The sequence below is a fragment of the Hylobates moloch genome, unplaced genomic scaffold (assembly GCF_009828535.3).
Source record: "Hylobates moloch isolate HMO894 unplaced genomic scaffold, HMol_V3 SCAFFOLD_9, whole genome shotgun sequence".
In the NCBI taxonomy this organism is placed as follows: Eukaryota; Metazoa; Chordata; class Mammalia; order Primates; family Hylobatidae; genus Hylobates; species Hylobates moloch.
Genome location: NW_026652284.1, coordinates 35894073 through 36038251, shown reverse-complemented (window position 1 = coordinate 36038251; position 144179 = coordinate 35894073).

Here is a 144179-nt window from a genome sequence, read left to right as displayed (position 1 = left end):
TTTGGGTTACGTTACACACAAAAAAAAATACTGCAAAATGTTTCTCCAAGTTCTGGGCAGATAAAAGTCATCAATCAATCTAAATATATGAAATTCAAGTAAATAAATGGCAAATGATGGCAATATGGCTGAGCTTTTGCCAAAATATGCTCAAGAGAAAACAAAACGGAAATAATAGATGTTTCAGCATTGCATTGGGAGGAATTTTTAAAAATCACCTATTTGCAACCCAGTCCTTGACATTCACTCACCATCTATCTCCTCACCTAGAATAAATGTTTTATTATTGCAGATGCCTACATGTAGAATAGTCTTGACACTTGGTAGGAGCTCAGTGGTAGACATATGTTAAATAAATAAATGAATCAATATATCAGTTAATCAATGAGCAACTAGATTTTATTTCTTAAATTCACTTGCTAGTTCTCACTTACATTTTTATTTATTTTAGGCTATGAGCACATTAATTAATGCTTCTTGCAGCTGCCAAATTTTCTCCTTTAATTCTTGTTTTGGTTTTTCCTTTCCATTTTTTCCCATGTAAAGCACTTTCATATATAAAATTTCAGAGAGCTAAAAAAGTGAAATGTCAATCCAGATAACATAGTGATGGCCACCACCACATTTATCTTTTTTAAATAAACCTAGTATAATTCAATATACCATATTTTATTAATAGTATCTTAAATAATTTTTTCTTTTTAAATTTTATTTTATTTAGATTCAGTGGTATATATGCAAGTTTGTTACATGGATGTATTGCATAATGGTGGGTTTTGAGCTTGTAGTCCAATGGTCTATCCTCCAAGTAATGACCACTGTACGCATATGTAACTTTTTAACCCTTACCTGCAAGAAATCTTTATTTTACTTTCTTTTCATTGCTCTATATGATACAAACTAGATCATGATCACATTAACTAAATAAATTAAAATAATATAAAACAACACTTGAAAAAATAAATAACTCACAATGATACCATCTCAAGAAATTCAAATGTTTTCACCTCTCTGGGTACCTCTGCAACCCTTTTATCACAAAGATAAACCTCTTGTTTTACTTAGTAGGCCAAATCTGCCCCAAGTTTCATGTTGGAAGAACAAATCACAATTTTCAAATGCTTCTAATGGAACAACGTATTCATGTATCTAGAAGGGGACCGTGTAACACCTAGCTTTACTTTTTAATTGCTCTTATTCTGAGTTGGAGTGCTGTGCTGTTTGCCAAGAACTGAGAATGAAGAGGAAAATAGCAAAAGCCTCCTTGAGAAAGAACAGAGGAGAAAGCTATCTAAAAGGGAAATAAAAACTAAGAATTGCAGATAAAAAGAAAAAGACGTGTGAAGTTAATAGTGTTCCATTACTATGAGTTGAAGTTTTAAAAACAGTGAATACTTCAGACTTCTGTAAACAAATGCAAAGCGTATCCTATCCTTGCAGATCCAAAATATGAGGTAAGTGATTAACCTTCAGATTGTCAGAACTGATACTCAGTCATCATCACTGTGTCTCTAGTGGTATTAACCCCAAAGGAAAACGTCATTCTTGTTGCTGTCACTCTCATTTGTGGCCTGAAATCACAGAGAAAAAGTTCTTTTCTGCTTCTTTTTCAATACAGAATGCTGCCTATGAAATTTATTTGCACAGAATAATAAACTAGCTGAAATGTCTTCTGAATGATACGATTTCAGAGTCCAGATTTAGGTATCACATTATCGCATATTGAAATTCAATTCATACATGTTACTGATCAATTGAGACACTGTCCAAATTCCTGTGGTTGGCTGACACACATTCAAAATAACTATTGTGGGATTCTTAGGAACACCAAACTGATAGTTGTCCTCCAGTATATTGAAGTTATGAGTTTTTAAACATCATTTCTCACCATATGCATTTCTCAGCTTCACACAATAAAGAAATCATAAGTCCTCAAATTATCTATATAAACTTGTTCTCCACCCTTGATATAGAGGGAGTTGAATAAATAAAATCTCTTTACTTACTTGGAATAAACCCATCAGTTGTCTGGGAAAAAATTATCAGACACTTCTGTTGTTTTCTTAATATACACAAAAACTATAAAATGAGTATTTTCCTCTACAAACTTCATGAATTTTCTTGGTACTCATTTTCTTCATTTTAAATAACATTTTGATACGATTGTGATCCTTCTATCTATATGCATAGAAATACACTGCTATTAGTTACACGAAGATTACTAGTGCAATCCTAATGGCTTTGTCTTATCCATTAATATATTCATAGTGATTAAGCTAAAATAAATCAGCACAAGAAAGCCTTCCTTACCTTTTAGGGCAAATATGTCTACCTCACAGAATCAATAATGTATTATTAGTGTGTCTAACAGACTTTCTACCTAAATACTGGTTCTGTTACCACTTTTCAAAAAGAGCACATAAAAGGTCTGTTTGTTCACTTTTCACTAAAATATTTGTCTCGTATTGGTTCTTTTACTAAGTTACATTCCCGTCTTAAGATACTTCAGACACAATGACCCCACCAAAAGATGTAGAACCACAATAGCAAGTGAATATTTAGTAACAAATGCATCACGAAAAAAATTTTTAAAGATTTTAGATAACAGGCAGCATTTTGAAAATTTTATTTCTTCTTTGGAAGATAACAAGAGCCACATATTTGATTTGAAAAATGATTTGAGGGTAAGAAAAGGCTTGTTTTATCTTGCCTGAGTAATAGATTTTTTTTCTTTTGCTGAATTCTCTGCGTGAATAACAAGAGTGGCAGCCATTTTCTCCCAGCTCAACATCAAAACCCCTTTCATCTGCTGTCTAAATGCAAACAAAGCAAACCTTCCACCAGGCCTTTCTTTCCAGATAAATTAAAACTCTCATGTCCTGGGGCCTAAATCAAGCCTACAGGCCTTCCCTAGATAAATCCGCTCTCAACCTGAAATCTTCTTGCCACACGTGCTCCTTGTAAGATAATTTTGCAGTAGCTAATCAATAATGCAACAGTAAATTGCATTTAAATAAACATTAGCAGCCCCTCTTAATGAATAAAACCTCATCTGCAATTTGTCAAAGTCAGAAATATTGGACTCTTTTGATATTCATTAGAATATTGGAAATTGGAGCTTTGACAGGTTTTATGTACATTGCAATTACCATCCTGTGGGGGGTGGGGGGGATACTAAAAAAAGGCTTACTTTTATACATCCCGGACGGAATATAGTGGAACATACAGCAGGTTTCTAGACTGGAATTCATATGTCTGCTACCACCCTGGTTAAAAATATATTGAGATAATCCTGCTTTCCATTGCAAATTATGAGGCAACCAAGTTGTATGTACCTCATTTGAATTTTCTGACTTTAGAAGAAAAAAATGTAGAAATCTTTATTCTGAAATGATGAGGAAGAGGAAAACTACTCTTGATTTGATATCGCGTATATGATTATTTTTATATTTCACTGAAGAAAGTCATTATTGCTAAGAAATTCTGATATAATTATAGAAATTAAGAATAATCATTGGCTTTCAGACCTAATATTTTAAATTTATAAAAATCCTTTCTAATAATGTATATTTTAATATAGATTATGAATGTTATGTCAGGATTAATAAGTATAATTCATTGACACTCTCTTCTATTATTCTACAGAATGCTCACTTAAGAAAAGAGAATGACTATTATTGAAAAAGTGCTTTAAACAGAACTGAACAGTGCTAAGACATATGTTTGAGCTATACTGTGGGAGACAGAACATAAAGTTACATCCATTTCTTGTCATATTTTGAGGTATTCTGTAATACTAAAAAAATTTTTTATATTATTTTCTATATCCTAAATGAATTACAGTTTAGAGGTCCAGACTAGAAACTCACAATCAAAATTAACATCATCTTAAAACTATGAAAAGAAATAAAATGCCTTCTATTTTAGAAAAAATCCAAAGCAATCAGTGTGGGAATAAAATGGAATAATTCTATAACGGAAGTATTTGCTTGAAGAAGGAAGCTGTTGTTTGGAAATATCATTACAAACAATGACATTCTAAATTTATATATTCTTTATATAATGTCATCAGAGTAAAAAAGAAAAGAGAATTATCATATTACAGATGGAAAATCTGAGTGTCAAAGGACAAACAATCAGTCAGGGTTACACCCAAGCACTAGTCTTCAAAGTGCACAATCAGGTCCTATGCCATTTCCCCAGTTCTCATAACAAATAAACGTTTGAACAAATGACCAAAATAGGCTGACAAAGAGAAATTAAGGCTGAGAATGCAAAACTGAGTCAGCATGGTCGTTTTGACCCTATACAAAACAGCTTTTGAAACATTCACACTTTCATACAGCTAATTATTGGTAAGGACAACTCTAAATGATATGTTCAAAAGGATTTAATTTAAACATGAGAAAATGGTTAGTGTTATAATTTGTTAACCTTTCTATCAGCCTCAACTCACAGTGACAGGTATTCCAACGTACCTGCGGAGACCCCAGTGGCATTCGATATGTCAAGCATCACGAGACATGCCTATTGCAAACAACAGGCATCACAGAAACATCTGCTAATGTTTACCTCACTCAACGTTTAAAAGTAAATGAAGATGCAGAACCCAGAAAACCTTACAATGGGAAGTGGTTATAAGCCAGTCAAAGTATGGGACTTATTCCAATTAGCTGTGTCCTTCTTATCTTCTAGAAAAGAAAAATGGATGGAACAATACTTACCACATCATAAAAATTTGAAGCTCCATTCAAGACTACATTAAAATAACTTAGAAAAGCACTGTAACCTTAAGGGACAAAGTAGTTATTAGAAATACCCTAGTCCCTGGCTATTGAGAATGAAAATGACCTAAAAGATGTGTTTTTCTATTAAAAATTTAGAAACTCCATATTATTTTCAAAAACCTACACATTTTAAATGTTAGAGCTAAAACTCTAAAACTCTCAGAAGGAAACATTGAAGCAAATCTTAGCGAACTTCAGTAAGACAATGGTTTCTTAGATAAAACAACAAAAGCACATGCCAAAAAAGAAAAAAATAAGTTTGACCTTATCAAATTAAAAACTTTTGCATGTCGAAGAGCTATCATCAAGGAAATTAAAATATAAACTATAAAATAGAAGAAAATATTGCAAATCACAATAAGAATAAGTAAAGAACACAACTCAACAGAAAAAAAAAACAGTTAAAACATGGGTAAAAGATTTGAGTGGACTTTTGAATAGAGAGAAGATATACAAATGGCCAATAAGCATATAAAAGGATCCTCAACATCATTTATCATCAGAAAAATCCACAACAAAAATCACAATGCAATACCCCTTCACATCACTAGTTTGAGTCCAATCAAAAATAAGAGTAATAACAAGTGTTGTTAAGAATGTAGAGAAATTGGAACCCTCAGAAACTGCTGGTGGGAATGTAGATGCTGTGGACTTTTTGACAATTCCTCAGAAAGTTCAACATGGAGTTATCATATGACCCAGAAATTCTACTTCTAGGTATACACCCAAGATAAATGCAAACATATTTCCACACAAAAATTTGTGCACAAATGTTCATAGCAGCATTATTCAGAATAGCTAAAAAGTGGAAACAACCCAAATGTCTATCCACTGATGAATGTGTAAACAAAATGTAGTATATTTGTATTATAAAATATTATTCAACAATGAAAAGAAATGAAGTACTGATACATGCTACAACATAAATGAACCCTGAATACATTATACTAAAGTAAATAAATCCAGACACACACACACACACACACACACACACACAGAAAAAAACACATATTGTATGATTCCATTTATATGAAACATCCAGAATAGGCAAATCCATATAAACAGAAAGTAGATCAGTGGTTTACAGGGGCAGGATGGAAGGGGAAACAGGAATGACTTTAATGGGTATAGAGTTTCTTTTGGGGGTGATGAAAATGTTCTAAAGTTAGATCACTGTAAGGGTTGAGCAACTCCGTGAATATTCTAAAAACTACCGAATTGTAGATTTGTAAAGGGTAAATTTTATGGCATGTGAATGATATCCAATAAAGCTATGATTAAACACACACACACACACACACACACACACACACAGAGGAGGTGGGGGAAGGGCTAAATTCAAGTTATTTCTTAATTCAGAAATTGCTTAGATGCTCAGCTTTTCCATTCATCAACTGGGTCATTCTGGGGATGGGGTCTTTTATTACTAATGAACCTAGAGCCCCTACGATCTGGCCAATTATAAGTATTCAAGATACAGGAACATTGCAGTTAAAAGTATGGACTCAGCAACTAAACTGAATGAAACCCTGACTGAAGCACCTAGAAGCTGTCTGTCCTTGACCGGGTTATTCATCATTCTGTGCTAAAGTGTTCTCATCTGTAAGATGGAGGTAATAAGAAGTATCTGCCTCATGGGAGTTGTCATGAGTTCTAATTGAGTTAATATAAGTAAAGTGCTGGGAGCACTTGAGATGTTTAAAGTTTCAGTATCTGAATGTCAAAGGGGTAATAGTTTCTCAAAATTCCTCAATTGTCCCAGCACTATAAATTCGAAATAATAACTATTAGATCACAATATTTAGACTCAGCCATGAAGATTTTTAAGTAGAGACATTAGAAAGTCATATTTACTGCAATATAGAAATGTAAACAAGTGATATTTATGTTAAGATATAAGTCATTGACAAAGTCTGGCCTATCTGTGGATAGCATGTTCATATGGAAAATAGTGAGGGGGCCCCTGTGCAAGGATAGGAGAAAGTTTGATTCAGGCATGAAAAATTAATTTGAATTGAAACAATTATTTTGTAATTATGTGTTTAAAAAGCTAGAATTTCCTTAAAGTAGCAATTTACCCTTCGATGCTAACAGCCTACCTCATTGTGGGTGTTTGATTAAAAAGTCTCCTAAATGTTAAAAAGTAATGCACAAGTAATTTTTCAAAATCATTTAACTTGTTTGATTTAATTTTTCAGTCCCAAATAAAGCTTGTCTCAGTATTTGGGCACAACCATTTTGATAATTTACTTATAAACAATGAGATATTCTCATATACTATACATACTAATGATATAAATCAGAATAAAACACTTATTTTGCTATTCCCCCTAATAAGGAAAAAAAGTGTAGGAAGGGAAGAAGAAAGGTTGATGAAGGTCACATGGCTTATAAGTGGCTAGGTCAGGACTCAAAACTGTCCTCTGTTAAATCACAGACCCAATGTCTCTCTGTTGCGCCAAGGATCCCACACTTTTTCAACAAAAAAAACTACTTACAACAAGACTATGATGGTATCATGGATCACACATCACATGACAGTAATTTTTCTTTTTGTATCTGCTGAGATAAAACAAAGACAAAATGCTGTATAAGTTTCATAGCACTATTAAATTAAATTTTATTAATTACATGCATTTCTACATATATTTGAAAAATATATTAATAACGTGCAATTAATTGTACAGAGTAGGCTACTATAGCTGTAGCCCATTCAAAACTCTCTTCATAATTCTCTGGTGATTTTCACCATCTATCTTCCATATCAAAGAACTGATATTCAAGTCACTGTTTGAGTTTTGATCGGCTTTATTTCAAAGACTGTAAGCAGATACACTTAAAATAGGCCGAGCAGAAAGGTAACTTGGGATACTGTTTTTAACCACAAAATATGAAATCTTAATGCACCAGCAGGTGACTTAAGAGTGCATAGGCTAAAAAATGAAGAAGAAATAAGAGAATTAGAATATCCTCACTTTTCAGTCCTTAATGAATTAAGGAATCTAGGCAATGTTCATCAGCTACCACTAATGGCACAAATAGTCAGATATATGTGTGTCCTGATAAAGTAGTGTTAATCCAGTCAACCAATAACAAAAAATCCTCAATTTGAAAAAAAAAAAAAAAAGAGTTGATAGGGCCAGCTAAGCTAGTTGGGATATGTCCAAAATGAAGCCATTGTATAGCATATGCCCTGGGATTTGGGTTAACTACGTTTACCTGTGGCCCCCAGATGACTCCCAGCCTAGAGGATACCTAAGACTTGACTATGAAAAGTTCAACAGAGAAGGAAAGAAACAACAATTAAGCACTCAGCATAGCAGGTGAATCATATACCTTCTATGATATGAATTTGGCATGGCTACTCTGTTTTTACAGTTGAGGAAACAGCCTTGGTGGATTTCAGTAGCTTTCCCTCAATGACACAATTCATAAAATGCAAAACCAGGATTGTAACCAATCCAGCTACACTTGACTCTAAATCCCATGATCTTTCTGCTATCCCATGCTGCTCTTCAACAAATCCACTTATAAGTGAACACATAAAGTAACTTTCAAAGCCCACCCACAGATCTCCAAAATTGAAGCCAACTCGAAATTAAAGTTGGATAACTTCAATAAACGTATGTAACTAATTCTTCCTAGAGCAAGGAAAAAAATTCCCCAAGGATTGTCAAGGCTAGATTACAGAACGTGACTGAGAGTTAAAGACTTGGCCTCCTGTACTGAGTTCAGTAATTGAATGTCTTGGATGAACTCACTTAACTTTTGGGTACTGCAGTTTTCCCAGCTATGAAATGAGAATTGCCAAATGAAAATTTTGGACTTTCAAACCTTCACTAGGTAATACAAGAAAGCTTTACCATATGAAATCCCATGAATTTCTATAAGAACTGTAAAGATTAATATAAGACACCAAAAAACACATGAATATGACCTAAATATCTTATAAAGGGAGCATTTTAAAATTTAACTTAAAGTTAAGGACTTTCTGTTTTAGGGTATTATAATTAATTTCTCATTTAGACTAAGCTGCTTTGTTCCTATAATCCAAATTTAAATAATGTCATATTTTATATAGTTCAATTACCAAGAAAGTAAACATTTTAACCAACAAGAGTATATACTTATCTCTCTTTGACCAATAAAATCATTGTTTCTGAAAATATTCATATCACATGTAGTGATATAAATTTTGAAGTTTAAAATCTATAATAGAAGCAACTTTAAACATAGGTACAACGAGTAATGGTTAAGTAGTATTCAATTCCTGATGGACACAGCAGTTTATAAAATTGGTTTCTGTAGAAATCAAATCAATAATAAATAATCTCAGAGCTAACAAAAGGGCTGCTAATGTGTAGGTAGTCCCAGAAGAGCAGTATAGAGCTACCCTTAGTATAGAGCAGTGTATATATATATATATATATATATATATATGTATAACTTTATCATCCTTCCAAGCCCTTTTATGGGAAGAGGAGAGCTTTTGTTCCATCTGGTTTTTCTCATGTATATATTCGCCAATTCCTTTTGTCTAGAAATTGCTAGATCTAGTAATTTTAGTTGTACTTGGGACTAGCTACTAACAAATTCACTTTGCTACTAGGTGACAAGATAAGTGGATTACCAAGGGAAACGTTCCACTCCCAAATAAAATTTTTTCGTACAGTACCAGTATATTTCCTGTAAAACAGTATTATGCACAATAATGATAATTTATTGAGATGCAGATAATTTTCCAGACATACAGGGTTTCCAGGGACACTGGTTATTCACATAACTATCAGTTTATTTTAATCTCCCAAACATCTTGGTGAATCCACCTAAATCTCACTTAAGGTACATAATATTTCTTCTTGCTCAAGTTTCCTTATTCCAAATGTTATCCCTTTTGAGAGGAAGTAGGCATTTGGTGAACAGAGTTCTTAAAAGAGAGCAAAGCAGTCTCTTTGGGGATTCTCACTGGAGCCTCCAGGGAACAACTGGGGAGACTATGGCCATGAAACAGACCGGGACAGCTGGCAGGCTCTCTTTTCTCTTTTGCTGATTTTTTTTCTTTCCATGCAGGGTGACATTCCCCACCCCCACATCTTCCTTTCCTCAGAATTCTTTTTAATCCTCTCTTATAATACCTGCCTGTTTGGAGGGACAGAACTTTTCTACCCTACCATCAGCACCTACAGGAGCCAGGGATTCTGCTCCCACCTGTTTTAAAAAAAAAAAAAAAAACCCCTAAACACTTTGAGGTTTGTGCACCCAAATTGCCATGGACTATCCTGACAATTCTGATAGCCTTCCTATACCTCCTGTGGGTTGTTCCCAAACTGTGCCTTTCTCCATTTCACCTGTCCTTAACATTTCCAGATGGATAAATATGGAATTTAGAATTTGATCTCTTATTTTTTAAAAAGAGATCAAACACTTTTCTTGGAAAACACTTTCAATTCAATAATCAATTTTAAAAAGGGAGTCAATTTATGAAGATTCAGTTGAAAATACTTATTTTTTTTCCATTTTCTAACACAAACTTTTTGAATACATTATTTTGTGAGTCATTCTCATTTTTGATGAGTTACAGTCATATTCCATTATCAGTTTGCTAGTGAATCACTTACTAACTGAACTTTTTTAAATAAATTGGCACTGTTGAATATATCTTTGTAACAGAAGGCATTCTCCTTTAGGGTTAGGGCTGCTTATTTATTTATGCAGGGTCTCTCGGTGCAGATGGGACATATCCTTGTCTTGCATAGTAATGATGAAAAAACAAAAACAAAATCAACCAGCACAGAGAATGATGGCCATTCTTTCTTTAATCAAGACTAGGCTAAGCTTATCATAGTTTTAAATTTTTGAATAATAAACAAATATTATAAATACTATCAATAAATAATATTGGGAGTGTACGAAAAATTACAATGAGAGAATATTCAATGAGAATAGTTCAACCTTTTTACCAAATTATTTCACTCTGCTGGACCTATGTTTACTCGTATGAGAAATAGGTGGTTGAATGAAATAATTTCTAAAGTCCATTTCTGATTAGGAGATGTTCTTAGGAGATGGGTCTCATCCTAAGCATCAGAAACGATTCCTTTTGTTGTTTGACCTTGACTCAATATGAATAAGGAATTTTGTCTCTAAATGTAATGAAAATAACATCTGAAATGGTCTTTCACAACACTTTAATAATAATATACTAAAATCTTGAAGACACTGGCAATTTAGGTGAGTTCAAATATTAAGTTTGTAGCTCTAAGGAAGCTTCTGTATAATATTTCCAGGGGGAAATTAGGGTGAGGGATTCACTGGCTTCTCCTGGCTATTAAGAAAATGGGGGCCGGGCATAGTGGCTCACGCCTGTAATCCCAACACTTTGGGAGGCCGAGGTGGGCGGATCACAAGGTCAGGAGATCGAGACCATCCTGGCTAACACGGTCTCTACTAAAACACGTCTCTACTAAAAATACAAAAAAAATTAGCTGGGCGTGGTGGCAGGCGCCTGTAGTCCCAGCTACTCGGGAGGCTGAGGCAGGAGAACTGCGTGAACCTAGCAGACGGGGCTTGCAGTGAGCCAAGATCACGCCACTGCACTTGAGCCTGGGCGATAGGAAGAAAGAAAGAAGAAAAAACTTCTGGAGGCTAGAGAGGTGTAGAAATTATTTCAAATTAGATACTCCTTTTTATCTTTAATAATAGTTTCTCCTTGAGCCATAAGCTTTAGTGTATCTAGGATGTCCTGAGGTTACCAGGATACAAAATTTCCTCTAAGCCAATTAGAACTCCCAATCCTGATTAACTAAAAGAAGTCAGATACTAACAACCTTCTTTATCTAGTTCTACAAACACCTTAAGATTAACTAATAAGCCAAAATTGACAAATGGGATCTAATTAAACTAAAGAGCTTCTGCACAGCAAAAGAAACTACCATCAGGGTGAACAGGCAACCTACAGAATGGGAGAAAATTTTTGCAATCTACTCATCTGACAAAGGGCTAATATCCAGAATCTACAAAGAACTCAAACAAATTTACAAGAAAAAAACCCCATCAAAAAGTGGGCGAAGGATATGAACAGACACTTCTCAAAAGAAGACATTTATGCAGCCAACAGACACATGAAAAAATGCTCATCATCACTGGTCATCAGAGAAATGCAAATCAAAACCACAATGAGATACCATCTCACACCAGTTAGAATGGCGATCATTAAAAAGTCAGGAAACAACAGATGCTGGAGAGGATGTGGAGAAATAGGAACACTTTTACGCTGTTGGTGGGACTGTAAACTAGTTCAATCATTGTGGAAGACAGTGTGGCAATTCCTCAGGGATCTAGAACTAGAAATACCATTTGACCCAGCCATCCCATTACTGGGTATATACCCAAAGGATTATAAATTATGCTGCTATAAAGACACATGCACACATATGTTTATTGCGGCACTATTCACAATAGCAAAGACTTGGAACCAACCCAAATGTCCATCAATGATATACTGGATTAAGAAAATGTGGCACATATACACCATGGAATACTATGCAGCCATAAAAAAGGATGAGTTCATGTCCTTTGTAGGGACGTGGATGAAGCTGGAAACCATCATTCTCAGCAAACTATCGCAAGGACAAAAAAACAAACACTGCATGTTCTCACTCATAGGTGGGAATTGAACAATGAGAACAGTTGGACACAGGAAGGGGAACATCACACACTGGGGCCTGTCTTGGGGTGGAGTGAGTGGGGAAGGATAGCATTAGGAAATATACCTAATGTAAATGACGAGTTAATGGGTGCAGCACACCAACATAGCACATGTATACATATGTAACAAACTTGCACATTGTGCACACGTACCCTAGAACTTAAAGTATAATAATATAAAAAAATTAACTAATAAATGTATTCGCTTTTACAGAACGGTGAATTTACTTATTTTGTGAAGTAAATTTTATGACTTATTTTATTAACTAATTATTACTTATTTTGTTAAGCATATGTATTAAAATTCCTATGATAAAAGAACTTCAAAAAGAGGTTTTTATTAAAATGAGGAATGAAAATGCAAGGTGTCTGAAAAAGTTTCTTCATTCTAATATTTGACGTGTTTGTTCTTAATAAATGAAAAATATTCTTTTGCAAGGTCTAAATGTTTCTTAAATTATAGGTGAATATAGATACTATGATAAACTTGCATAATTTTGTATAGGTGTCAAAAACAGTATATTTCATACAGTAAACAACATAAATGTAATTTATTAATATGGTTAATAACATAACTACAGGACATGTTTGCCTGCATTCCTTAGGCTTACATAGGAAGGTCTTGCTAAATTATTAACCCAATGTCATCAGTTACTTCACCTACTGCTTCCTTTCTAAAAATATATCTGTCGGGTTGGAGCCAAGATGGCCGAATAGGAACAGCTCCGGTCTCCAGCTCCCAGCCCGAGCGACACAGAAGACTGGTGATTTCTGCATTTCTGCTGGAGGTACCGGTTTCATCTCACTAGGGAGTGCCAAACAGTGGGTGCAGGACAGTCGGTGAAGCGCACTGTGCGCGAGCCAAAGCAGGGTGAGGCACTGCCTCACTCGGGAAGGGCAAGGGGTCAGGGAGTTCCCTTTCCTAGTCAAAGAAAGGGGTAACAGACGGCACCTGGAAAATCGGGTCAGTCCCACCCTCATACTGCGCTTTCCCAACGGGCCTGGAAAACGGCACACTAGGAGATTGTATCCCGCACCTGGCTCAGAGTGTCCTATGCCCACGGAGTCTCGCTGATTGCTAGCACAGCAGTCTGAGATCAAGCTGCAAGGCGGCAGCGAGGCTGGGGGAGGGGCGCCCCCCATTACCCAGGCTTGCTTAGGTAAACAAAGCAGCCAGGAAGCTCGAACTGGGTGGAGCCCACCACAGCTCAAGGAGGCCTGTCTGCCTCTGTAGGCTCCACCTCTGGGGGCAGGGCACAGACAAACAAAAAGTCAGCAGGAATCTCCAGAGACTTAAAGGTCCCTGTCTGACTGACAGCTTTGAAGAGAGTAGTGGTTCTCCCAGCACGCAGCTGGAGATCTGAGAACGGACAGACTGCCTCCTAAAGTGGGTCCCTCACCCCTGAGCAGCCTAACTGGGAGGCACCCCCCCAGAAGGGAAAGACTGACACCTCACTGCGCCAGGTACTCCTGTGAGACAAAACTTCCAGAGGAACTATCAGACAGCTGAATTGGTGGTCTCACGAAAATCCGCTGTTCTGCAGCCACCGCTGCTGATACCCAGCCAAACAGGGTCTGGAGTGGACCTCTAGTAAACTCCAACAGACCTGCAGCTGAGGGTCCTGTCTGGTAGAAGGAAAACTAACAAACAGAAAGGACATCCACACCAAAAACCCATCTGTACATCACCATCATCAAAGCCCAAAAGTAGATAAAACCGCAAAGATGGGGAAAAAACAGAGCAGAAAAACTGGAAACTCTAAAAAGCAGAGCACCTCTCCTCCTCCAAAGGAACGCAGTCCCTCACCAGCAATGGAACAAAGCTGGATGGAGGATGACTTTGACGAGTTGAGAGAAGAAGGCTTCAGACGATCAAACTACTCTGAGCTACGGGAGGAAATTCAAAACAATAGCAAAGAAGTTAAAAACTTTGAAAAAAAATTAGAAGAATGGATAACTAGAATAACCAATGGAGAGAAGGGCTTAAAGGAGATGGAGGAGCTGAAAGCCAAGTTTCGAGAACTACGTGAAGATTGCAGAAGCCTCAGTAGCAGATGCGATCAACTGGAAGAAAGGGTATCGCAGATGGAAGATGAAATGAATGAAATGAAGCGAGAAGGGAAGTCTAGAGAAAAAAGAATAAAAAGAAATGAACAAAGCCTCCAAGAAATTTGGGACTACGTGAAACGACCAAACCTACGTCTGATTGGTGTACCTGAAAATGACGGGGAGAATGGAACCAAGTTGGAAAACACTCTGCAAGATATTATCCAGGAGAACTTCCCCAATCTAGCAAGGCAGGCCAACATTCAGATTCAGGAAATACAGAGAACGCCACAAAGATACTCCTCGAGAAGAGCAACTCCAAGACACATAATTGTCAGATTCACCAAAGTTGAAATGAAGGAAAAAATGTTAAGGGCAGCCAGACAGAAAGGTCGGGTTACCCACAAAGGGAAGCCCATCAGGCTAACAGCTGATCTCTCGGCAGAAACTCTACAAGCCAGAAGAGAGTGGGGGCCGATATTCAACATTCTTAAAGAAAAGAATTTTCAACCCAGAATTTCCTATCCAGCCAAACTAAGCTTCATAAGTGAAGGAGAAATAAAATACTTTACAGACAAGCAAACGCTGAGTGATTTTGTCACCGCCAGGCCTGCCCTAAAAGAGCTCCTGAAGGAAGCACTAAACATGGAAAGGAACAACCGGTACCAGCCACTGCAAAAACATGCCAAATTGTAGAGACCATCGAGGCTAGGAAGAAACTGCATCAACTAATGAGCAAAATAACAAACTAACATCATAATGACAGGATCAGATTCACACATAACAATATTAACGTTAAATGTAAATGGGCTAAATGCTCCAATTAAAAGACACAGACTGGCAAACTGGATAAGGAGTCAGGACCCATCAGTGTGCTGTATTCAGGAAATCCATCTCACGTGCAGAGACACACATAGACTCAAAATAAAGGGATGGAGGAAGATCTATCAAGCAAATGGAAAACAAAAAAAAAGGCAGGGGTTGCAATCCTAGTCTCTGACAAAATAGACTTTAAACCAACAAAGATCAAAAGAGACAAAGAAGGCCATTACATAATGGTAAAGGGATCAATTCAACAAGAAGAGCTAACTATCCTAAATATATATGCACCCAACACAGGAGCACCCAGATTCATAAAGCAAGTCCTGAGTGACCTACAAAGGGACTTAAACTCCCACACAATAATAATGGGAGATTTTAACACCCCACTGTCAACATTAGACAGATCATCTAGACAGAAAGTTAACAAGGATATCCAGGAATTGAACTCAGCTCTAAACAAAGTGGACCTAATAGACATCTACAGAACTCTCCACCCCAAATCAACAGAATATACATTTTTTTCAGCACCACACCACACCTATTCCAAAATTGACCACATAGTTGGAAGTAAAGCTCTCCTCAGCAAATGTAAAAGAACAGAAATTATAACAAACTGTCTCTCAGACCACAGTGCAATCAAACTAGAACTCAGGATTAAGAAACTCACTCAAAACCGCTCAACTACATGGAAACTGAACAACCTGCTCCTGAATGACTATTGGGTACATAATGAAATGAAGGCAGAAATAAAGATGTTCTTTGAAACCAACGAGAACAAAGACACAACCTACCAGAATCTCTGGGACACATTCAAAGCAGTGTGTAGAGGGAAATTTATAGCACTAAATGCCCACAAGAGAAAGCAGGAAAGATCCAAAATTGACACCCTAACATCACAATTAAAAGAACTAGAAAAGCAAGAGCAAACACATTCAAAAGCTAGCAGAAGGCTAGAAATAACTAAAATCAGAGCAGAACTGAAGGAAATAGAGACACAAAAAACCCTTCAAAAAATTAATGAATCCAGGAGCTGGTTTTTTGAGAAGATCAACAAAATTGATAGACCGCTAGCAAGACTAATAAAGAAGAAAAGAGAGAAGAATCAAATAGATGCAATAAAAAATGAAAAAGGGGATATCACCACCGATCCCACAGAAATACAATCTACCATCAGAGAATACTACAAACACCTCTATGCAAATAAACTAGAAAATCTAGAAGAAATGGATAAATTCCTCAACAAATACACCCTCCCAAGACTAAATCAGGAAGAAGTCGAATCTCTGAATAGACCAATAACAGGTTCTGAAATTGTGGCAATAATCAATAGCTTACCAACCAAAAAGAGTCCAGGACCGGATGGATTCACAGCTGAATTCTACCAGAGGTACAAGGAGGAACTGGTACCATTCCTTCTGAAACTATTCCAATCGATAGAAAAAGAGGGAATCCTCCCTAACACATTTTATGAAGCCAGCATCATCCTGATACCAAAGCCAGGCAGAGACACAACCAAAAAAGGGAATTTTAGACCAATATCCTTGATGAACATTGATGCAAAAATCCTCAATAAAATACTGGCAAACCGAATCCAGCAGCACATCAAAAAGCTTATACACCATGATCAAGTGGGCTTCATCCCTGGGATGCAAGGCTGGTTCAACATACGCAAATCAATAAATGTAATCCAGCATATAAACAGAACCAAAGACAAAAACCACATGATTATCTCAATAGATGCAGAAAAGGCTTTTGATAAAATTCAACAACCCTTCATGCTAAAAACTCTCAATAAATTAGGTATTGATGGGACGTATCTCAAAATCATAAGAGCTATATACGACAAACCCACAGCCAATATCATACTGAATGGGCAAAAACTGGAAGCATTCCCTCTGAAAACTGGCACAAGACAGGGATGCCCTCTCTCACCGCTCCTATTCAACATAGTGCTGGAAGTTCTGGCCAGAGCAATCAGGCAGGAGAAGGAAATAAAGGGTATTCAATTAGGAAAAGAGGAAGTCAAACTGTCCCTGTTTGCAGATGACATGATTGTATATCTAGAAAATCCCATTGTCTCAGCCCAAAATCTCCTTAAGCTGATTAGCAACTTCAGCAAAGTCTCAGGATACAAAATCAATGTACAAAAATCACAAGCATTCTTGTACACCAATCACAGACAAACAGAGAGCCAAATCATGAGTGAACTCCCATTCACAATTGCTTCAAAGAGAATAAAATACCTAGGAATCCAACTTACAAGGGATGTGAAGGACCTCTTCAAGGAGAACTACAAACCACTGCTCAATGAAATAAAAGAGGATACAAACAAATGGAAGAACATTCCATGCTCATGGGTTGGAAGAATCAATATCGTGAAAATGGCCATACTGCCCAAAGTAATTTATAGATTCAATGCCATCCCCATCAAGCTACCAATGACTTTCTTCACAGAATTGGAAAAAACTACTTTAAAGTTCATATGGAACCAAAAAAGAGCCCGCATTGCCAAGTCAATCCTAAGCCAAAAGAACAAAGCTGGAGGCATCACGCTACCTGACTTCAAACTATACTACAAGGCTACAGTAACCAAAACAGCATGGTACTGGTACCACAACAGAGATATAGATCAATGGAACAGAACAGAGCCCTCAGAAATGATGCCGCATATCTACAACTATCTGATCTTTGACAAACCTGACAAAAACAAGAAATGGGGAAAGGATTCCCTATTTAATAAATGGTGCTGGGAAAACTGGCTAGCCATATGTAGAAAGCTGAAACTGGATCCCTTCCTTACACCTTATACAAAAATTAATTCAAGATGGATTAAAGACTTAAATGTTAGACCTAAAACCATTAAAATCCTACAAGAAAACCTAAGCAATACCATTCAGGCCATAGGCGTGGGCAAGGACTTCATGTCTAAAACACCAAAAGCAATGGCAACAAAAGCCAAAATTGACAAATGGGATCTCATTAAACTAAAGAGCTTCTGCACAGCAAAAGAAACTACCATCAGAGTGAACAGGCAACCTACAGAATGGGAGAAAATTTTTGCAACCTACTCATCTGACAAAGGGCTAATATCCAGAATCTACAATGAACTCAAACAAATTTACAAGAAAAAAACAAACAACCCCATCAAAAAGTGGGCAAAGGACATGAACAGACACTTCTCAAAAGAAGACATTTATGCAGCCAGAAAACACATGAAGAAATGCTCATCATCACTGGCCATCAGAGAAATGCAAATCAAAACCACAGTGAGATACCATCTCACACCAGTTAGAATGGCCATCATTAAAAAATCAGGAAACAACAGGTGCTGGAGAGGATGTGGAGAAATAGGAACACTTTTACACTGTTGGTGGGACTGTAAACTAGTTCAACCATTGTGGAAGTCAGTGTGGCGATTCCTCAGGGATCTAGAACTAGAAATACCATTTGACCCAGCCATCCCATTACTGGGTATATACCCAAAGGAGTATAAATCATGCTGCTATAAAGACACATGCACACGTATGTTTATTGCGGCACTATTCACAATAGCAAAGACTTAGAACCAACCCAAATGTCCAACAACAATAGACTGGATTAAGAAAATGTGGCACATATACACCATGGAATACTATGCAGCCATAAAAAATGATGAGTTCATGTCCTTTGTAGGGACATGGATGAAACTGGAAAACATCATTCTCAGTAAACTATCACAAGGACAAAAAACCAAACACCGCATGTTCTCACTCATAGGTGGGAATTGAACAATGAGAACTCATGGACACAGGAAGGGGAACATCACATTCCGGGTACTGTTGTGGGGTGGGGGGTAGGGGGGGCGGGGACAGCATTAGGAGATACACCTAATGCTAAATGACGAGCTAATGGGTGCAGGAAATCAACATGGCACATGTATACATATGTAACAAACCTGCACATTGTGCACATGTACCCTAAAACCTAAAGTATAATAAAAAAAAAAAACTAGAAAAAATAATAAATAAATAAAAATAAAAATAAAAATATATCTGTCTTGCCGTCTGCATCACAGTTTCTCAGAGGATAATCCAGCTGTGATTGGGCACTGGAAATTCTGTTAGTATCAGCACCTACCTAGGACCAGAGAAATTATCAGCAAAGGAAAAGAAGAAAAGCTTAAAATACACCAACTGAACTTTTTAAAATAAGAGAGCTGTACCCTTTTTGTGAATCAACTAAGAAGAATGTGAATAGTATTACGGATGACCTGTGTAGGCCAATAAGCAAAAACAAGATGATGAAATTGCCTCCCCATCTCTGCTGTTGCAATGATGTCACATCAAAGGAAACGAATCTCATCAACTCTCCTGCAGTCTCAGGGTTTATGACGTCAGCAGAGAGGGCAAGTAATTTATAGCATTGTGTTTACTCTGGAGCCATTTGATATGTATTAATACATGCAGCAGCAGCTGTCTCTTTTACAAGAGAAGTGTGCTCACATGAGCTCTCTCACCCAAACTGAGAACATAAGCACACTCTAATAGCAAAAGAGGCAGCTGCTGTTGCATGAATTAATACATTATAAGTTAGTCTCTCATTTGTTATTCTTTTTTAAATTTTACTCTATTTTAAAAATAAAAACACTTAAGATTTTAAAAGAAATAACTTCTACAGAGAACTCATTATGATTAGATACGATGAAGTAAATTACATCAGTTTTATTAAATTTTTTACAGAACAATTCATTTGCATATCAAAATAAAAAATTTAAGTATTTATTATTTTCAGAACTGAGGCATCTGGTGTCTTTGAAATGCTCAAAGCAGTGAAATAGAATAAAAGGGTTTCCTATTTTAAGTTTTGATACAAGACTGAGAATGGATTTGTTCAATAACTTATAAATAATTCCAGAAATAGAAATTAGCCTTAGTATTCTATTTACTCCATTTACCTTGCAAACATAAAAATGCTTTGCAAAAAGAAATGTTAAAAATGGTTTTTAATCTACCCATGAGTTGCAAATAGTTAAATTTAATATCCGTCCTTGGAAATATTTTAAGAATCTAAATAATTAAGGAATTCCTGACTAGATATAGCAGGATAACAATATAACAGTCATTCAAACTGCAGGTGAAAAAGAGGAAGAATTGTTGTTTTATTAGCTATCTGTAAACTAATGTATAGCTCATGTACTTCTACATACAGATATATGCTGGCATATATGTAGATATGGCTAATATATAGACCTATTTAACAATTTAAGATAAATAGATATAAATGCAATGAAATCCCAAAATTTCTAATTAATTGAAGTACTTCAGATAATACAAATCTTTGTTTTGTTTGGGGTTGTTTTAGTTTAGTTTATTGTCTGTTCATGTGTTGCTTTAATAAACAGGTTTTTAGAAAGCCAAAAGAGAAATTTCTTTTGAGACAAATGAAGAGTTGGTTCCATTTCCCTGATTCCTTTCAATTTCATTTTATAATTTCCTGTTCTCCTCAGTGCTAAGGTTACATTTCCATTTTGTAAATATTGTACTGTGTAAATCTTATACTTCTAATTTTATGCATTATTTTATCATTGTAAAATATCTGCAAATTAGTTTTCTGTTTATCTAGGACGCTTAAGTATTTAATATCTTTTTTTCATGTTATGCTAGTTCTGTTAACAATATGGCTCATTATTTAATTCAGAAAGAATTTAAAAGGTGTGAGGCTTGTAACTGAAAGTGCTATAGTAATTTGCATTGACCTAATTAGTTCATTTACATGTTGACCTTTAAAACCAGTGAAGTTTTGTAAACCCATCTTGTGGCTCCAACTATTTTACAAAAGAGACCTGGGAGAGGGGACTAAAAAACAAGGTAAGATTGATAAAGAAATATTGATGGTAAACTAAGGGAAAACAAAATTAAAACTGTGTACACCATCTCAATGAATTATGTAAAACAACCTTAGAAGATTGTTTATGTATTTTCTTATCAACTTTTTAGAACAGCAGTCAACTGACTGCACCTTTCTAGTTGCTTTTTTGTGTTTTTCTGTTTTTGTTTTTTTTGAGACGGAGTCTCGCTCTGTCGCCCAGGCTGGAGTGCCGTGGCGCAATCTCGACTCACTGCAAGCTCCGTCTCCCGGGTTCACGCCATTCTCCTGCCTGAGCCTCCCCAGTAGCTGGGACTACAGGCGCCCGCCACCACGCCCGGCTAATTTTTTGTATTTTTTAGTAGAGACGGGGTTTCACCGTGGTCTCCATCTCCTGACCTCGTGATCCACCCGCCTCGGCCTCCCAGAGTGCTGGGATTACAGGCGTGAGCCACCGCGCCCGGCCTCTAGTTGCTTATTTTTAAGAAGTAATGGAAAAATAAGTACGTAAACCTCTGCATTGTAGTTGAACTTCATGTCTTTAATGTTACATTTAAATTTCTGGAATTATAAATAAGCACTCTGAATCCACTATACTATCACAGATTCTGGAATGGCATTACACAAAATCAAAATCTTAAAGAGAATTTAAGTATGCATACCTTTTTTTAAAAAGTAGTGCAAGCTTGTATCATTTGAAGAACACAATACCAATTTTGCAGTGGATCTAGCTGAAAAGTTATATGGACAAACCAGTTTGAACAAATTCCCATGTCTGAAGTACCAGGAGTAGTTATGTTAGGCCGCCTCTCAAAATGCATGCCCCTTTACTCATTCCTTGTCTACTAAGCATTCATTTAAATGCTTATTTATCGTGGTCTCTAATTCAAGCCTCCTGCTCTTGTTGCCCACTCTTTTACTGGAGGTCCCATCCCAAGAAATCTCCCGTACACCTCCAACCACGAGCTTTTTACCAAATGTCCTTGTTCTAGCTCTCCTAGTTTTTGGGGTTCCACGTGGACTCTCGACCTTGCTCCCCTCACGGTCATCTCAAGTAAGGTCTGCCTTTCTCCTGCTCCCCATACTGTAAAGGATTTGAAAGGTGAGGGGCAGCATGGGAAATGATAGTCAGAATTTTTCTTGTTGCCTCCAGCCAAAGGACTTTCTATTAGTCCATTTTCATGCTGCTATGAAGAAATACCTGAGATTGAGTAATTTATAAAGAAAAGAGGTCTAATTGACTTACAGTTCCGCATGTCTGGGAAGGCCTTGGGAAACTTACAATCATGTCAGAAGGAATCTCTTTACAGAGCAGCAGGAGAGAGAATGAGTGCCCAGCACAAGGGGAAGTCCCTTATAAAATCATCAGATCTCGTCAGAACTCACTCACTCTCACGAGAACAGCATGGCGGAAACCACCTCCATGATTCAGTTATCTCCCTCTGGTCCCGCCCTTGACACTGTGGGGATTGTTACATTTCGAGGTGAGATTGGGTGGGGACACAGAGCCAAACCGTACCACATTGCCTCTTTCATTAAAAATAAAATAAAATAAAGTCTCCTTGCTGATCACATGTCTGTGAATATGACACTCTATTCATCCTTATCACTATCATATGCTGTCTTCCTAGTCACTTTTCAGAGTTCATTGAAGACTTTAACAATTAGCTCAGTCTTTCTTTTCAGCTATCTCTCTGGGCAATTTAAGAGTCTATGTAGATTATTCCAAAACCTAAGTTGGATTTTTGACCTTCTCAATTTCAATGCCTTTTGCCTTACTCTGTTTCAGCCACTCACTCCCCTGGATTTATCCTGGAATACGTCAACACCTGGAACTGCTTTTGTCTGAAATCTTAAGTTCTGGTATACAACTACATGATCCACAATCCCTCCAGCTCTTCAAGCTCTTGGTAAACCTGTCCATTCCTTTGGTTTCAACTATAAAATAGGCTTAATTTCTTTCTTCAGTTCTGCTACCTTGGGACATTTTAACCTGAGTGCCTCACAAGTACTTCAAATTTGGCAGGACTCCAGTGAAATTCTATGTGACATAGGAGTTCAAAGAATGAATTCTCTCCAGAAGATAGTTCGTCCTTTTGATGTTGACATTTCTACTAATAGTAGAACCTTCTATCAGTTATAAAACTTTATGTTCATATTTGATTCATTCCTTCTTCTTTTGAAATGCCTCTTGAACCTGTCCTTATTTTTTCAATGCCATTGTCTTTACCATGATTTCTAAATGTCACCATTGACCTGGAAAGTAACTACTGGAATAAACCTCTTAAACATTCTCCCTATCTAGGATTATGATTTCCATGGTATTCAACAAATATATTTATGATAAATTTATGGATGCATTAATACCTTACTAGAACTAACAAATGAGACATCTGAGAGTAAAATTGCAATCATATCATTCAAAAACATTGTTATTTTCATTTTCTAAGGGACAAATATGATCTTAGTCACATATTCAAACACTTTTTTCACTGGACTAGAACATTTCTTTTCCAGATTCCTCTCCTAATACTCTTTTATACATAACTCATTTCCATTCAAAGTCTACCCTAAGTCAGTGGTTCTCAAAGTGTGGTTTCCAGAACAACATTAGCATCACTTAGGAAACTTGTTAGAAATAAAATTTCTGGGAGCCCATCCCAGACCTTCTGACTCAGAAATGCTGGATGTGTTTTAACAAGCCCACCAGGTGATTTCAATGCATGCCAACATTTGTGATTATGTTTTCAGCATCACACACACGTTAGTGTCATTCTTGCCACATGTAATATACCATCTACTTCTCCTTTTTACAGTCTATTTCAAGGCTCAAATCAAGTAGTCTCTCTGAAAACATCCTTACTTTTCTTGTAACTTTTAATTACTAATTCTGCTTACTAGTTTTTTCCCTGAACTCTCCTATCTCTTTCTGGATAAAGAGTTAATGGCACTAATAACATACTATCAGTAAGTTTATACTAACTGTTACTTATTTCCCTCTCAGTCTTCCAACAACCCACTGTAATTTTGATTCAGCACCACTATCTTATTGAAATGGTTTCTCTAAGGTCACCAGTGATTATTCAATTTCACCAAATCCTATGGACACCATTTTTGAACACCTGACTTCTCGGAAGCATTGTGCATTATTGACTATACCCTTCTTTGTAAAACTCTTTGCTCCCTTGACTTCTATACCAATTGCCTCTCCTGGTTTCCTCCTACATCAATAGCTACTCCTTTATATTCATTCACAAAATCTTCTCCATTTTTCTGTGAAATGTGGCTGCTCCCAAGGAACTCATTCTTAGTCTTCTACCTTTATCACTCAGTGTACTCACTCACTTGAACATTCTTAGTTTAAAAACCATTCAAGACTCCCAATTCTGTATCTTCAACTTAGCACTCTTAGATACCTCATATGGACATTTAACCTAACCATCTACTGGATCTCTCCATCTTTATGCCCCACCTACAGGCATCTTAAATTTAGTATATCAAATTCATAGCTGTCTCCCCTCCTATATTCCAGAAACCTTAGATTTATCATAAGCTCTTCCCTTTAACTCACCACCTCTCTCCATTTGAAACATCTTTTAAGCCCAAGAAATGAAAAATGTGTATCTCTATTATCAGTTGCCTTTTCCCAATAATCCAACTTCTATTGTCAGATTCCAGGCTTCAGTTGTTCATCTCCTAAAGGTTCTCTTCTTTTTTTATCATGGGCTGACATCTATGTCCTCCTCCCCATAGTCTTTCTTTCAATAATATAATTTTTCAAAGTGATTTTTAAGAATTACAAATCTGATCATGATGCTTCCTTTCTTAAAACCCATTAGGGGCTTCCAACATCACTCAGGATAGTAATGCCTTAGCTAATCACCTTAGATTCAAAATGGAGTATCTGCCACTGATTTTTCTAGCTCATCATCTGAAAATTTTTGCAAAGATGACATACTTTTTCAAATCTCCACTTGTCTCTTTGTCCTGTTCTTTGTCTAACCAACACATACTCACTTGAGAAGGCCTCCTGCTGTCCTTCCATTGCTGTATTTTATTATCCTTCTATGTTTCTACAACACTTTGGGCATAATTTTATCCTGGCAGTCCATCTACTGTAATGTTCTTCCTCCACTCCTGTTGAAATCTTTTCAGGGCAGGGCAGAGAGTATGTTTCATTAGACATGGCAGCTCCAGCTTCCAGCACACTGCCTGCCTTCTAGAGAATACTCACCAGATGTATATTGAATAAATGAAGATGTGAGTGTAACTATACTATCTTAAGGTGCAGATATAAAGTTCATGAAAGAGAATCAACACTGAGTACACTGCATTCACCAAGGTAATTAATTGGTACCCACACCAATGTTAGATCTCTACCTCATTAGATGAACCTGTGATCTCAAACATTTCAAAGTTAAATGTGCCAGTTATCTATATTTTAGATGTGAATAAGAATGAAGATCTCCTCAGACGTGTTTAAGATGGTTAGATTTTATATTTCATCATATTGTTTCAATAAAAGTGCATGATAGAACTTGGTAATAGGTGAGGTTCATATCTAGAAATAGATTGTCAACTCTGAGGCCAAAGTTTAAGGTATTAAAGGTAAGGCAAGCTCTAATTTAGAAGAAACAGTGATTTTTTTTTTCGGTCTATGGTAAAGCTGAAATTTTACAAGTTTCCCCAGAAAACACAGCTAAGAAAAGATAGCGATAGAGACTCCAGGAAAGCCTGGTGATGGAGTCTGTGGAAGCCTCACAGAGCCCAACCTCCCTCACTCTGCTGCCGAAGAAACAAGTGGTACGAAGGGCCTTATGGTTAAAGTCTGCCCCCACCCAAATGCCAGAAATCAGTACATTTAAATTTGTCACTTGCACTTGGAACAGGCCTACAGATAAAATAAGTAGAGTTCAGCCAATATGTATAAAGCATATACTATCTGCCAGATACATTGCGGCATCTGGGAATTTAACATGTAAAAAAAGTGAGTTAAGAACACATTTTTTATTAAAACAGGAAAAGAGGACTTAATCAACAATTAGGGTTTACATCACGTACTTAATTCTTTTCCTAGGGCTTGAATATTTCTGGAACCATTCTTCCATTACCTACTTATACTGCAGGATAATACTTTCACTCATATCAGCCTAGAGGTGATTGAACATGTGAATCCTCAGCCACTTAAATTGTAACAAAATCTTGCTAATTTCCTCTCTTGTGAATATTTTCACACAGCTTCTACAGTCTGACCAGTACCTAACTTGTGATTGTCTATTTTATTAAATAAGTGATAAATCAACAGATATTATTCTACCATTCAGTGTCATTATCTTAACAGATTCAGAGGAGGTAGCAAAGAGCAGCGATCCCAGTACTGAAAAGTAGGAAATGTAGAAAAAGAAAGAGATGCAGTAACACTAATATGCATCCACATTAATCTCTCCTCACTCTGTAAAGTGGAGTGCTTCTGCGACCAATCTATGTGATTCCATGACTTGGGTCTGCTTGTTCTTTTGGGCTTGTTGGTCCCCAAATGCACTTGAGTTTAAAGGAGCTTCTTGCATAGGCATCCCATTGCTTTCCAAATGGTAGAAGTCTCAGTATGAGCCACTGTAGAAATTCAAATAAGTTTTTTAAGAAGTCAGCCCTTTGCGGGGCTATAGGGGGCACCATGGAAGATTCAGAAGGTGTTTTCAAAGATTAATTAATATTTTCTTCTCATGTTCAAAGTCTTAAACACTTCCTCATTGCAATAAGTTATGTACTAATATTAAAACCAAGTAAAACAAAATAAATTTTCCAATGCAAGACCTTTTGGATCTGAATCAACTTCATACTCAAGGCTGTAAAATGAATCCAGCCATTGTTTTGTCTCTAACATTGCTAGACCATGAAGACTAAGTAAAAGTAACAAACAAGTGGATGTGAGAACTGTGGCATTAATTTAAAATGTATGTTTTTATTAAAAATATTTACATATTGAGAGTGGTACAACATTTGAACTCTTTCTAATGTCCTAACAATATCGTCTGTTCTAATCATTATAAAAATCACTAATCATTATTGTCACCAATACTTACAGTGACAGCTGAATTCCTCCATGACACATAAAGTCATAACCAACCCTCAAGGAAAATAGATGCTTTGACATGGATTCCACAAATAGAAAAGTCCAGAAGCTTCAGGACTTTAACTGCAGGACTTTAACTAATACATGGCAATTTGTTCTGAAAGATAGGGCCTAAAAAGGACTGTATACATTGGGGAGATCAGGGAAATACAGCCACAAGAATTCATTTACGGACAATCCAGTCAAATTAACTGCAGGAGGCTATAATCAATCTCGGCCATCTTCCTTTTGGCCCACAGAGTCATTTCTTCATTAGGCATTCTTCCACTTATCCACTTTTTTTTTCAGAGACATTCCTATTATTCTCTTTTTATTTGGGCACAGTTTCAGAGGGTGTGCGAGAAAAATAATGGAAATGAAATTAAACCCAGTCAGATTTTCAATTCGTTAGTAGCTCTGGATTTCAATTGGGGATGAGGTTAAAATTACTTGCCTTAAAATGAGTCTTGGTAATTAGTTGTAAAATTTAATTGCCCGTGCTTTTCCTATTCCCAATTCCCAGACTAAACAAAAGTTTGTTGTATTTCTTTTTGATTATTCATTTCTTCCTATTGAACGAGGGGGAGAGAAGGGTATATTTGCATTTAAACTTCAAAAAAATTAATAACCCCTTTTAACCTCGATCTGTGTCTTTTTAAAATGTAGCATTCCAATACCTATAACTTCAAAATAAAGTGGGAAAACCATTTCCCAGAGAAATGCTTCCCCCAAATATCCAGTGTTCTACTTATCATTTTTCGTTCATATTTAGTAAATTAGGTTTTTAGTTATTCTAAACTGCTAAAATTTTAATCTATTAAATTCCTATTTGGCTTATGAAAAAAATTTTATCAGGCACTAATTTTATCTCTGGAAATATTTTATAATTCCTAAAACATCAATTTATTTCTGTGGAAATGTCATTAATTAATACTCATTAACATAAAATACTCATTTAATGATCCATCATCTAAGTAATTTCTTGACCAATTTTTCTTTAATCTGTTCATCTTTACCCTATATTTTATTATTAGTTACATTTGTTTGCTTTTCTTAAGGACTTATTACATAATATCGTTTAAATAAGGCCAAATAAATACTAAACCATTTATCATCTGGGACTCAAATCTGTGCCCCTCTAATGGCATGTAAATGAGATCAAACAAAGAATTACGTTTTCAGTTCTACAAACTGCTACAAACCAGGTGAACATAACAAGTAGCGAACATTCTTGTTGTTCAAGAAGCTGGTTTGGAAAAGCACTGGAGATCTGGATGATGCTCCTTAATTCAAGTTAATTCCATTTAGTTCAGTTCAACACATATTCAGCACTTCCTGTTCCTGTTCATAGGGGCCACTGTGGTAGACCACAGCTGATGTTTAGCAATCCAGATTTAGAGAAGACTTTAAGCATCTACTCATTTTGTTTCAAGCCCTGTTCCAAGGCAGTACCTGAAGAGCCTTGAGGGAGATGACAGGGAGGCTGGACAGAGGCAATGCCGAGTGAGCTTCCTCACTCTTTGGTAGGGGATGCCTTGCTTTCATCTGTTTTCTGTATCAGAGTACCAAATAAGACTTCAATTATAAACTGGATTTTGTTACAAAAACATATGAAAATCTCTAATTTGGCCCATTTTCCCAAATTTGCAGATGAGAAAACTAAAACTTACAGAGTTAAGTCACTAGGAAAGTCCTTGTAAATAATTTATGGCAAAATTAGAAGCTCCATTTTAATACAGTCTTCAAGTCACCACAACAGTTTGAGTCATGGAGCCTAGATCATCTCCTTATAAGTGCTAGGAGTTTAATATAAATGTTATAGTGATGATGCAGAATTTTTCTTATCATCTCTAGGATATATTCTAATGATGATTTAGGAACATCTTTCTAGTGACACAAGGCCACTAGAGGTGTTATGAGAACTATGATGTTAAATACAAGAAAAAGATTATTAAAAGAAAAATAAATGATAGTTCTAATTCTAGATGTATATAATTCTGCTTTTATAGCACACTACAAGAGTCTCACAGAAAACACTTGATGGAATCTTATTAGACTAACTGTATATATTCCTGAGCACACTCCAAGACCTGGGAGAGGCAGAAAGAAAGAAGAAATGCAAGTCTAGAATATGAGATACAAAGTTTGAATTTACTGGGAAAGCAAACATCCAAACAAAATAAGAAGAAATGGTGTGGGTATTGGTTGCATTGCGAATGGAATGGAGAACAATGAAATGAGGGCTAGAAGCCAAACTGAGAGTGAAGACAGGGTCAAAATGAGGAAGATAATTTATCCCTAATCAAAAATATAATAATCACCAGAATAATAATAACCATTAGATAAGTGGGTAACAGATGTGCACATATCAGCATATTACCTAGAAAATTTTGGCCCAATTCAGGAATATTTAGTCAGAAGCTTGACTTGATTCAACATCTATTTAACATCTACTTTGTTGCCGTCATAGTTTCATTAGGATCACAAATAAAATGAATAGAAAACTTACCTATATCTCAAATAATTTGTCTATATATTACTCTTTCATGTATTTTGTATACAAGGCCTATTTAATGACCCACTGTCTTTAAAACATGTATGTTCTGCTGTTTTTCCAGTGGAAATGAACTTGTGCAGCCTCATCTCTATCTCAACACCTGATTTACTTAGTGATGGGCCCTTGAAATGTATTTGGCTGGACGACAGATGCACTTAGTGTCTGCAGAACAAGGCAAAGCTATCTGACTCATGCAGGGATATTGGACCCAGGACTTTAATCTCATTAGCCTGAGCTAAGTAGCTTTATTTCCCCAAGTAAATAAGTTCTACAGAGAAACTAAAAATTCACCCTAAATTTTTACATGCTTCAAAGAACAAGAACTCTATCATACATATGCATAATTCAAATCAACCTAAAGTAAATTAAATATACTATTCACCGTTAGCAAACATCAGGTTTCAAAATATCATGAAGCAAAAATAAGAAGATAAATAAATGCAGTTATTCTCTACCCCTACTTATTTACACCACCCTGGCATCATCCATAACTTACATCTGACCTGGCCTATATCTGTTAGGTAGATGTTAGTGTGACTGCTAATAAAAATAATTATTTTCTGTTCCCCTATCTACTTGCTTTCACCCTTCCTTTCTCACCTTGATGAGGTCTTATTCTGAAATACACAAAGAACAAGTAAGATGGTAACATAGCATTAAGAACACTAGAGGTGATGCCAGAACTATGATGTAAAATACAATAAAAAGTTTTTCTAAAAGAAAAAATAAATGATAGCTCTAATTTTAGATTTATATAATTCAAAATTGTAGAGGAACATTAAAATGAAATGTTACACCTAATGAATATTATGTAGCAATGGGAATTTGAATACACATTGCAATATATTAGTTTACAGAAGAAAAAGCAAAAAAATTATGAGCATCACAAAGGCGCAAAACTCACTTTAAGTAACTGAAAACAATTGATGAAAGTTATTTGTAATTGTTGAAACTCTATTTCTCAGTTGGTGAGCATGCCTTAGTGGCCTATTTTATTTAATGCTAGATTGACATTTAACACTACTGTAGTGACATATCTTGTTAAGATGGAATATAATGAGATTATCCAGAAAGTTCAAATAACAAACCTTTTTTTTTTTTTTTATCTGAGGCATTCCATTAAGCTACACAGTCTCTGGAGAATAGCACCATTTAAATAGGTGATGTTGTGTCACATCAATGCGATCCTGTATTGTGAAGAAATATGCATTAAGTCTATTGGAGAGGAGCTCTTTATGAAAGTATTTGGAATCTCCACACCCATCCTTCACTCAGACTTTAAGTAAGAGTTTCATAAATCTTTTTGGATGAATAAACATTTTTCAATTACCTTTCAGGAAAGTTTAAATTTCCTACATTTTCACAGTTCTCTGGCCAATGACCCAGATAATAAAATACATGTTCATTAAATTCGTGGCATCAAGTTGGGTATAATGTTTAATACTCTAAGAAACAGTATTATTATTTCAAATGATCTCAACATCTTGCAGAGGTCAGGAACAGAAGAAGGGTGAAAACAGAGAGTCAACCTCAAAAGCAAACCTAGTACCACAGAACCAGGGATGGACATGGGGAAAGGTAAGTAGGTAAAATGATTCTGGCAGACTTTTATCTATAGTATTGGAGAATTTAAAATTGAGTGATTCAGATAATGAATGCAGGAATCATTGAGTAGTTAGTTCTCTTAATGCTCCTTGTCCATGCCAAAGTGGTGTTGGAAAGTTCATCCTCTAGAAGAAGAGAACAAGGTCTAGATAAAGGGTTGGCAAACTGCATAGTACAGGCAAAATCCAGTTTGCTGCCTGCTTTTGTAAAGAAATAAATTTTTATTGGAATATGGCCATGCTCATTCATTTTGGTATTGTCTACAGCTACTTTCATGTCAAAATGGCAGAGTTAAGCAATTGTGTCTAACCGAATGTCTTGCAAAGTCATTTATTTATGACTAGAAATTCTGCCTACACATAATCTAGATGTGTGCATATCAACGTTACCTTTGGAATAACCGACTGGTCAATCTTCCAAATCATCTAATGACAAGATGGCTTCTACAGAGGCACTTCATTGTTCACGTTGTTACTATCCTTTGAAGTAAACCTCTTCTATTTTACTTCAAATTTATAGATTTTTCTCTTCCTCCATGTATCACAGAAGTGATATGTCTTATTGAGCCCAAGAGTATTAACATTGTGGTAAATTCTGCTACTCACTAGCTGAATGATCTCCAGTTGGGTTCTCTCTGCTCTAATTCTTGTCATTATCCTCATCAACTTCAGCATTCATGGAGCTGATACATTTCACAATGTAGCCTCAAGATGACCTACTTATCTCCAAAATTCTTACTCACCTTCCTTGAGATGTTTCTTGCTCATTTACAAGATAGAAATATGGCATCTATCACCTAAGATTGTTGTGAGAATCAACAAGATAAAATATAGTGACAACTTTTGTCACATGGTAATTTTAAAGCTTTAAATTTGTGGTAGGATCCAAAGTGCTAGTGTGTAGGACAATATCTCCTCTGGCTCCTCCCACTACTATTCCACCTTATCTTGGCACCCTCACTTAAAGGTATGCTTCCATTTATCTGATATCTGTTTACAATACATATTCTTGACCTTTTTGCTTCAATGAAACCTGGGTTCCTTCCCATCTCCACCCTAGTCCCCTTAGTCCTCAAACTCCTTGCTGATATAGGGCAATCATTCAACCCCTCTTTTGCTATTTCTCCTACCTCCACCCTCACCAAAAAATAAATAAAATAAATATGTACAAGACACAGAAAATTGTATTACAATCTACCACATCTTGTTGTCATTTTCAGACTTCTACTTTAACACTCCCATTCGAAGTCTCTCCTGTTTAAGTCTAATTCCATCCTGCTATACTATTTTCTACTTTTCTTTCTCCCCATAATCTGCCAATTATAGAGCTACATCCTCAAATCTGGTACTGGCTCACATTCTCTATATCCTGTCTTTGAACATTAACCTAGTAGATGTTACTCCTTCAAATCATGCGTTCAATAATCTATTATCAAAATTTGGGGAACCTCTTAATACAGATGGCCTGCCTCAGCCACCCCAGTTCAGCCATACACTTCTATAGTACATTTAGACTTTGTTATCACTCGGATCTGTTTTGCTTCTGAAATATTTTACTTTGATATCCTGCACTCTGGTCACAGCCTTATATCTTCCCATTTTATCAATCCCTTACTTTCACTTCACCTGCTCAAAACTCACTAAGACATAAAATAAAATTATACTCTCTGTTTTGATCCCAGTTTCCTATCTCTCAAAACCTCTAGTTTCATGTCTTTTCCAATCTAGCACAGACATCCCTCTCCATCATAATATCTTCATTACCAAATGTCATTTTGCCACATCTACCACAACCCCTCACTCTGGTATCAATCCAAATGTCTACCTTCAAGGAATAGGGACCATTCAGTAAGAATGGACCCAGTGGAGGGAGGCAGTGAATTCTGGGAACAAATGATACAGTGGGCATATTATTTCCTCTTTAGCCAACTAATCCTTCTGTGTCCTCAGTTTGTCAATAGTAGCACCATTCTGCTAATAACATAGAGGGTAAATTTCAAATTCATTGTTGACTTTTTTCATATTCTTGCCTATCACATTAATATACTTGCAAAGTATTGTCAATAATTATATTGGTCTATTCCTTTGTGTTTTCCCTGTTATCATTGAAATTTAAGTTTTCATTATTAAATACCGAAATCATCGCAAGATATCCCAATTTACTATTTTTCCTCACCTCCTACACAGCATTGACAGAGTAGATTTCTTAATACAATACCTAAATCATAAGTCTATAAGAAAGAACACTCAAAAGTGTCCAATAGATTCCTTCTGCATTTATAATTAATTTCATAATCCCTAGCCTCACTTTGAGGAGCTCTGTAATCTGCTCGACACTGTCATTCTGGTTTCTAATTACACATCATGCACTTACAAATTACCTACACTTTTGTTATCATAGACTTCTTACCCATTCCGCAACACACTACATTTATTTCTTTGACCTGCAAGCCCTTATTCAAGCTTTTCCACCACCTGAAATGCTCACTTCACCTTCTCCTCCTCACTTGTGCCTTGTGAAAGATCTTCCTGTCAATCAAGGGCCTATCCAAATATCACTTATTTTATAGGGCATTCTCAACTCCTGAACTCTTTTCTCACTTCTATATTCCTATAGCTTCCTGCTGCTCAAAGTGTGGCATTCGAACCAGCAGCATTAGTTAACATCACCTTGGAGCCTGATAGAATTGCAAGATCTTGGGTTCCACCCCAGATTTACTGAATCAGATTCTAGATTTAAAATATATATATTTTTATATATATATATGCTTACACATATATACTTTATATATATACGTGTGTGTATACATATAGACATATGTGTGTATAAGTGTGTATATACATATATGTGTATGTACCTATATGTGTATATATGTATACATATATATGTATATATGTGTATATATGTATATATGTGTATATATGTGTATATATGTATACATATATGTATATATGTGTATATATGTGTATATATGTATACATATATGTATATATGTGTATATGCATGTGTATATATGTATGCATTTAGGTGATTTTATATGCACATTATAGTTTGAAATGCGCTGCTATAGCACAACTCCTATGAGGCAGTGGTGCCTTGCATTACTTTGTGTGCATAATTTCAGTAAAAAGGGTGTTAGAGTCCAAAAACACAACCTAGTTCCAGTACTGCCTCCACCTTCCTATGTTATATTTTGGAAGTCTCTTAATTTTACTTAATTTCAGCTTTCTTTGCTACAAAAATGGAGAAAATAATACATAGCTTCAAGGGATATTTGAAGATTAAATGGCATTAGTTTTGTGAAAGTACATTTCATGGTACCTGGTACATAAGTTTAATAAACACTGATTTTATATTTACCTTCCCTAGAGTGAAATTTCTTAGAATGGAGGAATTGTGTCTGATACATTTTTCAGGTTCACCAGTGACTTAGGTCAGTGTAAAGCAGGCTCCAGAAGGCAGGGAGCTCGGCTGTTGGTTCACTGCTCTATTTCCACATAGTATATATTGGCAGGGGGCGGGGAGAATGGAATGTCTTATAGTGAATGACTGATTATTATTTGAGAAAGTCATTGTGATATAAAACCTATAAAAAGGGTTTAGAAGTAATAGAGTACTTAGTTTGGAGAAGAAAAGCCTTGGATAACTTTAATAACTGAGTTCTAACATATATTTATTAAACAGAGAAGGACATGTTCAACTATTTTTTCTATTCTTACTACTTCTCACAATATATGTGAGAAAACTAGACAAACTTTTTAGACTATCATATCCATAATACCACTATTTGTATTAGAGACAGAAAGATGTATGCAACAAGACAGCTACAACATGCTAAAAGTATGACATTGTGTGATTGTCCTGTTTTCAGTTACCCAAATGTAACTGGGAGATAGAGCTGAGTTGGTTACCTCTGAGGTCAAGAGAAAGGAGAGTTTTATTCCTCTCCAATAAGTACTTTCTTGTGAAAATAACAGGTAACTGCCTACATACTGAGACTCCCAGGCCTAACTCAATGGGAGAAAAAAATTTCAAATATCTCCTAATTTTTGCCAACTAATTTTTCAGGTTAAGGTCAAAATAGTTAACACTGACAAACCCCTTTTGTATGTAAAATTAATTTTTTACTAATAAGGATTATTTTACAAACTGGTCACAGTGAAAAGTTGTAATGTTTTCTTTCCTCAGGATCTTTGTGAATAGGACTGAGTTTGATGGGTTTAAATTTGCAGCTAAGAGTTAAATTATTTCCTCTATCCTTCAGCCCTAGAATCCTGTCATTCTGTATTTCAGCAAGACTAAGCTATGAACAGCTTAAAACATACAGGTAAATAGTTGGTTTCCTTTGTTTCCATGTCCCTATTTAACTGACGTCGGCAATTAACTTTATTCCTATTCTTTAAGGGTCTACAAGATTCCATGAGCTGTCAGTGTTCACATCACATCCACTATCCTAAGTACATCCTTAACCCAAAATCAGTATATTTTTCCTTTAGCCCACTGGGACTTAATATGTCACTTCACACAATGTAATTTCCCATAAACCATAAATGACCTTTAACGCGTCAGTGACTGCATCAAATGTTATGATAAGTTTTTTAATGACTGAATAATTTGGAGACCATTGTAGAAAAATGAAATGACAAAAAAAGTCAGGAGGAAAATACGAATCATTTAGTAAAAAGGGTTAAAAGGATTTTTCTCCTTGTGTCTGTGATGCTATAAAAAAAGGTAGATTTATGTGCCTCCCTAGCCTCTATTTTACCTCTTCTTCTCAGCATTTAACATTATATGTAATCTACAAAAACCCCACAAATTAAATTCCAGATGCATGAAGAATAATGTAGACCTTTACTGCAGATTTTCCAGAAGGGAAAAGAATGGCTCACAGAAATCTTTGAGCAGTGCTGAGCAAAACATGCTTAGTGCTTCACCAGTCTCAACCCCCAGGGATCCCCACATAGGCTGCGCAGAAACCGCTCTGTCTCTCCTACGCACACCCTCTCCATGTAGCCTCCACACTGCTGTGCCTCTCCTCTTCTTCCACCATGAGTCCTATGCATGGTCTCTCCGCCAATACTACCCTCTGCAAAGTGCAGCCACGTTGCACACTCTGACTCTTTCCAGCAAGGCCCAGTCTCCTGAAGATGTGGGTAACAAACTTTTAACTACAATTCAATTTAAAAGAATTACAAAGTGTATAATCTGTGTTCAAGGCCCATGGCTAAGTGCTATGAAAGTCAGGTTAGGAACAAAGAACATTTGCATAGTTTTGGCCCACTGAGAGCATGCAATGTGGTGAAAGCAAACAAACAAACAAAAAAAAGGAGAAGTACTAAAGAAATATATAATTTAATGTTGTATATTGTAGAAGTTCTGAGAAAAAAACAACTAAGTTGTAGAGAGGAGATGAGAGAAACAACTCATTTAAGTGGGGAGATTAGGAAATGAATATCAGAGAATGAGCCATGGAAGCTATAAGTATAATTTCAATAAGCAGAAAATGCATTTCATACTGAAGGAAGATGATAAACATAGGCAGATAAATTTAAAAGTACATTATGTGTTTGGGGAGTATCATTGCCATTAAGACAACTGGAGGATAAGGAGCATACGGAAATGGGAGGTTGGTGAGAGATGAAATTGGAAAGTGAGTTTGAATCCATTCAATTTTTTAACAGATAATATTCGGGTGTCTACAGTGTGCCAAGGATACTGTGTTAGATGCTGTGGTATATGATGAGTAAAGGTGCACACATAATTCCTGCTGTCATCTAATTATATCATAATACATGCCATAAATAAACAAGAATTGTAACTTGTGACAAGCCGTGAAGAAGAGATTAACAGAGTGAGGGCACAATCCATGGGGGCCTGGCATGAGGGCCTAACCCTGCTCTGGGAGTTCAAGGGAGTCTTTCTTCAGCGGGGGGTTATTAAAGTGGAGATACAAAGGATTATATTTCACCAGGCAAAAAGGTGAGAGGACTAGAACATGATGGAATAGCACATTCAAAACAGCACAATATGAGGATAAAAATTGAGACCTAAATCTGGAGATGTAAAAAGGAAACAATTTATGCATGGCCTAAAGTCTGTCATCAGAGGACTGAGGAATCACTGAAGGTGATGGGTAGTATTGATCCAAAAAAGAAACTTTTTCCTGGATCAAAGAAGTCTACCAGTCTAAGAACTTGGCATACGAAAGATACATGCATATCCCATTTAGCATAAGGAATGCATTTTTATAAGCAAGAAGGCTGGATCAGCAATAACTGAACCATCCCTACAGAAACGAATGCTCTCAGCATCATCTGGAGAGAGGGATGAAGTCACTCTTTCATACTCTTCCAACCCCCTGGAATCATGGCATACCTACATCTTTCTGTGTTTGCAACTGTATTTTGTATAATAGTTGCTCATCTTTAATGGTCCCAGGGCTGATGATGAGGAGTGATGCAGCTCTGTAACCTAATCTAGAGTAAGCAGTACCTGATATTTAATTTTTAAGTGAAAATAGGCTACCATACATTTCTATGTCAAAGAAATCTATGTCAACAAAAATTGGGTGACGGATAGCATTAGGAGATTTACCTAATGTAAATGACGAGTTAATGGGTGCAGCACACCAACATGGCACATGTATACATATGGAAAAAACCTGAATGTTGTGCACATGTACCCTAGAACTTAAAGTATAATAAAAATATATAAAATAATAATAATAATAATATACACTTGAAAATTACTGAGAGATTTTAAGTATCCTCACCACCAAAAATTGTATCTATGATCATGCATATGTTAATTAACTTGATTTAGCCATCCTACAGTGTATGCATATATCAAAACATGTTGTACACCAAAAATATATAGAATGTTTATATGTGAATTTAAAATTTTAAAATAAAGAAAATTAATGGAAATACAAAAAAAAGAAAAAATTAGCCGGGCATAAAAAAAAAAATAGTTGGTCATTACTTCCATGCTGCGCTGATGTTTTTAATGCCCTTTATAATGCCAAAGCCCTAGTCCTTAATTGTTTGCAATCTTTACCCGGCTTTTCTTACCATTTCATTAAGTTTCTTCAGCCATTTGCAAAAATTAATTTTTATGCTTGGTAAGATATTCCTTGTGTTTTTTCGGGGTGGGCAGATTCATTACATTTTCTGGCAGCCATCCTAAGTAAAAAATATTCGCAGGAACATACAATAATGACAAAAGAGTGACTGAAATTGAAAGCATTTGCAGGATGGTACACTGACATTCATTGGCGGAGAGAGTAAGTCTAGCACAAACTGTCACCCTAGCTCGTATTGGCTGAGAGGCTCTGCTAGCACACAAAGCATGGAGAACTATATCTAGACAGTTTATGGTTGCATTATATTTAAATATGCATATAGGTTATTCGTGGAAAAAATATTTGGAGACAAATAGCATCATAGTATATTAGGGGGGTCTTATAACAAATAGGGACACCAAATTGAGCTTATCTATTTGGTTAGTTTGTAATGATACAATCATTTTTTTTTATGCTTGGCAATATTTTTGTATAATGTTAGCAGAACTATAAAGCTAACTTGGTGCATTTAGGAGAATGTATCTCGTTGCACAAAATATATGAAGGCATTAGTGAGGTGAGCCAAAAAACGAAGATTTTTTTGCAGTGACAAAAATGACAGCTCCAAGTTGAGAAAAGATTGCAACTAAAAGGAAATGCGCAGGGTCAATCCTGATAACTTCTGTTGCAAGATCTGCTCTTCAAGCCAATAACATTATAATGAGCAAACACATATGCAAATGCATAACTAATAATCAGGGCTAAAGTAACGTGTGGTCTTGTGAGATTCACAGGGAGGGGAGTTGGGGGTAGTGATATAAAGGATTTAAATAAAGCAAGGACAAAAAGCGAGATTACAAAAAGGAGGATGACTTGAGTGATAAATACAGAGGAATCCAGAAAGCATGGGATCTTGAGAACTTTAATTTTTTTTGTATGCTGAGCATTAGCTTGTTCATTTTCAGTAAATGAACAAACTCTAGGCAAAAAGAAAATGGCATTTGTTCACCTGGTGGCTTTTGTTCACTGACTTAGCCTATAGCAATTGTGGTCACTTCTCCTTTTGAATGTTCCTCCTACCCCTTGATACCTCCAAAGAACTCAGAGTCAGGCCAGGAGAATTAGAATAAGGAAGTCTAGATAACAGTATTAAGAATATGTGTTTTTGGGAAAAATATCCAGTTTCAGTTTGGAAAAGAGATTTAAAAGGCACAAGAACAGATTAAGTGAGACCAGCACAGAGATTATAGCAGCAGCCTAACCAAGAAAGGATGGTTTCTTGGACCTGATTGTTTCATGTCATGATAAATAATTCTATGCTTATTTTTCTATCCCTGATCAGCCATATTGAAGTTCCACTGCACAGCAAAGCCTGAACCGCCTCTTATTGACTCAGCTTACATTCAAGAAGAAGCACTTGCTTTTCTTTCCCCATTCCATGCTATTCCAATCTGTTGCCCTCTGATATTCCCAGCCATTTGCCGAGTCACATTCTCTACTACCCTTTCACCACACACGCTCACAGCTGCTGGGCAGCTCTCCAAGTCCTCTCCAGTCCTCAACGTTCCAGCTTCATCTGCAGCTTTAGCAGGAAGGTGGCAGGGAACAACTACTGATAAAATTGCCTTGCGGGTGCCTGGCATTGTTCACTGCTATTTCACTCATCCTAACCATAATTCTTCAAAGAAAACCTTGTTTCCACTCCCTGGATTCAAGAAAAGGAGCCTTGCAGGGAGCAAAAAGATTTGGTTCAAGTCATACAATGACCGGACTGATTTGAACCCGCGTCTGTCTGACCTCAAAGTCCTGGACCTTGTCACAACATTGTGCTGCCTCCTAGTGGAATGTTTGTCTTTGGCCTAATTTTATAGTGCACAATACCAAAAGAAGTCGTTATAATTTTTAACTGCTTTTAAAATAAAAAGAATGTTGATATCTAGTTCCTGTACGGGGCATGCTGTGGAGCTTAAAAAGGGATTTACTTTCTTCTTTGATTTTCAGCTATCTACCGTTGGTGAGAGAGGGTAGATCAATAAGCTGTCTGCAGCAAATCTTACGGTTACTTTTTGTGGGGAATAGGGCATCTTTTTTTATAATTCTAATATAAGGTATCACATGGAAATCACTGGGCATGGCTTAATAAAATGATCCTAGGATGATAGATATTCAACAAAAACAGGATGGAGGAATGAAAAAGAGCTCAAAATAGCAATGTTACTGAAATAACAGTAACAATACCACCTACTCTGTACCAGCAGTGTTCACATTACTTTTCAGATGCTGAGCCCTTTAATCTCCTATGAGGCAAGCATTCCTGTCTATTTTATATGTGAAGAATCTGAGGCTTAGAGAAATCAACTAACCCGTCCAAGGATGCAGAACTCATGAGAAGAGAAGATGGAATTATAACCCAGGGTTGCATTGCTTCAAAATTCTTGCATTTTCTACTATGTGATTCTATCTTCCTGCTTAGAAATCTCTATACAATAAATTAAATAAATTTTTAAATGTATTTTGTAAAACACTACAAGAAATACCATGAGGAAAACAAAGATGAATGAGACAAAAATAAACTGTGATGGCTCCCCTCCAAAAACTCCCCATCCAGAAAAAGACTTCTAAAATATTTAGTAAGCCTTTCTGACATTCTAGTGGTCTAACCATACCTTTAAAAATCCATTTCCCTTATCCCAATGAAGGATACTTTTCTCATTATATGCTTCCCATTTTATCTCAAACAGGAAACCAGTTCAAAATAAAGTCATGGATATTTTTAACTTGCCCTTTCTATCTGTACATATACATATAAAGATATAAATATCTTTATGTGTATCTATAAGCATATTCTACATGTAGATATATGTATTAGACCTAAATTAATTAAAAAGTAATTAACTTTTAAGGCATTCATATATAAAGACAATAATCTTTTTTAAAAACAGTTCATTCTTTATACAAAATGGGAAAGTAAAGTATAGAGCTGCTTTTGCTTTGTATGATCAAACGAATGGACTCCATGTTATTAAAATGTATGGCATTTTTATTATTTCTTCGCTGTTCATTCAATTCACTAGTCATAGCATCATCTTTCATTCAGAAATATGTATGTCAAATTGACATATTCTATTTTTTAAAATATTAACAAAGTGCCAGAACAGTCTCACACATGGTTCCATCACAGCTAAACTTGATACTTTTTCCAAAATGATTATTGAGAAAACAAAAACAATGACTTCCATCTCCAGATTATATTGCAAGTATAGATAGTAATTTTGATGACTACAGTCATATGTCAACTAAATATATGACCAAGACGATTAACATATTTTATTTTGATCATCAGGTATCAATCAAAAGACAATGACCAGCACTCATCAGTGACTAGTTCTGGATTTGAACTGGTGACCTGAAAGTAATAGGCTCTTTACTTTCTGGTCTTCAAACCAGTCCCTAAAGTTATACACTCCCCCAGTCTGATATCCCCAGATTAGTAACTGGACATGTAACAAAGCAACAGATGGCCTGTAGATTTCTAAAGACATAATGTTGAAATGGTTTGCCTTTTCTTTGTGGCCTTCCTTTGCCTTTCTAGTTTGACAATTAAAAAAAAACACTTATTTTATAGCATCCTGTTTAGATGCTGCAAGTTGAATTTTTGCACAATCAACCATCAAATATGTTTCAAATGGAGGAGAAATGAATCTTTGCTGGAGAGCCTTTGCGGAGTAATGCGATCCCCAGAGAGTCAGAGCAGCACTCAGAGACAGATGCTCAGTGAACTAACTATCTCCTAACTGCAGGGGTGGCCTACCTCCTGTATAAATGTAAAGCCCCATGAAAGCTAAAAATAAAGGGAACATAGAAAAGTAATGTAATGTGTTCACCATTTTGGGCTTCAGAAGTGCACTGGCAAGATTCCCCTTGGGATCACTCCACTTTGTAGTTTGTTTCTCTGTATGTCCTACATCATTACCTTCTTTCAGACACCTGAACAGTTCATGTTTCCTTAACCGGAGCTATGCCATTAAGAGCAACCCCCAAAATCCTTCATTGCAAAGAAGGTCATTATATAGTAGATAGAAACCTTAAGAGGAAAAATCCTATATCAACTGGTGGTATAATCCCCAAGAGGAAACAGACTTTAGTTGAACAATCAGAAACCTGGCTTGCTTTATGGTGTTTACACTGCTGCTTGTTAATGGATCACCATAAAGGAAGCAAAAGGGCTCTTACACCATTGAGTAGGCTATCATGGGAGTCTTCTGAGTGTGCCTTTTTTATTTGCTGCAGTCAGGTTAATGAGCTCACCAGCCCACTTGATGTTGAGGACTTTGTAACAAAGCAATCTCTCATTAAATGCTGCCTGGCACCACTCTCTTGAAGCAAAGGGACATTCAGATTATTGAATGCCTTTGTACTCCTCATTCCTACCAGGCTATGGAGTCCAGCAGTGGCATCAGGCCCACACACTTCCTGGCAGGCATCCAGTCATCCGCCTGCCCTCTTCAAACTGCATGGGCATTTGCCAATCTAAGCAGGACTGGTAGGCAAACAAGCATGGCACACGACTCCTTTGGCGGAGAGCCAAATGTGCAGCTGAACAATCTAATTTGTTTCTACTGTAGAGGGAAACATTCTTCCCCATTCTTTCCTATTCAGTTGAATTTACATGTAAAAGTTTTGTTATGGTACAAAGGAATGTGCATTTATCTACATTTCCTTTCTGCTTTTACACCTTTTTAGTCTCAACAGTGTAGGTCATGATTTTGTCTGTGGCTTTATTTTAAGTACCTCCTGGCTGACAGTTTCTTCAATGAAATGACCCCAGAGTGTTATCAGCTAGCTAGCAGGTGTGTCTCTATTCAGAATCTTGTAGACAGAAGTGCATCCTGGGTAAAGAGCAATCTATGCACACAACCAGATCTTTTCAACATTACTCGTGAGATTTAATGGTTGACTATCCTAAAGGAAAAAAAAAAAAAAAGCTAAAAAAAGATTTTTTTCAAGTTTGGTTTTTTAGAGTGTTGATAATGCCCTGAGACATACTAAGCTAAAATAGGAATACACAATTTTTTTAAAAATGCATTTCATTATATTTTAACAAACAGTTGTTATCTTGTTATTAGGAATTTCTCTTTCCAAGCTATTAAATACTTAACTTTTAAAAACTTGAGAGCACAATGAACAGATGCTCAAAAATTAAGTGTAATTTTAGCCATGGTATCACATTTGAGCAAAGATGAACATGTAGGGGTATTTTGAGATGAATTAAATAAAGCTATAGCCATAGTTATATACTCTTATTCTATTCAGTTTTCAAATAAAATCTGTACAAAATTCTTCCCACTATTTTAGGATGGTGCCTCAAAAAAATTTTAATTATCATAATCTTAAAAACTCTGAACATTTTAGAGATCTGCACATACTCAGAAAGAGGCTCGCCTATCAAATCTAGTGAAAATAGTCTACCTATATCCTTAAATGTATTAACAGGCTATGGAATGTAAATTCAAAACTGCTCCCTGACAAAGATTCAAATTTCAAACCAAGCCAGATTAAAATGAAATATAAATATGTAGTTTTAATACATATCAAACAGCTGTGAAAAAGAAAGTCATCATAAAACTAGCACATTTTTCTCTCATGCTTTCCGAATACCAGAATGGGGGAGATAGTGATGTAACAATACTAATTTAATTTTTTTATGTTTGCATGCTAAATCATGTTTCCATTTATATCATAAGATACGAAGTTTAAGAAATAGCAGCATAGTGGAATATAAGCCTAGAGTTCTGCTCTATAGATCATTCATACTGCTTATTGTATAGTTTATATCTGCATGTTTACAGTTTGCTTAAGTAATGTTAATTTAAGTACTTCTAAATTTTGAAAAGTATTAGTTGTGTTCGTACAACTTGGTGTCAAATAGAATGATTATTAATTTTTTACATATTAAATTTTATAATAATTTTTCAAAAGACTTTCAGATCACTGTACTATAGATTACTTTCAGGTCTGGTTCTAGGTATTGTCTGCTCAAATAATAAGGTAAATATTTATTTAAAAACAAATCTAGATTTCAATTCAGTCACTAATTTAATTTAACGTCACTTGCAATCATCTTTATGAATTATCAATTAAGGAGAAATGCTAAACAGAAAAAGCATGTTAATAGTCTAGTATACCTGGTTCATGATTTTAAGAAGAGAGTAGATTTAGATAAAATTTATGTTGCTCACCATAATTTTTCCTAATGGAGGGGATGAAAGTATTTTAAAAACACAAGCTACTGGTAACAATAACAAAAAAAACCTGAGACGACAGTAAGAAATTAGCTGGTTGGTAGCATAAGCTTTTCCTACTAGGTGGGTGTTCTTTACTGTTCTTAAGGATGCTTCAAACTGATGACGGTTTATCCTATTTTCCAGGCATACATATTATATTCACATCTTAGGTTAGTCTGGATATTTGAAGTCTTGGAAACAATGCATTCATGTACTCCTTCAACTAGGTTAAGTGAGCTAACCACATATTTTTGTTAAATTGTAGACACAGCCTATAATAGCTTTCAAAAAAGTCTGTCTTGACTATCTGAAGTACTAAACTTCTTCATTACGATGACCTGGGTAACTTGCTATCATCTTTACTGGCACAAAATCTAATAGAACATTGTATTGTTATTAGTCTAATAGAGTCTGCACTTTCAGAGTATTTTTAGAGGAATAGATTCATTTTAAATATAACTATGCAACCATCTGAGAAAATTTCATAGTAAATGTTAGAATATGACTGATTACATGTGAAATATGACTAAAGAAAATTCATGTACATTCTTTGTTTATTCTTTTCAAATATTAATACCTTTGTTATTACCTCAGCTGATTTTTTAAAACTTTACAGTATTATAATTTGATGATAGCCATCTTGTCTGACATATTATTATTTATTCACTAAATTTGTGTTGCTAAAGTAATAAATTAGATGATATCAAGAAATCTATATGTATGTGAACATGTATGATCAGATGTTATGACAGCCTACCCCATTAGATGCTGGCCAATGCCTGTTCAATTTTTTAAAAGAGTCGCACTATAATAAAGTTACATATACGTCAGCACATTTTATATGTATGCTAGAAAGGATTCTGCTTTTAAAATAACAATTTATATTGAAAAACATCAGTATCAACTGAAGATGTTTAAAAACCAGAATCCTAGCCTATCTTAAATGATTCGAATGAGCAGATTGGTTGGCCAAATTCTCTGCAAGTAGTCTTCAATTTTTTATCTAGCTATTTATAGAAAGCTGAAGAAACAGCTGAGCTGACTGAAGTGATGTCACATTTGCTGATGGAATGGTTTGTTCCAGAGCACGCTCAGAGGCTGCATGAGTCTTCTTAAGGTTTGGTACCCAACCCTAAGCAGCGAGAAGGTGTAAACATGGGCATTCTTCAGCCCCACCAATCAATATTGCATTGATGACTTTCTACTGACCTTTAACCCCACGAGGAATACCAATAGCACCATACTGAATCTTCCTGTCTTTGAGGGCTGCCTAGCATAAGCTACCAATTTTACAATCGATCAAAAGTCATCTCTGTGAATAAAGCTTGAGATTTCAGGCAACAGCAAGCAATTTTTGAAAGGTCAGGGCTGGGTTTTTATTTGCTTGACCTGTGCTTTCAACTTGTATCATAGTTCTTTATAACCACTAAAAGTAGTAAGAAAATTTCAGATTTTTTCCCCGTGTATTTTTAGTAAGCCTTTGGGCATTTTCACTGTCCCTAAAAGAATATGGTTGCATGGCAACCTTCACAGTTGCTATGGAGACTCCATGTGTAAGCAGCTGCTGCAATCAGCATTAACTCCAGGCTTGCAGGTTTGTCATTCCAATACATAGGGAGGGGAAACAAATAGGACAGCACATTGCCGTAAAGGGGAAGTCACCTAGATAATGTCACTCACAAACATATGTTCCACAATTATTCTTTCCACTGTTTTATTGCTGCAATTATAGCTAAACTAAGATTACAAAATTATATGGTTTTAATTTGCCTCTATTGACTATGTTTCACTTCCATTAAAATTAAGTCTGAACTCATTTACGTAGAAAACCATTGGCTTTCGAGAAAAATTTTTTTTTGCTTTCTCATTTAATGTCAACAGAAAGAAAAAAAAATCAATGTCCATGGAAACCTTTGTATGAAACAAGCAACTTAGCCAAAATATAAATTAACCTAACATGTAAAGTATGGTCTCATCCCAAAGTTCCATCTGTATTTCTACTGTATTTCTAATATTTTCAGTTGTTTCAGGCAAGACTACAAAGATGGCGCTGATGACACCGATCCAAGTCTTTAAAATGTAAGCAGAAATGACAGTTAAGCCATCTTAAGCCCCTATCCTTAACTCATCCCATCAAGCTTAAATATTGCAGCATGTGATCCCAATATCAAAGTCCTTAAGAAGAAAACTCAAGCAAAGAGAGGTAGGAAAACTATTGCCGACACTTTTTTCAAACTAATTTTTTTCTAACCCTGGTGAGCCAAAATATTTCAAGAATCCTTGCTATCACAATATCTGATAAATTTATTACATAAAAGGAACTCTTAATACACAGATACAATATTATTAACTAAAGAATAGCTTGCAATGTAGCATTAGGTGCTCACAGTTTTTGCAAATATAGGCTTAACATCCCCAAAATAATAATCACTTACTTTTCTTATTCTAATATTCCAATTTCTTATTTGGAGATAGGATACTTCTTCATAGAAAGCTAAGATTATCACTAAAAATTAGTACTTTATTTAAGGGTACTGTAACCACTTGCTAATTTACATGATATAAAACTCACTAGCAGGCAAGCAAAGAAGCAGGTTTTATTATATTTAATCAGATTCTAGTGGTATTACAGTACTTTTGCTCTACCATATAGAATGGTCACCTTTTTATTTGTAGCTTTTGGAGCTTTTAAAATAATTATGAATCCACAAAATAAAACATGTATCAAATTTATTTCTGTACTTATATAAATTGCTGAAATACAGCTGTGTTAACACAGAACTTCGTAAAATTTTAAGGAAGACATAGGTGGTGTCTAGTGTTTAAATCAGTTATCTGGTTTTAATATTTATGTTGAAACTGATTCTTAGTATTTTTATTATATATCACTTAATAGGCTTATGTGCAGATATGTCAGACAAAATATTTCTTGAGTGAAATCCTAGTATATAAAAACTCTGTACAGATGCATACACACAATATTAGTGGCATTATCTTTATATTAGTAGAATAGCACATGTTAATAAAACATAATTGCCCATTCTAAAAAGCCTTAGTTAGACACATTTAAAAAGTGAAATTTAACAATAGCTAAAAGGTAGCACATTAATATGTTCATGACTAAAATAAAACACAAAAATTTCAGAAACTTGTAATTACCATTTTAATGGATCTTTAAGTAGATATCTAATTGCACAATTCATAGATCCTTCTTAAAAGAACCAAATGTTGAGTTATCCAATGCTAGGATGATTTTTTAATCTCATGTTTTCGTTTTTCACCTCTTAGCATATATTAAAGCAAACATTCATTTTTTTAATTGCAGTATAATAAAATAAATATGCATTCTCCTGCAGATCTTGTTCGCTACCATTTGAATGGAAGCATATTTAGGTTTAGAGTGTAAAGATACTATCTAGAAACCCTAAAAACGAAAACTCCGATAGACCCTTAAACATAGCAGCGTTAGCAGGTGCTGCTGTAATACACAAATCCAGATAACATTAAGTGACCTATTTTTAAAGCCTGTCCAAGAAAAGCGACATCAAGGAACTGAATTCTTTGCCTTTACTTTAATAGTTCCTTGTCATGCAATCTTCCAATCAGAAAGGGTGATCACCACAAAACAAATTCCCAACCTGACACATACACCAGGGGCATCTTCTGCAATCCTGTAGACTGGTACTTAGGGCCTATTCATTGCAGCTTGTATTTCACTGCAATATAGGGCAGAGAACTCACAATCAAGTAAATGCAAATTTACTTACAGGGATTTAAAACCAGGTCTTTTAGGTAATATGAAATGTAAAATCCTATTGGATTACTTAAATATTGATTATTTCTCAATACATTTTATATTAATCTGGAAAATACTACATTTCAATTTGTATAATGAAGATACTTTAACAACAAACATTTTAGTTTGCAGAATTTTAAAGTAAGATTAGTATTTAAATTTGCCATTACTAAACTAACCAAACCATTAGAGTTTTTGAGTTCTATAAGACGATGTCCCCCTTAATACAGCAAGGGATACTCCTATAGTTGGAACTACAAGCTACACTTCAAAATGGTTTTCTGATGAAGACGCCATAAGTGCTATTTTCTGTAAAAGTTACGTGAATCCATAGAGCAATTATTTGGATAATTTGAGCACTAAACCCCGTGACTGTGAATGAGGAGGTTTTATTTGGCTTGGGTAATAGGAACTAGCTGTGTACATTGAGTACAGTATGCCAATTTCAACTAAATCATTTTTATAGCTCACTAATGTAAGGAATAAATGTAACCTTTTTTCAAACTTATTCAAAAAACTTCAAAGCTATAGAAAATTTGAAATAGCATAGCAAACATTCATGTGTCCTTCACTTAATTTGACAGTTGTTAACATTTTTGCCACATTTGTTTTTTTCTCTCTCAGTCCAAAATAATGAATATTGGCAAAATCATGTTTCAACCTAAAACACGTTTTCTTACACTGAACCATTTGACCTTAAGCTGCAAACATTATGACATTTCACCCCTACATACTTTAGCATGTGCCTCCAAAGAGTCAGGGCATTCTTCTACATAAACTACAATGCCATTATCACTCACAATAAATTTAACATGGTTGCAATAGCATTTTCTATTATAAAGTCCGTATGTAAAATTTCTCCAGTTCTCTTGATAATGTCTTTTATAACTTATTTGAGAGGAGAGAATCTGAATCCAATCAAAGGTTATGGACCACACTTTGCATTTAGCTGTTTGTCTTTTTATTCACCTTTCATCTAGAACAGTTCCTCAGCATGTGTCTTCTATGCATTGAAATTTTTGAAGAACCCATGTCATTTGTTTAAATGTCCCACAATTTAAATTTCTTCCAGTCGTTTTTCTTAACAACTAAATTTGGGTGAAACATATTTGTCAAGAGCACTACAAAGGTAAAAGATAATGTAATGTCTGGCCATGAAAGATTACCTTCTGATAAAGAGCTGTACCCAGAGTCTGTCCCCGGAGTGTTCATTTTTCTATTAATAATTTGAATAAATTGCTAGGAAAGCACAGTCATTTGCTACTGTCACTGAAAATATGAAATCTTACAATTCATTTAAAATAATTTGGTTTATTAGGCTTTGGACCTGGATCCCTTAGCCATTTCACTTGTGTTACTCCTAATGAAAATTTGGGGTATCTGAATACTTTGTGATTAAATTTCCTTCATCCAACCCACCCACCCCTGACAGCTGATAGAATGACCAGACAAAAACTAAGGAGTTTCACGGCACCTTTGTCTTCAAAAGCTAACACTGATTTTTTTCTCCAAACATTATTAAATATATAGTATATTTATTATATCAACATTGCATCTTTGGAACATCCAGCAAAAAAAAAAAAGCAGAAAATTAAAATTATCTTTTTTAAAAAAGCTCTCCCAGTCCATTCCAGAGAGTGGAAGCTAAACAAAATTGTTTGCATTAAAATTTAAGAATAATTCTATAATTTAATAATAGTATTAAACTAATATAAATATATTTCATTATCAAAAAAAGTAGGGGGATACCTATTTGATAGAAAATAAACTCCAAAAATTCTCAAAAACATTCACAATCTACATATTCTCAACCCTCCTGGCAATTTATATGTGCAAATGGAGTTTTGTCATTTTTTTAGAACAAAAAATCAAGAGAGGATCCTTAATATTTCCTTTCTAATCCCATTCGTCATACATTATCCAGTGCTTGGTTCTGATTTGTAAATAGAAGACTACATTTGAAACACTTATGCCCAACAGGCCACTTACATTGAATAAAATATATGGATTTTGCATCCTGTTTAAAGCCTTTCTATGGAATGTAAAATAATATGCATTTATTCCTTGTCAACCCATCTAGTGTGGAGCTACCCCAAATGCCATTAAATTCATTTGCCTTTTAAGCATTTTAGAAATTTTTTGTTCTATTACAACTCATGAGCTTGGAATATTTTATGTCAGGATGCTTTGTAAACTTTAAATCTTTATCCAAATGCTGGGATAAAAAGGGTGAGTGTATTCAAATGGACATGGGTTAAAAATTCCATCTTACATTTATTGGTTGCATTACCTTTGGCAAATCACTTAACTTCTCTGAGCCTTAATTTCCCTTATAAAATAAAGATGTACATATTTAGAATTTAAGAGTAAATGTATGAAAAGTATACAACACAGAGAAGGTACTCAGTAAGATGCAACTATTTGTAATCTTTCAAAAATCATGACCACAGCCCTAATTTCATATACTAAGCTACTAATAACAGACTTGTTCAAATAGGTATATAACATACATATATTGTAACCTTTCTGAAAGGGCCTCCTTAGAAACCTATGGCTAATTTAGACACATATGTGCACACACAATTATACATACTGTGTATCAACAGGAAAATTTGCTTTAACTAAAGTTCTCCAATAATATAAGGAATGCAACTGACCTCAGGGAGAAAAAAAAAATAGCCATTTACTTTGTTTTCCAGAATTCTGACATGCCTGTATTTGATGACCTATGAAAGAAATACAGGATGAAAAGCTAGAAAATGGAAGTTCTGCTTATGTCCTACAGCCTTGAATTTGGCCCAAGATCACATGTACAATGTATCCTCTTAACATGCATATCAAACCCAAAGAGAGGAATTATCTAGAACATGGCAAAAGCTACCATTAATTCTGCATAAGTAATGCAAAGCAGCAATCAATACTAATGTGTAAGAAGACCCTTCTTGAATTCAGTTAATGTGTTTTGTTGTCGCTGTTGTGTATCCTCATTTTTAATTCAATTTTTAGTTTTACCTGCACCATTCAAAATAGTCAGGTGGTATTAAGTTTTTTCCTTCTTATCTGGCTTAATATTTTTCTTTTAAAAGGAAGCTGTAAGATTTTTTACCACAGAGGAAATAAATGTTTTTAAATGTTTTCCTTTTCCAACAGATCTATGTTATAATGAATAAAAATAGTAGCAGTATAAAAGTAAAAATATTTTACTTCATGCAGCCTATATAGTAAATATATATTTCAAAGGAAGGAAGGAAGAAGGGAAGGAAGGAAGGAAGGAAGGAAGGAAGGAAGGAAGGAAGGAAGGAAGGAAGGAAGGAAGGAAGGAAGGAAGGAAGGAAGGAAGGAAGGAAGGAAGGAAGGAAGGGTAAATTACAGCAATTTTTGAAATAAAATTGAAACTTTCCATGAGTGTTTAACTGCCATTTCCATACATCCCCTACAGCCAACTCTGAAATACAAATTTATAATAAAATAAAAATGCAGAGTATTCTTACATAGAAAAATTAAAAAATTTGTCTTTTTAAATAATTTTTAAATCAAAAGCTAATTCACTACAAGAATAAGACTTTGTTCTCTGACGAAACTTATGAATCTCACTACTTTAGTTTATATTTGGAAAGAAAATAGCTTAGCGGATAGCCCTCTTTTATTATCTTTGATGTTGAATTCTGCTAAACTTCCTACTGAGTGCAATTATATAAATTAAATAATTTTAATATAATTTTTCACAATAGGAAAACATAAACCAATTAAAAATAGCACTAAGTTAACAACAAAGTTTCTATACTTTGTGGCAAAATGCAGAGTATTATGTATCAGATTACTAAAACAAAATATTTATAGCTGTGACAAAGCAAGCCTTTAAAAGCTGCCATTTTTTTGTAAAACAAATGGTAAAATCTTTGTCTATAGTCAATATCACTCTAAGGTCTAAGTTAAAATTATTATGACTCACAGTATATATTCCAACCAAACATTATTGTAATGGACTCTGTGAGTGATTATACAAAATACAAATTTATTGTTTAAAAACTACATTAATGGCATTAAAATACAACAATAATTGCATTTTAAAATATATTTATTTATTCTGGTGCTCAACTCAAAGGCCCTAATCACATTCTAGCTTCTTTCTTAATAAGACAAGTAGGTTTGAACTAGAGATAATTCATGTGATTTAAAAATTTTTTGAAAACTGAACATCCTAAAGTAAGTACATAAAAGAATTTTCTTAAAATACTTTTTCTCCTCTAACCTCTTTCTCCACTTAATTTTTCCAAGATGGAGAGAAAAAAATGTTTACATTATCATCTCCTATAACCATAAAAATTCACCAACTTGTAGCCTTTTGAAATAGCATGGTTTCCTATGATTGTCATTTTTTGTCCTTTTGTGTTTTACAGAAGAAATCCCCTCTGGTCCTACAGACTATAATGCCCACACTCATTCATGGACAATTTCCTCATTACAGATTCTGGTGCAAATTAAATCATCTGAACAGAGGTGGAATACTGACCCAAACCCATCAAAATTTTCATGAAAAGCAGATAATCAGATTCCAGGCTACTTTTGTGGGGCTTTCATGGAAATTCCTTTTAACAAAAAATGATATAAAAATGATATTCACACAGCAAGGATAAGAACAGCAACTAAAGGTTTGAAAAGCCCACCAGGAGAGAAAATTCAACTCACTTATAATAAATCAACTGCTATATATTTTTCTACGTTTAATACCCAGAAAGAAGATGATATGAATCCATTTTCTGTTCAGATTCTTTTTAATTCTACAGATAAAAACTATCCTACTGTTTCCAAATGCTGTTTTATTTTAATGGTAAAAATAGCCACCAAAAAGATGGGGTTTCACTGTGAATCTCTTACCAAGTACGCATTATTATAAAGTATAAATATATCCATATACTTTTTTAAAGTAACTAATTGCTAACTTAGTTATTTTAAACCTAAAATATATTTGTATCATCAGTTACATTATCAACCTTCCCTCAATATAGTAAAACATCAAGTACCAAAATAGCATCAAAGAATTCCATGATTAAACCGATTTTATGCACATGACATTTCTAAAGCAATATAGCTCTCATAATGAACACCAACAAACTGAGTTTGTTTGGCCAACTACTAACCTGCCTAATTTCAAGTTCTTACTTCTTAAAAGCATGATACAGATTATTCATACACTCATAAAATACCACAAAGAAAGAGGCTTTTGACAGGCTAATCAAATTGACTCATAATAATCCTTCTATTTGGGAAGATGGGAAAATTATGATAAAAGATCTTAAAACAAGGTTCTGATATTAAATGGTATCTTCTACTTGTAGTAATTGCTCTAAACATAAACTTTAAAAAGAAATGAAATTATATCATCCATCCAATATTCCGTAACTGTCAAAGTATTACTCTATTTTGTAGCTTGGCTTTTTTCTTGAATATTTTAAAATTCTTATTTAAAACATTTAACTAACAAAATATATTAATGGTCTTATTTTATTATTTTAGAAAAGAATGACCCATATTGACACTTTAGAAAATTTTTGATAAATATAATATTATAGAAATCTTACAAAATATATTTTTACTTGAGATGTTTACTGTAATATTGTGAAGCTAGTTCTCTAATATGAGAATTCCTTCTTTTAGCAACAGTAACAGCCATTTTGGTTTTACTTTCATGCACACTCACTAACTCACTTCATTCACAAACGTATTTATCATTTCTGAATGGCAAAGGTGTTCTTTCTAATTTTTGCAGAACTGCAATAAAAATTAAAATTTATTAATGCAAAAGTCAAATTCTTACTTTATAATATTTTTAAAGACTTTGTGATAATCTAAACTTACAACTCCTAACATTAACCAGTATTTACCTTTTAATTCTTAACTAATTGCAGGCTTTAACCCATTTTTAAAAGTGAAATGATTACATCACTGTTTTGGATTATCCCAAATCATAATTATTAATAGCCAGGTTTTACTTTATTCTTATAATATACCTTATCTGCTAGCTGCAGCTGTTTTTCTAAATTGAAAGAAAATACTGATTATTAATTATAGCATTGTGTCTCACTCACGTACATGACCTTTCTGACTACTTATCATTCTGTGTTAAAGTAGCTAATGGTTTCCAATATAAGTTTAAATGTATGTACTCTAAGAGTTACAGTAAAAAAGTTATAAAATTATGGTATTTTAACAATTCCCTAAGTTTAAAGCTAAAACTTCCCTCATAGTTAGTCAATGTTTGTAAATCAATTTTTAGTATTCCTAAGGAGCAGGAGGAAATTGGAAAATTGAAAATACGAGACAAAACGTTAAAGTAAGTTAGGTTAAAAAGAATGCGTTATGTTGTGTTGGATGTCTTGAACCATGTCACTTATTGACCATGAACATTAGGTATCTTTCTTTCCTGGTGTGTCAGCAAAGCCACACACATTCTTTCTTGCTACAAATCTGTAAATCTGGAAAGGAGTAAAGAACATGAATAGAAAATCTCTTTATAGAATAAAAAAGCCTGTGGTGTTATTAAGGAGAACTGTAAGCCCTATTCTATTCATAGTAATTACAGGATCAGATCAGGTTAATGTGGGGACCTCGGTCAATAAAGTACTGTGGGTTCACCGCTTTAATCTCTTTCAGTCCTATAGTCTGCAGTGTTAACTGCTCTGCTTGACTCACCAAATCACTATAGGTAACATGGATGTCATGGGAATTTTTGGCATAGCGGAAATTTATATATTCAGTCAGTCACAAGTTTCAGAAGATTAAAAAAACTAATTTCTCAGAACAATTTGACAAGTTTTTTTCTCTTTCAACTGAAATAATAAAGGTCAAATTTCATTTCCAGGTAATGCCATTTTTAGTCCTTTTTTCACAATAAAACCTGTTTCCTTATTAAATTTTTCATCCACCCATTATTCACAGAAGATATTGCACAATCTTGATAAACATATAAATGAGATCTAAAACAGATTAGAATCTGGCCTTGTGCACCTTGAGATAATCCTTTTGTTTTTTTTTCTACAATTTTCTCTAAAATTTCTGTGGAGGATGAATAACCAAAAATTTAAAGCTTGGTATCTCATGCATGCTTAGAAATAATTTGGTAGGCTTTTCTCTTGCAAGTGTTTTTCAGGTTATATTTCTCTCCTGAAATTGTAAAAATTTTCTGCCAATAAAGGAATCAAAACCCTTTGCTAAAAAGTATTTCAAATTATGATTTGTTAAGGTTATGACATTTGGTGGGTTTTGTTTTTTCATTTTTTAATGGTATTGAGGGTTTGGCACCGAAAACATCTTACTCTTGAAAAAAATTGTAGGACTTTATGCTAAATGTACAGTTCTTTAAATACTTGTCTCATTGCACAGTGATCCATGTAATAATGTACATTTAAAAATTTTAAGACACTAAAAATTTTTAAATGCAGTTACTCCTTTGATTTTAATGTGAATGTAGCTATGAATGAAATATACTCACTCTAAGTCATTAGTCTTTAATGATTCTTTTTCTTCTTCAGGATTTTGGTAACTCCTGTTTCTACTGTTTCCATCTTAAATTATCAGTTACTATAAAACAGCTTATATTCGAAACTTAAAAGTACTAGACCTTGGGAGTAACCTATATGAAAGGTAAAGTAACCTTGAAAAGTAACCTTTAAAATAACCTTGAAAAGTAAAGGCAAGAGAACAGGTGCACCTGTGATTGTATCAACTTCTGGATTTCAGCTCCTGCGTATGTCACACTTCTCTTCATATCTCCCTTCAACTAGGAAGAGTGTTGATGAACAAAACAGAGAACCACAATGAACGAGGATTTGTCAAAAATACCCCAAGAAGGTATTATGGTATTGTTGTTAGAATGGAATAGCCCATTCTGGACCCTGGTCGTTTATGTTTTCACTACTCAATCACTTAGCTTGTGTACGGATTGCTATATATGTCCAGTATGTGTATATAAGTACTTATAACACCAATATTAAAACAGACATGCTACTTGTCTTCTCCATGCTAGTAAGCAGCACCTTGAAGGTAGACATTGTGGCCTCTCTTTTTCTTGAAAGTTATTGTGTACTTATTGATTTGAATAATAGTTATTATACTCTATGGATTTCTCTTCAAAATTTGAAGAGGTAATTATTTTGTGAATTTTAAATATTATCACTCAATATGAGTAATTTAACTGATGAGCATGTAATAGTATAATGAAAGTATAAATTGATTTTTCTAAATTTATGAAACTTTTTGGAAGAACTGACCATTTGATATAACAACAACAACAAAAATAGTGTATTTTAAAGCAGAGATCATACCAAGAAAGTTTTTAAAGATGGGTAACAACAAAAAAAAAGACACCCACAAACCTACCAAATATGCTAGTACTTGAATGATGTGAACTCTGGTAAGCGCCAGCGTGCAATATGGCAAAAACGAATCAATCAGTTCAGCTTAGTTCAGCCTCTGCAACTGGCCATCTGGCACAAAATCAACCGAATGTATCCCTGCATATTCATCTTCATTTTCACAAATGCTCAAGAGAATGTCATTCTAGGGCAAAATAAAATTAAATCACCATAATTTTTAAGACATCTTTCCTTTCATACCCTCTTGAGAATACTGTGTTTATATGTGAATACTTATTGTTATAGAGTTGTTGTGTAATTTTTAGTTGAGTGTATTCTTTCTTTTCTAAAAGTTAAAAGTATAACATTTAATTATGAAATATTCAATTTTTCAAATAAAACCCTTTTAGAGAGAGAAACTTCCATAAATAGGTCAGTGTACTTGTAGTTGGGTCAATAGCAGATCAAGAGACCTTAGTTACTTTCACAGACCATAATAATTTCAGAATTGAACTAAAATGAAGTTGGCCTAACATATGATTAGTTAGTGTTCAACATGATCAAAATACATTAGCTCACATTTCAATTTCTATTTGCATAAAATCAGAAACTAAAATTTCATTTGATCAAGTAAAATTTTACTTAATAATCATATTATTACATAAAATTAATCAACCAAACATTTTATCAAATCCTGAACAGGTAAGGCTAAGTACTACTTACTGCATCATTTTTGTAATAATTTTGTAATTCTATTAAATGTTTGTTTTCCAAATGGAAGCTAGCAAACAGTTTGCATTTGGACTCCTTTGGTAACTTAGAATTAAAATAGCAGAGTAAACCTCATACTCTACTTTTAAGTGTAATACTGAGTAAAGTACTGGATCAAGTTTATTGATGAATTCAGCCATTTAATTTTGTCCTAGAATGTTTTGTTTAAATAAAGTAAATGAATGTTAATTAACACATCAAAACATACTAAACAAGTCAAAGTTTTAAGTAACTTTGTTTCCCAAATTATGTTTGTAAATATAACAGACCTATACAAAATATTTAATTTTAAAAGGGTTGTGTTAAATTCTACTCACTATAATTTTGTTCGTTAAAATAAAACATTGTGGGAAGTATTTAATTTTCAAAGAATGGGAGGTAATCGATTTCTTCTTTGTGCTTTGCTCTTTCTTACATTATAAAAAAGTTTAAGTTGCAAATAATTCATTCTGTATTTGAGAAGTTTGTTAGCAAATAATATCTAAATTCAATGTATTATTAGATAATGTTTCTTTTGAGAATTATATACTGATCTACATCAGTCATGGTACTTTTTTCAATTTTTTCATCCTACAACCTTTTCTGTTTTAAAGGTACCTTGGCAATGTTTCCTCAAACAACTTCAGAGCAGAGCCAGCTAATGGCTTAGAATTGTTTCTATAGATCTTGGTTTGCATTTCTGTGTGTGTGTGGCCTTTAAGAGATGTTACAGTTTGCTGTTTTGTAAATTGATTCACAGTTTGAAAGCATTCTTTTGTTACTAAAACACACATGCAAAGTGGGGACTCTTTCCAGGCAAAATGCACCATCATGTTGAATGGACAAAAACTTGGAACCACAATCACTATTAAGAATCCTGGACTCGTCATCCTCAATCTGCTCACGTTGGAAAAAATCAGAGTCAAGTTTACTGTGGCTCATTTTTCTGTTGCATCATCTCTTTAGAAATATTGCCAAGTACATGCAAATATAAAATAAAATAAAATTGGCTATAAAAGATTTTGCATTTATTTATCTAGTTGTGAATCACTGTGCCCATATTAATGGAATCTTTTTAAGATTTGAAACTTTGAGTTCATAAACCTTACAAGTTTTAGTCTCTGAACATTTTTATCCTACCAAAATTCAGTAAATATTGATGAATAGCTTACATGTATGTATTTTATTTATATTTCTTTTAAACAATATAAACATTCATTCTCTGACTTAATCTTCACAATAACTTGCAAAAGAGTAAGTGCCTTTCCCCTCATTTAAAAAGCAAAGATATAGTCACAGAAGTTACCCAGCTTGTTCAAAGTTATTTTCTAGTTAGTGGGGGAGCTCAATTTACAGTGGGCATATCCAGACTATCAGAATTTCCACTGTACCACACTCCTGAGTGTTTCTGTGAGGCCAACCCCACAGATGAGCTTATTAAGCCCCCGTGTCCTTGTTTATCCCCCAGCTTTCTATGCACATCTCTGAGCTGGCCATAGCATGAATGCACTATCATCCAGAGTCCTCTTCCCATTCAATTACCACCACAACTACTTCCAGCCTTTTATAACCAATGTTTTTGAAAAACTTTAAAAGTACTACTTTCTTTCTCTAATACAGTCACTGCTCACGCCTCTCAATCTGGCATCGGTCTGCAATCTTAGCCTGGTGGAGCCACCCTCTTCCCTGAGCTCTTTTAGCAACATCAGCACCCCTTTTCAGGACATATCTGCTGTGTCCCCCACCAGACTGAGCTCTTCAAGATACAGATCCCACCCTCTTAACTTCTGCATAGTGCCTAGCTTAACTTAGCATAATGCCTAGCCCATCACACACCTTAACAGATATTTACTGAATAAAGAAATGAGTAAGATCATCTCAATAAGCTGAAAACGACATTATTTTAAGAAATGAACTGCCTTGGTGAAATAGCTCAATAAAGTAAGGTGAAAGTGAGACCTGAATGTGTGGGTTACACAGCAAGAGCCAAGGCAACAAGGTTAGAGGATGGCCCAAGATGAGGAGAAACTTGGCTTTTACAAGAGAAACGGAGAAAGAACAAGTAGAGGGAAGGAGCGTAGAAAAGTCAGTGATCCTTGCCACTGACATGGGCCTATTAGAGACCCCTGCCGGTGGCAGGTTCCATTGGAAGCTGTTTGAACTGCTAGAACCTAAAACCCTCCATCTCTCCCACTGAACCCTCCCACCCCTTGTTTCAGTAAACTTTCCCACACTCACCATTATTACATATAAGGCTCTTCGAAATTGCGAAAGGATCTGACTTTCTTATCTGGGCTTACTTGTTGCAGAAAAGAACTCATAGTCACAAGAACTGGGGATAAAGTACTCATGAGAGCAAAAACCTACCAGAAATTTAATAGAAATTCCAGCTCAGCTTTGATTTTCTAGTAACACACACATATGGGTTTAAGCCAATCTTAGATAGATGTTAAAATTAGAAACCCTAGCTGATATACAGATTTCATAATAAATGAATAAACAAAGTCAGTCAATATAAATAGAAAGGGAGGAATTTAATTTACTATTCACACAAACATTCATTCATTCAGTAAAGTTTTGATGAAGTTCAGGACCTACTGCCCCAAAATGTGACTCCTTGGCATTTAAGAAGACAGCGGAAGCAGAAAGTTCTCTCTGCCCTTTTCCAAGCCCTTCTCCCCTAAAGCAGGAAGCGGATTCTCTGATCTTCTTCTAGAGTTGGTCAAAAAACTTTAGTTTCAGAGGTGCCCACCCTGTACCTGGAGGGAAGGAGCATCCTCATCTCTGAAGATACAGAGACACACAGAAGCATCTGAACAAGCAGACCTTGCCAAGTTCCCCCCAGTTTATTACCACTGGGAACACTTTGTCTTCTAATTATGCTTCTGCATGACTGTCCATAAAAGTACACAGTTTTCCCTGTTTCTTTGGGTCTTCATTTCTGAAGACTCCAATGTCAGGTAAAACACATTAAATAAATGTGTATGTTTTTTTCTTGTTAATCTTTCTTTTATTGTCAGTGTCTTAGGCATGAACTTTGCACTGGATGAGAAATCTTTTCTCCCCCACACTTTCAATAAGCATCAGTGTATTCCAGTAGACAGAAACATAGCTGCAAAACAAACATGGCTCACTCCATAAAAGCTGGCAGTATAAGGGAAATATAGATGAGCTCTGCTAGATGCTGAAATGAAAGTACAGGATGTTATGGAAGCATATAAGAATAGCACCTAAATCTGACTCAAGTTATTAGGAAAGACTTTTTTGTAAATGACGTCTAAGCTGAAAACTAAAAGCTCAAGTCAAGGGATTAGTAAGAATATTTCAGGCAGATAAAACAGCATATGTGAAGTCCCAGAAACGAGAAGGAACCTGGCATATTGAGGCTTCAGAAGTAGGGCTACACGGCTGGAGCCTAGAGAGAGAGCTCAAATTGGTGAGAGATGAAATTGGAGTGATAAGCAAGCGATAAGTGGTGAAGGACTCATAAGCTGTGTTAAAGAGCATGAACTTTATTTTAAAGGCAATGTGGAGTCACTAAAATGTTTTAAGTGCGAGTGTACATGATTAGATGGCTGAGAAATATTACTCTGGCGGCAGTGTAGAGATGGGATTGGAGGGAGGCAAACTGGAGGTGAATAATTCAGTTGGATTAATTAGTTATCCAAGTGAGAAGGGGAGTGCTGAGTGAAGGAGGGAAGGAATTATGTGCATTGAGAGAATTTGAATGATTTGAGGGATATTTAGAGGCAATATCCATAGCATTGGGTGACTGACTGAATATGCACATGGGAATGGTGAAAGATGCATCCAAGATGATGCACAAGGCTGGAAACTATATGCTGTGCCTCACTGCTAGAAATCTCAGGAAAATCAGCATATTGGACAGTGAGGGGAAATCATCATTTGTTTGAAGATACATCAAATTTGATGTTTATATGAGAAATGCAAATGGAGGTCTCCAGAAGACAGTTGGATACAAATGGGAGCTCAGAGGAGAGATCCGGATATAGATTTATATTCAAATATAGATCTGGATATAAATTATATTATAGGCAAAGAGTTATAAGCAGGTAAATAGCACTTCAAGGCCAAATAGTGAATAAGGTCATTAAGGGAACATGTGACAGGGCCTTGGCCTCATCTCTGAGGAAAACACTTGAGGGAAAGGCAGAGAAAAAGGAGGTAGCAAACCATTCTGATTTAAAAATCCAAAGGGGTCAGAGGAAAATCAGGGGAGAGAATTGTCCAGGGAACAAAGAAAAAAGTTTCTTAAGAATAAAGAAGTGATCTACAATTCCAAACGTCACTCGGAGTTCAATAACATTAATCCCAAATGGTATCCATAGGGTTTTTCCACAAAGAAGGCATTACTGGCTTTTCTGAAGTTTCAATGGCAGAGTTAGTTAGGCTGGAAAACAATTCAGCATATTGAAGAGTGAAAGGAAGATGAAGGTGCAAAAATAATAGGAGTACATGACATTTAAAAGATGCTCAGCTATGATAAGGAAAGCATAAGCTAGAAGGAATGTGAAGATTTTTAATATATGAGAGATTTGAACCTGTATCAATGCTAATAGGAAGAAGCTAGTAGAGAAGGAAGACAGAAGAGAGATCATTAATAATATAGAGATCCTCCTACTTAGGTAAGAAAAACACAAAAACAGGGATAAGAGGAACTCAGAAAAGGGAAAAGACTTTATATAGTAACAAAAGCAGAGGGTTGGGGGAAGAGAATGAGGACATTCCTGCCCAAAGATCTCTAATTTTTCGGTGGAACAGGAACCAGTGACCATCTGCTAAGGTGAGGGATGTCAGAGAAGAGGATACAATGGGGATTGGTGGGGTTAAAATTTTAAAGAATGCTGACATGAAGTAACATTTGTGGAGAGAGTAAGCACTGACTAAGAAAGATGGGAGTACTCCACAGTGTCAAAGGTGCAGGTGAGGGTGGAGACCACAAATTTGTGTGTTACTGTACCTAATTCATTTTCTCCAGCAGCATTAAACAGCTTAGAAGTAGGTATCAAAAAGGCAGATACTTAAATTAATTCAGAGTGGAGAGATTATTTGCCTTAAGAATGCAATAGAAGGAAAACAGGGCCAAAAAAAATCATGATTTTGCCAAGAAAATAAGGTGATAAGCAATGATGTGTCAGTGAGACAAGATACACAAGCACTTGGCCCTCAGGAGGTTTCAAGGAGGGTAGGAGGGACCAGCGCCAAGATATTCCTGATGCCATACACTCTACTCACTTGGAAACAAATTTAAAATTGTGAAGCTATTTATTTTTGAGGGAAAAAACCACAATTACCTCTTGGGACACATTATCTGAATAAACGGTATCTCTATTACTGTGTAAATTTTAATTATATTCATTTAGGAAATGGACAACAAAGAAAATAAGTTATCAATCTTCCCTTAGCCATGGTACCAGTTAATCAAACGCACTTCCATAGGTCTTTAAGAGTGTCACCTGTTTAACACTGTTCAACCTGAAAGGAACTAAAAACCTAGTCTCTGTTATGCAAACAAATGTACACTTTAAAGGCATTTATTAAACCTATCATTAATAATGCCAGTTAATACTGAAAACATTGTAGATGGCTATTATTACTGGATCCCATAATTCCAATTTTATTTATTCATTTTTTGAACAAATGCATTGTACCTTGTTGCCTGACTCTACTTCATTAAAGGATCTAGGAAGATTTTCACTGCAATTCTAAATTCATTTATAGTTAGGCTTATTTTCAGTTATGCACATAGTTATGGCCACATTACAAAGATGAGTTGAAATCATATTCTGAGAGTCTTACAATAGCATATACTGACAAATCTAGATCCATAATTCAAATATCACAATATTCTATTTTATGTCTATGATACCATAAATCAATCACCTGAGCTTAACCTAAAATAGGTTTGCAAAAGCTTAGCATCACATTTAAAAATCAGGATTAATCTTTCTCTGTTACATTATTGTTTGATTACAGTCAGCCATCTGGTATTTTTGAGTTATAGTCAATCGCAACATTCCTGGGAGAAGCAGAACCCATAGAAAATCTACCCTGGTCAAACACTAAATACTAGACTTGCAAGGTGCTGTACACATGAACAATGCAAATGGCAGAACTGAGAACAATTAAATGGATTTTTTTTTTGCAATCTTCATTTGAAAGCTTATGTTCCAATGTTGTAGGTCAAGGAAGGTACTAAGTATACAATTCTCTGTCCATAGTTATTCGGTGTTTTTAAGCTCATCTATAACCAGTTTATTAAAAAGTAAAAGGGAGATATGAAATGAGCTCGTAGAGAAAATATTATATTGGAAAACATTTATTAAATGCAACATGTTATCATGATAGTTGAAAATACATTAAGTCAGATTTTCTCAAGTGCCTACACAATATTAGAAAATTTGATACTTGATGTAGTATATTAACTCTTTTATGGTAACTTTTAGTGAGTTATTTCTTCAGTTCTCGTGCATTAGTAAATACACCTCATAAAACTGCTTTCATCCAGAGAAATTTGAATTCTGTTACCTGTTAGTAGATAATACTATTTTGACAGTCAGTTGTACTTTCTTGAAAATAACTTATCTGGTCTCTTAAAATCTTATATTCCCTATTCCTATAACTCAACTTCCAACACTGATGAAAAGTCACGCAGTTGTACAGACTGGTGCAAAAATGAACTCATAGTTTTCAACCTGTTGAGTTCTGAACACTTCCTCATAACAGTTCTGTTTAATTAGCTTTCCTAACCAATTGTCACAATATTCTTTAATATCTACAATTGACATACAATGAACTGTATGTACACAGTTAAAGTGTATGATTTCATAACTTTTGCCATATAGAAGTACATGTGAAACCATCAACTACAATCAGAATAGTGTACATACCCAGCACCCCCAAAGGTTTCCTTGTACCCCTTGTTATTCCTTTCCTCTTATTCCCTCCATTCCCAAGCAAACTCTGATCTGCTTATCTGTCATTATACACTATTTTACATTTTCAAATTTTATATAAAGAGACTCATACAGTATGTACACTCTTATGCCTGGCTTCTTTTACTTTACATAATTATTATGAGATTCGGTTATGCTGTACTATTATCAATGGCTCATTCCTTTTCACTGGTGAGTAGTATTTTATTTTGTGAATAACCAATAATTTATTTATCTGTTAAACTTTTCATGGATGATTGATTTTTTTCAACTTTATGGCTATTGGAAACCTAGCTGCTATGAATATTCATGTATAAGTCTTTGTATAGACATATGCTTTCATTCTCTTGCAAAAATATCCAGTAGTGGAATGTCTGGATCATATGGTAGCTGTATATTTAGCTTTTAAGAAACTGCCAAAATGTTTTCCAAAGTGCTTGTATCATTTAAAATTCTCATCAGCTTTCCTTTGATTAGTGTTAACATAGTCTATTTCTTTCCATCTTTTTACTTTTAACCTATTTGTGTCTATGTATTTAAAGTGGGTTTCTTGTAGGCAGCACATAGTTGGGTCTTTGTTTTTTTATCCAGGCTGAGACTCTCTGCCTTTTAGTTGGGGTGTTCAAACTATTTAATTTTTTTTATGCGATCAAAGTGAATCTTCTTTTTTTTTCTTTATATATATATATATATTATTACGCTTTAAGTTCTAGGGTACATGTGCAAAATGTGCAGGTTTGTTACATATGTATACATGTGCCATGTTGGTGTGCTGCACCCATTAACTCGTCATTTAGCATTAGGTATATCACCTAATGTTATCCCTCCCCCCTCCCTTCACCCAACAACAGGCCCCAGTGTGTGATGTTCCCCTTCCTGTGTCCAACTGTTCTCATTGTTCAATTCCCACCTATGAGTGAGAACATGCAGTGTTTGTTTTTTTGTCCTTGTGATAGTTTGCTGAGAATGATGGTTTCCAGCTTCATCCATGTCCCTATAAAGGACATGAACTCATCATTTTTTATGGCTGCATAGTATTCCATGGTGTATATGTGCCACATTTTCTTAATCCAGTCTATCGTTGTTGGACATTTGGGTTGGTTCCAAGTCTTTGCTATTGTGAGTAGTGCTGCAATAAACATACATGTGTATGTGTCTTTATAGCAGTGTATTTTATATTCCTCTGGGTATATACCCAGTAATGGGATGGCTGGGTCAAATGGTATTTCTAGTTCTAGATCCCTGAGGAATCGCCACATTGTCTTCCACAATGGTTGAACTAGTTTACAGTCCCACCAACAGTGTAAAAGTGTTCCCATTTCTCCACATCCTCTCCAGCACCTGTTGTTTCCTGACTTTCTAATGATCACCATTCTAACTGGTATTAGATGGTATCTCATTGTGGTTTTGATTTGCATTTCTCTGATTGCCAGTGATGATGAGCATTTTTTCATGTGTCTGTTGGCTGCATAAATGTCTTCTTTTGAGAAGTGTCTGTTCATATCCTTCACCCACTTGTTGATGGGGTTGTTTGTTTTTTTCTTGTAAATTTGTTTGAGTTCATTGTAGATTCTGGATATTAGCCCTTTGTCAGATGAGTAGATTGCAAAATTTTTCTCCCATTCTCTAGGTTGCCTGTTCACTCTGATGGTAGTTTCTTTTGCTGTGCAGAAGCTCTTTAGTTTAGTTAGATCCCTTTTGTCAATTTTAGCTTTTGTTGCCATTGCTTTTGGTGTTTTAGACATGAAGTCCTTGCCCACGCCTATGGCCTGAATGGCATTGCCTAGGTTTTCTTCTAGGGTTTTTACGGTTTTAGGTCTAACATTTAAGTCTTTAATCCATCTTGAATTAATTTTTGTATAAGGTGTAAGGAAGGGATCCAGTTTCAGCTTTCTACATATGGCTAGCCAGTTTTCCCAGCACCATTTATTAAATAGGGAATCCTTTCCCCGTTTCTTGTTTTTGTCAGGTTTGTCAAAGATCAGATGGTTGTAGATATGCAGCATTATTTCTGAGGGTTCTGTTCTGTTCCATTGGTCTATATCTCTGTTTTGGTACCAGTACCATGCTGTTTTGCTTACTGTAGCTTTCCAGTATAGTTTGAAGTCAGGTAGTGTGATGCCTCCAGCTTTGTTCTTTTGGCTTAGGATTGACTTGGCAATGTGGGCTCTTTTTTGGTTCCATATGAACTTGAAAGTAGTTTTTTCCAACTCTGTGAAGAAAGTCATTGGTAGCTTGATGGGGATGGCATTGAATCTTTTATGTGATTATTGATATGGTTGTGTTTAAATGTATCATCCTGCTATAGGTTTTCTATCAATCTCATCTGTTTATTGTTCACTTTTTCCTCTTTTCTGCATTCTTTTGGACTAATACAGTATTTTTTCATTACACTTTGTTCCCTTTGTTGGCTTATTGGCTGTAACTCATTTATATATGTGTATGTGTGTCTGTGTTAACAGTTGCTTTTGGTTTATAGTATATATCTTTAACTAATCAGTCTACCTTCACTTGCACTTTGCCCTCACCACCATTGTGTTATTGTTTCACACATATTTTTTCTAAATATTTTATAAACCTCTTATTAATTTGTCATCACTTTTATTTTAAATAATCAGTTATCTCTTAAAGAGATTAAGATAAGTGTTTTATATTAACTCACATATTTAACATTTCTAATGCTCTTAATTTCTTTGTGTAAATCCAGATTTCCATCTGGTATCATTTGCCTTCAAGCTGAGGACTTTTAACACTTCTTTCATGCAGGTATGCTGATTAATTTTTTTTCGGCTTTTATTTGTCTGAAAAAGACTTTATTTCACTTTTATTCTAAAAGATATTTTCAGTGACAGTTTTTCTTTCAGTATTTCAAAGGTTCAGCTTTTCTGACCCCTTGTTTGCATTGTTTCTACCAAGAAGTCTGATATCATTTTTACCTTTTTTCTTCTGTATCACATATGTATTTTTGCTACGAGTTTTTAAAGATATTTTTCTTTAACATTGATTTTAAAGAATTTTGTTATCATGTCTTGATGAAGTTTTCCTCAAGTATCTTGTGCTTGGATTTATATTTTCCCTCAATTTTGAAAAATTTCAGCTATTATTTCTTCAAATATTTTTCTGACCCTTCTTTCAGAAATTCCAATTTTATATATATATTTCAGCTTTTCATTGTTCAACTGTTCATTGATTATTTAACTTTAAGTCATTTTGTTTTTCCATGTACCACCTTGGAAAGTTTATTTGGCTTTATCTTCAAGTTCATTAGTCTTTTTTTCTAACAGTTTTGATCCTGCTATTAACACCATCGAGTATGTTTCTCATCTTAAACAATGTATTTTTTATTTTTATAGATTTGATTTGAGTCATTTTTTTTACATTGTCCATGTCACCACTTAATATGTTCAATCCTTCCTCTACTTTATTTAACATATGGAATATAGTTATAAGTGTTTTAATGTCACCTGGTGAATCTATTATCTGTCATTTTGGGATCTGTCTCTATTTATTGACTTTTCCCTTATGATGTGTCATATTTCCCTGCCTTTTTGCATACCTGGTAATTTTTTTTTTTTTTTTTATACTTTAGGTTTTAGGGTACATGTGGACAATGTGCAGGTTTGTTACATATGTATCCATGTGCCATGTTGATTTCCTGCACCCATTAGCTCGTCATTTAGCATTAGGTATATCTCCTAATGCTGTCCCCGCCCCCCCCACCCCCCACCCCACAACAGTACCCGGAATGTGATGTTCCCCTTCCTGTGTCCATGAGTTCTCATTGTTCCATTCCCACCTATGAGTGAGAACATGCGGTGTTTGGTTTTTTGTCCTTGCGATAGTTTACTGAGAATGATGTTTTCCAGTTTCATCCATGTCCCTACAAAGGACACGAACTCATCATTTTTTATGGCTGCATAGTATTCCATGGTGTATATGTGCCACATTTTCTTAATCCAGTCTATCGTTGTTGGACATTTGGGTTGGTTCCAACTCTTTGCTATTGTGAATAGTGCCGCAATAAACATACGTGTGCATGTGTCTTTATAGCAGCATGATTTATACTCCTTTGGGTATATACCCAGTAATGGGATGGCTGGGTCAAATGGTATTTCTAGTTCTAGATCCCTGAGGAATCGCCACACTGACTTCCACAATGGTTGAACTAGTTTACAGTCCCACCAACAGTGTAAAAGTGTTCCTATTTCTCCACATCCTCTCCAGCACCTGTTGTTTCCTGATTTTTTAATGATGGCCATTCTAACTGGTGTGAGATGGTATCTCACTGTGGTTTTGATTTGCATTTCTCTGATGGCCAGTGATGATGAGCATTTCTTCATGTGTTTTCTGGCTGCATAAATGTCTTCTTTTGAGAAGTGTCTGTTCATGTCCTTTGCCCACTTTTTGATGGGGTTGTTTGTTTTTTTCTTGTAAATTTGTTTGAGTTCATTGTAGATTCTGGATATTAGCCCTTTGTCAGATGAGTAGGTTGCAAAAATTTTCTCCCATTCTGTAGGTTGCCTGTTCACTCTGATGGTAGTTTCTTTTGCTGTGCAGAAGCTCTTTAGTTTAATGAGATCCCATTTGTCAATTTTGGCTTTTGTTGCCATTGCTTTTGGTGTTTTAGACATGAAGTCCTTGCCCACGCCTATGGCCTCAATGGTATTGCTTAGGTTTTCTTGTAGGATTTGAATGGTTTTAGGTCTAACATTTAAGTCTTTAATCCATCTTGAATTAATTTTTGTATAAGGTGTAAGGAAGGGATCCAGTTGCAGCTTTCTACATATGGCTAGCCAGTTTTCCCAGCACCATTTATTAAATAGGGAATCCTTTCCCCATTTCTTGTTTTTGTCAGGTTTGTCAAAGATAAGATAGTTGTAGATATGCAGCATCATTTCTGAGGGCTCTGTTCTGTTCCATTGATCTATATCTCTGTTGTGGTACCAGTACCATGCTGTTTTGGTTACTGTAGCCTTGTAGTATAGTTTGAAGTCAGGTAGCGTGATGCCTCCAGCTTTGTTCTTTTGGCTTAGGATTGACTTGGCGATGCGGGCTCTTTTTTGGTTCCATATGAACTTTAAAGTAGTTTTTTCCAATTCTGTGAAGAAAGTCATTGGTAGCTTGATGGGGATGGCATTGAATCTATAAATTACTTTGGGCAGTATGGCCATTTTCACGATATTGATTCTTCCAACCCATGAGCATGGAATGTTCTTCCATTTGTTTGTATCCTCTTTTATTTCATTGAGCAGTGGTTTGTAGTTCTCCTTGAAGAGGTCCTTCACATCCCTTGTAAGTTGGATTCCTAGGTATTTTATTCTCTTTGAAGCAATTGTGAATGGGAGTTCACTCATGATTTGGCTCTCTGTTTGTCTGTGATTGGTGTACAAGAATGCTTGTGATTTTTGTACATTGATTTTGTATCCTGAGACTTTCTTTGCTGAAGTTGCTAATCAGCTTAAGGAGATTTTGGGCTGAGACAATGGGATTTTCTAGATATACAATCATGTCATCTGCAAACAGGGACAGTTTGACTTCCTCTTTTCCTAATTGAATACCCTTTATTTCCTTCTCCTGCCTGATTGCTCTGGCCAGAACTTCCAGCACTATGTTGAATAGGAGCGGTGAGAGAGGGCATCCCTGTCTTGTGCCAGTTTTCAGAGGGAATGCTTCCAGTTTTTGCCCATTCAGTATGATATTGGCTGTGGGTTTGTCATATATAGCTCTTATTATTTTGAGATACGTCCCATCAATACCTAATTTATTGAGAGTTTTTAGCATGAAGGGTTGTTGAATTTTGTCAAAAGCCTTTTCTGCATCTATTGAGATAATCATGTGGTTTTTGTCTTTGGTTCTGTTTATATGCTGGATTACATTTATTGATTTGCGTATGTTGAACCAGCCTTGCATCCCAGGGATGAAGCCCACTTGATCATGGTGTATAAGCTTTTTGATGTGCTGCTGGATTCGGTTTGCCAGTATTTTATTGAGGATTTTTGCATCAATGTTCATCAAGGATATTGGTCTAAAATTCTCTTTTTTGGTTGTGTCTCTGCCTGGCTTTGGTATCAGGATGATGCTGGCTTCATAAAATGTGTTAGGGAGGATTCCCTCTTTTTCTATCGATTGGAATAGTTTCAGAAGGAATGGTACCAGTTCCTCCTTGTACCTCTGGTAGAATTCAGCTGTGAATCCATCAGGTCCTGGACTCTTTTTGGTTGGTAAGCTATTGATTATTGCCACAATTTCAGAACCTGTTATTGGTCTATTCAGAGATTCGACTTCTTCCTGATTTAGTCTTGGGAGGGTGTATTTGTCGAGGAATTTATCCATTTCTTCTAGATTTTCTAGTTTATTTGCATAGAGGTGTTTGTAGTATTCTCTGATGGTAGATTGTATTTCTGTGGGATCGGTGGTGATATCCCCTTTTTCGTTTTTTATTGCATCTATTTGATTCTTCTCTCTTTTCTTCTTTATTAGTCTTGCTAGCGGTCCATCAATTTTGTTGATCTTTTCAAAAAACCAGCTCCTGGATTCATTAATTTTTTGAAGGGTTTTTTGTGTCTCTATTTCCTTCAGTTCTGCTCTGATTTTAGTTATTTCTAGCCTTCTGCTAGCTTTTGAATGTGTTTGCTCTTGCTTTTCTAGTTCTTTTAATTGTGATGTTAGGGTGTCAATTTTGGATCTTTCCTGTTTTCTCTTGTGGGCATTTAGTGCTATAAATTTCCCTCTACACACTGCTTTGAATGTGTCCCAGAGATTCTGGTAGGTTGTGTCTTTGTTCTCGTTGGTTTCAAAGAACATCTTTATTTCTGCCTTCATTTCATTATGTACCCAATAGTCATTCAGGAGCAGGTTGTTCAGTTTCCATGTAGTTGAGCGGTTTTGAGTGAGTTTCTTAATCCTGAGTTCTAGTTTGATTGCACTGTGGTCTGAGAGACAGTTTGTTATAATTTCTGTTCTTTTACATTTGCTGAGGAGAGCTTTACTTCCAACTATGTGGTCAATTTTCGAATAGGTGTGGTGTGGTGCTGAAAAAAATGTATATTCTGTTGATTTGGGGTGGAGAGTTCTGTAGATGTCTATTAGGTCCACTTTGCTTAGAGCTGAGTTCAATTCCTGGATATCCTTGTTAACTTTCTGTCTAGATGATCTGTCTAATGTTGACAGTGGGGTGTTAAAATCTCCCATTATTATTGTGTGGGAGTTTAAGTCCCTTTGTAGGTCACTCAGGACTTGCTTTATGAATCTGGGTGCTCCTGTGTTGGGTGCATATATATTTAGGATAGTTAGCTCTTCTTGTTGAATTGATCCCTTTACCATTATGTAATGGCCTTCTTTGTCTCTTTTGATCTTTGTTGGTTTAAAGTCTATTTTGTCAGAGACTAGGATTGCAACCCCTGCCTTTTTTTGTTTTCCATTTGCTTGATAGATCTTCCTCCATCTCTTTATTTTGAGTCTATGTGTGTCTCTGCACGTGAGATGGGTTTCCTGAATACAGCACACTGATGGGTCCTGACTCCTTATCCAGTTTGCCAGTCTGTGTCTTTTAATTGGAGCATTTAGCCCATTTACATTTAACGTTAATATTGTTATGTGTGAATCTGATCCTGTCATTATGATGTTAGTTGGTTATTTTGCTCATTAGTTGATGCAGTTTCTTCCTAGCCTCGATGGTCTTTACAATTTGGCATGTTTTTGCAGTGGCTGGTACCGGTTGTTCCTTTCCATGTTTAGTGCTTCCTTCAGGAGCTCTTTTAGGGCGGGCCTGGTGGTGACAAAATCACTCAGCGTTTGCTTGTCTGTAAAGTATTTTATTTCTCCTTCACTTATGAAGCTTAGTTTCGCTGGATAGGAAATTCTGGGTTGAAAATTCTTTTCTTTAAGAATGTTGAATATCGGCCCCCACTCTCTTCTGGCTTGTAGAGTTTCTGCCGAGAGATCAGCTGTTAGCCTGATGGGCTTCCCTTTGTGGGTAACCCGACCTTTCTCTCTGGCTGCCCTTAACATTTTTTCCTTCATTTCAACTTTGGTGAATCTGACAATTATGTGTCTTGGAGTTGCTCTTCTCGAGGAGTATCTTTGTGGCGTTCTCTGTATTTCCTGAATCTGAATGTTGGCCTGCCTTGCTAGATTGGGGAAGTTCTCCTGGATAATATCTTGCAGAGTGTTTTCCAACTTGGTTCCATTCTCCCCGTCATTTTCAGGTACACCAATCAGACGTAGGTTTGGTCGTTTCACGTAGTCCCAAATTTCTTGGAGGCTTTGTTCATTTCTTTTTATTCTTTTTTCTCTAGACTTCCCTTCTCGCTTCATTTCATTCATTTCATCTTCCATCTGCGATACCCTTTCTTCCAGTTGATCGCATCTGCTACTGAGGCTTCTGCAATCTTCACGTAGTTCTCGAAACTTGGCTTTCAGCTCCTCCATCTCCTTTAAGCCCTTCTCTCCATTGGTTATTCTAGTTATCCATTCTTCTAATTTTTTTTCAAAGTTTTTAACTTCTTTGCTATTGTTTTGAATTTCCTCCCGTAGCTCAGAGTAGTTTGATCGTCTGAAGCCTTCTTCTCTCAACTCGTCAAAGTCATCCTCCATCCAGCTTTGTTCCATTGCTGGTGAGGGACTGCGTTCCTTTGGAGGAGGAGAGGTGCTCTGCTTTTTAGAGTTTCCAGTTTTTCTGCTCTGTTTTTTCCCCATCTTTGCGGTTTTATCTACTTTTGGGCTTTGATGATGGTGATGTACAGATGGGTTTTTGGTGTGGATGTCCTTTCTGTTTGATAGTTTTCCTTCTACCAGACAGGACCCTCAGCTGCAGGTCTGTTGGAGTTTACTAGAGGTCCACTCCAGACCCTGTTTGGCTGGGTGTCAGCAGCGGTGGCTGCAGAACAGCGGATTTTCGTGAGACCACCAATTCAGCTGTCTGATAGTTCCTCTGGAAGTTTTGTCTCAGAGGAGTACCTGGCCCAGTGAGGTGTCAGTCTTTCCCTTCTGGGGGGGTGCCTCCCAGTTAGGCTGCTCAGGGGTGAGGGACCCACTTTAGGAGGCAGTCTGTCTGTTCTCAGATCTCCAGCTGCGTGCTGGGAGAACCACTACTCTCTTCAAAGCTGTCAGTCAGACAGGGACCTTTAAGTCTCTGGAGATTCCTGCTGACTTTTTGTTTGTCTGTGCCCTGCCCCCAGAGGTGGAGCCTACAGAGGCAGACAGGCCTCCTTGAGCTGTGGTGAGCTCCACCCAGTTCGAGCTTCCTGGCTGCTTTGTTTACCTAAGCAAGCCTGGGTAATGGCGGGCGCCCCTCCCCCAGCCTCGCTGCCGCCTTGCAGCTTGATCTCAGACTGCTGTGCTAGCAATCAGCGAGACTCCGTGGGCATAGGACCCTCCGAGCCAGGTGCGGGATACAATCTCCTAGTGTCCCGTTTTCCAGGCCCGTTGGGAAAGTTCAGTATGAGGGTGGGACTGACCCGATTTTCCAGGTGCCGTCTGTTACCCCTTTCTTTGACTAGGAAAGGGAACTCCCTGACCCCTTGCGCTTCCCGAGTGAGGCAGTGCCTCGCCCTGCTTCGTCTCGCACACAGTGCGCTTCACCGACTGTCCTGCACCCACTGTTTGGCACTCCCTAGTGAGATGAAACCGGTACCTCCAGCAGAAATGCAGAAATCACCAGTCTTCTGTGTCGCTCGGGCTGGGAGCTGGAGACCGGAGCTGTTCCTATTCGGCCATCTTGGCTCCACCTCAATCCATACCTGGTAATTTTTTATCACATGCCATGTGAATTTTATCTTGTTGAGTACTGGATGTTTTATAATTCTATAGATATTCTTGGGTGCTGGATATTTTTGGATTCCTATAAATAATCTTGAACTTGTTTATGAGTCACAGTTAAGTTAGTTGGAAATAACCTGATCCCTTTGAAGCTTTATTTTATAAGCAAGACTGTATCAGCCTTTAGACAAGGGCAAATTTTGCCTCACTGCTATACTAATATACTTTTGGGTACTCTACCTGATGTCCCATCAATTACAAGTTTCCCACTAAGGCATGTAGAAACAAGTACTTTTCCTGGTCCTGGGTGAGTGACAGTGATTGTTTCCTTAGCCCCTTTTAAGTGGCTCTTTCCCCAGCCTTGGCTACTTTCCTCATGTGTATGCAGAAAAATGGAAGGAATTCTGAAGATCTTCAGAGCACTTCATATCTCTCTTCCCTTCCTCTATCTCTCTCTCTCTCTCCCCTTCCTCTCTCTCTCTCTCTCTCTCTCTCTCGCTCTCACTCTCGCTCTCACTCGCACTCTGTCTCCCTCCCTTTCTCCCTCCCTCCTCCAGGACTCTAGAAACTCTAGTTACTTTGGCCTCCTCAAAGTTCTAATTTTCTTTCTTCAACTCAGGGATTTTGCTAAGCTCCATGTAGATTCTCCCATTTGAATTATGTCTGGGAACTCTCCAGACAGCAAACTGGAGCCATCACAGGGCTCACCTTACTTCCTCCTCTATCTCAGGGAAGGCATTACTGAACTTCCTTACCTGATGTCCAATGTCTGACAATTATATTTATTATATTTTGCCCATGTGTTTAATTATTTAAAGCAAGAAAGTGAATTCAGCCCCTATTACCCCATCATAATCAGAAGTAGAAATCTGCAATAGCTATATTAAATCTTCAATATTTTCTTCACTTGTAATTAATGGGGAATCAGGTAGGGTACTCAAAAGGGTGTTAGTATAGTGGTGAGGCAAAATTTGCCCTAGACTAAAGACTGATATAGTCTTGCCTATAAAATCAAGCTTCAAAAGGATCAGAAAGAAAGTTTCCCACTCCACCTCCTTCCCACTGTCTCTTAGATGACAACATTACTCAAAGCTTTATATGTAATTCATTAACTTCTTGTCTCTACATTCTACAATTTATATCAAGTTGTAACACTTTTCAATTCCTTCCCTTTCTCCCCACAAATCCTAACTTTTCAGATTCATCAGGGTCCTCAGTTTCTAGTCACCTCTTTCCTTTGCATCTTCACTGTCTCCCTCTTTCCTGGTTCTTTTTGCTGGCTGCTCCTTCTCAAGTATAGCTCTTCTATATGTTGTTATCCTCCAGATTTCTGTCTTTGGTTGTCTTTTCTTCTAACCCTAGATTCTTCATGACTGTGTTAGTCTGCTAGAACTGCCATGTCAGAACACCAAAAACTGGGTGGCTTAAATAACAAAAATTTATTTCCTCGCAGGTTTGGAGGCTGTGTGTCTAAGATCAAGGTGCAGGCTGGGCTGGTTTGTGGTGAGGCTTTTCTTCCTGGCTTGAAGATGACTACTTTCTTACTTTGCCCTCACATGGCCTTCTCACTGTGCACATGCATCTCTGGTGTCCTTCTCTTCTTGTAAGCACACCAATCATATTGGATTAGGTAGGGTTCCACATTTTTTTATGTCAGTCAGTCTTAATTACCTCCTTAAAGGTTCTATCTCCACATATAGTCATATTGGGGTTAGGAGTTGAGTATACTGATTTTGCAGGGACACAGTTAAGTCCTTAACACTGATCTACTTCATTCTCTCTCATTATTTCAATTGCTGACTAGTACCAAATCCAAATATCTACTCCAATCTTTCTCCTGAGCACCAACCAATATGTCTAAATCCCTACTGAACATTTTCATGTGGATATTATACCTATGCTTTATTCAATATGTTTGAAATTAAACCTTATTATCTATTCGCTCCACATCAAGTATCCTAAATTCACTTTCTTAGTAAATTGCACCACCTTTCATACAATCTACCTGCCAGAAAATGTGAGAGCAACTTTTTATCCTCATTCCTCTCACTTACACACTACATTTGCTTACCAACTCTTAGCAAGTCTATCTCCTTAATAACCTCTGAATCTGTTTCTTCTTCTTTATTGCCACTGTTACCACCTTAGTTCAAAAGTTCATACATTCTGATTGAGTTGCAATATATTTTGTCCCCAGGCTCATCTCCTTCTTACCATGTTCTACTCTCCTGTCATAATAATGCCTTTAAAAGACAAATTTGAAAATATTATTTACATATTAGCATTCTTCAATGATTGAATACTATCTTTAACCTCAGGATAAACCAATCAAAGTCCCTGTCATGACCTCTAGGGCTCCTTAATAACCTAGTTACTGCATGCCCCATGAATTTTTCTCTGCATTCCCTGTTTTTCTCCCAGCTCTCCAGCACCTATTCCTTATATTCTATAATGAGTTATTTGTAACTTGTCAAATGCATCTTGCTCTAGTAAATCTTTGTGACTTTGCCCTTGTTACTTTCTTTCAAGTAATATCTAAGAGAGACTATTTTCTTCCCCAAAATTCAACATAGAGGTTATTACCACCAATAGATAGCTACTGAACTGGACTTCTTTGTATTTCCCAGTCTGGAGTATGTTCTTCCTTACAGGCTTCTATGGCATTCTGTTTGCTCTGTGATAGCTGTAATGGTTTTTATTATTTGCCTGCCTTATCCTCTGATAGACATAACCTTCTGTAAAGTGTACATAGTCTGTTCCTCATTATCTATAACCAGCATCCAGTACAGTAGCAATTATAAATAAAAGTTTGTTGAAGGAGTGCCTTAATAGAGAGATGTGCTTGATCCCATTGATTTGCAGATGTATTCAATATAACCACAAAAGCTCTAAAATACATTTTCATGTGTTGTACAAGAAACTTGTATTTTATATTTCTATATTAGGAAAATAGCCACATTAGAAAATATATTGCTGAAACAATACCACTTAAGTTTTAGTCAACCAGTATTCACAACTTTACTCTCATGCAGTAAATTTCCTTATGCTTTTGTCTTAACTATAGGTCAGAGAGCTATTCAAGAGCAGATACAAAGACATTCATGTTGACTTGATGCAGCTTGTCATAATAGTGAAGCATTTGAAAAGCTATTCATCCAGGTTTCATTTTCAAGTCAGCTGGCTGATTACTTGATTCCCAATCCTCAGGAAATACTGTTCTTTGTAAGGCCTCAGGGTCCCTTAGAATCTTAGCTTCAGATTAATATTACAGTGTCATCCAATACCAACTCAGTGATATTTTCCTACCACTTTTTTTAAATCAAGCAACTCTTCTTTCCAAAATGCTGCCCAAATGCTTTTCAGACTCAACAGCTTCTTTTCTCCTGCTCCCTAACTTCCCAGATATTCACAGCCAATATGAGCATTTCTCTACCCATCTGTGCTGTTCTTGCCTTTAGTCTCCTCACTCATTTCTAATCCCTTCCTCAGACTACCCTTGTTCTTCACATTATCTTCCAACTTTAAGTGCAAGGTTGCTCCACTCCAGGTAAAATCATCACTATCACACAGGCTGCCTGGCACAGGAGACCTGCATAGAACAGAACACTAGCATTCTGAAACCTGAATAATACCATGACTATTCCTGCTCAGGGAAACTATCTCCTCTATGCAAATTTTTCAGAGGAACATTTTCAATACACCCTGCTTTGAGTGTGTGAATCACAATGAAAGTCAGTGCTGATATCACTTATGTTCAGCTCCTCCCCTAGTCACAGGGAGGGCTGTTGCTGCTGCAGTCCCATTTTGACAAGTCAGAACCACTTAGAGCCTTATGTTAACTGTGGTCTATCAGGTCTTGCAGCCCTTCACTTGCCCAAGCAGCTAGGACAAGTTCCATTATTCAGACTATTCCTAACTGTGAGACCAAATCAGATCTTCAGCTTCCATAGAAAGTTACTTTTGTTACTTCTCTGACCTGGAACCTGGGCCCCACATCTGATGTTTGAGTTTCTGGTTTGATACTGGAACTCTATCTGACTCATACCTTGCTGTGATAGTTAATTTTATGTTTCAGCTTGACTGAGCCATAGGGTGCCTAGATATTTGATTAAACATTGTTCCTGGGTGTGTCTGTGCAGGTGTTTCTGGAAGAGATGAGCATTTGAATTGATAGACAGAGTAAAGCAGATTGTCCTAATGTGAGTGGGCCTCATCCAATCTGTTGCAGCTTGAACAGAACAAAAAGACAAAAGAAGGAAGAATTCACTCTCTGTCTCTCTCTGCATGACTGATTGAACTAGGACATTCATCTTTTACTGTCCTCAGACTGGGACTAACCCATAAACTCTCCTGGTTTCAGGCCTTTGAATTAGGATTGGACCTATGCCACCAACTTTCCTGGTTCCCTAGTTTACTAGCTGAGGATAAAGGGACTTAGTCTCCATATTCACATGAGCCCATTTCTTATAATAAATGTGTGTGTGTGTGTGTGTGTGTGTGTGTGTGTGTGTGTGTGTGTGTGTATGTTTGTCATATTGCCTCTCTTTCCAGGGAGAATCCTAATACATTTGCCTAGTCTAAGAGTTTGTTCTATTTCTCCATAGCTGAGTCCTTATCTTGACAAATACATGTGGCTACTACTCCATACTTAGACCATTTTGCTACTCCATACTTGGACCATACTTGCTCTTGCCAATACCCTCCTTTCACACTGGAACCTTGTTCCCATTCTCATTAGCCATCTATAGTCAGGCTTCTTTAATGCCAAATGACTGCTGACGTTACCATATTCCCCTTATTATGCTTCTCTGCTCCCCTTCATGCAACTTCCAGCGAGACCACTTATTGAGAGATCATTTGCCTCCTCCTTTGATATTAAGATGCTGAGATCTGTCCATCAGAATGGATACTCTCCCAGGCCTATACCTATTTCTATTCTGCTAAGACCTAACTCGGTATCTGTTCCCTCTGATCTATAATGAGTATAAAGTGTAATTTGGGAACCAGTCACTACCCAATCCCCAAGAGTTACATAACATATTTTAACAAAATACTATACGGAACTTTTAAAATGAGGATATCTTCAGTAAATTTAAGAGATGTCAGTGCAATTTGGTTCTTGAGAATAAAGTACAGGTATGATAGTTTGCTGAGTGCAGTCCACAATTCAAAAACTAATCAAAAATTTGACCCTTTTCTGTTTCTAAACTTATTTAATTTTCCCTGTATAATTTGTATAATAAAGCGCTAATTACTTAGTGGGTTTTTTTGTACTTGCAATCAATATAAAATAATGAAAAGGCCCTAAAATGAGAAATAGTTATTCTGTAATGGTTAAAGATTATATTTAAAACAATTTCATTTCAATGAATGTATACATATAAAGTGATTATGTGTATACATACTTAAAACTAATCTAATACCTTTGACATGCTGTTTTCTCTTTCAGTAATATGGATATATAAATTAGCATTATATTATATATAATTATAATATATTACAATAAATATAATTAGCAATGAATTTTGCATTAACATAATATGTTGAACTCTACTAAACATAAATATCCTGATCTGTGGAAACAACATAGAATAACATAGTAGAAAAAGTAAATTACATTAAATGCTTTAAAATAAATAAGCTTTTATGGTGAACAAGGTAAATTATGATATGATGAGATAATGACTAAATACTAGTCTTCTTGACTGTACTTCCTATCCTTAAAGATTTAGGGCTCCCTTTTAGTCCCCAATATCAGAGATGTACAGTTCTCTCTCACTTTGTATAATCTTTCTCAAAAGAACTCATCAATAACCATAAATTCTAAGGCTGAGTTGTTGTTGTTTTATTTATTTTTTTAGGAGCACTTAACTACAAGAATGAAGAAATAAAGGGAGTGTGCGAATATGGATGAAAGAAAAGAAAGAAAAGAGACAGGAAAGAATTACCGTTTATTAAAAGCCTACCTTAGGTCAGGCACTATATTGATTCACAGATATTTTATTTAATCCACAAAACTATCTTAGCACTTATAATCTCCATTTGGTAGTTAAGGAAACTGATGCCTAGAGAAGTAAACTGACTTCTCACAAATGGCATGGTAGGTGAGTAACAGAAGCAAGAGAGGAAACCCAGATCGCCGTGATTATCAAGTCTATGCCTTTTCCACAAAAGTGTTTTGTGCATATCCATACATAATTCTAAGGTACATCCAATACATATATATGTATATCCAATCGACATAAATGAATATTCCTTAGTAGAAAATAGATGTGTAGCACTACCCAAAATAACAGAGGAGTCTTGCTAATTGATACATCTCTTTATTCAACACTTATTTACCAAGCAGTTACTATTGTGCTGTGTCAGTGTCTGGAAATACAAAACTGAAGGAAATCCTTCACCTCTGAAAGATTTACAGTCAAGAAGAGCAGAAAGGAAAGCAAATCCACAATTTCAATACAGTGTGATAAGCACGGGGTTGGGGCACATACAGACTGCCATGGGAAAATCAACAGCTGACTTGGAGACAGGCATGAAGACAAAAAGAGAAAGTTTTCGAAGATTTGGGTGATGTTCAGACTCACAAAGAACAGATAGAAATCCTCCAAATGGAGAACTGCGAGGACATTTGGGATGGGGCACATGTGCAAAGACAGGGAGGAAAGAGGACCAGACCTCTTGAAAAATGCAGGTTTGTTCATAGGAGAGATATGAGAGATCAGGTAGATATGAGAGATGGATACGAGAAATCAAGGAGAAGGGCAGGAGGACTCTCATTCTGTTGGTTTGAATAACTGAGTTAATGATGGTGCCATCTTTGGGGGCACAAAATTATGTCATTCCTCCACTGAAAACTCTTTAATGACTTACGTTGCTATTTGACTAAAGCCTAAATTCCTGAACATGCCCCATAAAACTTCTGCCATTTTCCCAGCCTCCCCTTCAGTGTTGTCCCTCTCTTTACAAAGCACCTGCTTTTTTCCCAGCCCAGGGTCTTCACACCTTCTGATCCTTCCTCTTGCAAAGATCCCTCTACACCCCTTCACACACATCCTCTCAGCCTAAATGTTACCTACTCAGGAAGGCTTTCTCTGGCCTCTAGATTCAGACAGATTACCCCCATGATATCTTCTCATAATACCTTCACCTTTACCTTCATAGCTCTTACCACAGTGGAAATTTAAAAATCATTTTGATTAGTATATACTCAATGCCTGTCTGACAAAATATGTGCCTGTTTTGGTCACTTTTTATCTATAGTGCTTAATCCAAAATGAATTAATTTATGAGGACATTCTAAGTATATGGAGTGGTTGGTTGTGACAGTAATACAGAAGGAGTTTGGCAGTAGGATTTGAGTTTTGGGATAAACATGAATATAAGATATCTGTGGAGCATCCATGTAGAAATGTTTATAAGGCAATTTATCTTTTTAGAATTTTTATTTTAGTATTTAGGTGAGACTTCGGCAGAGCACAAATTTAAGAGAAATTGGTAAATAGACAGCGCTTAAAAGTATGGGAATTAATGAAATAAGCCAGAGAGAAATAGAAGCAGGGGGAAAGCATGATCATTAGGTACAAAAGCATAGTAGGGGCAAGTAGAGAAATAAGATCTAACAGGAGTGGCCTGAAAGACAGGAAGAAAACTGGGGATGTGGCATTAAGTAGTCAAGGGGAGAAAATTTTCTGATATGAAACACATAGTAACACAAAAAACTTTTTCTTTGCACTTGAAAGGAGTCAAGTAACAAGGTCTGAATATATAGTGTTGAATTTTGCAATTCTGAGAGTCACTGACAACAAAAAGAATACTTTCTAGGGGCTATGGGAGGAAAATCCAGTGCAGTAATTTATGTACCCAATCATTTCACAAGTCTTATTGCCTGTCTGTTAAGCACTAGGGCTTGTGCTTCTCGATGGGGATACAACAGTAAACAAAATAGGAAAGCTTCCTATCTTCATGGAGTTCAATGCACTAAGACCAGGGCATAGATTTAGCTTTGTTTCAATACAAGCATTTTAATCTTTATTTTCTTATACCCAGCTGCTTCAGACATTAATGTGGCCTGCCTGACTCTGATGGGCATGGGTTATTGACTCCAGAAAAGAGTGTAAAAAATGTTATAATCAGTTATAATGGTACATGTAATTGTACATACAAGAACTGACCCAGTCATGAAGGTCAAGAAACTAGTGAGTCAGGAAAATTAGAGATGACAATAATCAAAGAAAGGAAATGGTCGCTATAATCAAATGGCATGATCCTCAAAATCGAATGGGTTTTAACAGGAGTATGCACAAATGAAAACAGCAAAAGGAAAAGTAAGTGAATTTAACACCTATCACACCTCCTGTTTGAGGATGGGAGAAGAAACAGCCTCCACTTAGTGCAACAGCAATATTTATTGTAAAGCTCAACATATTTTTTGTACATAGACTGTTTCTCCCCTTTACAGCCTCCATCCACCCCTTATTCTTAAGGGGAGATCCATCTGAGCCTGTGGAGGATTGGGTGGGCTTTGCCAGGCCACTTGTTCTAGGTATCCATTGAAGGAACACACACAGCTAAGAGGACCACCATGGTGCTACCCTCTGGATTTGCCTCTGCTTTTTGAAATTTATGTTTCTAACTCATATCCTAAACCATTAAAGAAAGTAAATAAATCAACCATATCGCCCTACCAATGTTCTCAAATTTTTGCTAACAGGCCCACCTACACTTCCCGAAACACCACGAAAGCCTAAAATATCAGTTTCTCAAAATTTCCTTTCCAAAATCCATTACTTGGTAATAAACTGGGATTTTTTTAACCTTTTTTTATGAGATAAGGAATTCTTGTTGCCTGTCTTTTCACTTTATTTCTACATACTTTATTAATGTTTTTGGAAAAATTATTTTGAGATGTTAGTCTAGAATATTTATTTAGGGAATAGCATCTGATGCCAAGTTATTTGCCAATAGAAAGGTGATAAACATAGTTATTTGCCAGTTGTAATTCAATAAATTATGATGTGTTTAGTAGCCATTAGTTTGAAAAAGACTACTTTTTATATTATTGTGAAGTTATCTTTTAAATCATTAAAAATGAGATTGCCAAACTTCTGGGCTATTTGCATTCTGTAACTGCCTAGAGTTTCATATGAAGAATGGTAATATTTACATTGAGAACAAGAAATATTGTTAAATAGAAGCAAAACAGAAGCCAGTGGGTATGCCTTCTTTTTATCAGGTGCAAGGTAGCTGGTGAAATACTCCAAACGAAGCATCACAGCATTTTCTTTAAATGTACGTGCTCTTTTATCTGATCTTTTCTTTATTATCTTCCTTCATTCCTCTCCTTGCTTTTCCTTAGTCATCCCCTAAAATCATGCTTTAATCACGCTTAGCATCCTTCCTGTCTTCTGATTTTTCTCCTAATCTTCAAAGTAAGATTAACTGACATATTGAGAAAATTTAAATTGGGGGAAATATACAAAACAATTTATATTAGTATTTTAAATATATCAGTACACATGAAGCTTTCCTATAGTTTTTTTTTTTTTCTCCTTCCAGGTATTGTTAGAGAGCCCCCTTTCCTTATAGTGTTGTTATCTGCAAAGCCAGTGCTAGTGCAGATGGCCACAGAAATTTAAAAGAACCTTCCCAGGGAAATAGTCAGCCTATGCTTCTCCTAAGGAAAGTCAGAGAGGATTTTTATTAGAACAAAAGTAGAAGGCAAAAGTCTAGAGTAGCTTCCAATACTATCTCAGCAACAGAGTAAAGACCAGGGAGAATGCTTTATAAGACCATCACAATATCCTCCACACTGAATACTTTCCAGACTAGTTCCCAAGAAATTATGTCTGGATTTTAGGAAAAATTGGCTATAGAAAAGTAACTGGTAAAAACTATTATGTGGGCTCTCCACTTCACACTGAGAGCATGAGGCGGGAGTATGAAGCAGCCTCTGTCACAAAGGGCCTCATCAGTGGAAAACAGACTGTTTCTTTATTTGAATCCAAGACTGAGCCCAAAATGGAAAGAATGGAATAAACCAGGAGCAAAACTCTCCCAGATCTCCCAAGACTGGGAAGGGCAGCAGGCTTCAGCAAGCTCCTAAAGACATCAGGAGCAATGATGGTATTAGTCACAGGAGAAGAAGCAAGGGGAGCTATCACCACAGCAACTCAGAGCAGGTACAGGCAAAAAGCAGTGACCATGAGGGACAGTTCTTCCAAGCACAAGAGCTAACTCGGTGCTGAGTCGGAGGAATTGAGGAAATATGCTGTCTTCACAGAGTCAACGAAAGTAGATCCAGAGAAACTAATATCTTTGAGCATGACACTGTCTTTGCCTCTATGGTAATATTGCCATGGCCATAGTTTATATAATTTACTTAAGGTTTGTTATTCTTATATTTTTAATCCTGATGAGGATTAATGATTATGGCAGCCAACATTGATTGAATACCCTTAGGACACTATACTAAGTCCATATGCATTATCTTATATGTCCTTTACAACAAACCTAGAGGGTACGTATTAATACTATCTGTATTTCATGGATTAAAAAGAAAAAAATTGAGGCTCAGAGAGTTTTAAAAACATGTCCAAGTTTACAGAGTTAATATGTGGTGACAGAGCCAAAATTCAAATCTGGTCACTCTGGCCACAGAGCCCAAACTTTCAACCCCTTTACTGCCTGGCTAGGTTCTAGAAGCTGAGAGCTGGGAGCTGGCAGAATTGCCATGTACTTGGAATCCATTTCAGAACTAGAAGAAACCCAAGACATAGAATGGAAAACAGCAGCTTTACAGAGGAAAGAAAGGTATGTTCACTTCTTGAAGCCTATAACAGAAAAGAGAAATAGGGCATGAGAAGGAAAGCTAGTCCTAAAAATGTAACCTGAACCTTCTCAGTAGGAGTTATTAGTCCATTTCCCTACTGCTACAAAGAACTACCCGAGCCTGGGCAATTGATGAAGAAAAATAATGTTTAATTGACTCACAGTTTTGCATGGCTGGGGAAGCCTCAAGAAACTTACAGTCACGGCAGAAGGTGAAGGGAAAGCAAGGCACATCTTACATGGTGGCAGGAGAGAGAGAGAATGAGAGAGGAGGGAACTGCCAAACACTTTTAAGCCATCAGATGTTGTGAGAACTCACTCACTATCATGAGAACAGTATGGGGAAAACCAACCCCATGATCTAATCACTCCCACCAGGTGCCTTCTTTGACATGTGAGGATTACAATTGGGGGGGGGACACAGAGCCAAATAATATCAGCAGGTAAGCCCCTCATTGTTCCTCAGTGGCTCCTATAAGGATACCACTAATTCCTTTTTTTTTTTTAAGGATGTGAAACACAAATTACAATACCTAAATATAATAATTCAACAAAGACACAAGTCCCTGCATCATCAAGTGCTCATTAAGAATGTGTTCTATTCTCAATCTATCACATCCAAGCCTGGCATGTCCACTGATGTGCAAGTCTCTGCATGGGAAGCTCCCTGAGGGCAAGGGCAGAACTCTTGAGTTCAGCATGCAAGGCTTTCACAAGCTGTTTCTAGTCTATGTGTCCACTTCATTTCTTATCATTTCTCCCTTTTGTCCTGAATATCATGTTCTCTCTTCTCCCTGGAAAGCATTTTTCCCATTTCTACTTGGCAAAATTCCCATCTCACTTTGAAAACCCAGCACAGATGTTGTTTATGAGCAGTGGCAATGCCATGAGTACTTAGGCTCCAACAAGTAGAATCAGCCTCCCTCTCAAACACAGTATCAGGACAAGGTCATGGACCCTCTGCTATCTCCAGCCAGCCTGCAAGCCCTCAGCCCCTCACATGTATGAATACTAGAATAATCACTGTTTCCAGGCACCCTTGCTCTGTCCTCTAGGATGACTGTCTCTTTCTCTCTGTTCCCACAGTTTTTAAGTATACCTCCATTATACCACTCATCACAACATATTTTAATTGTTCTTGGCATATTGATTTTTCTATCTGAGAGCAGGAATTAATACTATACTGATTAAGTAGAGTGCTTAGGACACAATAGCATTCAATAAATGCAGTTGACTTGCTGGTTCAAGACATTCTATCTGTTCTAGCCTGACATACAGCACTTAGAAATTTTCACATAATTATTAATATATTTGCTCAATAGAGCATGCATAAAACACATAAACAAGAAAAAATAACCACTATTAACCAACAACTTCTTCCAAGTGTGCCTTTTCTACATTTGTTTATGATCTTTCAGTTTACATATTTCCAATCTTCTCACTTTTTTTGGCAAATGATACCCAGTTTTTCAAGCCAAAAATCAAGTAATTATCCTCACTTTTCCATTTCTCATATCCTCTACAGCCAATCAATCATCAGATTCTGTTGTTTCTACTTCAAAAATATATCTTAAATCTATCCATTGTTCTTCATCGCTAGTCTTAGTCCCATCCGCCGTCTCTTGGGCGGATAACTGAAATAGGCTCCTAATGTATTTCCTGGTTTCTCCTCCTGCCTTTTTAATTTAATCTTCATACAGCAGACAGAGCTATCTTCTTTATAGTCTAATAAGACACACTACCCTTCTGAAAATGTTTCAACAACTTCCTACTGCCTTTAAAATAAAATCCAACCTGGCCTCCGTGATCTGACTTTTGCTTCCTAAACCAACTTCATCTCCTACCTCTCTCTCATTCTTTGACTGAGCGCCAATCACAATGACAAAATCAAGCTTGTTCCGACTCTGGGCCGTTGTGCTTTCTTTTCCCTCTGCCACGGTGGCTCTTTGCTCATGAGCTCCTTTCCATCCTTCAGAACTCATATGAAATGTCACTTCCACTGAGAACTCTTCCCTGCTCACTCCTCTAACATATTCTGTGCCTGTCTATCACATCCTCTTGTTTATTTTCTCCATAGCACTTACCATAATCTGTAATTATCTTGTTTATTAGATTTCTTGTGAAATTCAACAAAATGAAGTCCCCAACAAAATGAAAGAACTGTCAGGGCAGAACTTTGTTTTTTCTTACACACTGACTCTCCAGGGTCTATAAAATATTAGGCACCCTCTATGAATTTCTTGAAAGAACTGATGAATACATATTTAATGTTTATTGTATAACTTTACATTTATATAGTAAGCTCTTTGCAGGCAAAGACCATGTCTTATTTGGAAAGAATTTGATACACTACCCTGAAAAGTACTATGTGATGACAGATACAATAAATGTTATCATAGATTTTGAAAAGTCTATCAGGATAACATTTAAAGTGATTCCAATCTCAGTTTTCATGGTAGAATATCAAGCCAAAGAAGCAGTAACACAAACTTCTGACATATATATATATATATATATATATATATATATATATATATATACACACACACATACACATATATGAATGAATGAATAGGAATCTACATATATATGGCCTTAAATAATATTAATAAGAGGTGAGAGTCTGGGAATGCTTTGAAAAATCTGAAAAATATGAATGCTTTTTGCAAGAGCAGGTCTCTGCTGTGTTTATCTCCCTTTGTGCTCTAAGCACCCGTGGATGTCAGCAGTTCTGTTTTTAAGAGGCGGTTGATGCCTAGAGGATCACGTGATCAAGATAATTGAGTTTAGTAATTCCACAAGAAGAAAGTCCAACTGAGGTAATGTACCTGAATTTAGTACGTAAATTAAAAGTTTGAGCCTCAGCTTTCCCAGAAGTAATTTCTTCTCTCATCAGGGAATGTATATGCTATAAATAAGATTATGTAGCTCAAAAGCTAATTGTTTGAGAACTCCTAATTAAAAGTAATAGCTAATGAAAGGGTCACATTAGTGACTTAATGTTAGTGGTCACATTAGAATCTTACATTTTATACAAACCTGGTTTATTTTTTCTTACATAGCTGGCATTAGTGGATAAGTAAATTATTCTTGGATAGCTGCAGCAGCTAATACATGCTGGACCTGGATCAAAGGACATTAAAGAACAAAACAAAGAAAGCTCCACTCCTAACTCAGAGATTCTTAGAATTAGGGTGTAATTCTGTCTGAACTAAAACAAACAAAGGGTCTCTGAAAGCATCCAACAAACATTAGGAGCAAATAGTAGAGTTCTTTGTTTTAAACTGAATGTGTAAAGAAATGTGGACAAATAAGGAAGCTAGAAAACAAATTATATGCTACCCTCTCCCACAGTCTCTGCATTATACTAATGTGTTCCACACAGGGTGGAATTCGGGTTTAAAAACGAGAAAGTGTTTCTTCCATCAACAAACCTGGCCTTGGATAGAGGCGTACAAAACAGATTCACACATCACTGTCTGACAAGATGTTCACTGATAATTTTAGCAATGCTGAAGAACTTATTGATACACTTTTCCCTCTTAGAAAAGCATCTTAAACTCATGGGAAAAAAGTAATAAAGTACAAAAAGCAAATAGAGAATTTGAAACTTTGCAAGACATTGGGTGTCTGAAGTAGGACATCTTGCAAAAGGTCAGGCAATATGGTGGTGCTTATAAACAATTGCCTTATTTTCATCAAATTTTTACTGAAATCTTTTGGACATAAAAACGGTTCCGTAAAAATAAGCTATTTTCAATATGTTAAAAACAGGTTGACCTTTAGTTAAAAATTAAAGAACAAAGTGACAAATGATATAGCTTTAGATATACAAACACATAAGGCTTTCTCACCAAAGGCATTCCTACACCCTTTACAATGACTATTCAATGGAGAAGAAAGCCATCAGCGATCGTTCAGTCTGGGTGTACTGCATTATTCATAAAAAGCAGTTTCCATTATTTGTTAAATATATTTACTAGTAAATATGCTAATGAAATAATAGACTTAGGTATCTAATTATTCTGAGTTTTGGGCTTTGATTATCTGGGAAAAAATTCCTATTTCTACAAGAATTTTAAATATATCTTAACATGGTTGATTTATTCACTAATCCACTCATTTGTTTAACAAATATTTATGGAAGGCAGTTATGCAGAGGGGCAGGAGATACCCACAAAGGATGATTGGAAACATTCCATTGAAAACGGCTTAAGGGTATTATATCCCTATTGTATTATATTCTCTCTGTGTAATATTTCAAATTTTATTTTCTCACCCAAAAGGAAGTTAAATATTATCTCTTTATATTTGTTTTTGCAGAAAAAGAAGAAGCTAGATCAAAAAAATGAAAAGGAAATATAATGCAGCAATAGAACTAAACCTATTAATTAAGAAAGTCAAGCTGGGGGACAAGATGGACAGAAACCCATGATGCCTTTGATAAGCAAAAAATCTGAAACACTAACCACCACACTTAGGGCAACAAAATTATTTCCAGATCCCACTTACTTGTGGTGATAAGATTTCTAATTTATCATCAGAGATCTTTAGGACTCTGGAGAGAGTGGGCTTAAGAGCAAAATTTCTCAATGGTGAAGACAGCTAAATGAGGCCAAGTAAATTAGAGACATAGACAAAGTTATTCTTAGACCACTGATGTATGTGCCCTGGAAAGCAAACCCTATTCCCACGTAAAAGCTGCTAGTCATATCCATTACCACCTTGGCAATATTCATATAAAACCTGAAAGTCATAATGTTTAGGAAATTGTGAGGGATAAAACAGATTCTTCCCTTTCACATCTGAAAAATTATAAGCAAAGTATATAAATGCCTGCCTCTAACCACATCACAAAGACTTTTTTAACCTTTAAATATTTATACTGAACTGCTCTTGTCTAGGCAGGGAAGTCATGCTGTCTAGATATTTTGAAAAATATTTCAAAATTGTATATGCTATAATATCATTTCATTGATTCACCAGACTGTATAAATTACAGTGGTGCTTAAGTTTGTACTTTTATACTCAATTATGACAATATAGCACAGATAAATTTAAGAATATTTATGTGTTAAGATGATATTATTATCATAAAGTATAATTTTTAAAAATTAAATAAATGTCCTGGTTTGTGTCAAAATGCACGCATGATTTTAAAGGAAATACGGAAAGCTACCAATACTTGATGTACAAAAAAAGAACAGCTTATAAACAACCCCACTATCAAAGCTCTAAAGACAATTAAAAAAATCTATTCTACATATTCCAAGAGAAGAGGACTGATAACTAAGTACAGACCCTAAAGCTGTCATTAAGTCCTCTATGTTCGCAAATGCCAATCCTCAACTGGGGAGACAATTAGCTCTCCATCATGTAGGCCACTAATACTAAGAGAACACCAAATCCCAAGATCTTGCACAGAGATATCCTTTAAAAAAAATTAAGAAAATGCAGACCTACATTCCAGTGAAGTGGATGATTAATAAAAAACTTGCACCTAAGAGAATGTAAAACTAAAAAGTAAAGCATGACTATTTGGGTCAGCTGTTTTTTGATCTGCTTCAGAATTGAAATCAGGTAACATTAACATAGTTATTTCATACTAAAGCAGGCCAGCCCCTTTATTGTCAACCAAATTTAAAACCGTTACACAATGTTGATATATGCCATTATACAAAATATTATTTTCTTTACATTACCGATATATTTTACTAAACCAGGTTAATTTTGAAAAAATATGTAGCATTTCAATTTCAAATGAACTGCCACAGACCATATAATGCCACCAATAAGAGTGTAGTATATTTACCCCACATGTACAGAAGTGAAGAGCAATAGCAAACATAGCTAAATATCTAGAATTTAATGTCACATTTTTTCTTGTGAACATAATGGATTCAATTCTCTTTACTATGCTTGAAGAAGATTCTACAGGAACACATAAACACAACCTACTCTAATGTATGGGCCTTTGGTACTACCATGCTTAGTGTCTCTCTACGTTATGATTTCAGAGCACATGTCTTGATACTATCTTTACTCACGCTTTCATTCAAGAAATGTTTGTTGGTTCCCTCTTTCAGGCCAGGTACTGCTCTAGAGGCTAAGAAATATAGGAGTACAATCCACAAGTTTCCTTTCCTTATACAGCTTACATGGCTTGAGGGAACGGGGAATATTACACATGGAAAAAAATGTTTTAAAGATAATCATAGATTGTGATAAAGTCTATGAAAGAAAGGAATAAAGAATTAATATGATAGTTTAGTTAAATAGTGTAATCAACAAAGGCCTCTTTAAAAAGACAAAAAATGAGAAGGAGGCAGTTTGTAGAGGGTCATAGGAAGACTCTCCTAAGTAGAAAGAACAAGTACAAAGCCTTTAAGGCAAAGAGCAACTTGATTTTTTTTTAAGAACCAAAAAAAACAAAGGCCAGAATAGTTAAAGAAAAAGTCTGCTCCTGATTTGTGCTTTTAGCAAAGCTACCTGCTTTCCCATGGTAAACAACTAAAAACTGGTCAAAATCTAGGAAGAAAACTGTTTTCAGACTTGAAAACAGGCAGTGCAAAACTGTGATCCCTAAGTGAAGGGAAATAAGTGAGATGATTCCATTGCCTCCACTCTCTTCTGGAAGTTACAGACCATGTTTGGAGGAAGGAGAAATAGGAACTGAGCATGAGCAGGTTGAGGTAGCTTCACTTGGCATAAAAGAGTACTAGAGAGGAGAGAGAAATATATTTTAAAAGCTCCAGATCTGAATAAGAGTCTCTTGCCTCTTTGAATACAAAAATGCGTATGTGTAGGGTAAAACTTTAAAATTTCAAACAAAGAGTAACTCTCCAAGGGCTGAACAACTTCCAGAGCTCACATAGAGCAGGAAGACATTTGCGTTCCTATAAGCCAAGTGGAGAGAGTTTGTTCAATATCTAGGGCATTCTGCAGAACTACTCAGTAGAGAAGGATTCTGCATTAGAAATAAGGCTAAATTAGTTCTAGAGTAAAGGCCTCTTTAGATCCACAAAAGGATGAAGTTGCTCTGCAAGTAAGCGAACTGCCTGCCAATACAAGAAAAATAACAAACTCCAGACACTCAAATATATTAAAAAGAATAACAAACTTTAACTCTTGCCCAAAAACAAGCAATGAAGAAAGGACACCCTATTGAATAAATGGTGCTGAGACAACTGGCTAATCATATGCAAAAAAAAAAAAAAAGAAAAGAAAAAAAAACACTAAAATGTAAGACCTGAAACTATGAAAATCCTTGAAGAAAACAGGAAAGCCTCTTCTGGACATTAGCTTAAGCAAAGAATTTATGGAAATGACCTCAATAGCACAAACACAAAACCAAAAAACAGGCAAATGGGATTTCATTAAACTAACTGAAGAGTTTCTGCACAGCAAAAGAAGTAATCAACAGGTTAAACAGGCAACCCACAGATGGGAGAAATTACATGCAAACTATGCATCCCACAGAGGACAAATATCCAGAATCTGCAAGGATACCAAACAAATCTACAAAAAAAAATTCCATTAAAAAGAAGGCAAAGGACATGAACTGACATTTCTCAAAAGAAGCCAATAAACATGAAAAATTGCTCAACATCACTAATCACCAAAGAAATGCAGATTCAAGCCACAATGAGAAACCGCATCATGCCAGTCAGAATGGCTACTATTAAAAAACCAAAAATTATAGATGTTGGCAAGGATGCAGTGAAAAGAAAACACTTACACACTCTTGGTGAGAATGTAAATTAGTTGAATCCCTATGGAAAGCAATATGGAGATTTTGCAAAGAACAAAACATACAACTACCATTTGACTCAGCAATCCCACTACTAGATATCTACTCAAAAGAAAAGAAATTGTATCAAAAAGACAAATAAACTGGTATGTTTATGCAGCACAATTTACGATAGCAAAGTTATCAAATCAAGCTAAGTATCCATCAACAGATGATTAGATAAGGAAAATATAGTGTATGTAAATCATAGAATACATGCAGCCTTAAACAAGAATGAAACCGTATCCTTTACAGTAACATGCATGAAGCTGGAGGCCATTATTCTAAGTGAAATAACTAAGAAACAGAAAATCAAATACCAGATGTTTTCACATATAACTGGGAGCTAAGTAATGGGTACACATGGACATAAAGATGGAAATAATAGACACTGGGGACTTCAAAAGGAGAGGAGGCTGAAAGGTGAGTGAGGGTTGAAAAATTACCTATCAGATACAATGTTCACTATTTGGATGACAGGTTCACTAGAAGCTCAAACCTCACCATTATACAATATATCCATGAAACGAATCTGCACATGTAGCCCCAGATCTAAAATTTTAAAAAAGAAGTAATATCAGTCAATAGAATCATGTCCATAAATGACAGAAGTGATGAACTGAGCAATGATGATCTTCAAAACAGCTATTATAAATATGCTTAAAATCTTAAAGAACTATATGAGTATAATGAAGAGAGGAATAAAAACTATTAAGAAAAAACAAATGAAACTTGTAGAGCTGAAAAACACAATATCTGAAGTAAAAATTCAGTAGATTGGTAGATTAGACATTTTGGAAGAAAAAGATCAGCGAATCTGAAAGGATAACCTTAGAAATTTTCCAATCTGAAGCACGCAGAAATAAAAGGCTAAGAAATAAGAAAAAAAAAGAGCCTCAATGACCTGTATGGCAATATTAATGTGTTAATGTGTCTAAAAGGCATCCAGTTGGAGACACAGAAAGAAGGGGCCAGGAATAATATCCCAAGAAATTTGCTAAAATTTTTCCAAATTTGATGAAAAATTAAATCCGCAAATGCAATGAGCTCATCAAATCCCATACAAATGCAGAGTAAACCAGGAGCAGCAGCGTCATAAATTATTAAAATCTACTAATAAAGTCAAAATCTTAAAAGCAAGCAGAAAAAGAGCAAACGTTACTTAGAGGAAAACAAAGATAAGAATACCTGCCAATTTCCTGTTTTAAGCTCTTATTTTAAGTTCAGAGGTACAAGTGCAGGTTTGTTACATAGGTAAACTTGAGTCATGAGGGTTTGTTGTACAGATTATTTCATCACCCAGGAATTAAGCCTAGTATTCATTAGTTATTTTTCCTGATCTTCTCCCTCTTCCCAACTTTCACCCTCTGATAGGCCCCACTGTGTGTTTTTCCCTCTATGTGTCCACATGTTCTTATCATTTAGCTCCCACTTATAATTGAAAACCCATGGTATTTGGTTTTCTTTTCCAGTGTTAGTTTGCTAAGGATAATGGCCTCCAGCTCCATCCATGTTCCTAATCACAATAGCAAAGACATGGAATTAACCTAAATGCCCATCAATAATAGACTGGTTATATAAAATGTAGTACATATACACCATGCAATACTATGCAGCCATAAAAAAGAATGAAGTACTCGCCAATTTCTAACAAAAAAAAAATTGCAAGAAGACAATGGAGATAAATCTTAGTGTACTGAAAGAAAAAAATATAAAACTATAATTTTATATTCAACCAAACCATCTTGCACACACATAAAAAAAGAAATAAAGGCATTTTAAGCCAAAAAATGCTGAGAGAATGAAACCAGCAAACCTGCACTAAAAATAATAACAAAGAAAATTATCTGAGTTGAAGGAAAATAATGACAAATGGAAATTGGGATCTACACAAAGGAGTAGAGTGCAAGGGAGGGTAATATAGGGATATACAAAAATTTAGTATTGTGTATTAAAAAATTAACACATTTGACTATTTAAAGCCGTAACAATGTATTTTCAGGCTTATAACATATGTAGAGATAAAGTATATGAAAAAATATATAAAATCAAGATAGGGCAAATGGAAGTATTTTATTGTAAAGTTCTTGTGTTATACGTGTAGTATAATAAGAGATGAGTGTAGAGTATGACAAATTAAGGGCACATACTATAAACCATAGAACAACCACTAAAAGAATAAAGGATTAAGCCAGGCAAGGTGGCTCATGCCTGTAATCCCAACAATTTGGGAGGCCAAGGCAGACAGATCACTTGAGGCCAGGAGTTTAAGACCAGCCTGGGCAACATGGTGAAACCCCATCTCTACTAAAAATACAAAAATTAGCTAGGTGTGGTGGCACATGCCTGAAATCTCAGCTACTTGGGAGGCTGAGGCAGGAGAATTGCTTGAATCCAGGAGATGGAGACTGTAATGAGCCAAGATTGTGCCACTGCACTCCAGCCTGGGTAACAGAACAAGACTTGGTCTCAAAAAAGAAAAGAAAAAGGATATAAAATAAGCCAATAATAGAGATAAGATTGAATACTAAAATTTATTCACTTAGTTACAAAGCATAGAAGAAAAGAATAAAGAACAAATGAAACACAGAAAATGAATAGCAAGATAGCAGTCTTAAAACTAACATATCAATAATTACATTATTCAATAGTGGAAATATCCAATTAAAAGGCAGATTGTCAGACTGTATAAAAAAACAAGACGCAACTATATGCTGACGAAAATAAAGCTACTTTATAGAGACACAGATGGACTAAAAGCCAAAGTTTGTAAAAAAATATGCCATGCAAACTCTAAATGTGACAAAGCAGGAATGACTTTATTAGATAAAGACTGATATCATACTTCAAAAAATGATGTTACTATAGATAAAGAAGGATGTTTCATAATGATAAAAGGAACAATTCATCAAGAATACATAACAAGACTATTTGTCTCTGTGGCTAATGACAAATCTTTAAAATGCATAAAGCTAAAACTGAGAAAACTGAAGAGACATATAGCCACAGTTTCAGGTAAAGATTCCAATGTTTCCCTCTCAGTAACTGAAAAAAAAAAAAGGTATGCAGTAAGTAAAAAAGAAGGAAGGTTTAAATTTCCACCCAGGAAAGTTAAAAGGCAAGAGCAAATTAAACCGATAGTGTGTAGAAAGAAGAAAATAATAAAATAAGACTGGGAATAAATGAAGTAAGCAACAGAAACAATACAGAAAATCCAAAAAATCAAAGTTGAATCTTTGAGAATAAACAGATAAATAAAACTGTTAAACCTCTAATTAAACTGGCCAAAAGGAGAGAAAACATAAATTACCAATATCATGAATCAAAGTGAATCTATCACTACAGATGCTAAAAATATTAAAAAAGAGAACATTATGAATAATTTTATGCTAATTAATTCGACAATATAGATAAAATGAGAAAATTCCTTGAAAGGTACAGATTATACAATGGGCAAAAAAATCTAGGAAATCTGAATGGATGGAGGTAGTGAATAAAGGAGAGAATGGTACAAAATTTAGTCCAAGAATAAAATAAGAATCAGATTATGTAGAGTTTCATAGAAAAAGATGAGGAGTTTGGATTTAATTCTCAGTGTAAGACGCCACTGAGAGAGTTTAAAGAGCGGTGCAGTCTAATTTCAGGGTTTAAAGATTACTGGCTACTGTGAAAAGAACGAATTCTTTAGACACAAGATTGAAAGACAGAAGATTGAAAAGAAGGAAGTTAGGAAATTATTTCAGACAAGAGATAATGGTGGCTTAGACTAAAGCAACATCAGCAGAGAGGGAGAGAAGTGGGCGGAATCCAGATATATCTCCAGCTTAGCTCAGATATCACAGAACTAATATATATGTATATAGACACAGACATATATTTCTTTTTCAACATACTTGTTTTCCAGGAAAACAAGCATTGAAGTAAATTTTATTTTCCCATTGATTTCTTGAGATGTTTCTTCTCTGAGAAAAATTATTTCCATGTATGTAATAAAATTACAATCAAAAGTAAAGCTATTAAAATGTGCATTTTTATCTTTGGAAAAAAGTGGGAAATACAACAAAACACTAATAGCGACTATCTCAGGGATATGGTCTTAATGCTGATTTTGTTCATTCTCACATTATGCTTAAAAATCATAAGCATAAAATATTAGAGTTATTTTTTAAAGACTAGAACAATGTTTTTGGCCATATATTATAAAATACTGGAGTTAATAGATTCTAAAATACAATAGTAAACTTCTAAAACATTAACAATAGTGCTTTGTTGCATCTAAAATGAGCTACAAAATCATACTAAAATAGTCCTAAGGAAATTCTCAGCTGCCTAGGGCATAATTTCCACTGAAGATGTGATTAATCATAATGCTTTATCACTTGACTATTTTTAATCAGCACGCCACAAATTGCATGCCATTTTATAACTGTATCAGCCTTGAACATCTTGGCCTCTGTATAACAAGATATTTTACTGAAGAAATACCTATGTTGTTTAGTTTAGAATCCTTGGATGAATTGAGAGATACCTAGAAATAAAGACTGAAATAGCCAGCTGTTACTTTCCCATTCTGTAGCACTGAATGGCCAAGGAAAGGCCACCCTTCTCCTAACACAAATAAGAAAACCACTTTAAAAGTCTTTCTTGGGAGAGAGTAACTGAGGAGATATAGGTCATGGGATTCAAAAGAGCAGATATGTAGGAAGAACAAGTCTAAAGATATGATGTTAAAAATGAGGACTAAATTTAATAAAATTATATTGTATTTGGGATTTTGCTATGTATGTGTATCCTATAACATCATGCATAAGACTTAAATATGCACCATAAAATTTATTTTAAAAAGACAATATCTGAAGGCAGGCTAAAGAACTGCAACATCAACAACAACCTTTATAGGTTGAGTTCTTATCAGACACAGAATACTGTGGTGCGTAATATATGGGGTCATAAAAAGGTTTAAGTAAGGCTTTGGGAAACCTGGCAATGAACCTAAACCTTCAGAATGGCTCCAGAAGCAAAAATGACCTTCTAGAAAAGTTTGAGAACCTGGTTATAAATAAGATCTGATATCTCAGTTCATTGCAAACCTAATATTCTTTCTTCTCTTCTTCCAGCTCAAACATGCATATTCTCAGACTTAGAGTGCCTAGAATCATCCTGGAATTGAACCAGCCACTAGGAATAGGGTGCATTTCAACTTCCACAAATTACTATGAATATGCACAAACTGAAGATGATAAAATCTTTTATCTCTATTTTGTGCATGGTAAAAATGTATGCATTTTTTATATATGGTTAAAAAATGAATTTTGGAGTAAGAAAATCTGGAGTTTGAATTTTGGCTCTACCACTTACTTTCAAACTGTGTAATTTTAAGAAAGTTTTAATAACATATAAATTGTTACATGTAAATTATTGTCAAGAGAAATGCCATAATTGATACATAATTTCAATTACTATTTTTATTATGCATAACCATCCTAAGAAATTTAGATACTTTTGTATTAGTTTAGCCAAACAAAAATGCATAATCCTTTGAAAATGAACATATATACACTTTAGATTGACATACATTTTATATCTGGGTTTACAAACACAGTCAGAATACATTTTAGTTTTGAATTGACTCTGTTCCCACTATAACCATTAGGTTAACTCCCCTGACATACTGTAAGGTACTGTGAATTTGCTGATTGCATTATAAAGCTATTATGCTATAAAAATAGACTAAATTGTGGTATATTGTTACCCATCTGAATAATTTAAAGTTTTTGCCACTTTTGGAGCCAGAGAGACCTGACTCATTCAGGTTACCCTCCTGTGGGCTGGACAATGTGGGGAGAGTTTGTTAACTCCTACTCTTTAAAAAAATCTATTATCTGAAGCTTTGTTATAAGGAAAAAATAATATAACGTATTTGGAGTTACAAAAATAAAGTGAATAGGAAATAAATGTTAGTGCCCTTCTCCCTATTATCATTTCCTCTTTCCCCCATATAATGAAATAGTTATAATATGAATATGTAAAAATATTTTTTCTTAAACTTAAGCCCAATACATCCAATCAAATACAAATATACCTGAGAAATATAAATGTTACCTTGAAGGGCTGAAGGTACCTATGAGAATGGGAAGAAGTGCCAGAGTCAGATAAAATGTTCTCTGTGAGCAGACCACCTCCACATGCTAAACAACAGGAGCATGCAGTAAACTAAATCATGTTCAAAGGATAACCAGGTTTGCAGGACAGAGTATCAATCAATGCAAATGCAATAGTTTGGGATGCAGTAAAAGTCAGAAAAACAGGAGAAAAAACATAACAGCAAAAGGAGAAAAAATGATAGACTGGCTGTTTTTAAAAACTCTGGGAGAGAAAATTTTAGGGTAGAGACCATATTACAATGAAACTACACACTCCCCATGTTTCTTTAATTCATATTAGTCTTGGAGGACTAACCAGCCCACAATCTCTTCATCTGTGATAACTGAGAAATTACTGTGAGATATAAGAATGTTCGCAGTAAAAAAAACATATGTATTTGGAGTTACATATGTATTTAGAGTTTTAATGTATACTAAATATAAACAAATATACTGTAATTACTAGTATTTGTCCTAAGGTCTCTTTCCCAGTGTGTGAAAAACAACTTGTTTGTGTTTATCCTTTTGAATCTGACATTGTCCACATCTCTTCCCTTGCTGACCACATATAAACTTATTCCATCCAGTAAGTTGTATTCCTGCTCCTGGCAGGGGTTATCTGCTTCAGTATCATTTCTTTGGCTTTCTGCTCTAGTTACAGTGAATGTCTTGTAGCACAGTACATCTCTGTCAGGCCAAAATCAATCCCAACGGATTATAAAAGTTATGTGAAGTTAATAAATTTGCACATTTATAGCACTTTACTGTACATTCATAGCATATACTCTTCTATAGCATAGGCTCAAATTATCCCCTCTCAAACACAAATGCTTACAGCATCAGGCCTTTCTGAAGTTCACCTGAATCACTGGTTTGCAATTTACACTTGATCAGTACATCCCCTAAGAGAACCCTAATTTGAGTCTTCAGTGCATTGTGCATGGGAAAACAAAATCTAATAAGCATGTCACCAAGATTAGAGACTATACTTAACCTGATAAAAAAAAATACTGTGACATTTTTCATAAATGTACTTATTTTTGCATTAGACAAGTAATGTCAAGAAATCATAATTTTGCTCATGCGGCATTCCCAAATACAACTTAATGTTCCTGTATCTTCAATTTTGACTCCTTTTAATTTTTCCTTAATTAATCATTTCCCACTGATAGCTCAAGAAAGAGATTTAACATATGAAAACTTAATAGATTTACCTGCTCAAGTGTTATAGAAAGTTTTGACGGTCTCAACTAGAAAAAATAATGCCACTTTTGTTTTCAACTGAAGAAATTAAACTTGTTTTCCTCTGAAACATTCATGAAATCAACTTGTAAAGATGACAATCTAACTTTAGATTATTTATTGCCTTGTGTTGCAACTCATGTAAAAAAATGAAGCAAGTTATATAACTGAAAAATTATACTTAATAATGAAGCATTATATATTACAATAATTTTGTTGCTAGAAACCGAATTTTTCTTCTCAAAGAAATGTAACGTTAGTTGTTAAATAATGAAACAACTTGATTTAATAAAATGATTGTAAAAATGAATAACCTAAGTAAGATTACTCTGATTGTCCTCTAAATCCTTACTACTCAAAGTATGGTCCATATATCTGTATCACTGGGGAGTTTATTAGAACCTCAAGTTCCCAATCCAAACACACAGAATCACAATCTTCAGTTTAACAAGATCCCCAAGTGATTTGTGTGTATATTAAAGCAGAAAAACATATATAAAAGAAAAATCAAAGTTGTAATTATCTTACCAACTCAAACTATCAGAACACAAATATGACCAAGTTTCACAAAATATTACAATTTTATTTTAATCTGCTAATATTTTAATTTCCTAATATCAGAAAACATCAAGTTTTGCTTAAGACCAAATAAACTCATGCTTTATTTATTGGATTAAGTCATCAACAATCTACAGTTTCTGTAGTTTTGAAAACTTCTTATATTTTTAGATTCCAATCTGTTCCATTTTACATTATTAATTTTCTATTTCCTGTTTTGTTAAGGAGAAATATAACAATAATAAACAAAATTAGAAAGAGTTAATAGTATATCCCATTTATCATTAGTAAGTTTTTTAGTTAAAAATCTAAACTTGGGACCTATCTTTATAACACAAGCAAATATCTATACTGGGTTTTTTGCTCTATTGCTTATGCCACAAAAACTAAATATTAAGAACCTTAAAATATGGTTATATTCTAGAATGTTCATGGGAGGGTGCCTTTCTCTCTGATCCTAAAATGGGCTGATGGCTTAAATTGAATCAAGTCGAGGCAAGAGCAGTCAGCCAAACCTTGCTGTGTCATGAAGGGTTCTTCAAATCAGTACAGTTCATTTTGAAAGGGACTAGAACCGAGGAACTAGATGATGGTGTTTCTTACCCTAAATTCTTGCCTGACTTACAAATGTGGAGATAGGCAGATAAAGACTATCTGAATTAGGGGCAGTCATGACTGCTTCACTTGGGATTGTTACCTAAATTGTTATTATGGAATTCTTTACATGGATATGTAACATTACTATAACCACACCAATCCCCAGACAACATGCAAGGGGTCAAGTCATAGGCATGTTAGCTGTAAAAATGTGTATTTTCAAGTGGCCTTTTAAAATAAGTAATATATTAAGCAACAAAATAAATACGCTGGTTGGTGGAAACTTTTCAGCATGTCACTAAAAATGTCAGATGCGTACTACCAACTGAATATATATTTAGGTAGATATATAGATGCACACACACATATATGTACACACTCACATATATACACATATATATGTATACATACACAAATATATTTCATAATGTCTGATAATCAAATATGTGTTGTATATTATAGAATTATTGCAGTAATACTCTAAAATTAAGGAGGTCAAGATTCGAATGACCATTTTGCTGTAAAAATCATCAAGAAAAATGACCTTGCAGGATTTGAGGCTGACTAGCTCTGTAGAGTCCAGACATAAACTTTTTCTTACCTTTGCCAGCAGAAGTGACCATACCTCTCTGTTTTATAATTTTATTTCTTTTCTGTTATTCAATGTCCAAAAGTAATCAGCACACTTCTTGGCTTAGTAAACCATTTACGTATACATATACATGTACATATTCACACACAAATGGCATTTAATAAAAATAACCATACCCTGTTAAGTATGGTATCATAATGGGAACTATCATTTTAGATACAGATGTTTTTATACTTCCACAAAAAACATCCTGCCAAACTTGCCGCCTCTCTCTAATCTTTATTTGCATTCTTATTTATTCTTGTGACTTCTATTCTTATTTTGCACATAAACTCCAAATATATATAATTGCCCTAAAATCCCCTCCTAATATCCTGTTGGAAAGTCCCATACATTTATGCCATGGCTATATCTAACTCACTGTCCAAAACCAAAGTCACCCATTTGTTTATTCTTCCATTCCATAATATTTATTGAGCAGTTACTCTATTCCAGGAACTGTTTTAGACACTAGTGAATAAAACATAAAATTCTCTGCTCATGGAGCTTCCATTACAGAGGGAAAGGAAAGTAATACAGACAATAAATAATCACAATACATACTCTGTAAGATGGTGACAAACAATATGGAGAAAACAATGAATAATTGGATGAGAATAAAGAATGCCAAGGAAAGTGAAATTTTAAAGAGGTTGTTAAAGAAGGACTCACTGAGAAAGTAATATTGGAGCAAAAATCTGAGTCACGAAGACGGGATGGAATCTAGTATACAAGTGGAAGTGTGGGAACAGGTTGTTCATTTATAGTAACTAGAAGTTCAGTATATGAGCACAGCTACAGGTAGGTGGCAAGACGGGTGGTGGGAGCTTGTGGACCCTCTCTTCTGTTTTGGATACTCTCTTCTGTTGTGGATACTCTCTTGTTTGCTGCTGTCTTCTCAGTGTATTAGAAAGCTTCCTGCTAAGAGTGAGAATGATGAAGAATGTCTTGGAGGTATGGAGATAAAGGGAAGAAAAAATTGTCTTCAAGAAATGCAGAAAGAAATTGTAGCAGGATTGTTAGGCAGTAGGACTAGTATCACATTTGATGCTAGTGGTCATGAATTTTAAATGAGGCCAATTATCCTGGTTGTGTATTCTTATCTGGCTAATTTAACTACGGAGATACAGGCATGAGGTAGATGAATATTAGGCTTTAACTATGGTTGAGGTTTGGTCAGGTGAGTATATAAAATTGGAGTGGAGCAAGGGAGTTTAGGGAATTTGCAAGGGAGTGATTGTAGTAATTGATATTGGAAGTTGCTATGGGCAAGAAAGCGAAGAGTTGAGAAGAGGGAGATGCTGTGAGGAAAAGTGATTGAAGGATCAATGGATTATAGGTCCCCAGTGAACCAAAAAATTGTTGGAGCTGGGTATGAGAGGAAATAAGCTAGAAAGGTAAGAACAGAGACTTGAAGAATAGACTTCTTGACACTGAGATTATGGAGAGGTGCTAGATGTTGATAACTGGAAGGTATAGGGCATAGCCCTGTGAACAATTGGCCCAGAAGGAGAGCAGGACAAAATCATTGGTGAAAAGAAGGAACTGAAAATACAGGGCATTAGAAGGAACATTATAAGGATAATGAAATCACCAAGAATTATGTAAGAAGTAGAATTGGGACCAGTGACAATAAGCCAGGAGTTTATAAGCCAATAAACTCTTCAGGGAATGAGGAGTGCCTGGAGGGTTTGCAGAAGATAGCAGCAAGAAGGAGTTGCAGGTGGTTTGATGGCATGTGATTTAAAACTGGGAAAGTTTGAGAAAGGAGAAGGGAGAATGGGCTGTCGGGGCAAGGAGGAAGCTCTCCCTGCCTCCACCCCTAGTGGTGAAATGTTGTGGGAGAAAAATAACTAAAGCTTGAGAGGGTTCATAAAGAAACATGTACTCAGGGAAAATCAGGTTCAGTGAAAGCAAGAAGGTAAAGGAAAGAGGTTCCTAATAACTATGAGTTCCAGTGGAAGGGTTTCAGAAATGAGGTGGGTGAGAGATGAGGTCAGAAAAGAGGTTGCAGAGAGATGTGGGGAACTGAGAGTCTATGGAAGGAGAGATGACTTCAGAGTCCAGATTGTCCTAAAGAGACTAAGCAGAATTGAATTCCATAGTGAAATTTGTTCTGATCCTCTCAGGGTGGTGCAATTTGGTGGGCCAGAATGGTGGGGGCAGGAAAAAGAGGAGAAAAACAACAAGGGGAGACTCTTGTTTATTTCTTGTGTAATTTTTGGCTTTATTTTATTTTTAATTGACAAATAATTGTATATAGTTATGGGGCTCAGTGTGATGTTTTGTTACATGTGCACATTGTGGAAAGATCAAATCAGGCTAAGTAATGTATCACATCACCTCAAATATTTATAATTTCTTTGTGGTGAGAACATCAAAAATCCTCTTTTTTAGCTATTTTGAAGTGTACAAGACATTATTATTATTAGCTATAGTCATCATGCTGTGCAATAGATCACCAGAACTTATTCCTTCTGTCTAACCAAAACTTGGTACTCTGATTAAGATTTCCACTCTCCCCATCTACCACACCCCCATCCTCTGGTAACCACGATTCTACTCGCTATTTCCGTGAGTTCAACTTTTTTAGATTCCACATATAAGTGAGATAATATGGCATTTGCCTCTCTGTGCCTGGATTATTTCACATAGCATAATATTCTTTAGGTTCAACTATGTTGTCTCAAGTGACCAAATTTCCTGCTTTTTAAAGGCTGAATAGTATTTCATTGTGTATATATACCACATTTTTAACCCATTTGTCCACTGACAGACACTTTAGTTGTTTTCATATCTTGGCTACTGTGACTAATGCTACAATAAACATGGGAGTGCAGACATCTCTTCCACATACTGATTTCAACTATTTTAGATATATACCCAGAAGTGTACTGTATCATATAGTAATTATATTTTTAGTTTTTGAGGAACTTCCATACTGTTTTCCAGAGTGGTTGTGCTAATTTACATCATCACCAACAATGTACAAGGGTTTCCTATTTTCCACATCCTTGCCAACACTTATGTTTCATCTTTTTGATAATAGCAAATTCAACAGGTATGAGACAAAATCTCACTATGGTTTTAATTTGCATTTCTCTGATGATTAGAGATGTTGAGCATTTTTACATCTACCTGTTGGCCATTTGTATATCTTCTTTTCAGAAATGTCTGTTCAAGTCCTTTCCCCATTTTTCATAGATTTATTTGTTTTCTTGTTATTGAGTAGTTCCAGTTCTCTATATGTTTTGGATATTAGCCACTTATCTGATATATGATTTGCAAATATGTTTTCTCAATCTCTTGGTTGTCTCTTTACTCTCTTGTTTCCATTGCTGTGTAGAAGATTTTAGTTTGATGCAGTCCCATTTGTCTATTTTTGCTTTTGTTTCCTGTTTATTTGGGATCTTCTCCAAGAAATCACTGTCCAGACCAATGTCATAGAGCTTTTCAGCAGGGTAAGACTCTTGACAGGACCAAGCATATATCCAACATTCTATTTTGTCTTGACAATAGAGGTTTGGAAGCCAGGGCAGGAGCTATCTTATAGACATAAATATAGAACTCAAGCTCTAACTGCTTCTTGCTTCCAGAGCTTGAGAGCTCAGGAGCTCTTGTTCACTCTACCTATGAAGGTGAGGATGTGTGAGAGCTAGAAAAGGGTTGTCTTGGAGCACCTGAAGCTCATCAATATTCAACATCTCATATCTGCTCTTTTGCCTGTATTTTCTGTTAACAGTGGCTCCATTTTCCATTTTGACCAGGTTGGAAGATAAGAGTTCCAGACATTGCCAACTCTTGATTCTATGCCCCTAGTAACTCTTGCCCTTCTCATTATTGTGTTATGATGAGTGCCAGGTGTATACCCTAATGGAAAAATTATTTCAGCTAGAAATAGCCAATTTTGAACATTAGTGCTACCATTTACTAGCTCTGAAAACTTGGGCAAATTATTTGATCCCTCTGTGTCTCAGTTTTTTTTAAATAATAATGTTATTCTCACACATTTCTACAGAGCATCATTAAATAACAAATATAAATCCTAACACAAGTGGCCAGTTTGTGCCATTGTGGTAATGTTTATAATGATAAAAGATAAGCAGCAATCTAAATGCTTATCATTAGGGAATTAAGCTAAAAATTGTGATATATCCATGCATTTGGAAACTATGTAAATGTTCAAAAAATGCGACAGTTCTTTAGTATACTGATTTAGAACAGCCTCCAAGAAATATTAAGTGAAAAAAGCAAATGGCATAAAAATGTGTGTATGTGTTTATATGTACATGTGTATATTTGCAGATATATACATTTGCGCTTGTATATTCATAGATTTTTTTCAGTGTAATATGATACAGTGAAGCCAGACTACTTTGGTTTAAATCTCAGCCCACTACTCCCTAGCTGTGTTACACGGGAAAAGTCATCTAGCCTCTGTACCTTAGTTTCCTCAGTTGTAAAAGAGTAAAAATAATATTAATTATTATTAATTATTCATGATAATAGTATTACCTATGGATGCTGTGAGCATTAAATGAGATAAAAAATTTTAAAACACTTAAGAATCTTGACAAGCATTAGTAAGGGATTTATACACGTTAGCTATTACTATTTCTATTACACAAGAAATGAGTAATATTAGTTGCCCCTGAGGAAAAAATTTGGAGATGAAGAGAGAAATAAGAAGGAGGTTTATTTTGCATTGAATATTGTTTATTGCCTTCTAAATTTTGTATTTGATAAAACGTATTACCTATTTTATACCAAGTAATTTAGCACATTTTTAAAAGTATCTTACACATAATAGGTCCTTCATAAATGTTAATTACCTCCCTTTTAAATTCATTTTCCTGTAAATAATTGAATCTATCTTTTACTTACCTTAAAAAACATTTGTTAAACTTGACTTACATTTAGGTATTTATCTTTTAAGGTATATTTAGCAGTCATGGAGCACTGGCGATATAAAGTGAAAGTATTATATTTATTTATAATTTAAGAGGAAGAAGTCTGTCCATTACTAAGAAATGGCATGATGCCTTGTAATCTGAGGTTTCTTAGTAAATGTAACTTAAGTAGACAATGATGATAATGACCCACAAATGGTCACATTCTTCCACCTTCTAAGTCACCCCGTTTGTTAGTAAGTAGGTTAGTGTGGGGAAAATCTCATTATACTGATACTATTTCCTTTCAATATCATACAATTCAAAGAAATGTTGGTCTTCAAGCCAATTAGACACCTTATTGTCTTTCATAAAAGTACAGATCAGTACAAATCTATCAAATTCAAGGTTCTTTTTTTGTCTCTTTTGTTTCCATTTTCAAAGGTTTTGATGAACTAAATAATGCTCCAGTTTTTAAAGATTTTGATAAACTAAATAAAATCCAGTTATTTGGATGCTGCCTTTGGTCAGCTCAGGTGGTGGTATACTCTTGCTAAGTGACTTGACGTCTCTACAGTCTGTGAAGACTTGTTTAAAATGGCATAATTTTTAGGAACCACAGAATCTCATAATAGTAGCACTGGAATTCTATGTCCAACTTCACTCAATTAAAAGATGTGGACATTGATAGTGAAAGACACTGAGTTACAAAAATAAGTAGTGCCTTGAGGAAGTTCAGTCTTCTAAATCTTATCTCATAGAATCTACATTTACAGTTAAAAAGTATTCTAGAGACCATGAAGGCCCATCTCTTATTAGAAAAATGACAATGCCAAGAGGGAATAGGAACTTTAATATGATCAAAAAGTTGATTAAAGGCAGCTGACACTAGAACTTTGAGGGCTTCATCTCTTGTCAAATGTTCTTTGTTTAAAACCATACAATTATGATTTTTAAAGGTTCCAATTTTAACAATGAAAGTGATGAAGTATTTTGAATGTTTTAAAATGTTTAACGAAGGACATTGGTTTTGAGGTTGACATACTTATCAACAACAGTAACTACCATGGCTTCCCATACTTTGACAAAACCTCAGATGTGTGGCCTTCTGGTCAAGGGTCTGTGATTTCATATTGTTAGAACATTCATTATATCCCCGAGGGTTGCAGCTCTCTATAAGTTTGCTGTGGCTGAACCAAGAAAGAAGGAATATACAGATTTCTACAGAAATTATGATTCCATGAAAGATTTTGAGGAGGTGAAGGAGGCTGGTACCTTTCAGAGTGCAAAGTGATTTCAGAATATAAAGAATCTATTCAGGTTGAAATACCTAGAAGTTTGTCACTGACCTGTGTTCCTGAATTATGAAACGTGAATATGTGGGCCAAGAAATAGTTTCTCTTGATAAATAAACAATTAACAATTTTTTAACATTTATGTAGTACAAAGAACGAGTTTATCTCTCAACTGATAATATTATATATTTAGTAAGTATTTATTAAATGCTTACTATCTTCCAGTACTATGCTAAATTTCTGCATACGTTTTTTTCTTTGATTGTCACAACACATGAAAGTAGGCATATAGTTATCCTTCTATTACAGGTAAGGAAAACAAGTCACCAACCCAGACTGTTTTTGCCTGCCTAAACTTGTTCAATTCTGTCTGATTTTGTAGACCTGCTCGGAATTAAATCCTCATCTTGTGGATGTTTTGTTTGATTGTTTGATTGTTTGATTGTTTCTTACCTCTCAGAAGTCTTCTGCACTAAATAAATGATACTTATGGTCCCCTTTCCTAATCACCCATCTCAGTTGGCTCCTTCTGTGCTCCTACACTTGCTTGCTTGATTGGCAGTGTCTGGTGAACTCCTGTATAGCCAGAGATCTGATTCTGATCCTTTTGGAAGGCCAAGCCAAGGCCTATAGATGCATTTTAAAATGCTTACAGGAAATAGCCCATACAAACTCCTTGTTATTTGTTCAAAAACAATTAATTGTCTTTTTTGTACAATGAGTTATTCCTTTTCCTACTTCTGTTTCTCTCACCACCATTCTCCCAGAGCTATAAAAAGGGAAACCTTCAGAGTCATCTTTTATTTCTTTCTTTCCATTACTTTCTCCCCTCCCTCCTGCACTAAATCGGTTTCAAAGTTATAGGCATGCTACCCTACATCCATCTCTTCCTCTCCATTCCAAACTCTGTCACATATTCAGGCCTTCATTGTCCCCTGAATACACTTTTGTAAGAGAATACTAATTGATTTCCTTACCTCCTATTATTCTACATTTTTAAAGAGCCCTATTAGCTCAGCTGTCAATTAACTATCCTAAAGCTCTGATCCAAACATGGCACCTCCTAATTCTAAAATCTTCAAATCTTTTGTTGCATATAAAAGTTTTTATAATATGTTCTCTGTCTTCCTAAGTATTCACATTTCTCCTATGCACCAGAAAAACTGAACTGTTTCCAGAACAGCCTTGATGCTTTCCTTCATGTCTTTGCTTTCACAGTCCACATCACTTAGAACACTCCCCTCTCTCAATCTCTCTGTTAAAATTTTATCCATTCACTGGGTCTATCTTAATTGTCACTTTCTCTTGATTTCCCAAACTGATTTGAAAACCCACTGAAGCTCCTCAAGAAGCACGATCTCTTTGCTACAATTATGGCATTTCTTCTGTGCTTTACATTATAGTTTGTTGTTGTTCATGAGCTGGCTTCAAATATTTGAAAGCCTGTCATGAGAAACAAGTATTAAACTTGTTCCATAAATCTCCAGAGTAGAACCAAGACTAATGACTAAACTATACAAAAGACAGTTTTTAGGTCAATGTAGCAAAGAATTTTCCGACATCCAGAATTGCCCAAATATTGGGCTGCTTCTGAAGGGACTACATTCTTGTCATTGTAATGTTCAAGCATAGGCTCAAAACACTACTTTTAGGGGATGTGGTAGAAAAGATAGATAAAGTGGACCAGATGGTCAATAATAGTACCTTCAAGCCAGGGATTGTTTTGAAGTTTACATTCCTAAAGGCACTTTAGAAACCCAACTAAATATAACCTTGTTATTGATTAGTATTTGAATCTGCTAAGAAAATCAAGCCTGATTTTTAAAGTCTACTAACTCTCAACTCCCCAACATCAGAATAAAAATAATTTATCCAGAAAACAAAATTACAAAAGTTTGGAGTGCAACTATGAGGGGAGAGACAGATTTTAATTTTAGAAAAGGTTAACTGTATTCTGTTGCATAAGTAGTATCTTATCCCTTAAATATGTATAACACAAATATACACAAGAGCAAATTTTTGAATATCCATGTCAAAAAATAACTTCTTAAATGGTTTATAAAATCTGTGAAGCATGTTTTCTTCTATTATATTGTTGTTTATTATAACATGTAAATAGGGTGCTGAGGACTCCAATAACAAATAGAAAGTAGTTTTGCCTTACTTGGCTTTTCATATATTGCATACTGAGGACCTTTAAATACAGTGCCTATGCATACTTTGACATGTAAAGGAATTCTGTAGCGTCTCTTTTTACATAACAGTTGATTTGACAACATTCACAGAAGATTATGATAGTCTTGGAACTTAATGGTGAATTCCCTACCAGAAATGTGAGTTTTCTTTTAAAATAGAAACATAAAAATCATTTATACCATTGTAGAAAACATTTCCTAAAGAGTGATTATTTTAAGATCTTAATAGATAAATGAACAAAGGCTAAAAACAGTCAATTCACACAAGAAAAAATCTGACATGTAAACAAACACAGAAAAATGTTCAACTATGCTAATAATCAACTAAATGCAAGTTAAAACAATGAGATACCATTTCACACCTATTAAATTGACAAACAATATTTTTAACAAACAATACTCAGTACTGGTGTGGCTACAGTGAATCTGATGCACAGTGTTGGTGGTACTGTAAATTAGCATAGTATTTTTTAGGATGCTTTTTGGCAGTACATATTAAGATTCATTAAATGCTCTTATTCTTTGACCTAGGAATTATAAATTTCAGAATGTATCCTAATGAAACAAGAAAGAAAAGGCTATTTGCATTTATGTTCATTGTAGTATAAGTAACAAATAATATTTCCAATTGTAGCCAAATGCTTTTACATAATATTTTTATCCAATTAAATACTCCGTAGCCTTTAAAATTATACTTTAAAAGATTATATAACAATATGGAGAAAAATGATAGGCATGTGATTAAGAGTAAAAAGCGGCCAGGCGTGGTGGCTCACGCTTGTAATCCCAGCACTTTGGGAGGCCGAGGCGGGCGGATCACGAGGTCAGGAGATCGAGACCACGGTGAAACCCCGTCTCTACTAAAAAAAAAAATATAAAAAATTAGCCGGGCGTGGTGGCGGGCGCCTGTAGTCCCAGCTACTCGGAGAGGCTGAGGCAGGAGAATGGCGTGAACCCGGGAGGCGGAGCTTGCAGTGAGCCGAGATTGCGCCACTGAACTCCAGCCTGGGTGACAGAGCGAGACTCTGTCTCAAAAAAAAAAAAAAAAAAAAAAAAAGAGTAAAAAGCAGGATTTAAAGCTACACCTATATTATTGCTACAACTCTGTAAAACCTGCCATATGGACAAGAACTAGAAACAAAATTTGACATCTTGCAGGAATGGTATTAAAAGAAACTATGCGCCTTGTGTTTGCTGCATTACCATACTATTTCTGCATTAAAGTAAGAGCAAGGTAATGCTTGGTTTTACTATGTGGAAGGAAGCAGTACAGAATAGGTGCTTCAGCAAGACATATCAAACTCTTTGGTGTCAGGTTTTTTGGTGTGCATTATAAAGCTTTGAAGACAGGTTCCCTTCAAGTTCTTTCTAACTTTATTGCTCCATGATTCCAAATGATCTGAAGGAAAGATTATATTCAGAAGCCTCTGAATTAGTTAAGGGAAACTCAGTTTTTCCTATTGTTCAATTAATCTCTGAGGATAATTGTAAGATCTCAAAAGCACAGTAAAGTGGTAGGTAAACTTTATTTGGGCTCACAAAAATACCTACCATATATTGGGTGTTTTCAATTTACCAAACACTAAACTTGTATCTTGGACCTTTTTCTTGGCTTCGTTACAAAAAATAAAAAATAAAAGCAATCTCCTAAGAGTTTACTTCTTGTCATTTTCCAAATGTGTAAGCTGATGCACAAGAGAGAATGAGAAATGTACTGAAGGTCACACAGATCTTATTGGCACGTCCAAAATCGGAAGTCAGATCTACCTCCTCTCCTGTTCATATTCTTTATATCATAATAGGCTTCCTCTCAGAATGGTATTATTTTAGGGGAAATATTCCAACTTCAAAGGAAAGATTTTAAAGTCAGTCAGTGCATCAAGTAACCAAGTACAACACAACAAAGGTATCTAGAGTCACCGTAGCCTATTTGCTGAGCACTGTGCTAACATGCTGTTATGGCCAACATTTCCGCAGTCTGGAAGTAATAGATCATGGTCTCCTGTCCTTTAGCATCTACTGAAGGAAACACTTCATAAATTTATAGTTCTTCTAGCTAGGCACAGATATAAAACTTGAGGAAGTTTGTTTCCTCTGCACCCAATCCGTTCATTCTGTATGCTCCTACCCGAGGAGTCAAATTTAACAGTGGTCAAACAATAAAGTTGAAGGAATAAGTATTTAACAGTGAAATCTAAGACAGCAGTTAGTTAATTGGCAAGGTACTAGAGGAAAATAAACCTTGTTGGAATTCCTGAGCTCACATAATTTAGATAGCTTCATACTCTTCCTTGGAATTACGTGTGATATCAGGTCTTTCTTTCAAGAGATGAGAAAATAACTAGAATGCTGTGATCCTGGAGAAAATATAAATTAAGATACAGATACTTTGTTTTATTTTTTTAATTATGGAGCATTTGAACTAAGTGAGAATAAGGTAATTTTGCAGAACACCAGAAAAGAGATTACCCCCGGGAACATTTTAAGGAGATAGTTTTAAGTCATAAAGCTATTACAGCAAGTGTTAAGTATTTGAAACTTGTTACATATTGGGAGAAATATCAAATATAAATAGGCTCAAGAAGATCTCTGATAAGATAGTAGTTAATTATATATCAGGTTAAAGGAAAGTAAGAAAACTTTAAGGGAATTTTGAATCTCAGAAGTTGACAGCCATATCTTCTCACAAAACCTTATTTGATGTTATTGCCAGAAATGTAACTGGGAGCAGGGCTCTGACCCAATACAGCAGTTCTCAGGCTTATGTATGCCTATGTGTACACAGATAATAATAGTCCATGTGTATATACAAATTTATTTTGACATACATAATTAAGTCCGTATATATATTGTTCGAAATGCATGTATAACTGGGTAACTAGAACGATTTGCTTATAACCTATAAACCTTTAAATTAACATGTTATGTTTCTTTCTGTATTGCTTGATTTAGCATTCATTATAATGTCTACTGTTCCTTTAAGCCATAAACCTTCATCTCCTCTTTGGAAGCCTACATACAGATCTAATTAATAAACTTTATATTTAAAGTAGTTTTAGATTTACATAAGATTGAACAGAAAGTGCAGAGATTTCCCACTATCCCCTCACACCTCAGCCCCTGGCGTGTAACACACACACAAAATTCCACTGTTAATATCTTTAACTGGTGTGGCATATTTGTTGCAATTGATAAGCCAATATTGTTACATTATTATTTACTAAAATTCATAGTTTAAATTAGATTCATTCTTTGTGTTATATATTTCATGAGTTTTGACAAATGTATAATGACATGTATCTACCACTACAGTATCATGCAGAATAGTTTCACTGTCCTAAAAATTCCTGAAGCCTACGTATCTTAATAGAGCAATCTGTCTGTTAGCTGGATGTTGGCTTATCATGACTGGTGATGTTGTTTCCAAGCAGATAACATGTTGAACTTTTACAAAGTAATGGAGAAAAATCAATAGAGCTCCATATATTGGAAAGGTCAATACCTAGGACGAACTCTTGCTGGGTCAACTGCTAAGCACATATTAATATCATATTTGGCCTATTGAAGAAGGAAAATATGATGACTGCATTTAAGATTTCTGAGTATCTAACTGTTTGAATCAGACAGAGGTTTTGCCTAATATAGTTAAGCATGACACCAAGAACCAAACAGATAATCATTTGATAGATTCCAAAGTTTTAAAACCTAGCTAGCAGCACTCAATATATAATATGTTGTCCAAGTGACCTTTATTGTTCAATATCAGTCTTATGAAGGACAGATAATTTTCAATGACATATTGCAACATTATAGCAGCATATATAGAAAAGGCCATCAGGGAAGACAATAGTGATATAAAAAGTGAATAGGCAATGTCCCCTATATCTAGGCAGCCATTAACACTTAAAGATTCATTAGTGAATTTATTTTGATAAAAATATTTATTTATATTAAGAAATTCTTGGCTGGGTGTGGTGGCTCACACCTGTAATCCCAGAATTTTAGGAGGCCGAGGCGGGTGGATCATCTGAGGTCAGGAGTTCGAGACCAGCCTGGCCAACATGGTGAAACCCCTCTCTGCTGAAAAAAATAAAAATAAAGTAAAATAAAAATAAATAAACAAAAATAAGTAAAAATTAGCCGGGTGTGGTGTTATGCACCTGTAATCCTAGCTACTAGGGAGGCTGAGACAGGAGGATCCCTTGAACCCGGGAGGCAGAGGTTGCATTGAGCCGATATTGTGCCACTGCACTCCAGCCTGGGTGACAGAGCAAGACTCCATCTCAAAAAAAAAAAAAAAAGAAAAAAAGAAAAAAAAATTCTTGCATAAAAGGATTACATGATCAATTGTTGTACCTCATCATGGTTTGTACCCACTCAAAAAAGAATGCTGCTGCGTTGGTACATGACAAACTCAGGTGAGATTAAGCGAAAAAAGGAAAGCCCCTTTTCTTTGGAGGAAAGTTGTTCTAACATGAAAGATTGATATTCTAGTGGACAAGGCTTTCAATTTTATCATTTTCTGTTTCTACCCCAACCTACTTAACGCTACTAGAGAAAGCCACAGAACCATGCTATTGGACCTACTATAAATTATTAATAGACTATCTAACATCAACCAAACCTTCCACACTGCACAGGCATTATTTTAATTGTTATTTGCCTCCCTATTTCATATTACATTCCAGCTGCATTAAACCCTTTTCAATCATCTCAAGCCTCCAACCACAACTACCGCACTGGGCTGGTGACATTTTCACTTATAAAAAGATGAAGACTTTCCAATTAAAGGTTCTCTACGTGCTCATCATCCACTCCACCAAAGCCCCCATACCAGGGAAACATATGGTAATTCTTCACCCCAGTACCCTCTATCCTTATCTATCTTTCCTTCCTTGAGACTTGTTTCATTTGCCATCTCCCCTTTATTGTATTTTCACGCTCTCCAACGCTATGTATTTTTTATGCTATGCCTATACATTTAATCAAGTTTCTTTTGGCCAAAAATTTATTTTTCATATTTCAGCTTTCATTGTAGGGTCATCTATACTGAATCTTTTAAAAAGTCCACAAGTAGATGGTCAGGCTAACTACATACTGTAAATTATATATTATATATTGTGCATTATATATTAACTTAGTTTAGAAGTTGCCTGGAAATAGGCTGAAAATTCTCTTGCCAAACAGAGGAGGAGATGGATAAAGGTAGAGAACCCTGAAGATGGTCATGCTTCTAAGTACTAGGAGTCAACTAAATTGAAATGAGACTTTCAATTATTTCTCAAGATATCCTAGAGAATACGCATAACTCCCAAAAAAGTTCTCCAGTACCTTAGAACTAAAAATCCCATATCCAGTTTTGACCTTACCCCTCCTAGTGACAGTCTTTAAAATCTGTTTCAGGTCTCTAGAACCAATGAGTGAGGCTAATCAAGGATAATGCCTTTTACTCACTCTAGTAAAATTAATACACATAGAAATTGGTCATAGTATAAGTAAGGTCTCTCACTCCAAATGTACCTAAGCATTTTTCCAAGACAAGTATACTAGCCTACCAGATCCTAGAGGAGAGACTGGGAGCTGAGATTACTGCCCACAGACTGATATTAAAAAAACAAAGTGTACAAATGCTCTATTTCCTTCAATCCCACTTTGAATTCTTCTGCCACTTTTATTACTCACAGAGAGTAACTCATTGGCTGTAAGCCCCACAAAGCAGAAAGCTGTAAATCAGAGTAATTCTCATCAGCACGACTCAGTAAGGTTTCATCCCAGAGAAGATGAAATACATAGATACAATTTGTCCTTAGTATTTATGCGGGATGCTCACAGTTAGTTTTATTGTCTTTGGAAAACTGAACCAAAAGCAACAACAATGTGTTATAAACCAGTTTCTTTATATGCATTATCCCATTTAATCCTCACAACAACCCTACAACATGAATATTTTTAATCCTCATTTTATACATGAAAATGTGAAGGTCACTGGGTAGTTTTACTTGTGCAAGACGATAAGTGGCATCATGAGGATTCAAATGCAGCCACCTCATGTCATATTTGGGCATGCTAAAGTCCAAACATTTTCAGAAACATTGTTTTCATACTTCATAAAAATGATAATGATTAATGATTATTGAGGATTTATTCTGTAACAGACTGCTAAATTTCATTTAATCTTCACTGGGACCCAATGGGCAGTTACTATTTTTATTTCCAGTTATAGTTAAGCAACTGGCTCAAAGTCTGTATTAGAAGCAAAGCTGTCTGATTCCAGAATCCACATACATAACTACTGTTAAAAGATTATAAAGGTGTTACCCTTCCCAAGGTAAGATCATGTTTGACATGGTTTCCTGAGTATCTAATACAAACACAGGAGAACAAAAAATCCATCATGGCAAAAAGTTTTTCCCCTCCCAAAATCCATGTGTTCCCACAGAACACAAGACATAGCTTGGAACAGGTCTCATAATACGGACATCTTCCCTGTCTTGCTCCTGAATGAGCTCCACCTTAACCACCATTTCCTACTTCATAAAAAAAATTAAAAAACAAAAAAGCTAATTTGGTAAAGAGAGGTCCTGAATCATATGTGAATGTATTAATGCCTTTGCCCCTATGTCTTGGACTTCTTATTTTCCCTCACTAGAGCTAAATTCTGCCTTTGATTTATCCAAAACCCAATTTAAGCCACAGTTTCATGTGTGTGCCAACCCAAATCCCAGGATCCTCCTCTGTGCTATTGACACTTTGTTGCAAGGTCCTAGAACACTTCACAGTTAAACCTGGTAGTATCAGTCACCACATATTAATGAATGAACTTAATGGGTTTTTAAAGTGCATTTACAGTGTTCAATTGCTATCTTTCCCCAGTGTTTCTAGTCAATTTAAACAAGATTTGAGATACTTCCAATCACCATTCAACATGATTCTGCAATTTATCTTATTTGTTATCCCAAACCTACAGATTTCTATGGAAGGTTTTTCTCTGTTCTTCGTGGGTCTCCTGACATATCTTCATTTAAATATATGGTTCCACAGTAGTGCTAGGGCCTCATATACTCTACAAAAACTTCAGTATTGGCCAGGCACAGTGGCTCACGCCTGTAATCGCAGCACTTTGGGAAGCTGAGGCAGGCGGATCACGAGGTCAGGAGTTCGAGACCAGCCTAACCAATATGGTGGAACCACGTCTCTACTAAAAGTACAAAAACTAGCCGGGCATGGTGGCACACACCTGCAATCCCAGCTACTCAGGAGGCTGAGGCAGTAGAATCGCTTGAACCCGGGAGGCAAAGGTTGCAGTGAGCCAAGATGGCACCACTGCACTCCAGCCTGGGCGACAGAGTGAGACTCTGTCTCAAAAAAAAAAAAAAAGAAAAGGAGAAAAAAAAAGAAAAACTTCAGTATTGAAAGATGTTGGGAATGTAAGGAATGTCTATAATCCCAATGGTCCCAATTGCACATGATCTCTGCTTTTGTCCATGCTGCAGTGGAAACCAGTGGGCATGAGTACATCTAACAGAGGAAGCCATTTTTGCAACTCACTTTATAGGCAAATTTCTTGCCAAAGTCCTCTGTAAGTAACCATTCTGCGATGTCATCACATAATACACCTTGGCTCCTTTCTATTGAAAATCCTCCAAAATTATGATATCAGAATATAATTTAAGGCAATAGCCATAGGTTGCAGTTAAAGAAATACTAAGAAAATATAAGAACTACAACCACTATTTATCATGATATGGTGGCTGGCAGATATTAAAGGGTTTAGTTCATGAAGTAAGTTTTTGAAGAACATAAGGATACTCCATAAATAATACAGTTGCTTATGATGAATAAAAATAGTCCTATGAGCTTCTTGTTTCTTCTTGCCAATGGAATAAAACACCACAGTATAAAAACAAATAGTTCAAGTTAGTGTAGGCAGCCACACTTTGAGGTGTGTAAACAGTCCTGAAAAATCAGTTGAAAATATGCATTAGGTCTTTTGCAACTCTTTCAATTCAGAAGGGTACTGGAGGGTTTATTTGTTTATTAAGCAAACACTCAAAGTATGTTTACTATGTGCCATGCAAGTTTTAAATGTTTACAAAGATTAACTTATTTAATCCTTATGCCAACCATGTGAGGCATGTACTATCATTAATATTATCTCCAATTAACAGATGCAGAAACTGAGGCACAGAGAAGTTAAATAACTTGCTCAAGATCATACAACTGGCAAATGTTGGAGCAGTCAATCAAATACAGGCTTGCAGGCTCACAGTCCATGCTCCTTCCCACTGTACCATGCCCTTCCCTATTCTGCAGGCTACTTGTGGTTTAAAATGATGAATGCTTGTGGTCTCTTACTTCAAGTGTCTTTTCTGTGTGGTTTTTTTTCTGACACAGAAAAAGAATAAACATCATTTTTGTCTGTCATCAAATATTTATTCCATGACTGTAATATAAAAGGCACTGTACTAGGCATTGGGGATACCATGGAAAATAAGATAAGTAAGGTCTTTACCTTTAAGAATCTCATATTCTAGTGGGAAATATAAGCCAACTGAGATACATATGAAGTGTCATGATAGGGGTAGAACAGCATGCTGGGGCTACAAAACGGCACCCAAATTAAAGCCAGTGTGGGAGGCTTTCTGTAAGCAACCCAATCTAAGTGGAAAGACCAAAAATTGAGTAAGCAAAAGTGGTAAGAAAAGGAGGCATCAGCGTATTTTAAGAAATGGAGGTAACTTTTTAAAAAGTTCAGCCTGGCTGGACTGTAGAATGTGTAGTGGTGCATGAAGGGAAATAAGACTGGCTAGGCATAGAGGAACCAAATAAAGCAAGGCTTCTTAGGTCTTGTGGAGAAATAGCAATTTTTTTTTTTATCCTAAGAGCAATGGAGTGACTTTAAAATGTTTAAAGCCAGAGAACAAACATAACCAGCTTTGCAGTTAGAAAAATCCTTTGGATGCAGCGAACAGATAAAAATTACATCTGGCCAGGCACTGTGCCTCACGTCTGTAATCTCATCATTTTGGGAGATGAAGGTGGGAGGATCATTTGAGGCCAGGAGTTCAAGACCAGCCTGGACAACATAGCAGGACCCTATCTCTAACAAAAATTTCAAAAAACAGCTGCTCATGGTGGAGCATGCCTGTAGTCTCAGCTACTTGAGAGGCTAAGGTGGGAGGATCACTTGAACCCAGGAGTTCAAGGTTGCAGTGAGCTATAATCATGCCACTGCACTCCAGCCTGGGTGGCATAGTAAGATCCTGTCTCTATTAAGAAAAGAAAATTACAGCAACCCTGAAAACTAGGACCAATGGTCTGGGCATTAATACAGCAACAAATAAAACAATATTAAGAAGCCCATGTGCTCACCAAACCACGCTGGACCACTACGAAAGAGCATACGAAGATGACTTCCTCACAACCCACTGCCTGCTTCTGCTCACAAAGCAGGACAACGGTGCAAGCAATCTCTGTTGCATGGCTGCCAGGTTTGCAGCAGCCAGAGTGGTGTCTGCCCCATTCCCTGATCATCATCAGCACTTTTGCACTTATATCCATGAAGGGAGTACATCTCTCTTGAAGCAAATGACAAGAAGTAAAGGAGGGACTAAGAATTTAGAACCTTCACTACTAAAGAACTAAAGTGCTGAAACAAGGGAATCATTTAAAAAAAGTTTCTAGGCTCCTTAGGTATTCAGCAAGTCAGAAAATTCAGTAGTGGGCATAAGACAAAAACTCCTCTTAGTCCAGCTAAGTTATACTTTTTCATATTACAATCATAGATTGAAATGCTATGCAGATATTTAAAAGTGGAATACATGCCATACACACACACATTTCCTTACACATACGGATGTGTAAAGAAATATAATTCAAGATATATAATTGGAGTACAGTGCTTTGAGCACAATCTCTTAGGACAGAAATGTTAATGAGAACAGGAAAAAGTTTCTAAAACAAAATTAAACCAACCAACCAAACAAAAAAGGCATTACACAAAAATAAAGAGATAATCTGCACCAAAAATTGCTTATTTATAAAACAAATATTATGTGAGTGTCCACTTTGTACCAGACACTATTCTAGGTGCTAGGAATGTAACAGTGAACAAAACAGATAAATTACACAAGAATCTTTAACTTCTAGGGGCTCACATTCTATTGGGAGAAGGCAAACAATAAACGGAACAAATAAATTACATAGTATGTTAGAATATAATAAATGCTATAAATAAAAATAAGGCAGGCTGGGCACGGTGGCTCACGCCTGTTATCCCAGCACTTTGGGAGGCCAAGGCAGGCGGGTCACAAGGTCAGGAGTTCGAGAACAGACTGATCAACATGATGAAACCCCATCTCTACTAAAAATACAAAAATTAGTCAGGCATGCTGGCATGCGCCTGTAATCCCAGCTACTCAGGAGGCTGAGGCAGGAGAATTGCTTGAACCTGGGAGGCGGAGATTGCAGTGAGCCGATATCATGCCACTGCACTGCAGATCTGTAAGGAGATCTGGGTGACAGAACAAGACTCCATCTCAAAAGAACACACACACAGACACACACACACACACACACACACACACACAGGGTATGGAGGAACTGAATTTGGGGGTTGTGATTATAAATGTGTGGTTAGGGTAGGTCTTATTGAGAAGTTAACAACCAAGGAGGCCAGTAGATCTAACTCCTCCACCACACCCTTCAGTGAAAAGCTTAAAAGGTGATCATTCTTTAAAAAAAAAAAAATAGGTAATTTATGGGTGTTTTTATTATTATTATTATTATTATTATTATACTTTAAGTTTTAGGGTACATGTGCACAATGTGCAGGTTTGTTACATATGTATCCATGTGCCATGTTGGTGTGCTGCACCCATTAACTCGTCATTTAGCATTAGGTATATCTCCTAATGCTGTCCCTTCCCCTCCCCCGACCCCACAACAGTCCCTGGAGTGTGATGTTCCCCTTCCTGTGTCCATGTGTTCTCATTGTTCAGTTCCCAACTATGAGTGAGAACATGCAGTGTTTGGTTTTTTGTCCTTGCGATAGTTTACTGAGAATGATGGTTTCCAGTTTCATCCATGTACCTACAAAGGACATGAACTCATCGTTTTTTATGGCTGCATAGTATTCCATGGTGTATATGTGCCACATTTTCTTAATCCAGTCTATCGTTGTTGGACATTTGGGTTGGTTCCAAGTCTTTGCTATTGTGAGTAGTGCTGCAATAAACATACATGTGTATGTGTCTTTATAGCAGCATATTTTATATTCCTCTAGGTATATACCCAGTAATGGGATGGCTGGGTCAAATGGTATTTCTAGTTCTAGATCCCTGAGGAATCGCCACATTGTCTTCCACAATGGTTGAACTAGTTTACAGTCCCACCAACAGTGTAAAAGTGTTCCCATTTCTCCACATCCTCTCCAGCACCTGTTGTTTCCTGACTTTTTAATGATCACCATTCTAACTGGTATTAGATGGTATCTCATTGTGGTTTTGATTTGCATTTCTCTGATGGCCAGTGATGATGAGCATTTTTTCATGTGTCTGTTGGCTGCATAAATGTCTTCTTTTGAGAAGTGTCTGTTCATATCCTTCACCCACTTGTTGATGGGGTTGTTTGTTTTTTTCTTGTAAATTTGTTTGAGTTCATTGTAGATTCTGGATATTAGCCCTTTGTCAGATGAGTAGATTGCAAAATTTTTCTCCCATTCTCTAGGTTGCCTGTTCACTCTGATGGTAGTTTCTTTTGCTGTGCAGAAGCTCTTTAGTTTAATGAGATCCCATTTGTCAATTTTGGCTTTTGTTGCCATTGCTTTTGGTGTTTTAGACATGAAGTCCTTGCCCATGCCTATGTCCTGAATGGTATTGCCTAGGTTTTCTTCCAGGGTTTTTATGGTTTTAGGTCTAACATGTAAGTCTTTAATCCATCTTGAATTAATTTTTGTATAAGGTGTAAGGAAGGGATCCAGTTTCAGCTTTCTACATATGGCTAGCCAGTTTTCCCAGCACCATTTATTAAATAGGGAATCATTATCCCATTGCTTGTTTTTGTCAGGTTTGTCAAAGATCAGATAGTTGTAGATATGTAGCATTATTTCTGAGGGCTCTGTTCTGTTCCATTGGTCTATATCTCTGTTTTGGTACCAGTACCATGCTGTTTTGGTTACTGTAGCCAGGTGGTATAGTTTGAAGTCAGGTAGCATGATGCCTCCAGCTTTGTTCTTTTGGCTTAGGATTGACTTGGCAATGTGGGCTCTTTTTTGGTTCCATATGAACTTGAAAGTAGTTTTTTCCAACTCTGTGAAGAAAGTCATTGGTAGCTTGATGGGGATGGCATTGAATCTATAAATTACCTTGGGCAGTATGGCCATTTTCACGATATTGATTCTTCCAACCCATGGGCATGGAATGTTCTTCCATTTGTTTGTATCCTCTTTGATTTCATTGAGCAGTGGTTTGTAGTTCTCCTTGAAGAGGTCCTTCACATCCCTTGTAAGTTGGATTCCTAGGTATTTTATTCTCTTTGAAGCAATTGTGAATGGGAGTTCACTCATGATTTGGCTCTCTGTTTGTCTGTGATTGGTGTACAAGAATGCTTGTGATTTTTGTACATTGATTTTGTATCCTAAGACTTTGCTGAAGTTTCTTATCAGCTTAAGGAGATTTTGGGCTGAGACGATGCAGTTTTCTAGATATACAATCATGTCATCTGCAAACAGGGACAATTTGACTTCCTCTTTTCCTAATTGAATACCCTTTATTTCCTTCTCCTGCCTGATTGCCCTGGCCAGAACTTCCAACACTATGTTGAATAGGAGTGGTGAGAGAGGGCATCCCTGTCTCGTGCCAGTTTTCAAAGGGAATGCTTCCAGTTTTTGCCAATTCAGTATGATATTGGCTGTGGGCTTCTCACAGATAGTTCTTATTATTTTGAGATAAGTCCCGTCAATACCTAATTTATTGAGAGTTTTTAGCATGAAGAGTTGTTGGATTTTGTCAATGGCGTTTTCTGCATCTATTGAGACAATCATGTGGTTTTTGTCTTTGGTTCTGTTTATATGCTGGATTACATTTATTGATTTGCATATGTTGAACAAGCCTTGCATCCCAGGGATGAAGCCCACTTGATCATGGTGGATAAGTTTTTTGATGTGCTGCTGGATTTGGTTTGCCAGTATTTTATTGAGGATTTTTGCATCAATGTTCATCAAGGATATTGGTCTGAAATTCTCTTTTTTGGTTGTGTCTCTGCCAGGCTTCGGTATCAGGATGATGCTGGCCTCATAAAATGTGTTATGGAGGATTCCCTCTTTTTCTATTGATTGGAATAGTTTCAGAAGGAATGGTACCAGTTCCTCCTTGTACCTCTGGTCGAATTCGGCTGTGAATCCATCCGGTCCTGGACTCTTTTTGGTTGGTAAGCTATTGATTATTGCCACAATTTCAGAGCCTGTTATTGGTCTATTCAGAGATTCAACTTCTTCCTGGTTTAGTCTTGGGAGGGTGTATTTGTTGAGGAATTTGTCCATTTCTTCTAGATTTTCTAGTTTATTTGCATAGAGGTGTTTGTAGTATTCTCTGATGGTAGATTGTATTTCTGTGGGATCGGTGGTGATATCCCCTTTTTCATTTTTTATTGCATCTATTTGATTCTTCTCTCTTTTCTTCTTTATTAGTCTTGCTAGCGGTCTATCAATTTTGTTGATCTTTTCAAAAAACCAGCTCCTGGATTCATTAATTTTTTGAAGGGTTTTTTGTGTCTCTATTTCCTTCAGTTCTGCTCTGATTTTAGTTATTTCTTGCCTTCTGCTAGCTTTTGAATGTGTTTGCTCTTCCTTTTCTAGTTCTTTTAATTGTGATGTTAGGGTGTCAATTTTGAATCTTTCCTGCTTTCTCTTGTGGGCATTTAGTGCTATAAATTTTCTGAAGGAAGCACTAAACATGGAAAGGAACAACTGGTACCAGCCACTGCAAAAACATGCCAAATTGTAAAGACCATCGAGGCTAGGAAGAAACTGCATCAACTAACGAGCAAAATAACCAGCTAATGTCATAATGACAGGACCGAATTCACACATAACAATATTAACTTTAAATGTAAATGGGCTAAATGCTCCAATGAAAAGACACACACTGGCAAATTGGATAAGGAGTCAAGACCCATCAGTGTGCTGTATTCAGGAAACCCATCTCACATGCAGAGACACACATAGACTCAAAATAAAGGGATGGAGGAAGATCTACCAAGCAAATGGAAAACAAAAAAAGGCAGGGGTTGCAATCCTAGTCTCTGATAAAATAGACTTTAAACCAGCAAAGATCAAAAGAGACAAAGAAGGCCATTACATAATGGTAAAGGGATCAATTCAACAAGAAGAGCTAACTATCCTAAATATATATGCACCCAATACAGGAGCACCCAGATTCATAAGGCAAGTCCTGAGTGACCTACAAAGAGACTTAGACTCCCACACAATAATAATGGGAGATTTTAACACCCCACTGTCAACATTAGACAGATTAACGAGACAGAAAGTTAACAAAGATACCCAGGAATTGAACTCAGCTCTGCACCAAGTGGACCTAATAGACATCTACAGAACTCTCCACCCCAGATCAACAGAATATACATTTTTTTCAGCACCACACCACACCTATTCCGAAATTGACCACATAGTTGGAAGTAAAGCTCTCCTCAGCAAATGTAAAAGAATAGAATTATAACAAACTGTCTCTCAGACCACAGTGCAATCAAACTAGAACTCAGGATTAAGAAACTCACTCAAAACCGCTCAACTGCATGGAAACTGAACAACCTGCTCCTGAATGACTACTGGGTACATAACGAAATGAAGGCAGAAATAAAGATGTTCTTTAAAACCAATGAGAACAAAGACACAACACACCAGAATCTCTGGGACACATTCAAAGCAGTGTGTAGAGGGTGATTGTTAAGGTTTCAATCCCCTTCTTTATTTTCCATGAAGAAGAGATACTACATTTATTTTACAAATGTAAAGAAACAAAACAAAACAAAACAAAATACTGTGATCTACAGGATTGACTGTGAAATCTGAAGCTCTGCTCCAGGTCCCAGTTATTATATAGGCAAGTTTTGCCAACATTTCAGAGGAAAAAAAAAATTATCCCAACTGTAGATACACTTCCAGAAAATGGAGGGGAAAAGGGAATGCTTCCCAAATCATTCTTCAAAGCAAGTAAATCTTGATTCTAGCATCAGAAAAGAACTTCCAAAATTATAGGCTCATTTATTCATAAGAACAGATGTAAAAATCCCAGCTAAAATATAAGCAAACCAAAAGTATATATAAAAAGGTAATATACCTTGACCATGAGTAGATCCCAGGAACCTAAACATGATTAGATCTTTTAAAATCTGTAAATATAGCTCATCACATTAACAGATTAAAGGGAAAAAATACAATAATTATAAAAAATGCAGAATAATTGGAGTGGAAGGTGGAAGGCATATAATGCCTGAAATGGGAGGGGAGCAATGAAGGGGATGGTCTGGCTTAGCAGGAGCCGGTTGAATGCCAGGAGCAGATCTCCATGCCTTTCTCCTACCCTCCTCTGCCCTCCAGTCATCTGTCTAGTGCAGAGGGATTCTGCTATCTACTGGAAACAAATAGAAAAATCAAAAAAAAAACTATATTAATATCCCTTTCTAAATTTAGCACTTAACACTTGTAAGTTGTAAAACACCAAACTATCTTTAGTACAATGAAATATTTTACTGCATATGATAAAATGCAGTCTTCTTCATTTTATGTTTCTTCAACTAATAAATTATTCAGATACATAGATTATTCATAAATGTACTAATATAATATAAATGTGGTTGTAGCATTGACATTATACATTAGGCTCAACAATGTGTTTTATTTATAAACTGTAGACTGGTTTATTTCTTCCCCAAACTCAAAAACAGAAATGAAAGTAAACTCCAGATATTGGATCTTACTTAAATGATCAGACTGGTATGCTTGAAAAATCTTTTCTTGGCCGGGTGCAGCGGCTCACGCCTGTAATCCCAGCACTTTGGGAGGCCAAGGCAGGCGGATCACAAGGTCAGGAGTTAGAGATCAGCCTGACCAATATGGTGAAACCCCATCTCTACTAAAAATACAAAAATTAGCCTGCCATGGTGGCACGTGCCTGTAATCCCAGCTACTCGGGAGGCTGAGGCAGAAGAATCTCTTGAACCCAGGAGGCAGAGGTTGCAGTGAACTGATATTGCATCACTACACTCCAGCCCGGGCAACAGAGTGAGATTCTGTCTCAAATAAAAAAAAAATTTTAAAAAGAAAGAAAAAGAAAAATCTTTTCTTGAAAGAAAAAAAGAATATAGAGATGGGGAAAGAATAATGTTTGGCTAATAAAATCAGAAATATACTACTCTAAACAGAAGTGTCTCAAATTATTCCAACAAGAGAGTGGATATGTCATGTCCATAGAGCAGGAAAAAAATGTGATCTCAGGTGAACAGAAGAAGGAAAAAAGGAAATTTTCCTCTCAGTGTCATATTTTTTAAAAGACCCAGCCTTTGGGAAAAGTTGATAAAATGCTTTAACCTGACATCTCAATAGTAATAATGGTAACAACAAGTAATATCCTAACATTAAAAGGTGGTGATGGGGAAGGGAAAATCAACCCAGCACCTAAATTGACTCCTCCAGGGACTGGTAGGCATTTTGTGTGGTTGGCTTCATAGTGGATGCCACTTTGGAGAAGAGGCTGGAAAGCCATGTTGGGGCCCTGAGGCTTGCCATGCTAAGGAGATTTTACTGTATCCTCACCCAAACCTGTGTCAGTTTACAGGAAGGCAAACAATTTCCTGTTGCTGTTTATAAACAACCAGTGCTTTGGCAATAGGTTGACACATGTGTCTCTCCACAGATGTTAAAAGTCAACGTCTCACACCTGAAGATAGTTTCAAGCATACCTGATTCTCTTAAATCACCTCATTCAGGAGACCATGCATAAACATGGACAGATATGTCTCTTTTGAATTCACAACTTCTTAGCACTTTCTTGGTTTTTGAACTTTCTTATATTTTTCCTCTTAGCCTTTTATATTCTCTTTTCTCTAACCATTCAAAATCAAAAGAACATTTTAAAAGGATTGAGATCCTGTTGACCACCTCGATGAAAAAGAACTAGGGTTTCCATGGGTCACTGGCCGCTTATCTGTGTGCACAGCTGAACAAAAGCGGTATCAGGTTAACTTTCAAATTATCTGAACCCACTGCAGCTTTTTTTTCCCAATGCTTGGGTTCTTTACCAATAACACCTTAAGAAGTTAGTGTGGGGGAGAAAAATAAATCAAGAATCAGAATATCTCAACTTAAGCCCCACCTTTACCTCTAATTAGCTAGGTGACATTGGGAAATTTACTTGTCTAATTTGAAGCATCTATAAAATAGGGATAAAGATAATACTTGACTTATGGACTTTGTGGTGTTTTACATGAAGATCAGGGCAAACAATGTGGTATATAAAAGCACACTGTAACATGCAGGCTGTTATTATAATTATTAGATATTATAAATGAATTACCTCTCATCTATGATGAGGATCCTGAAGAAAAACATACACTTTGAGATCTTTTTCTGGTGGCAGTGTTTTGCTTTGTTTGTTAAATAATTTCAACTTTTATTTCAGATTCAGGGGTACATGTTGCAGGTTTGTTACATGGGTTGATTGTGTGATGCTGAGATTTGGGGCATGAATGATCTAATCAGCAGGTAATGAGCTTAGTATCCAATACTTAGTTTTTTAATCCTGCCTCTCTCTCCCTGCACTAGTTAGTAGCCTCCAGTGTCTACTGCTGCCATCTTTATGTCCATGAGTATCTGGTGGCAGTATTGTTTTCATCAGAGTCACTTACATTGTCTAGACTCCCTTATGGCTGGACACAGTTACAGGTGTGATCCACAGTGTGGACCAGTCTCCCTGGGAAGCCATGTAGCCCAGAGGGAGATCTACATAGTAGTAGCTTCAGCAAGATGAACCCCAGGCATTGATACCTCGAGGACCTTCTGGTACTGAGAAGCACAGTGCTTCAGGCTATCCCAATCTAACAGGAGATGCCAATGGTATTGTTACCCTGGCTCAGTCAGGTTTGGTAAGATGATAAACTTCGCATATATGTAGCACAGACCAGTTTTCAGCAACTTTAACATCTCATTTGGATGTCAAAACAATTCTGTGAACCTATTATTATTATTCCCACTTTATACATTTAAAAACTGAGGCTGAAGTTAGATCTGTGACTTGCCCGAATTTGTACAGCATGTTAACTAGAAGAGCTAATAACCATACTTAGATTTGGATTCCAGGTCCCTATTTCTATATTTTAGGAATTTCCACAACTCCCTAAGGGAAGATAGCATTGAATCTATAAATTACCTTGGGCAGTATGGCCATTTTCACGATATTGATTCTTCCTACCCATGAGCATGGAATGTTTTTCCATTTCCTTGTGTCCTCTCATTTCCTTCAGCAGTGGTTTGTAGAAATACCTTATTTCTTCCACATGAAACAGTAACAATATGCATTTGAAAAGCAATAGGGGCCTTGTTAGAATATTATAATGCCAAAGCTTCACAACTTGCCTCGCAATCTGGAATCCAGGATCTCTGAAAGTAACTGGAAAATGACCCACTGGTTATAACCACTCTCAACTGTGCAGAGTGTCTGCAACAGATTGGTCTTATTGGAAAAATATAAAATTAATTCTTATTAAGCACTGGTCATTGCCACACACCTTATTTATGTGATACTCACAATAAGAAAATGTAAGCGCACAGAGATAAATAATTTGCCTAGAGTCACTCTTCTGGTAAGAGGCATACCCAGAATTCAAAACCAAGCCTTTCGGACTCCAAATTCTTTGATCTTTCTACTATAGCTTTCTCCCAGACTCATGAAGCAACAATTTAGACATTACCTCTGGGAGCTTTCTTGAGACCCTTCTCAATTATAGATTCATGATGAACCTGGTGGTTAGGTATATAAGTCATAAAAATGAGTGTTCTTTATTGATTATCAAATACTCGTATGTATAGTTTCTAACCCCTTCAACAATTCTCTATATTAGATATTACTATCAACCCATTTTTTGTGTGTGGAAAAACCAAGGGTCAGAAGTCATATATTTCACCATACCACAACTTTGCATGCCCACAGCTTTAACCCTAATCCTCCACAATCTATTTGAATGTCTCTTTCTTTCTTCCCACTTGCTTGTTATTCACATCAAAAACAAACTAAAAGGAATAATTTTATAGTATTAAAATATGGTATTCTTAATAGATTCCATTTTTAGTTCAGCTAATACTTTTGATTTTTAGCTAATAGAATGTTTTACTTTTGCACTGTGGTTTGAGGCAATTTTATAGGAAAAAATGCTTTTATAAAATGAAAATAATAGATATTTAAGATCATGTTTTTGACAAAATAAAAATCTAACGGTTGACCCTAAGCCTTATGAGAAAAAGAGTAACAGCTGAGCTCATCAATAGTTCAGTCAAAGGTTGGACTTCCCAGAGAAAAAAAAAATGTAATTAGGTACACTTTTTTTTGTATGTGTTCCTGCTTAAACAAATCATCTTTTTACAAAAACCTAAATAATTAAATAAATTTATTAGTTTCTCATTGATCTATTTAGATTTGTAAATTATGTTCAGGTTGACTTTTGCTTTGCTTTGTTTTATTGGGGTGGAGGGAGGTGGTTTATTTTAAGCAAACTGTAAATCCTGAATGAAGAAGGCCTGAAGAGATAGATACTTAGATTATGCTTAAATCTCTTCATACAAGACCAAACTTTTTAGTAACTTGAGTGCTTTACAAATGAAAGAGGCTTCACAAGTACACTCCATCCCTCAGAAATATCTAGATACAGGGTAGGTGGTCATTTGGATATCCTAATGGATAATCAAGCATCTGATAGAGGAGTGAGGTCCCATTCCAATCTGACAGCCCATAAAATTCTATGGAATAAGTATAATTTCCACTGGTAAAAAAAATATGCCTCCCAAAATTTTACTAACGTTATTAAATAAATGATCTATCTTTAGACTAACTCTTTGATTTTAAATAACTATACTGAGGACCCCACAGCTGTGGCCACATATGGGACCATCACAGGATGTGGAGTAGCTGTGAATTATAGGCTTATTATATTTTGAGAGGATCAATTTGATCCTAGGTTGCATACACATACAGCTATCCTATAAAGCATCATATTTATAAACACTGAACCTTTCTGGGGCCATGCCTCAATAGCTCCTTTTGCTTTATTTTTCGCCTTTACTTGTCAACACATTCACTGCTGCCAGCGTTGAGACAATTTAGCAGCAGGTTCAATACTGTAGCATTTGTGACCGTGAATGTTGGTCAATATTGGAAGAGAGATCAGAAAAAGTGATGAAATTTTCTCATATAGAAAGGTCATCTACGTAGAGTATGATGTGGCCTAAACTTACAGAAATGGCCTGAACGTCCTCCCCTGACCATCCTCTCTCCTAGGTCTCTGTGATATTCTCTGTTTTTAACAAGCAAAAGCAGCTAATCCTAGAGAAAATTGTACACAGGCATTACTCATTCTTTTCAAAAAAGGCAGTGCATTCCATGTGAAAGAAAAAAAAAGGCAAAAAGAAGAGAGAAAAGTAGGCAGAAAGGAGTGAAAAAGTGAGGAGAAAAGAGAAAGAATGGAAAGACAGAAACATAGGTGTATCACATAATGGGCAAAAATTATTGATTCTGACTACCAGAGCAGTACCAGAGACCTGCACTCCCCCAATTTCATTTAATTTTTGCCTGAGTATACTTACATGAGCCCTGTTGAGATGTCAGGGTCTGCTACTCAGCATACGTGGCACACTAAAAGTATTTGGCGTGAAGACGATGAATTTTCAAACTAGTTCAAGAGTAATTGAAAACGGAATTCTGCGAAAAGCTAACGTGTATCCTTATCTCCACGTAAACACATCAATACTCATTTTAAGCCTGCCAGCTATCTATGCGCTAGGAAACACTCAATACTGCTCCTTGTACACTGAGCAGATCATTGAGTTTTCTCTCAAAACTAATAGTACAATCATTTGCAACAAGAAATTCTTCTTTGTCTGATGAAATAGTACCAGCCCTGAGCCACTCACTTATTTTTCAGGAGATATGGGAGTTCAGTGTATGAATTTCATACTATAAGAGGAGCTCAGACTCAGGGCCAGAAAATCACAGATCCCTGAAGCTGCAAAAGAGATCATTCAGTCAAACCCCATTATTTTGTAGGTCAAACAGATGAGCTCTTAAAAGTCATGTTAATACTCAAGTTGCCAGTTACTTTTATTTTCAAAATTTACTGCTCTCATCTTTCTAAACAAGTGAGGCTCCACAGTTGTCTGGGGGAAAAATCTCCCTGGGATGGCAGCATATCTCCTGTTCTACCTGATTGCTTTAGTCATAAATATGTTTCCATCTTTTGTAGTTAGAATATGATGCTTCGTGTGATTCTGGTCCTAGTTAGGGCAAAGGTTAATGATTTGGGAAGAAAAATACAGTTCTGCTTCAAATTGCTAAGACCTGTCACCACAAATAAGCAGTTAGAAAGATATATGAGAATCCACTATCTCATCTGATCCTTCAGAAATCAAATGAGAAAGATAATATTTTCCTATTTTACAGATGAGAAAACAGAGTCTCAAAGTTCAAAAACCTACTCAAAAATCACACAACAAACAAGTGGTAGGTCTGGGAACTTAAAGTCACAAGAAACAAACAGATCCCAGAAGGAATCAGGTGGCCATAAGATCAATCACATGCTGCTGGAATTAATCATGGAAAAAAGGGATAGCAGTGAAGTGGATAATCGGTGGAAGTACAAGAGATTTTCTGAATTGAAGAGAAAGAAGTTGACAGGATTATTGCCACAGATGTTCTCAGTAAATCAAGAAAGCTTATCTGTTAAGTGTAAAAGAAGTAAGAACAAGGCAGAGGACAGAAGGAGTAGGGAAATGAATTGGAACTGCTGCATCCAAATGTGATGTAAAGTCACAGAGAACAGGAAAGGTCTAGCTAAGGACAGATTGCATATATTTCTATAGGACTCAATTAGTATGCTTTTATGACCTCCTACAACTGGCAGGACAAGAGCTGGGAACTCAGACAATCAGGCTTCATTAGATGCCAGGACTGGCACACCAGATCCACTGCAAGATCGAGAAGATGCAAGATTATTGCACTCTCAAAATGTCAGTTTAATTACTGATCATGGGGCCCAGAGGAGACAGGAATTCAAAAGAATTCAAAGGTAAATAGATAGTGCTGGGGAGAAAGAATTTTAAAATTAAAACTAGAATACCAGTTTATTTGGTGTGAGAGAATGTTAAAGGTTCAACGTATAAAAATGGATGAGGAAAAAAAGCACTGAAAATAATACTACTTGATGATGACGATGGTGGTGGTGGTGGTGGTGATATTATAACATCTTAAGATATAGAAGATAAACCATTCTAGATAAGGAAGAGATTCCACAAGAATAGTTATATATTGGCAAAGTGAAGGTGAAAACATAGGGACATTAAAAAAAATCAAGTATCTAAAAATCAAGTCAAAATTTTTATGTATGTTTGTAGGTGTTAAAGAAGATAGGCAAACTACAAGCTAAGTGCTGAAACTATCAAGATGGACAAAAGTATGTCATAGAACTGGGTCAATGAATAATGCAGGATAGAAAGAAGATGGTGAAATGGATAAGAAGGTGTTTAAAATATAGGAAAAGGTGATTTATATATAAATCATACGACAAGGCAAGTCTCATGGCAGCATCTTTTTCTATTCCAACACATATGCAAGGAAAACAGATGTAGCCACTTTTAGAAAGAGAACTTGATGGTGTCAGGGAAAAAACAGATCGTGATTAAGCCTGGAGAGAGGGACAGAGGCACTCAAGCACAGGGTATTCCACAACTTTCCAGATCCACAAGATAGGTGTGCCAGGCTCTCAGGGCACAATAGAGGCAGCTTCTACAACCCTTTCATATGATTTTACTCCTTCATTAATTGAACATATATGCCAGGAATATATGGGAAGAAACCAAGGATTGTATACAGATATGCAGTTCTCAATAGAATAAAGTCTTCTGTGGAAATCTGTAAAAATCTAGATAATCTTCATAACATCACATTTAAGGATAAACTAATCAGTCTCTCATTTACAAATTAGGAAACTAAGATACAACCAATTAGTCTCAGAGACACAGCTAGAGGCCAGGTTTCAGGGTTACTAGTCCAGCACTTTTAGACTAAATTATGCCGTATCACTCTAGCACCACACCAGGCTTAAAGGGCATGCCAAAACAAACAAACAAACAAACAGTATGTGTGTTGTTTTCTCAATTCTAAGATACCTTCTTTACAATCATTGCTTTACTCTCTCCTGCCAGCTCTGCTTTTCCCCATAAGCCATTTCACTTGGAAAAGGCAAAGAGTGAACTGATTTGAGATTTACCTATTATTTCCTTCAGTTATTATCCTATAATGAAGAATTACCACTCAATGGGTGGTAAAAATAGAAGCCAGGAAGAACAAGTTAAGAACCTAACAAATTCCAGACATCCTTTTCATTCCTTTATAGCGTCTAATAAAGTGTTTTTTTGAAGAGTAAGTAACTAATAAGAATTGACTTTTTTAAGTTATAAGTGTCTCTTTAGTAAGAATCTGTAAGTTAAAAATTAAATGCCTAAAATTTAGTCCATAAGAAATTACAGTAATATATATTTAACTTTTACATTAAAGAACTATTTCCATGACTTTTAGCTTTCATAAATATTTAAAGCCCATATGGCATATATGTAATATGTGTTTCTGAATCAATACTATTGGAATTAATATATCAGCATACCACATGCTGACATTTCTATAGTTTCGGGTACTTACTGTGCCTGGCTTTTTCACCATAGGGCAGCTGTTAAAAAGCAATGGTATACCACCTAGAAATGTTCTGTATTATCTCTTAGATCACAGAAGAGAATTTGAAGGCTAAAGATTTATCTCTGGAAGCAACTGTCTCATTTAATTTTATATATATATAAATAATTAAATAGATATTTAATTATTATATATGTATTTAATTATATATAATTTATATATAATTATATATGTATTTAATTATATATATTTAATATATAATTAAATATATATATATATTCCAGAATATCTTCCCATACAACGTTGTCTTTTCTTGGTGTGGTGGATCTGGCAAAGGCCAGATTCCTGCAAATGCCATCTGCTAAAAGCCAGGACAGCACAGTCTTCCTACAGAGACCTGAACAGAACCTGACAAAAGAAGTCCAAAGACAGGTAGAAGGAGTCACAGCCTCTTCCCAGGATCCTGGAATTGCTCCATGTCTACCTCCTATACCTTCCCCTATGCAGACACACACATTCACACACACCGCATTTAACCCTCTCATCTACCAGAGACACACAGAATTCTCTCCAACAATCACTGCAAAAGTTAGAGCTCCAAGAGTTTCCTCTATGCTTTGTCTGTAGACACAGATACTCACAACAAAATGCACTTCTACAACAAGGAAACCCATTGTTATAAACTTAAGTGTCACAGGAGCTGGGCAATTGCTTACCTCAGATCATTTTAATGATAATTGAAGGAGATGATTGAGTATACAGTTTGAGTGCTTCTTCCTGGTTGAACAGATTACAGTTCTATTCCTAGAACTTTCCTGCAAAGGAAAAAAGGTACAGAATTCTCATTCTTGTTCTTGGTACTTGTTAATACTATTCTCTGCCTTAAACAAAGCTCATCCTTCAAGGTCTCTCACATATTCCATCTTCAATGCAGTTTTCCTTAAAGCCATCAGAAAGAATTAATTATTCGGTGCTAATGTTACATAGCACATTACTTCTTATACCAAAACCCAACTTCATATATGGTTTTGGTGTATTTCTATTAAAAGTTGGTCAAGATTCCTATTTTACTTCCAAAGTGCCTCCTATGTATATGTATGTATCATATATAATTCACTATACTATCTGTAATTTATCTGCTTACACATCTGTCTCTTTCCCTACCTTCCCTATCTCCCTTCTCAACATGATCTTTTTGAGAAAAGGACAGGGATTGTAGCCAATTTGTCTTGGAGTCTGCTATTTGGCCAGCAAGGCTTCCTGGAGATTAAATGTTGTCACTGCCAGTAGGTTGAAAAACCTGTCAATAGCACCTGACTTCCGCTAACTAGTCCTAGATCAAGCTTCAGTATTTATTGCCATTTCTCTGCTAGGGTCTTTGAAGAAAAATGCCTTATGGAGCAGAATCTATAAACACTTTGGAAGTATCACCCTTCATATCTCCTTAAGAATCTTGATTGGCATATGTTCTCTGACTTGAGCCACATTCTACCAATCAAAGCAACCTGTGTATTTTGTTGCCTCTCTGTCTTGTTTCCTTGTTCCCTTGACTGCTCCACCAGGGTCAGTTTCCAAGCTTGGTTTTAGGATCTGCCCCCTATAATATGCTCTGTTTTGTTCACTGTCTTCTCCTGTTTAATTAATCAACCATGGGACTCAAGGGATCTTCAGTACACCCTTATTTCTTTCCTTTCAACTTCTATCTTTATTAATCTTATAAGCTTTTACAGCTTTAAGAGTCAATAAAATTTTCACAATTTTATCCCATCCTATCCTCTCACTGGAGCACCTTCCCTCACCTCCAAGCAAACTTTCTATCTTCATTATAGCCTCAATCATACATTTATAATGTAAATTTGCATGTTAGAGAAAAAATATCTCACTGCTATTTGAAAACATTTTAAAAGACTTTAGATCCTACATTGACATTTCCACCATTCTACCTAAGGCCTTCTTGTGGTAGGAGCAGGGACTTTGGAGTCAAAGAAATCCAGCTGGAACACCAGTTTTATGATTTGGATTATTTACCATTGCTGCATCTTAATTTACTCCTCAGTAAAGTGGGAGCAAACACATCCAATTATTGAGTTATTCTATAGGCTCAAGATTATATGATTATAAGCACTCAACAAATGGTAGCTATTTTTGGTTAAAAAAAAAGAGAGAGAGAGAGCAAATCTCTACCTCTTGGATAGGCTCATTCAGTATGTAGTAGCCATAGCAAATCCAACTGAAGAGACAATGACAGTCATTTTCATCATTATGGCTTCTAAATCCAACACCTTGTATATTATTAGATGAAATGTGATCTGCTTTCTTATTCGCTTTTATAAAAACCATCTGCATATAAAGAGATGAGCAGGAACATTTTATAAAATATTAGGAAGTTTAGAATGAACTATTTTCTGGAACTATCTGCTTTTCCCATCCCTGCACATTGCTGTGTCTCTGCAGATAGTGGTCTTGCCATCACTTCTGCCTAGAGCAAAGATTTAACTACTCTATAAAGATGGCAGAGCCAAATAAAAGGGATTTCATTAATTCAGATAATAAATTAATTTCAGCACATCTCCACCATCCTGATGAGAGACTAAGCATGAAAAGATATCTACAAATCTACTGCAAGCTCAAAGTGCTTGCTCCCCAACTATGGGCACAGAGAAAACACAATTGATTGTATAAATCAATAAAATGAACACTGTGAATCAATAAAATTAGAATGATGAAAAAGGTCATATTCTGGTTCTCTAACTTTTTGTTTGATTCTACTATGTTCAAGAACTCACACTCAATATTTCCCATGAGTAGCACTAAGGGGAAGATGACTGAAGAGATCTCCTACTGAAAGAAGGGCTTTGGCAATCTTAAATCTTATTGGGTATACTCCAAGACAAAGGATTTCCATAATATCACCCCTTAAAGAGCACCTATTTGGAGTGATATATATATTGGAGACAGAGTCTCACACCATTACCCAGGCTGGAGTGCAGTGGTGCAATCTCAGCTCACTGCATCCTCTGCCTCCCAGGTTCAAGCAATTCTCCTGACTCAGCCTCCCAAGAAGCTGGGATTACAGGCACGCACCACCATGCCCAGCTAATTTTTGTATTTTTAGTAGAGACAGGTTTTTGCCATGTTGGCCAGGCTGTTCTCAAACTCCTGACCTCAGGTGATCTGCCCGCGTTGGCCTCCCAAAGTGCTGGGATTACAGGCATGAGCCACCAAGCCTAGCCCAGAGTGTTTTATATTTTACACCTACTGCCTGCACACCTCTCACACAACATTTATGGTAGAACATAAACCTTGAACAGAGACTTTCAAAAACCCTCCCCCAGCAAGAACTTTTCATCCATTCATTTATTCACTCACTCATCAATATTCATTAAGCGGTTTCTCTGGGCCAGATACTAAACTAATTACATGGATATAGTAAAGAATAAGAAAGACATGTCCCTGCTCTTCAATAGGGGCAACAACATCACTTTGCACTAGAGGACTCACCATGCGCTATGAGGTTAGAGGGCTCATAGGTGAAATATCTGGGAAGGCCTCATAATGTTTCCACTGAGGATATGAAGAATGAACAGAAGGTAATCATGTGAACAGGGAGTGTTAAGAGATTAAGCAAGAGATAAGCAGAAACCAGGATTTTTTAAACTCATGTTAAGATGTTTAAACTTTACAATAGCTGGAAGATTTAGTGCGGGGTGGGGGATTTGATAAGAATATTGTTCTACTTTTCAATTGTCTATATTTTCTGATTTTATGGTCATAAACATGTATATTGATTTTACAATAAAAAGACAATAAGGTTTACATTTTAGTTTTTAATTAAGAAAAGTAGGAGAGTGAAAGTAACAGCAGAAAAGGAAAGCTGAGTCAGAAGTAACAATGGTAATTTTTAAAAATATACATTATTATAAGCTTACTAGAGATAGACCAGAAATTTAGCTCTAAACTTATTAGAAACCAATTTAAAAAGGGAAACTTCAATAGTTTCATAATATACAAAATCTGTGAACAAGAAAGCCAGAGTGGCTGAATAGGATGAGTGGGTAAGAAAAGGAAGGAAAGCAACTGGAAGGGGTAGGTGGTAGGTAGATCATGTAAGGCTTCGAGTGTCATTGCAAGGACTCTGGATTTTATTCTGAGTGTGACAGAAACCTTTGTACATTTTTGAGCAGTGAAGTGATGTGATTTGATTTACATTTTAATAGCTCACTCTGTCAGCTCTGTAGAGGAGGAGCAGGAGAGCCAAGAGTAGAAATAAGGAGACCAATTTAAAGACTGTTGCAATAGATCAAGAGAGAAATGATGGTGGTTCCATCCAAGACAATAGTGGTGAAAATAGAAAAAGGTGATCAGATTTAGGAAATTATTTGAAGGTAAAGCTGATAGGGTTTGCTGAAGGATGAATAGAGGGTGAGAGAGAAAAAGGAATCAAGTGCATCTTTTGATGTTTTTCGGGCTACGCCATTATTCTGCAGATCTGAGAAGGTTCTGCAGGACCTCCAAGGAGGTTCCTTCTCTTCCCACTCCTCCACTTATCTTCTCTTGGGTCATTCTAAGAATGTTTTCTCTACCTTACTTACTGCAGCCTTCTTGTACCAGCTTAGGTTCAGCCCTGGAAACATTTTCTTTCTGGAGTAGGGGGTTAGCTGTGACTCTCAGGGTAAACTTGGTCTTAAGACTTTAGTTCCTCCTATCAGAAAGAAGGATCAGATCTTTGAGAAGTAGTCCTGAAACAGTTATGTCTGAGTCCTAGCCTGCTGTCACCTAGCCAAGTAAGTTGCCTATCAGAAATTCTAAGACAATAAATCAAGCCCTTTTCATAGATTATAATTATAGGGTTGGGGTTTATGAGAATTAAATAAGAAAATGGATTAGAAAAACAATTGTAATGAACTGTGATGCTCTTCATTGCAGCAGGGCATTAAATGCTACTAATAATGATAATAATGATGGTAATAGCTACTATTATGAGAGTACTTAATGCCAGGCACTACATGAGGTGCTTTACATGTCATAATACTGAATGCTCAGAACAGCTCTATAACGTGGGAATTATCCCCATTGTATACAAAAGAAAATTAAGGTTACACTGGCTAAGATGTTCACTCAAACTCACACAACTAGTAGATAATGGAATCATCATTAGAAGCTAGATTTTCTTTACTCTCTATGCTTTGAAATTCTAAATCTGTTTTTATCAACCTGGTTAGCCATATCCTGCTCTCAACATACCAGCTAGAGAAAGGTATGCACTGGCTTACAAGTTAACAAAGGCACAATGCTCAGACGCCATTAGGTTGGTGCAAAAGTAATTGCAGTTTTTGCCATTAAAAGTAATGCCATTACCCAGAATTCCATTACTGCAACTACTTTTGCAACAACCTAATAGAATTATCCTAAGACAGAGCTACAAAACTTATTTAACAATATAGGATTGGTCCTTCCTCACAGAGAAATATTCTTGGGCCAGAAGAAATGAAAGGTTGGAAATAAAAATTCTATCTATCCTTTTTTTGTTGCCCAAGATGGCTATCACAGAAAGAAAAAGGAGTCTTTATGTTTCCTCTCTTGAAACCAGGAAATAGCTCAGGCTCCCCAAAGTCTTCATTCCTTCAGCAATCTTTAACAATGTGGCGTCACTGATATGATTCAAAGATGTTTTATTACATAAAGCTCACAAACCAATAGAAGTGACATGCATAAAATATATTTGCTGAAAGAGGTATATATCAAAGTGCACAGATACCTAAAGAATGGGGCAGCTCCCTCTGTGTGGGAACTAGGTGGCAAAGAGGCAATACTCCATGTAGGATGTCAAGGGGACCTATTGAGGAATTTTAAACACAATCAGCTTGAGTGTTAGGAAATTCACTCTGGCAGCAAGAAAAGAGAAAATATTAGAAAAGGATGAAAAGAAAGACCACTGAGGAGGCTATTACAACATTCCACAAGAGAGATAATGAATGTCTGAACTAAGACAATTAAGCCAGGGACAGGCAGGACAAGAGGCATTATTGAGGTATTTCATGGCAGAATTACAAAAAGAAAGAAAGAAAAGAAAAACTACTTCATGCCCATTTAAATATTCAGATAAGGGGAGGAACCATGGGTGATGAGGAAGAAGATTCTCCCACGAACATGATCTTCCCCATAGCTTTTTAAGATACAATTTGTACATTCAGTGCATTAGCTTGAGGTTTGGGTGGATAGTTAGCCCTGTTTTCTTCCAATGCAAACCTATTTGCATTTATTGGGTTTCTTCAAGTTACATCATAAGGGAGGCTCTGAACAAGGTCAGCAGAAAGACTTCCTGAGAAGAATGGCCAATAATACCACAATATCAAAACTCTTCAGGAGGATTTAGATGTGTTTCCTAGATGGTTGCTTAAGTGAGATATCATATGTAAACTGCAAATAGAGTGCCTGTCACATTAGAGGTACTCAATAAATTTTAACTATTTTACTATTAAGGTTCAGTCATCCACACCGATCACAGGCTTTCTCTAGATGGCTAATTAATCATGAAGCATTTCAAGCAACATTTATTGAATATGTGCACAGCTCTCTGCAGGCAATACTCCCTGGCACGTAGTTTGCCCAGAGTTGACTCCTGCAGAAGCACTTGAAAACAGTAGGGTAAAACAATAGGGAGAGCATGAGCCTGGAAATTTAGAGATTTGGCTTATAGTACTAGGGACACAAAATGTTAATCCAGTGCACTCTTCCTATAGTTGAGGAAACTGTCACTTTTCATTGCCTCATTCAATTTGTCAGAGGTGAAGCCAGGCCTAGAAACAGGGGCTCCTGACTCCTGGCCCTGCACCTTTTCCATGATAGCACATACATGTGAGGCCCATCCTCTCTGGAAGGCCATACATGATCTAACTCACATTCTTGTGCAGATGACACTATCATGACAAATTAATTCCCAAAAACCTGAAACAATTCCTTGAATTTAGGTTAAGCAGATCATGCCACTAATGCCTAGGCAGATGTTACCATGCCTTGAGGAAGTGCACACAAACTAGAAACTGGAGACAAGCACTAGTTTGGATTCATGGTGATTAAGAGGTTTATTTTGCTAAATGTATTTCTCTACATTTTTACCTAAAATGCAAAAGAAACTGTGTATATAAGCATGTTCACACACACAGACACACACACACACACACACACACACATATCTTAAGTCTCAGAGATGAAACCAGTAAAATTCAGTGTTTTCTATCAAAAGTTACATTCTGAGCTGAGTAGTTTAAAACCACTTCAAGAAATGTATCTGTGACTCATCTGAGTCTCCTAGGTATGCGTTTGAACAACCCAAACATTGGGATACATTATGTATTAACAGACAGCTTCCATATTGTAAGCATGTCTGTGTTTGTAGCCTTAAAACATGAATTAAGAAAATGGAATGTATCAGCAGTGCTCAGACCCATTAATTAATTAGTATTCACTATCCTTTCGCAAGCAAGCAATTTTATCTCCATTTTGGGATTAAGAAATTAAGTCAAAGTCAAAGAGCTATAATGGCTCACCAGAGGTTTGGCTTTTAATAAATCTCAGATTATTGGTCTCATATTTTGGTCACTAATATTACAGTACTTTTCTGAAAGATTTAAAATGAGTATATGCCCTTATTGTTTCCTTTCTTTTGTTCTCCATATTAACACTATATCACACTGCTTCAAATCAGCCCTCAATGCCTTATTTGGAACAGTACTACAAATGTAACTTATACCCAAAAACATAAGTTCCAAGGTTATTTGTATTTTTGAAATAAATACTTAGTGTGCTCTCCAATGTTAATTCCCATCCCAAAACTGCTATATTAAATTTTAATATCTTCTTTCATTATTTACTAAATTATTTTAATCACCAAAATACTGTACTTTTAACTTACAATTTTTTAACCCTAGATTACCTCTGAGTTTTTAGCTCAATAGAAGGAATACTTAGATTCCATACAGTACGGTGATTAGTTTTCTAGAAATAGACATATGTAAGTAATAGTCATTTAAAGATTTTAGTATAAGAATCTTAAATAAATATTTCAATGGAAACTATAAGAAGGAAAATAGAAACATTCATTTAATGTTTAGAACTAAATAGTAAATATAATTTTGAATTTAAATATTTTCTAATCTAGCATTTATATTTTGATTTTTCTACTTTATATTATTTATCATTCTCAAGATGTTCTGCCAGTATTAATAAACTTTCATAATTTTCCTTTAAGTGAGGATTACTACTCTCATAAGAAAACTAAAACATAATTATATTCAATATACTAGATGTATACCCATATTTAGAAAACTTCATAGAATATGTTAGATGTTATTAATATGCTCTCATTTTTCCTTTCTTTGAGAATTAGCACTAAGTATCAACCATTCAATAAGTAGAATATAGTGAGTTAAGAGCTTTAAAGAGTTAATTATGCTACTAAATGACACTTAACCTCAGTAAAGAACTAGCTCAAGGCCTTGAAGTTTCAGACTCACGATTTAATTGGCTAGATTATGTGTTCAGAAGTGAAATAGGGTAGCAAAAAAGCTTTCTTAAAATAAATATTGAAAAACTGGAAAAAGAAGAAAAAAGAATCATTACATCCCAAAATTAAATCTCTGAAAAGTAAAATTGCTACTGCCTTTGCCCAATTTCCCTGTTTCACAGTTTAATGCAACATAAAATTCCATTCATGTGTGTGTGTGTGTGTATATATATATATATGTTTGGCTTCAAGCCCATGAGCTCATACATCCATGTGAATAAAAGGCAACCCAAGTCAATGTCCTGGTGAAGGCACTGCAGGCAAACTGAACAGTTTGAGCCAAAGAAGAGAGAGAGTTTTGGATAGGAGTGTTTGAAAAAGCATACGGCATCTGCCCAATGACAGAAGTAGAAAATAACTGCAGAGAGGAGAGTATGGAGAAAAACGAGTCTGGGAAGATACGTGGTGATTAAATACCTACTTCTGTCATGAGTGATTATGAGAAAAATAAATCATGGGAGATATTTCTGGTTGAAGAAAAAATACAGATTTTGGAGAAAAACTTATTTAAATTCTAGTCTTAATTCCAAAATTTGTTAGCTGTGTGACCCTGGCCAGGTTATATAACCCTTCAAAGCTTCAGCATTCTCATTTGTAAAATAAAGAAAAATTAATACCTATGTTAAAGGGCTGAGGTGAGAATATATGAAATAATGTGTCTATGATAGAGCCTGGTAGAGCATTTCACATAGAGTACACTCAACCAAATGCCAGTTCTTTTTCTTCCCATCATCCCTTGGTCTTATTTAAAGATCAGTGAACACACCAGACAACTTTCCTTGCAACCTAGCAATTCTACTATCTCCCAGGCAATTCAGACTTTTTCGTTCCCCCTAATCCCTTGATCCATCCATAGAAGTAAATTTTCAAACAAAAGGCATTGTAAAACTGCATGATTATTTGTCCTAATCAGTTTGACTTGTTTTAATGTTCTCAAAAGTCCTTGATAACCATTTTTAGAGTTATGTTTGTATTCCAACTCTAAATTAGGGCCATTCTGTTATCTCAACAACTATACTTACCATTATCTGTTCTACCT